The 130,294-nt window shown below is 43.3% G+C and overlaps 1 protein-coding gene and 1 long non-coding RNA gene across 5 annotated transcripts; both read left to right on the plus strand.

Moving 5' to 3' along the window:
- Positions 1-16,961: 16,961 nt before the first annotated feature.
- On the plus strand, positions 16,962-79,604 carry LOC113270905 (uncharacterized). The gene is made up of 4 exons (XR_003322011.4): positions 16,962-17,518; positions 66,384-66,442; positions 67,506-67,584; positions 74,119-79,604. It is a non-coding gene; the product is annotated as an uncharacterized LOC113270905 (long non-coding RNA).
- Positions 79,605-121,758: 42,154 nt separating this feature from the next.
- On the plus strand, positions 121,759-129,639 carry ZBTB33 (zinc finger and BTB domain containing 33). Of its 4 annotated transcripts, none has more exons than XM_026520502.4 (3): positions 121,759-121,987; positions 123,657-123,720; positions 124,634-129,639. In XM_026520502.4, the coding sequence occupies exon 3, from the start codon at positions 124,636-124,638 to the stop codon at positions 126,652-126,654; it is 2,019 nt and encodes a 672-aa protein (XP_026376287.1). In that variant the 5' UTR covers positions 121,759-121,987; positions 123,657-123,720; positions 124,634-124,635; the 3' UTR covers positions 126,655-129,639. The 4 variants fall into 4 exon arrangements, with proteins under 4 accessions (XP_026376287.1, XP_026376286.1, XP_026376289.1 ...); XM_026520503.4 differs by lacking the exon at positions 121,759-121,987 and adding an exon at positions 122,024-122,221; XM_026520501.4 differs by lacking the exon at positions 123,657-123,720 and having other exon boundaries at positions 121,760-121,987.
- Positions 129,640-130,294: the final 655 nt, after the last annotated feature.

Here is a 130,294-nt window from a genome sequence, read left to right on the forward strand (position 1 = left end):
TAGCAGGGGAGGAGCAGAGGAGGAGGGAGAGGAAGAGGGAAAAAATCTCAAGCCCTAACCCTAACTGCACTGAGCCAGTGGGGAGCCTGATGCAGGGGCTCAATCTCAGGACCCTGAGATCCTAACCTGAGCCAAAACCAAGAGTCCCAAGCTTAAGGGGCTGAGCCACCCAGGCGCCCAGAGCCATTCCTATATTATATGTACACACATATATACACGACACAGTGCACACCCTATATTATATAACATGAGATACACACAGACACACAGACACACACACACACACACACACCTTAACGCAAGCTGAATTGAGTGTATTGCCCAACGGGGCTCTCTGAAACGTCTTGTGACCCACCGCTCTTCCCTTCAGTCATTTCAGGCACCTGGCTGAGAAAAGACACGGTCTCCTGTTCAGCTTAGACTCCAAGAAGGTCATGAGGAACCAGAAGGATGCAGGGAACTGGTTGCTTCCGTGGCTCAATTCCGTGGATGCACACGGCCGGTCCCGTCGCTGGCAGGAGCCCACTCAAGGCGCGGGAAGGGCTTTGTCGACTTCCCAGTCACTAGATCCAAGTCTCCGCTTTGGGCAGTTGCGTGGCATGGAGTTCTGGAAGCCGAGGCAACACTGGCAGCAACAGAGGCTCCAGCGGCGGGTTCGCACCGCCAGGAGCGGGGGGCCTCGGACTCCGGAGGGAAGCATCGCACTTGGTCTAAGGGTCCCGAGCCCAGCAAATCCGCCCGCTCCTCGCGGGGCCGCCGCTCTCGCTCGCACCCTTCTTGCTCGCCGTCTGGGAACTGGAATGGCCTGACCCATCAGCGGGGTGGCCTCGATCAAGGATCCCCAAGCCAGTCCTACCGATCCCGCTCCTGATCACGCACCCGACTGCGGCCCTCTGTGCCAGGGGGCACCCCCTTCCCTTCTGTCGCGGCCGCTCCCGGCGCCCCTACGGGAGTGGGGGCGACCAGTCGTGGCTGGCCTGCTGGGCTCGGAGAGGGAGGAGGTGAGTGAGACGGACGCAGCTTTGCCCTGAGGAGCCCGCCTGCCTTCAGGGTCCCCTTCCCAGTTCATCCAGTTCCGGAATGATCCCATTTAAGTGTTTTCTGCCCACCTTGCACCCATTTTCATTCTTGTCTTCCATTCATCCACTTCAAGCCCTTATAAATCCTACTCCCTACATCCTCGCTCTTACTCAGGTCCCTTCATACGGTGACCTGGCCTCCCACTCACCCTTCCACCTCCGACTTGGAGAGGACACGGCCAAGCACCTCCTACTTACTGGAATTTACTTCTCTTAATTTAATTTAATTTAAATTTAATTTTCCCGGCCAGATCAGGTTAATCAACCCTGGCTATCAATGGGGTGACAGATGTCGCAGCCAGATCGCCCTCCATCAGGAATTTACTTGTTTTATGCTATCTTTCCAGAGCACATTTTTTTCGCCACTAGATTAAGCTCGTGTAAGGAAGGAACCCTATTTTTTCTTAAGTTTTTTATTTTAATTCCAGTATAGTTAACATGCAGCGTTCTATTAGTTTCGGATGTACGATATAGGGATTCAACAGTTCTATACATTACTCGGTGCTCGTCATGGTAAGTGTACTCTAGGAGCCCTGCTTTATTCATCACAGAATTCCAAGTGTCTGGTACTTAGTAGGCACTCAACGGCTGCGGCTGCTTCGGGATGATGGACAAACATTCCGGTGTGAGACAGTAACATGATTTGTAAATGCAAATTCTTTGTTGGGAGTTGGGGAGGGTGGAGAATAAGGGTTAAAGTAGGAGAGGAGAACAAAAAGACCTTCCTAAGTGCTCTATAAACCTAGCTATTGTGCCCATATAATGGTTAGTTATCGGTCCTATTATTATTGTTGTAGATGTTCTTTTAAATGTCCTCACCTGGTGTTATTTATCAGCTTCTTCCCTCTCCTCTATTTCTGTGTCTATTTTATCTTAATTTTTTCAGCTTTATTGAGGTATAACAGACAAATAAAAATTACAAATATTTACGTTGTACAACTTGATATTTTGACATATGTATACATTGTGAAATGATTGCCAAAATCAAGGTAATTAACATATCACCTCACTAGTTGCCTTTTATTTCTGCTAAGAACACTTAAGATCCACTCTCGGCAAATTTCAAGGATCAAGACGGTATTGTTAACGTAATAACCACGGTGTACATTGAATCTCCAGAACGTATTAATCTTGCATATTTGAAATTTTGTACTCTTAGTCCAACATCTCCCCATTTCCCCTAAACCCCAACTCCTGGAAACCACCCTTCTGCTCGCAGCTTCTATGAGTTGAATTCTTTTAGATTCCACATGGAAGTGAGATCATGCACTATTTGTCTTTTCTGTGGCTGGCTTACTTCATTCAACACAGTGTCTTCCAGGGTCATCCAAGTTTTTGTAAATGGCATTTCCTAACTTTTTAAGACCAACTGATATTCCATTACAGTTAAATATATATTTATTTAAATATATAGTAATTCAATTTAAATATATTTAGTATTTAAATATATATTTAATATTCAAATAAATATATATATTTCACCACATGGAGCCATGAACAGTGGTGATTTTACAAGTCTCCTGGTCCTAATGGTCTAATATTATCAGACAAAATTTAAAGAAAAATCATGGAATTTTACCCTTCACACCAGATTATAGGAGACGAAACTGCTATACCAGGCCCCAGACTGGGATTCAGTATGCAAATGATACAGCTTCCTGGGACAAACCGGAAGAGTCCACGGCGTCCTGAGATAGGGCAGAGAACACAAAATCTGTCCCGCTTTATTGCCACTTGCAACCATCAGCAGTAATCTGTAACTTGGGGCTATGTTTGATTTCCTCCTCCCCCTTCTAAGGCTAGAACTCTATGTGCAAATGGCTCAAATGAGTTCTGCCGAATTTTGTCAGTACAGAAACAATAAAGCTTAAGTTCTAACATTTTTCTTAAGATTTTATTTATTTATGTGACAGAGAGAGCAAGCTAGCACAAGCAGAGGGAGCTGCAGAGGGAGAAGGAGAAGCAGGCTCCCTGCTAAGCAGGGTCCCAACTCAGGGTGGTGAGATCCAGCCCAGCACTGGGCTCCAGGCTTGGCTTAGAGACAGCCTGGGATTCTCTGCCTCTTCCACTCCACCTGCCCCTCCCCCAACTCGTGCTCCCTCATGTACACAATCTCTCTCTAAAATAAATTAAAATGTAAAAAATAAAAAATGTCAAAGTGTTAAATTGGTTCTTCTGCTATCTTTTGTTAAAAGATGACTTTTTCTTTTTTTTTTTTTAAAGATTTTATTTATTTATTCAACAGAGATAGAGACAGCCAGCGAGAGAGGGAACACAAGCAGGGGGAGTGGGAGAGGAAGAAGCAGGCTCATAGCAGAGGAGCCTGATGTGGGGCTCGATCCCGGAACGCCGGGATCACGCCCTGAGCCGAAGGCAGACGCTTAACCGCTATGCCACCCAGGCGCCCCAAAAGATGACTTTATTTTCTGAATGTCTTTTTAAAAAAGATTTTGTTTATTTGAGAGAGAGCAGGAGAGCACAAGCAGGGGGAGCTGCAGAGGGAGAGGGAGAAGCAGGCTCCCCCTGAGCAGGGAGCCCGATGTGGGGCTCGATCCTAGGACCCTGGGACCATGACCTGAGCCAAAGGCAGTTGCTTAACCAACTGAACCACCCAGGCGCCCCTATTTAACACAGAGACTTAGACTTCAGGAGTCTCCACAGCCAAACCTGTCCTTCTGTTAGATGAATGCACTCTATAGATTCAAAGCTCTGAGTAACCCTTAGCTTAAAAGAGTGTTCAGTCCATTCATTCGAAACAAGAAACAAGAAAGCTGACCACCACCCTGGTTGAGATGGGGGTGTGAAAAGGTGAGGATAGAGAGCTCACGGTCATGAGGTAGCTGTCCAAGAGTATCAACCAAATTCAAGGCCAGAGATCGAAGTCCATTAGCCTCACCCTGCTCCTTGTCACCATTCCTTCCCCTGAGAACCAGGAGAAGACCGTAACCTCTGGGCAATAGACAAATTACATATACATATATATATGTAATATATATATATGTATATATATGTATATACATATATATGATGTATTTATTTATTTTAGAGAGGGAGAGAGAAAGAGAGCCTGCAAGCAGGGGGAGGGACAGAGAGAGAGAGAGAATTCCAAGCAGACTCCACACTGAGTGCAGAGCCTGATGTGCAACTTGATCCCAAGACCCTGAGAACATCACCTGAGCTGGAACCAAGCGTTGGTCACTCAGCTCAACCGACTGAGCCACCCAGCTGCCCCGATAAATGATATTTTGAATAAGTCTTAATACTCCTTTGGCATTTCAGGGTCCTTTGCACAAGATTGAGTCTTTACATTTTTTGTTTCCCCCAACACAGCTACGTGGTGGTTCACGTGTAACAAAAATGAATAGACAATAATAATAGCCACAATTTTCTGAGGGCTTTCTGTGAAGCAGTCTGTGCTAAGCAACACGCATGAACGACCCTGAACCTTTTCTGCAGATGAAGACACTCGCACAGACAGAGGTTAAATAACATGCCCGAGATCACACAACTGATGAGTGGCAATGATAAGTGAATTAAGCTAGAACTAAATTCAGTGAATTAAATATTCAATTCATGTTAATAAATTCTTTGAATTTGAAAGAAAAATGTACTAGTGCATGTTTTCACGTTTCTCTTCAATGGAAAGAAATAAAAAACATAAGTTGTGCATTCATTCTCAGTTCATCATAACATTTTTTAAAGATTTTACTAATTTATTTGTCAGACACAGAAAGAGAGAGCACAAGCAGGGGGAGCGGCAGGCAGAGGGAGAAGCAGGCTCCCCTCCGAGCAAGGTGCCAGATGTGGGACTTGATCCCAGAACCCTGGGATCATGACCTGAGCTGAAGGCAGATGCTTAACTGACTGAGCCACCTGGGCACCCCCATCATAACATTTCATTAACCAAAATAACCCCATACCTTGGACATTCTGCATAATTAAGGATTCACATTAGTATATCTTTATGCAATATTTCTGGATTAAAATCAAGCAGATTAAAGCATTAGGTACAAACCAGGTATTTCTCATTTCTTCTTGCACCTGCACCACCTAAAAGGATTCCGTTTTCTATGCTTTAAACTACCTTTTTGTTATTCATTCATTCATCCATTATTTTTTATCTTATCATTTAAGGGAACATATATAAGATGCATACAATACAATAAGAAAAAAGGAGAAGTTTTTTTTTTAAAGATTTTATTTATTTATTTGACGGAGAGAGAGACAGCCAGCGAGAGAGGGAACACAAGCAGGGGGAGTGGGAGAGGAAGAAGCAGGCTCATAGCGGAGGAGCCTGATGTGGGGCTCGATCCCATAACGCCGGGATCACGCCCTGAGCCGAAGGCAGACGCTTAAGGACTGTGCCACCCAGGCGCCCCAGGAAAAGTTGTTTTTAAAAAAGTGGATTAAGCTGTTATTTTTCAAAGAAAACACAATGTCCCTTTCCCTATATGAATGGTAAGCAGTGTGTGAACACACAGTATAATGGAAACACAGAACTCTCACTATTTATTTATTTATTTAATTTATTTATTTTTAAGATTTCACTTATTAACTTGAGAGAGCACAAGCAGGGGGAGGGACACCGGGAGAGGGAGAAACAGACTCCCCACTGAGCACGTGGCCAGATGGGGCTCAGTCCCAGGACCCCAAGATCATGACCTGAGCTGAAGGGAGATGCTTAACTGACTGGGATCAAGCCCCACATCATCCAGTTCTCTGCTCAGCAGGGAGCCTGCTTCTCCCTCTCCAGCTCCCCCTGCTTGTGCTCGCCTACTCTCTAACAAGTAAATAAATAAAATCTTTAAAAAAATAAAAGAAATTATCAGAGCCAGAAGAGAAGAATGGATGGAGGAGAGGAGGATAAAAGGAAAGAATAGAGGAAGGGAGGGAGGGAGGAAGAAGAGAGGAGAAGATGGGGGAGGAAAGAGAGAAGAGGAAGGGGCGCCTGTGTGGCTCAGTCCTTAAGCGTCTGCCTTCTGCTCAGGACGTGATTCCAGAGTTTCTGGATTCGAGCCCCACATCGGGCTCCTCCCCTGGGAGCCTGCTTCTCCCTCTCCCACTCCCCCTGCTTGTGTTCCCTCTCTCGCTGGCTGTCTCTCTCTCTGTCATATAAATAAATAAAATCTTTAAAAAAAAAAAGAAAGAGAAGAGGAGAGGTAGGGAGATAAGGAAGAAAGGAGGGAGGGAGGAGTGGAGGAGAGAGAGTGAAAAGGAGGGAGAAAGGAGAGAGGGAAGGAGGGAAGGAAGGAGAAAGAAAAGGAAACCATCTTTCCATACTTCCTTCTGACTTCATAAGAATTCTGTGAGTTGATTATCATTATTTCAGTGAACAGTGGTAGTAACCCTAATAGTTGCCCTATTAACCAGTGTTGGAGCACCTATAAAACAGTTCTGGAAGGGAAAACCACAGAGCCCTCAACCCGGCCTGCTCTCTTTTATTTGACAAGTAAGAAGCATGCATACCATGAAGGTGAGCTCAGTATTTGCTTAGGGTTTTCTTCTCTGGATGTAAAATTTACATACAAAAGAATGCACAACACGTTACATTTATTGAATTGAGACAAACTATAGAGTCACTCTTTATCATCGATTCCTTGCTATACCCCAAATCTCTGGTCCCTTGTCCCTTTATTGTACTCACCTGCAGAAACCAAAAACCTGCTTAAACTCAACTGTGCCACCAATAAGAATGTATCCCCGCTATCAGAAACAAAGGTAAGAAAGGAAAAGAAAAATAAAGCAACAAACAAGAAATAAAATTTATTCCTCGGCAGGGGCTCGGGAATATATTTCTAGAAAAACTGAGGCCGGGGGGGGGGGCAGCGGCAGGAAAGTGGGTAATGACCCAGACCCAAAGGGTCCCACCATAACGGACATGTGTGCTTGTATAGAGAATCTAGAAGCAGAGGCATAGACGCTGTGCCCCAAAGTGTTTCAGGATCCATGGTTGTAATGAGACCCCCTAACTCTGAAAAACAAAAGCTGAAAAAACCCAAACAAGCAGGAGCTCTGGCCAGTTGAAGCAGACCTGGAACGCTCTAAGCACTGTGCAGGCTCGTAGCCCTGTACTGAGATGTGGCTTCATTACTAAACTCCCAGAGGCACAGGACACTGTCAAAGGGCAAGAGTGGTTTTATTTGCACAGTGCACCTGAGCACCAGGCGTGCCCAGAAGACCCCAGCCCAAGCTCCTGTTCCAGGGGACCCGGGAGTCTGGCGGGCTCTGACTTGAGCCGCCTCCTCGAAAGACCTCAGACAGTGCCACCCCGGAGCCCATCACATTCCTTGGATTTCTATTCCCTGCCTAGTAGCGGCTGCCGGATTCGTAGGGCTGGCCCAAGACATTCTCCCAACACGTCTGCACAGTCTCCAGAGCGAGGGTGAGGTCTGGGTCTTACCCTACCCACAGGGGCTTGCACGATCCAGCACAGCGCCTTCCTCTGGGGGACACGTGTGAGCCCAGCTCCGACTTGAAGACTCAACCTCTCTAGCTAGGCACTGCGGGTTCCGATGCCCTCGGGAAAAGTGCTCCTTACCGGAGCTCCCCTTGCAAGTGCACCTGCCTGGTTGATGCCCGAGCCCGGGCCGCATGCGCACCTCCGCGAGCCCAACCCCCAGCGGCGGGTGGTATATATAGAGAGGGCGTCTAGTCAGACGCTCGGGAACCCTACAACGCCAGGACCGCTTTGCGGGAGCCCGTTGGCAGGCTACTGCTCTCTGCGTCACCCATGGATCCAGGAGGATCCGACGGGGAATCTGCAGAAGACAGCAGCGGGGATATGGAGCTTTCTGGCCAAGACCAGGACGATGACCCCGGCTTCCTCAGCCTGGGAGTCATCGAGGACCGGGAAGAGCCGCAGGGTCGGTGCCGATTGGGATAGGCGCCTGTGTCAAGCCCCTTTAGAAACCAACGTTCCCTGGGCGAGGGGAGCGGTCTGGACACCCCACAGATGCTGCCCCTTGCCCCCTCCTTCCCATAGCCCGGGCTCTCATGCCCTCATCTTTCTGTCTGGATTTCCTCCTTTGCAGAAACCCAGCCTGTGGTGATGTCGCTTACCGGAGATCCCGGAAACACCGGGTATCCCAGAGACCCTGGAGACGCCCTAGACCACGGGACGCAGGGGCGGCAGCGGAAGCGGGGGCGGAGTTCGCACCTGAGCAGGGCCCAACAGCCGCTGAAGTCCAGGAAGAAGCAGACAGCGACGGTGACGGTGATGGTGTTGGCGATGGCGATGGCATCAGCGTTGGCGATGGCGGTAGCGATGGCGATGGTGACGGCGACGGGGTCGGCGGTAGCGATAGCGGTGGCGGTAGCGGTGGCGGTAGCGGTGGCGATGGCGGTGGCAATAGTGATGGAGATGGCGTCGGCGATGGCGATAGCGATGGCGATAGCGATAGCGATGGCGATGGCGTCGGCGAGGAGGCGGACAGCGATGGAGCCGGAGAATTTCCACCGCCTGCGCAGAGGCAGGAGGGGCAGGAGGGGCCGCCGTCGCCGGAGGGGCCACCGCCCCAGGCCACCGGCGCTTGTCCCTTGCCGGCAGAGCGGCAGCAGGCGGCCCAGCGCATCGCGTTTAGCCGGCTGCAGCTGTGCGAGCTGGAGGGCTTGTTCCAGTGCACCGAATATACCAACGCGTTCACGCGGTAAGCGGGCTGCAGCGCTGGGCTCGGGCTCCGGGTTCATGGACGGCGGGCGTCGGGTGGGCCTGGGCGGCCTGGGCGGCCTGGACGGGTTTTCAGCGTCTCTTTCCTCGCGGCTCCTGGAAAATCCAGCGGCCTCGAGGCTGCCGGGCCCGCTGGCACTCAGGCTTTGGCGGGAGCTGAGCGCTCTGCGGGTGGAGCCGCGAAGGCTGGGTGTTCGGACAGATTTGAACGCATCTAGCCCGGAAAGTGCCCGCTGCCCTTAATATAAAAAGTCCTACTGGAAGCATGGTGGGCGGGGACGAGGGCGAGAAGTCTGAGACGATGGAGCGAATGGATTAGGATCCTACCTTTGTTTAATATCGTGATGAATCTACTCGTCGTGAATTATTTCTGCACTCATTTTTAAAAATTTATTTAAGTACTCTCTACACCCACCGTGGGACCCCTGCACCCAGTTTTACATTTTTAAGTACTGCAGTTGAAAACTGTCTGGATTAGTGAATATTCTGCTTTCCCTTAGATTTTGCTAGAGGTCTTTAAAAAATTTAAAAGTTAAAAAAAAAAAAAGAAAGAAAAGGGCGCCTTGCTGGCTCAGTCAGTAGAGCCTGTGACTCTTGATTTCGGGGTCTTAAGTTCGAGCCCCACGCCCGTTCTAGAGATTATTTAAAAATAAAATCTTAAAAAAAAAAAAAAGGAAAATTAAACCTTGCTTGAGGGAAAGCTGCCCTGCAGAAGGAAACCTCAAGCTAGAGGTCACAGAACAAAGAGTGTTGGGGGTGTGGCGTCAGCGGGTGTGGGCGGGGGTAGCGGAGGGGGAAGTCAGTGATACCAAAACTTGAAAATAAGCACAACCAAAGAATGAACAGCAGTTTGTGCCATCCCTTAGCACCTAGTGGGAATGTACTCTAACTTCATCATCACTGAGTGAGAGAGAGAGAGAGAGAGATGGGGGGAGAGTCAGAGAGAGAGAGAGAGAGAGAGAGAGAGAGAGACGGCCAGCACCTTATTGGAGGGCTCTAATTTAATCCATAAAATGGGTAAGAGCAATGACTGAAAGTCTGTAGAGAGAGATCCTCAGGGATTTTTCTCCATTTGGAAGTTGGTAACACGAAAAGAAACTGAATTAGAACGTCGTGTGTTCTTGGGGACTGTGCCTCCTTTACCCAGGAGACTTGGCTTTCCTTCTAATTCTTTGCCAACCGCGTCTCACTGTAAATCCTGAAATGGTGTGACTTTTCCTAGTGTAGAGATTGGTTCCTAAAATGTCACTGATATCTCCCTGACAAGAAGTTTAAAAAGAGGAAGGAAAAATCCTCTATTTTAATTCACCCCGACTCCAAATACTGAGTACTTGGGATTTTCTCCCCCCAGGCAAGAGCTTGCAAGATTCATGGATGTGCCTGAAGCCAGAGTGCAGGTCAGTAAACCCGAAAAAAACCCCACCATTTAGCTGAGAGCTGTTCTAAAACCGGCTTCAGGACTTGGACACCTTTGTTAGACCTTCTCACCTTCCTGGGGTTTGGTTGCTTTTTCTAGCTTTGGGAAATAAGTGTTGAACTTTGGGGTCTTGGTGGAGCAAAACGGGATAAACAAAGCCCAGGTTTGGGAAATTGCCCGTTTCCAGAGGGAACATGATTTCTTAAAGGAATGAGAAAAATTAGTATAGTAGAGTATCCCTTGTATACAAATATGTATATACGTTTGTATAAACTGTACCTGTATATACTTTTAGATGTCACTGAATTAGACATAGAATACACATATTTATACAGATTTTAAAATATAATATAGATAAAAATATAATCATAATTATAGATCACGTATAGTATAGGTACTATTTTTATATGTAATATATCCCTATATACTAACATATGTATGTGTTTAGATATACATATGTAATATAGAAATACATGGAATGTAGTAAATATAAATATAAGTTATATAAGATATAAAATACATTTAATTCATAGAATATATGCTTATATATTTATCTAATACAGAATATATATTGGATATGTTAGATGTATATATAATAAGTATGCAGTATATCGAAAGTATTTTCTTTTTTTAAGTATATTCTATAACAGATAAATACCGTATATATCGATATGACATGTTATGGCTAATATAAAAGATATTAATATAATTCACATATAATTATTATCTACGATATTATTAATATAGTCTTATGTAATATATAATTACCATATACTATAGCCAATAGATTGTTCTTTACCGTATCATTATGGATTAATATTTATTTATTATTAATTGGTAGTAGTTATTTATTAGCATGTTAATATATTGGTATAGCAGTACCATTACACAGTATTAATGCTTCTCAACAATATTATCATCATGTATTATTTGATTATTATACTATAAGGGTATATTTATGGAATTCATATATATATATATATATACTCATGTGACTTGTATATACACAAGTGTATATTATATAGAATATGTTTCTGTATAACCCATTTGATAATAATATATGCAGAAACATCAATATTTTATATAAATGCAAAGAAAGGAATACCCACAAGCACGCACACTCACATACAGCTCAAGTCCTGAAAGGATTATCGCGGACGCAGCACTTCATCCTCGGGTCACATTGGGATGGAGCCTGAAGTGGCAATCATTCCAATTAATGCACCAAGGAGTTGAATGACACTAATTTACTGAAAACAAGCCTAAGCTCTTTGCATAAGGGGTGAATTTGGAAATATTTTGGCACAGGCTTGAGGGGAGATTTCGCACATACGACACAGCAGATAAGCAACTACCTTATGTCCAGTGCCGCTGACACGTACCGGGAGGGTAGAGCGTCAAGCACAAGCGCCCGGGCTCCTGCTGTTGGTTTGTCCTCTCGATATGTGATTTTCTTCGCTCTAGGATTCAGATGAAAACAATCTTGTCATTATAAAATGACTTTATTTTTAATTTATTTTAAAAGTTTAAAAATTAATTTTTACTGTGATTGCTTTTAGTGCAAATGCCGGGGCCTCTTCCTTTATTTTTTTATTTAAAAAAATTTTTAAATATATATGATTTCTGGGGCACCTGGGTGGCTCAGTCTGTTAAGGGTCTGCCTTTGGCTGGGTCATGATCCCAAGGTCCCGGGATGGAGCCCCTTGTTGGGCTCCCTGCCCGTAGCAGGGCCTGCTTCTCCCTCTCCCTCTCCCCCCGCCACTCCCCCTGCTTGTGCTCTCTCCCTCTATCTCTCAAATAAATTTTAAAAATCTTAAGAAAATAATATATGATTTTTTTAAAAGATTTTATTTATTTGAGAGAGAGTGAGTGAGAGAGAGAGTGAACACAAGCTGGGAGGGGCAGAGGGAGAAGCAGACTCCCCACTGAGCAGGGAGCCCGACATGGGGCTGGATCCTGGGACTCTAGGATCTTGACCCCAGTCAAAGGCAGACGCTCACCTGACTGAGCTTCTCAGGCGCCCTAGTGTATATGGTTTCCTGCTCTAGGATTCAGACAAAGGCAATTGTACTTTGTAAGTAAGAAAATATTTTATTTTACTTAAAAGATTTTAAATTTCATCCTTTTTAGAACTGTTGCTTTTAAGTATTTGGTAAACAGGTGTGGACAGTGATGGGCCTACTTCTTCATTTTCTGGAAGTCCTTGGTACGTCAGCCTGAAAACCTTGTTATATGGTAGATCGTGCATTATGGTGGAGATGGGGGGGGAGGTGCCACCTTTGAAATCTGTCTAAAAGAGAAAATAAACGAAAGCAACAATTTTGAGCAGGCTTCCACCAAGCTCACAAAGCTGGAGGCCGATCCCACCAGGCGCCTGCCATCGGAGCACAGGTGGAAGCAGAAGGCGAGAATGATGCCTTGCGGAATACGACTGCCCATTCCAATTTCTGAAACTACCAGAGGCGTTAGTGAATATTCCTTTGAGGAATGTCTGACCCCTGACAGTTTGATCTTCCTTTTGGGGTCCTTTTATGAAGAGATTGTGTGGAATTTGTCACTAGTGGGGACTGGCTCTTAGTTCAGGCTGGATTCTGACATGTGCTAATTGGAAAGACTTTTTCATTGGCTCAGTCAGTGAGGGCTAATTTGTGGGTCAATGGATCAAGGGGTGATTGAGACCATAGAGCGTAAGTGGAATCAAAGGATAATTTGGAAAAAAAAAAAGAGAAATAAGAGGGAAAGAATGAAGAAGATTCAGGGCGGGTTTATTAGCTTTGCTGTATGCACACAGTGTAATTTGTGGGATGGAAAAGGGCTGCAGAAGAGAAGTAGGGAGGCCAGACCGGCAGCCAAGAAAGCAGGCCCCCAGACCGGGGGCTGGGCTCACAGTCAGGTGTGGCCAGGGCTGGGCAGGCCCACGCCTCTCTGCTTTGTGGAGCAGGCAAAGCAAGCTCGGAGGAACAGGTAGCCTGAAGTTTGGGTGAGTTGATGTTGGCCTCCTCGGGCTTGCACTGTGCTCTCTCAGTCGGGGTCTGAAGGGAAAAGGAGCCACAAGACACAAATGAGGAAAAACACAAAATGTTCTCATCCATTTCCAAACTCTACAGCACTTTGAATTTTCTTTTTTTCTTTTTTTTTTTTTTAAAGATTTTATTTATTTGACAGAGAGAGCGAGCACAAGCAGGGGGAGCGGCAGGCAAGGGGAGAAGGAGAAGCAGGCCTCCCGCTGAGCAGAGAGCTGGATGGATGAGGGGCTCAATCCCAGGACCCTGGGATCCCGACCTGAGCTGGCAGAAGCTTAACCGACTGAGCCACCCAGGCGCCCCAGCACTTTTAATTTTCAAAGAAATGTTTCCCAGTGTTATTAAGACATAAGCTACGTAGGTTCTGTATCCATTTAAGGTGTATGGCATAATGATCTGACATACCTAGTGTGAACTAATTAGCACGGTAAGTTTAGTTACATCCATCATGTCCTAAAGAGGCAGGTGAGAAAGGAGAAAGAAAATTGAGAAAGACACAATTTGTTCTTTGTGATGAGAAGTCTAAAATTGACTCTCGTAACTGTCACAGACACCACAGGGCAGTGTTAAGTATAGTCTGTATGCGACGTTATAGTCCTAGCACTTATTTTTCCTAAAATGGCAAGTTTTTACCTTTTGACCACCTTCAGGCAGTTCGTCCACCCACCCCCTCTAAAAGTGGTCACAAATCTGATCTCTTTTTCCATGAGTTTGCTGGGTTTTTTATTTTTAGATTGCACCTATCACTGAGATCATCAAGTGCTTGTGTGAAGATTTTAATGGATGTCCCCCCAAGTGCAGTAAGAGTTGTTTGAATCCAGTATTAGAAATACGGAACTAGTCTCAGTGTATACCTCGGTTAGGCTACTAGGCATTTCTGTAGGTTTGGCCTCCGGTAAGCTTGGATCCCCCCAAAATGAGGTCCACAGTGCTGGTGTTTTTAGACCGCCTATTTATGCCGCAGGAAGACCAAAGAGTAAGATGGCAGAGAGCACATGAGGCAAGAGAGAGAGGAGGCCCTTTGTCTCAAAGGACATTTGCAAACTGGGAATGTCCAAAAATAGTAAATGCAAAGAAATTCCATTACGTAGAATGCGGAGAGGACAGTGGAGTCCAAAGCACAAGTTTTATCCGTAGGGTTCATAGCTGGCAGATATCAGGGAGGAGCCATTTTGTGACTCCTCACCCACGTGGTGGTTGACTGTCTCCCTACAATGTCAGTTTCACCTTCTTGCCTTCAGAATGCTGGAGGATTGCACTTACATGTGGAATCGTAAAAACCAAAGTGAAGAAACAAAGCTGCTACAGACTCACTTACAGAGGACAAAATGGAGGTTGCTAGAGGGGAGGGGGTGGGGGCATGGGAAAAAGACTCGAAGGGGATTAGGAGGTACCAACTTCCGTTAAAAAATAAATCAGGCACGTGGATGCAAAGTACAGCATAAGGAATATAGTCAATAACACTCTAATCATTTTGTGTGGTGACAGCCGGTGACTACACTTCTCGGGAACATTTTGTAAGGTAGAGAATTGTTGAATCACTATGTTGTACACCTGAGACGAATACTGTCTTGTAGGTAACTCTACTTCAGTGAGAAACAGAAAAAAGGATAAGGCATGGGCCGGGGCTCTCCTGGTTGAGTAGAGGGGCCTAGGAGGTCCTGCCCCACGGGGCGCCAGGGGTCCTGTCCAGGGTGCTGGGACGTAGGCAGAGCAGAGCAGCTGACCCGGCGATGAGCCCGGGAAAGCCTGCGGAGGGTGGTGCGGGCTGCAGGCTGGGGAGCTGACAACAGTGACGGCGGTGTGCCTCTTTGCCCTCAGTCTGTTGGCCGGGCAAAGATTTTATGAATTGAGGAAATCTGGTCCTAGTTCGTCTAAACATCCATTGTCCCCAGTGTCTAGACTCTTCAGGTAGTGTCCAGTGCTTCGGCTTCCTCCCGTCCCAGCAAGACAAGCCACAGGCTCCTGGGCCCTCCATGCCCAGGCCTCGCTCACAATGCCACCTTTCTCACTATGACGAGGTTTCAGAAGAGGAAGGACCCTTGAGTCATTCTTAAAGGAAAGCTCTTGTTGAAAGATCCAGCACGGCCCTGTGCATTAGTTACTTACTCTCTGTTGAAGATGGGCTGTTCAGAATGGGGGCTGTATCCCATCAGCAGGACTTTTGAACGATGCTGAGCTTCCCCCATCAGCAGGGTGACACCTGCCTAGCGACTAAGGGTTAGTGGCAGCCCGACGGCTGCTGGTCAGCTGTGAAGACACACACAACCCAGGCGTCAGAGTCACAGCAGGGCCAGAGAGCAGTGCCTCAGCTGCACATGCTGCTGAGGACGGGAAGAGTAATATGGCAGTTGGGAGCACAGAGTCCAAGCATGGAGCCGGGACAGAGCCTGGCACATCGTGGGTGCTGTCTCGGGGTGAGCTGCAGGGAGGCCCGTGGCGGTAACTTCCCTAAGCTGTTTTAGCAAGAAGGCACTAGCTTCCCTGATGCAGTTTCCAACCTGAAGGGCATAGAGAGTAGCCTGCTGTGTTTTGTCCTGTATGACATTCAATGCTCAATGTACTAAAATGTCCTTTTTTGCTCTCTGATTGAAGGTTTAAGAAGAGGAGGGCCAAGTGGAGGAGACGCCAGAGGGCACTGAGGTTCAGAAACACGCCCCCGGTGGCCCTGGTCCCTCCCGTCGTCATTAACTTGGGTGGACCCTGCCATGCCGTCCTCATTCCGGAGCCGGAGTGCGTATAGGTTCTTCAGGAGCCACCGCCGCTGGGGCTACGTCAGCAGCCCATGCCTCTCTTTCCTGTTGTCTTCTTGCCTCCCCTGCCCTGGCTTCCTCCACTTTCCCTCCGTGCGGCTGCCCTCCTGTGCTCGCTCCCGGTCTCCTACCGTCGGTGGCTCTCTTGTGAGCCCTTTGCCCACACAATGGCCTCGGCGGCGGTTTTTTCCCACGGTGCTTTTGAGCGCATTCCCGTTCTGTGTCGCTCAGGGTTAAGAGCAGTTCCCGAAATGCCCGCGAAATGTACTCGAGAGAAGGGCAAATTCACGGACCCTCTCTTTGGGGGCACTTGTTGTCTTTTCAATAACGTTTTGAATTCATTCTCTGTGTATTTGTTTTGCTTGTGGTACGGGGTGAGTGCACGTGATGGACGGTGCCGCTCCTCCTGGAAGGCAAGGAAGCCTGCTTTCGTGCAGCCGCGTCCCTGAGCCCCCATCAGGAGGCCACGGCCATCTCCGAAGTTCCCCAAGTGCCCACGCAGCCGGCTTACGAGGAGCCACCCTGTCCTGCAGCACCCCATCTTTCCCCGCCCCGCCCCGTGCCCCAGCGGGACCGCGCCGCCGTGCTAGACGGGGTGGCGTCAGCCTCTAGGGAGAGAACAGTGTGCTTCCAGGCGGGGCTGAGTCCCAGTCGCGGCGAGGAGCTGAGGCCCACCCGGGCACTGGAAGGGACACTTGCAAGGGGCTACTCACGGGGCTCCCGGAGAAGCGGCAGCCGCGCGTGCTGCTGGTGCTCGCCCAGGTGTGTCCGATGCCGGCCCTTTGGGTGGAGGAGACGCGCAGACCGCATTCCGGCGGGAGGGTCCTCGTCCGCAAAGGTACCTCGAGAGGGGGCCCCCCCTTCGAGGCCAGCGCTGGGCTCTGTGTCCTCCCTTTCGTCCCTCCCCAGAGGCCGAGGGCCCAGCATCGCTCGGTCGTCAGCTCCAGCCGCCCGGCACCTTTCGGCGAGATCGTGCCCGGGGCCGGTGGTCCGTGCGTGCAGTCGTTCCAAGTCCGCGGCGGAGAAAGGACGTGGGTTTTTGTCCTCTGGGACTCGGGGAGGGAGAGGGGCTCCTGCGGAACCGAGGCCGTGTACCTGTTGCCCGATCGGGTTATTTACACTGGCACACAGCACCCTTCTTGTTGCCAGGACGACCCCAGCCCTGGGGACGAGTTTTGCCGGTGCACCCAAAATGTCTCCCCCGGTCCCCCAGGTTTAGGTTGTGGCGGCGCAGTGGCTTCTGTGAGCGAGGCGTCCTAGATCTCCCGGATCCACGGTCGGGTGGCCCCCTCCTGCGGCAGCCGTGGTTCCGGGGTGTTGCCTCGGGGTGGGGGAAGCGTAGCGTTTCTTCGAAGCTCCCCCCTAGCCCTGCGAAGCTGCGGGCTTTCTGCGTAGCCACAGCTGTGACTCGCCCCCTTCCTCCCTGCAGAGACCTGGGTGGCCTCAGCCCTTAGCCGTGGGCTCTGGGCCCCGTCCTACATCTCCCTCTCAAGGTGTGTTCTCTGGAGCTGTCTGGGCACCATCTTCGCGTCGGATTCCAGGATCCTTGGTGTAAATAGCAATTTTTGAAACTACTTGTGGTATGTATGTTGTTTGACAACGTCCTATTTCTTTTATTTGTGTAATTTAATAGTGGCAGACGCTAGAGGGAAACTGGGTGTTTTTTAAAATGTTATTTCATTTTATATTTTATTTTACTGTTTATTTTGGTTTTTATTTTCTTTATATATTGTATTTTTCCTTTATTCTTTTTTATTATAGTATATTTTATTTTACAGTGTATTTTTATTGTTTTATTCTTTTTTTATTAAAGTTATTATTTTATTTTGATTTTCGTGGGTATATTTTTTGTTTTTTACTTAAAAAATTTTAATAGAAATGTAGTTTACCTAAAATATTATCGTAATTTCAAATGTGCGGCGTAGTGATTCGACAATTATGTATATTTGGAATTGCTCACCTTGGAAGTGTAGTTAACCCTCTGTCACCATAGAAAGTTAATATTACATCATTGTTTATATTCTGTATGCCATAGTTTTCATTGTGGAGACATATTTATTTTCTGACTGCAATTTCGCACCTCTTAATTCCCTTCAGCTATTTTGCCCATCCCCCACCCCTCCCTTCGGGAACCTCGTTTTTTCTCTCCATTTTTGATTGTGTTTATTTTGTTGATTTGTTTTTTAGATTCCACTTTTTAGCGAATTCGTGTGGTGTTTGTGTTTCTCTGTCTGAGATTTCGGGTAGATTTCGGGTAGCATTAATACCGTCTGGTTCCATCCAGGTTACCACTAATGGTAATCATTCTTTAGTATGGCTGAGTAAATATTCTGTTGTGCATATCTACCACATCTTTTATATCCAGTCATCCATGGATGGATGCCTCAATTGATTCCATATCTTTCCTATTGTAGATAATGCTGGAATCAACATTAGGGTGAATATATTTTTTAATGTTCATGTTTTTGTTTTTGTTTGGGTAAATACCCAGAAGTAGAATTATTGTATTGTATGATACGTGTATGTTTAGTTTTTTGAGGAAAGTCCATAGTGTTTCTCATAGCAGCTGTATCAATTTACGTTCCCACCAACATTGCAGAAGGGTTCCCTTTTCTACATATCATGTGCAACGTTTGTTTTTTTTCTCTTTTCCACCCTGGGCATCCTGACTGGTGTCAGATAATATCGTGGTTTTGATTTGCATTTCCCTGATATTTAGTGATGTTGAGCATCTTTTTATGTGTCCATTGGCCATATGTAATTTTTTTTTTCAAAGAAAAATGTCTGTTTAGGTACTCTGCCCTGTTTTGATTCAATTTTTGTTTTGGTGTTGAGTTGTATGGGTTGATTATAAATTTTGAATATTATCCCCTTATCAGATATATGACTTGCAAATATTTTTCTCTATTCTTGAGGTTGCCTTTTTGGTTTTTTGGTGATTTCTATTGCTGTGCAAAAGCTTTTCAGTTTGGTGTAGTCCCATTTAATTATTTTTGCTTTTTTTCCCCTGTGCCTGAGGAGACCTAACCAGAAAAATACTGTTATGGCTGATGTCTGTAAATTCTCTGTGTTTTCTTTTAGGAGTTTTATGGTTTCAGATCTTACATTTTGGTCTATTTTATTTTATTTTATTTTATTTTATTTATTAAGTAGGCTCCATGTCCAGGCTAGAGCCGAACATGGGGCTTGAACTCCTGACACTGAGATGAAGACCTGAGCTGACATCAAGAGTCAGATGCTTAACCATCTGAAGCACACAGGCGCCCCTTACATTTTGGTCTTTTATTTATTTTCAGTTTATTTCCATGTATTGTGCAAGAAAATGATCCAGTTTCATTCTTTTGCATGTGGCTGTTAATTTTTCCAGCACCATTTATTGAAGAGACTGGTTTTTTTCTCTACTGTACATTCTTGTCTCCTTTGTCATAGATTAATTGACCATGTAAGCTTGGTTATATTTCTGAGCTGTTATGTTCTATTTTTTAAAGATTTTATTTATTTACTTGAGAGAGCGAGAGCACCCAAGTGCACGTGTGAGAGAGCTTGAACAGAGGAGAGGGGCAGAGGGAGAGGGAGAAGCAGACTCCCCGCTGAGCATGGAGCCTGAAGTATGACTAGATCCCAGGACTCTGAGATCACAACCTGAGCCAAAGGCAGCCACTTAACCAACTGAGGCACCTAGGCGCCCCTGGGCTGTTATGTTCTATTGATCTATGTATCTGTGTTTGTGCCTGTAGTACCATTCTGCTTTGATTACTATTGCTTTGTAGTATAGTTTGAAATTTGGTATTGTGATACCTCCAGATTTGTTCTTAAGGTTGCTTTGGCTATTCTGGTTCTTTTGTGGTTCCAAGGAAATTTTAGGTTTATTTGTTCTAATTCTGTGAATCCATTTGCAATGACATGGATGGAGCTAGGGCGTATAATGCTACATACTCATATGTGAAATTAAAGAAGCAAAACAAACGAGCAAAGGAAAAAAAAGAGAGAGAGACAAACCAAGAAATAGACTCTTAAATATAAAGAACAAACTGATGGTTACCAGAGGGTAGGTGGGTGGAGGGATGGGTGAAATAGGTGATGGGGATTAAGGAGTGCACTTGTCTTGATGAGCGCTGGGTGATGTATGGAGTTGTTTAGTTACTATATTGTGTACATGAAATTAATATAACACTGTTTGTTAACTATAGTGGAATTAAAATAAAGCTTAACAGAAAAACAAAAAAAACACCCCACCGTAAGTATTTTCTTAGGGTTGGTATTAAACCTGTGGGTTGCTTTGTGTATTATAGACATTTTAACAATATTCATTCTTCCAATCTATAATCATAGTATATATATCTTTTTTTTTTAAAGATTTTATTTATTTATTCGACAGAGAGAGACAGCCAGCGAGAGAGGGAACACAAGCAGGGGGAGTGGGAGAGGAAGAAGCAGGCTCATAGCAGAAGAGCCTGATGTGGGGCTCGATCCCATAACGCTGGGATCACGCCCTGAGCCGAAGGCAGACGCTTAACGACTACACCACCCAGGCGCCCCCATAGTATATATATCTTTCTATTTATTTGTTTCACCTTCAATTTCTTTTTTCATTAACAATTATTTTTTTACGTTTTGCTTAATTTGAAATAGTTGACATACAATATTACTAGTTTTAGGTATACAACTTAGTGATTGGAGAATTCTCTATATAATGCATTTTGCGATTTTCATCATACATGTAGTTACCTTCTGTCACCATACAACATTATAATATTATTGACTATATTTTCTGTTATACCTTTCATCTCTGTTACATTTATTTTATTTTATTTTTTGAAGATTTATGTATTGGAAAGTGAGAGTGAGTGGGAGGAAGGGCAGAGGGAGAGAATCTTTAAGCAGACTCCCTGCGGAGGGCAGAGCCTATTGTGGGGTTCAGTGCTCGATCTCACAACCCATGAGATCATGACTTGAACTGAAACCCAAGAGTCTGGCACTTAACCCACTGAGCCACCCAGGCACCCCTGTGACATTTATTTGATAAGTGGTAGTTTATTACTCTTAATTCCCTTCACCTATTTTGCCTATTCCATCCCTTACCCCCTTTCCTCTGGCAGCCACCAGTTTGTTCTCTGTTTATGAGTTTGTTTCGGTTTTTTGTTTGTTTATGAATTTGTTTTGTTTTTTTTAGAATCCACATACAGGTGAAATCATTTGTTATTTGTCCTCTCCATTTGATTTATCTTATGCGGCATAATACTCTCTAGGTCCATCTGTGGTTTTGTGAATGGGAAGATTTCATTCTTTTTTATGGCTGAGTAATATTCCATTGCATGTGTATTTCACATCTTTTTTGTTTTATCAATGGACTCAGGTTTCTTCAATGTCTGGGCTTTGTATATAATCCTGCAATAAACATAGGGGCACATATATCTTCTTGAATTAGTGTTTTTGCATTCTTTGGGTATATACCCAGTAATGGAATTACTGGATCATATGGTATTTTCTATTTTTAATTTTTTGAGGAACTTTTATAGTGTTTTCCACAGTGGTTACACCAATTTACATTTCCACAAACAGTGCACACAGGTTTCCTTTTCTCTACATCCTCACCAACAGTTGTTATTTCTTGACTTATATTTTAGTCATTCTCACTCATGTGAGGTGATATCTCATGTTGTTTTGATTTCCATTTCCCTGGTAACTAGTGATGTTAAGCATCTTTTAATGTATATTGACCATCTATATGTGTTTTTTGGACAAATGTGACGATTTGTATAACATTGTAATATAATTTGAAATCTGGAATTGTGGTATTTCCACCTTTGTTCTTCTTTCTCAGGATTGCTTTGTCTATTCGGGGTCTTTCATAGTTCCATACAAATTTTAGGATCATTTGTTCTAAATCTGTGAAAAATATTATTGGTATTTTGATAAGCATTGCATTGAATTTGTAGATTGGTTTGGTTAGTATGGACATTTTAACAATATTAATTCTTCTAATCAATGTGGAGGGTATATCTTACCATTTATTTATATTGTGTTCAGGTTTTTTTTAAAGATTTTATTTATTTATTTGACAGAGAGAGAGAGACAGCCAGCGAGAGAGGGAACACAAGCAGGGGTAGTGGGAGAGGAAGAAGCATGCTCCCAGTGGAGGAGCCTGATGTGGGGCTCAATCCCAGGACCCTGGGATCACGCCCTGAGCCAAAGGCAGATGCTTAACGACTGAGCCACCCAGGCGCCCCTGTGTTCAGTTTTTTTATCAGTGTTTTATTGTTTTCAGATTACAGTCTTTCAACTTGGTTAAATTTATTCCTAAGCAATTTTTTCCGGTGCAATTGTAAATGGGATTGTTTTCCTAATTTTTTTCCTGATATTTTGTCGTTATTGTGTCGAAACACAACAGATTTCTGTATATTGATTTTATATCTTACATGTTTACTGAATTTATTAATTCTAGTATTTTTTGGTGGTCTTTAGGGTTTTTTATATATAGTATACTACATAGTGTATAGTATTATGTCATCTGCAAATAGTGATAGTTTTACTTCTTCCTTACCAATTTGGATGCCATTTATGTATTCTTCTTGTCTGCTTTCTGTGGTTAGTCCTTCCAGTATTGTATTGAAATAAAAGAACCCTTGCCTTCCTAATCTTAGAAGAAAACCTCTCAGCTTTTTAACATTGAGTATGATGTTTGTTGTTTGTCATGTATGGTCTTTATTTTTTTAAGGTATGTTCCTTCTATATCTACTTTGTTGAGAGTGCTTCTCATGAATAGATGCTCAATTTTGTGAAATTTTTTTTCTGCATCTGTTGAGATGATTATACGATTTTTATATTTCATTTCTTAATGTGGTGTATCTCAAGGATTGATCTGGAGATACTGAATCATCCTTGCATCCCTGGAATAAATATCACTGGATCATGGTGAATGGTCCTCTTAATGTACTATTGAACTAATTTTGCAAATATTTTATTGAGGATTTTTGCATGTATGTTCATCAGGGTTATTGACTTGTAATTTTCTTTTATTGTAGTGTCTTTGTCTGCTTTGATATCAGGGTAATGCTAGCCTTGTAAAATCAATTCAGAAGCATTTTTTCCTCTTCTGTATTCAAGAAGGATAGGTATTAATTCTTCTTTGAATGTTTGGTAGAATTTAAAGTGTTGCCTTCAGGGTGCCTGATTAGCTCAGTTGGAGGAGTGTGCAACTCTTGATATCAGATCGTTAGTTCAAGCCCCACATTGGGTGTAGAGATTACTTAAATAAATAAATCAATAAATCCTGAAAAAAATAAAGTGTTGCCTTCATAAATAAAAATTTAAAACAAATCACTACGCAGATATTTGCAACCTATATAATAAAAAAGATTTACATTCCTAATATATAAAGAATCCTACATATTGATAGGAAAAAGACAACCTAATAGAAGAGGGGCAAAATATATGAATAGATACTACACCAAAGAAGCAAAAATAGCCAATAAACATTTGAAACTATGTGTAGCTTCATTATTCATCAGGCAAATGCAAAGAAACACAGATCACCTGTCAGATTGGCAAAATTTTTGAAAATTAATAATATTCCATGTCAGCGTATTGGAGAAAGAACATTTTCCTATACTGTTGGTACAACATTTTTGGAGGATAGTTTGTATATTTTTTAATGGGTGATTGTAGGTTTCTAATTATTGTGGTATTTATATTCCATTGAGTACCTTTTTTTAAAGATATAATATTAACCAATTATTTATTTACTTATTATTTGAATTAGGCTCCACACCCAACATGGGGCTTGAACTCACTACCCCCAGAGTCATGTGCTGTACTGACTGAACCAGCCGGGTGCCCCTGGTTCTGGATTTATGTTTGTTGGGAGGTTTTTTTTTTTTTTTTTTAAGATTCTATTTATTTGAGAGAGAGAGAGAACAAGCTGGGGGGAGGAGCAGAGGGAGAGGGAGAAGCAGACTCCGTGCTGAGCAGGGAGCTTGACATGGGGCCGGATCCCAGGACCCTGAGTGATATTAACTGACTGAGCCACCCAGATGCCCCTTGTTGTGAGTTTTTTGACTACTGATTCAATTCCATTATACTAATTGGTATGTTGAGATTTTCTGTTTCTTTCTGGTTGATTCTCAGAATATTGTCTATCTTTAGGAATTTTCGTATTTTCCCCTAATTTGTCTAATTTATTGACAAATAATTTTTCATAGTAGTCTCATAATCTTTTGTATTTCTGTGGTATTAGTTGTAACTTCTTTTTCATTTCTTTTTTTTTTAAGATTTTATTTATTTATTTGACAGAGAGACAGCCAGCAGGAGAGGGAACACAAGCAGGGGGAGTGGGAGAGGAAGAAGCAGGCTCCCAGTGGAGTAGGGAGCCCGATGCAGGGCTCAATCCCAGGACCCTGGGATCACGCCCTGAGCCAAAGGCAGACGCTTAACGACTGAGCCACCCAGGCGCCCCTTTTTCATTTCTGATTTTATGTATTTGAGCCCTCCTTTTTTTCTTGATGAGACTGGCTAAAAGTTTATCAATTTTGTTAATCTTTTCAAAGCATCAGTTCCTAATTTCCTTGATCTATTTAATATCGTGTTTTTGGTCTCTATTTCATTTATTTCCACTCTTTATTATTTCATTCATTCTGCTAAATTTGGGCTTCATTTTCTCTTCTTTTACAAGCTCCTTTAGGTGTAAGGTTAGACTGAGATTTTTTTGTTTCTTGAGGTAGGCCTGTATTGCCATAATCTTCCTCTTAGAACCACTTTGCTCCAGCCCATAGATTTTCAAATGTCATGTTTTCAGTTTCATTTGTCTCCAATTATTTTTTAGATTTCCTCTTTGATTTCTTCTTTGACCTATTTGTAGTTTAGTAGCATGTTGTTTAGCTTCCACGTGTTTTTTTGTTTTTCTGGTAATTTTTTTTGGTACTGATTTGTAGTTTCATAATGTTGTGGGCAGAAAAGATGCTTGCTTTGATTTCAGTCTCCTAAAATTTATTGAAATTGTGGCCTAACACGAGATCTGTCCTGGAGAATATTCCATGTACACTTGAAAAGTATGTGAATTCTGCTGTTTTTGAATGGATTATTCTGTATATCTCTGTTAAGTCAAGTCCATCTTGCCTTATGTGTCATTGAAAGTCACTGTTTCATTGTCAATTTTCTGTCTCCATGATCTATCCATTGATGTAAGTGGGGTGTTAAAGAGTTCTATTATTGTTGGCTGTCTATTTCTCCCTTTATGTCTCTTAATGTTTGCTTTATATAATTAGGTGCTCCTATATTAGGTGTATAGATATTTACAAATGTTACATCTTTCTGTTGGATTTATGCCTTTATATTATGTAATGCCTTTCTCGCTTAGTACAGTCTTTGTTTTATTTATTTATTTATTTATTTATTTATTTATTTATTTAAATTCCAGTATAGTTTAAGGTGTATAATATAGCGATCCAACAATTCTATACATTACTCAGTGCTCTTCATGGTAAGTGTACTCTTAATCCCCTTCCCCTGTTTCACCCATCCCCCCCACCCACCTCCCCCTCTGGTAACCATCAGTTTGTCTCTATAGGTAAGAGTCTTTTTTTTTGGATTATCTCTGTTTTTCATTGTTCATTTGTTTTGTTTCTTAAATTCCACATATGAATAAAATCATATGGTATTTGTCTTCCTCTTAATGATTTAGTTCATTTAGCATTAGATCCATCCATATTGTCGCAAAATGGCAAGATTTCATTCTTTTTCATGGCTAAGTAATATTATATACATACACCACTTCTTTTATGTATATATATATTTTATATGTATTTATATATATGTTTTTAAGCCATCTCTACACCCAGTGTGGGGCTTGAACTCATGTGCTGGAGATCACGAGTCACATGCTCTACCCACTGAGCCAGCCAGGCACCTAGATACCACTTTCTTCTTTTGTTTTTTGTTTTTTTTTTTTAAAGATTTTATTTATTTATTCAACAGAGATAGAGACAGCCAGCGAGAGAGGGAATGCAAGCAGGGGGAGTGGGAGAGGAAGAAGCAGGCTCATAGCAGAGGAGCCTGATGTGGGGCTCGATCCCATGACGCTGGGATCACGCCCTGAGCCGAAGGCAGATGCTTAACCGCTGTGCCACCCAGGCGCCCCTAGACACCACTTCTTCTTAATCCATTCATCCATTAATGGACACTTGGGCTGCTTCCGTAATTTGACTATTGTGAATATTGCTGTAATAAACAAAGGAGTGTGCATATCCTTTCAAATTAGTATTTTTATATTCTTTGGGTAAATACCCAGTAGTGGAATTACTGGAGCATATGGTAATTCTATTTTTAATTTTTGACGAACCTTCCTACTGTTTCCTACAGTGGCTGTAGCAGTTTGCATTCCCATCAACAGTGCACAGGGGTTCCTTTATCTCCACAACCTCACCAAAACTTGTCGTTTCTTTTGTTTTTGTTGTCAGCCATTCTAACAGGTGTGAGGTGATAACTCCTCCTGGTTTTGATTTGCATTTCCTTGATATTTAGTAATGTTGAGCTACAGACTTTATTTTAACATCTGATTTGTCTGATATAATCATTGCTACCCAGGGTTTTTTTTTGTTGTTGTTTGTTTTTTGCTTCTATTTGCATAGAATATCTTTTTCTATCCCTTCACTTTCAGCCTGTGTGTGTCTTGAGGTCTACAGTGAGTCTCTTGTAGGCCGCATATAGATGGGTCATTTTTTTTTTAATCAATTCAGTCACCCTGTCTTTTTTTTTACCATATGTCTTTTGATTGGAGCATTTACTTCATTCACATTTAGAGTGATTGATTGATATGTATGCTGTCTTGCTCATTGTTTTTATAGTTATCTTTTCTTTCTGTTCTTGCTCTGTTCCCTTGATGCTTAATGACTTTCTTTGTATTATGCTCAGGTTCCTTTACTTACTGTGTATCTATTACAGGTTTTTGGTTTGTGATTACCATGATGTTCATTTATAACTTTCCATGTATGTAGCAATGTATATTAAGATGGTAGTCACTTAAGTTTGAACACAGTCCAAAAGCACTGCAGTTGTACTCCCCCTTGCATGTTTTATGTAAATGATGTCATATTTTACGTTTTTATTTTGTGTATTCCTTGACTAAGTTTTTAGATATAATTGATTTTACTACTTTTGTTTTTTTAGCCTTCATACTACCTAAATAAATGATGGAACTCGTATCTTTATTGTGTGTTTGCTTTTACCAGTGAAATTTTTCCTTTCAAAATTTTCTTACTTCTAGTTATGGCCTTGTGTTTTCTCCTTAAATATGTCCATTTAACATTTCTTGTATAGTTGTCTGTGAGACTCTTTCTTTCTCCTTTAATCCTGAATAACTTTGCTAGTAGAGTATTTTTGGTTGTAGATTTTTTCCTTTCAGCACTTTAAATATATCATGCCATTCTCTTTTGGCCTGCAGTTTTTGCTGAAGAATTAGCTGGTAGCCTTACTGTTTTTCCCTTGCATAACTGCTTTTCTCTTGCTGCTTTGAGATTCTCTCATTATCTTTAATTTTTGACATTTTAATAATTGTGTTTCTTGGTGTGGACCACCTTGAGTTCATCTTGTTTGGGGCTGTCTGTGCTTCTTGAACCTTGATGTCTCTTTTCTTCCCCAGATTAAGGAAGCTTTCAGGTATTATTTCTTCAAATTAGTTTTCTGCCTTTCCTTCTTTTCCCCTTCTGGGACCCCCATTATGCAAATGTTATTATCCTTGATGTTGTCACAAAGGTACCTTAACCTATTCTCATTTTTAAAAAATATTTTATTTATTTTTTTGACAGAGAGAGAGAGAGCAGGAGAGCACAAGCAGGGGGAGCAGCAGAGGGAGAGGAAGAAGCAGGCTCCTGGCTGAGCAGGGAGCCTGATGTGGGGCACGATCCCAGGACCCTGGGATCACAACCTGAGCCAAAGGCAGACGCCTAACTGACTGAGCCACCCAGGTGCCCCAACCTGTTCTCAAAAATTGCTTCCTTTCTGCTGCTCCACATGGTTGCTTTCTGTTACCCAGTCTTCCAGCTTGCTGATCCATTCTTCTGCATCCTCTCATTTGCTGCTTATGCCCTCTATAGTATATTTTTCACTTCAGTTATTGCTTTCTTCAGCCCTGATTGGTTCTTTTATATATTTTTTATCTCTTTGTTATATTTCTCTCTGAGTTCATCCATTGTTCTCTCAAGCCCAGTGAGTGTCTTTATGACCATCACTTTGAACTCTTCGTCAGGTGGATTGCTTATCTTTGTTTCACTTAGGTCTTTTTCTGTGATTTTTTTCATATTCTTTCTTTCAGAACATATTCTTCTGTCCACTCATTTTGTCTTACTCTTTGTGTCTCTTTCTGTGTATTAAATAAGTCAGCTCTGTGTGTCTCCGGCTCTTGAAAGTAGTGGCCTTAAGTGGAGGGCATCTGGTGATGCCCTTTAGTGCAATCTCTCCTGGTCACCAAAATCACTGTACTCCAGAGCTGTCCCTGGTGTGGGCTTCGTGCACCTTCTTGTTGTGGCTGAGCCACATTGCTGCGTTTGCATTTGGGCTGGGGGGTCGGGCTGGCCCTCAGCTTGGCTGGCTGCAATTTTTGTAGTCTTTTTATAAAATATTCAGTTCTTTCCTGCACTGCAAGTCTTTTTAAAGGTAAGCTTTTTTGTTGAGGGGGAGAATAATCCACCTCAGACTGTGTCACTTTTGCATGTGGATCATTTGGAGCTGAAGACTTGGGGCCCAGCAGACAAAGGAAGAGCTTTCTTATTTGTTTTTCTTCTGTTCATCTGTGTTATGTAATTTAATTATTAGAGCAGCTGAAAAACCTAGAAGGGAAGAAGGGAAAAGCTTTCTGCCCTTACTATACTTATCCAAAAATATGTTTCTTTTTAATCTGTAATTCAGATTTAACTCAGGTCATGTATTTAATTTTTTTTCTTTTTAAAAATTTGTTATGGAAGTATAGTTGACATACAATGTTATATTAGTTTCAGGAGTACCACATAGTGATTTGACAATTCTCTACATTATTCAGTGCTCACTTTGATAAGTGTCATCACCATTTGTCACCATACGTTATTACAGTATGATTGACTGTGTTCCCTATGCTGTACTTTTCATCTCTGTGACTGATTTATTTTATAACTGGAAGTTGGTAATTTTTAATCCCCTTCATGTATTTTGACTATCCCCCACCTTTCCCTCTGGCAACCACCAGTTTGTTCTCTGTATTTAATAGTTTATTCCTTTCATTTGTTCATTTGTTTTTTTATATTCCACATATAATGAAATCACATGGTATTCATCTTTCTATGTGACTTATTTCACCTAACGTAATGATACCCTCTAGGTCCATCCATGTCATTGCAAATGTCAAGACTTCATTCTTTCTCATGGCTGAGTACTGTTCCATATATATACCACATCTTCTTTATCCATTTATATATGGATGGGCAGTTGAGTTGTTTCCATATCTTGGCTATTATAAATAATGCTGCAATACACATAGGGGTACATATATCTTTTCTAGTTAGTATTTTTGTTTTCTTTGGGTGAATACCCACTAGTGGAATTATTGGATCATATGGTATTTGTATTTTTAATTTTTCAAGGGATCTCCATACTGCTTTTCACAGTGGTTGCATCAGTTTACATTTCCATGAACAAAACATGAGAGTTTCCTTTTCTCCACATCCTTACACTTGTTGTTTCTTGCCTTTTTGATATTAGTTGGGCTATATATTTCTATTTGTTTGATCTTATAAATGAAAGGATTAAAAATTTGCCACCCCAAAAATGTGTCTTTAGCATGTGAATTATTATAGTATGATTATTTTTTTAAAGATTTTATTTATTTGACAGAGAGAGAGCATTCACTGCACAAGCAGAGGGAGCGGCAGAGGCAGAGGGAGATGCAGGCTCCCCACTGAACAGGGAGCCCAATGCGGGGCTTGATCCCAGGACTCTGGGATCATGACCTGAGGTGAAGGCAGATGCTTAACTGATTAAGCCACTCAGGCGCCCCTAGTCTGATTATTTCTATGAAATATAAAGCACAGGAAGAATCTTTGACCTTTCTTTTAACTGCCTAAAAGAATTTAGGTAGAGGACCTGCTCTAAGACAGGAATGTCACCATAGGTAATTACAGTATAATGTGAACTAATTATGATAGCTAGGGAGGAATCTAGTAAGGCCTGTTTGTTTAAAGTCCTGTCATGTCCCATTGTTTCTGTATGGCCCAGCAAGCATTTCTTTCATAAGCATTTAGTCTTTTTCATCCTCCTGTGAATTGCTCTCTTTTCCTTTGAAATTCCTAACCCATGCCTGTGTTCCTTAGTCCAGAATGACATATTTACTTCATTTTGCCTGACTGTGTTTGGATACTCAGTTTATGTGGATTCCTTGTAGGTACACAGTTTTGATTTTCTTCTGTTAATCTGTCTCATGTTAGTTTAGTCCTTAGACCATCCAGAAGAATCTTGAAGGGTGGACGAAATTTTTACTCCCGAACAGTTGTTGTGGATGGCAGGACAAATTTTAACTGGATGAACATTGCTCTCCCCAGAGCTGCTGCAGCTGTGAGGTTCTGGGACTTCTGACAAGTTGGCATAAGTTATCAGTTCTTACAACATTAATCTGCTGGGTCTCCGCCTGAAGGTATAACGGAATCAAGAGTGGTAAGCGTCCTTTTCTTTATCTAAATTTAGGTTAGCAGGAAAAAATATTTGTGGAACTAGTTCCTTGGGTATAGGGACTTTGGTAATACTTTGTTTTGGAAAGCAACTTAATATTCAAAGACTGAGTTTGTCTTTGCTAATAATTTATTTAGAAGATGTTCACTGTGAGAATTTTACAGGCCAGTAGCACACAGGACAATGTCTCTTCATAAGCCAGTAAAAAAATAACGTACTCTAAATTTATGATAGCTTAATCACACTATTGTTCCAGGGAAGGAGAAGTGAAAGGAATAAAGTTCAAACTTAATTGAGGTGTACCTTTAAAGGAGTTGGTACTCAGGAGAGACTGCTTAGCCATCTGAAAGGTGAGGCCCACCCACGAGTACAAAAGTAAAGGTCCCCTGTTGCTAGAGTGCTTTGCTAGGGATTGATGGCACCATTGTGATGGGCAAGAGGATTTTTATCTCAAGCTACTGCACAGCTTTCACCACTGCTTGTAGAAGATTCACTTTTACCAGGAACCAGGAGCTAATTGCCACAAGGTCTTCAGAGAGCTATTTTAGATCAGCAAAATGTTGCCTATCTAAGACCAAATACTTAAATTGTCCTCAGCAATGCAGTATTGACTGTCAAAATGTCCCCTTGCCATACTTACTTCCTTATATTCTGTTTTTACTGATATGCCCCCAGTGGGGCCCCCCCGGCAGCTGAGCTGTTGAGTTCTTAACAGTGAGAACAGATGACGGGACAATATCCTAACACAAATTACTTCATTCTTATATCAAAATAACTTTATTTCTAAAAACCTTCTTTATCATAAACAAATGGATTTGAAAATACATCATAACAATACACAACAATCCAATTTGTAATTTCAAATCACTCACACACTAATTAATCCTAAGGGCCTAATGCCCTGTACAAAGCTAAGTTCACAAAAATATCAATCCGCCCTCTGATTCTACATCACTTACAACCTTAATCACACGCAGTCATTTTGGGGGAGCATTTTTCCTTTGCTGCACATTCTTTTACACCATTGTTTAATGACCAGTTTAAGCAACCATATTCCTAATATTCGTAGCAAAAGCATAATAAAGACCTCCTTAATGTGCTACTATATCCAGTTGCCAAATGACAACAAATTAAGCTTTTTAACCCATTCAAGTTAAACTTTGTTGAGAATTGTATTTCCATCTATAAGCCATTTTTTAAAAAAGATTTTATTTATTTCTTTGAGAGAGAGAGAGAGTGCGTGCGAGAGAGCACAAGCAGGAGGAGTGGCAGAGGCAGATGTAGAAGCAGGCTCCTGAAATCGGGGAAGGAACCGAGATGCCCTTCAACAGATGACTGGATTAAGAAGCTGTGGTCCATATATACAATGGAATATTACTCAGCTATCAGAAAGAACGAGTTCTCAACATTTGCTGCAACATGGACGGCACTGGAGGAGATAATGCTAAGTGAAATAAGCAGAGAAAGTCAATTATCATATGATTTCTCTCATCTATGGAACATAAGAACTGGGAAGATCGGTAGGGGAAGAAAGGGATAAAGAAAGGGGGTGATCAGAAGGGGGAATGAAGCATGAGAGACTATGGACTATGAGAAACAAACTGGGGGCCTCAGAGGGGAGGGGGGTGGGGGAATGGGATAGACTGGTGATGGGTAGTAAGGAGGGCACGTATTGCATGATGCACTGGGTGTTATACGCAACTAATGAATCCTCGAACTTTACATCGGAAATCGGGGATGTACTGTATGGTGACTAACATAATATAATAAAAAAAATTAAAAAAAAAAGAAAAAGGAGCAGGCTCCTGGCCGAGCAGGGAGCCCGATGCAGGGCTGGATCTCGGGACCCTGGGGTCATGACCCGAGCTGAAGGCAGACACTTAACCAACTGAGCCACCCAGGCACCCCCATAAGCCATTTTTATAAGGTTTCAGGGGGTATAAGCACATATGGTACATTGTATAATATCAAGCACAGATATGATTGCCATAATATCAGAATTCAAGGCTGTCATAACTTTGGGAATAGAATTTTTTTGTCCTCTTTTCAATTCCAGCTGAGTTATTCTAACTTTATTAGTCTTATCTACCATGTTTGTTTATTTAAGTTTCTGTTATATGATTTAAATTGACTAAACTTATTGTGAGAGTTTCAATGTGAAATATTTCTCTGGTTATTTTACTTTTTTATTTCATTAAAGTTTTTATTTTAATTCCAGTTAGTTAACATACAGTGTTATATTAATTTCAGATGTACAATGTAGTGATTCAACAATTACATACATCACCCAGTGCTCATCATGACAAGTGTATTCCTTAACTCCATCACCTGTTTAACCCATTCTCCCTCCCCCCACCTCCCCTCTGGTAGCCATCGGTTTGTTCTCTATATTTACATACGAGTCTGTTTCTTGGTTTGTATTTGTCTTTTTTCCCCTTTGCTCACTTGTTTTGTTTCTTAAATTTCACATGACTGAAATCACATGGTAGTTGTCTTTCTCTGACTGTCGTATTTTGCTTAGTGTCATACTCCCTAGCTTTATCCAAGATTTAATTCTTTTTATGGCTGAATAATATTGCATTGTGTATATATACCACATCTTCTTTATCTATTCTTCAAACGATGGACAGTTGGGTTGCTTCCATAATTTGGCTATTGTAAATAATGCTGCTATAAACATAGGGGTGCATGTATCCGTTTGAATTAGTGTTTTTGTATTTTTGGGGTAAATACCCAGTAGTGCGATTGCCGGGTTGTAGGGCAGTTCTATTTTTAATTTTTGAGGAACCTTCATACTGTTTTCCACAGTGGCTACACAAGTTTGCTTTCCCACCTATAGTCCACAAAGGTTCCTTTTTCTCCACATCCTTGCCAACACCTGTTGTTTCTTGTGTAGTTGATTTTAGCCATTCTGACAGGTGTGAGGTAATATCTCACTGTACTTTTGATTTGCATTTCCCTAATGGTGAGTGATTTTGAGCATCTTTTCATGTGCCTGATGACTGTATGTCTTCTTTGGAAGAAAATGTCTGTTCATGTCTTCTGCCCATTTTTTAATTGGATTATTTGTTTTTTGGGTGTTGAGTTGTATCAGTTCTTTATATATTTTGGGTACTAGCCCTTTATCAGGTACATCATTTGTGAATATCCTCTCCCATTCCGTAGGTTCTCTTTTAGTTTTGTTGATTGTCTCCTTTGCTGTGGAGAACCTTTTTATTTTGATGCAGTCCCAGTAATTTTCCTTTTGTTTCCCTTGCCTCAAGAGACATACCTAGAAAAAAGGTGCTATGGCCAATATCAGAGTAGTTACTGTCTGTGTTCTCTTCCAGGATTTTTACGGTTTCAGGTCTCACATTTATGTATTTAATACATTTGAATTTATTTTTGTGCATGGTATAAGACAGTGGTCCAGTTTTGTTCTTTTGCATGTTGCTGTCCAGTTTTCCTAACACCATTTTGTGAAGAGATTGTCTTTTTCCCATTGTATATTCTTGCCTACTTTGTCATAGATTAATTGACCATAAAAGTATGGGTTTATTTCTGGCTTTTCTATTCTGTTCCATTGATTTTATGTCTGTTTTTATGCTAGTACCATAGATTTTCTTTCTTTTTTTTAAAAGATTTTATTTATTTTTTATTTGTGTGAGAGAGAGAGTGAGAGAGCAACAGGCAGAGGGAGAAGCAGGCTCCCCGCTGAGCAAGGAGCCCGATGTGGGACTCGATCCCAGCATCCTGGGATCAGGACCTGAGCTGAAAGCAGACACTTAACTGACTGAGCCACCCGGGTGTCCTGATGACTACAGCTTTGTAATATAATTTGAAATCTGGAATTGTGATGCCTCTAGCTTTTCTTTTTCTTTTTCTTTTATTTCTTTTTTTTTTTAGAGGGGAGGGGAGGGAGAGTGAGGCTCCTAAGCAGGTTCCGTGCCCAGCGTGGAGCCTGATGCAGGGCTCAATCTCACAACCCTGAAATCATGACCTGAGCCAAAATCAAGAGTCAGGCACTTAACTGACTGAGCCACCCAGGTGCCCCAAGATTTTATTTTTTTCAGTATTCTCTATACTCACCATGAGGCTTGAACTCACAACCCTGAGATCAAGAGTCACATGCTCTATTGACTAAGGCAACCAGATGCCCCTTTGGTTTTCTTTTTTAAGAGTGCTTTGGCTATCAGGGTCTTTTGTGGTTCCATACAAATTCTAGGATTGTTTGTTCTAGTTACGTGAAAAATGCTGTTGGTATTTTGATAAGGATTGCATTAAATGTGTGGATTGCTTTGGGTAGTACAGACATTTTTTTACTCTAATTTTTTAATTTAAATTCAATTAATTAACAAATAATGTGTTATTAGTTTCAAAGTTAGAGTTCAGTGATTCATCAGTCTTATATAATAACCCAGTGCTTATTATATCACATGCCCTCCTTAACAGACATTCTTTAAAAAAGGATTTTATTTATTTATTTGAGAGAGAGAGAGCATGCACGAGAGGGCACGAGTTGAGGGGGGCAGAAGGAGAGGGAGAAGCAGACTCTTTGCTGAGCAGGGAGACGGATGTGGGGCTTGATCCCAGGACCCTGCGATCATGACTTGAGCTGAAGGCAGACGCTTAACCAAGCCAGGTGCCCTAGACAGTTTCTTTTTTAAGTAGGCTCTATGCCCAACTTGGGGCTTTAACTCGTGGTCCTGAGATCAAGGGTCGCATGTTCTAACTGAGCCAGCCGGGCACTCCCTAATGTAGACATTTTAACAATATTTGTTCTTCCAATCCATGAGCATGGAATGTCTTTCCATTTCTTTGTTGTCTTGAATTTCCTTCATCAGTGTTGTGTAGTTTTTAGAGTACAGGTCTTTCACCTCTTTGGTTAGGTTATTACTAGGTGTCTTTTTATTTTTGTTGCAATTGTAAGTGGGATTGTTTTCTTTATTTCTCTTTCTGCTGCTTCATTATTGATGTATAGAAAGGCAACAGATTTCTGTACATTGATTTTGTATCCTGTGACTTTTCTCAATTCGTTTATCATTTCTAGCTGTTTCTTGGTAGAGTCTTTTGGGTTTTCTCTATATAGTATCATCATCTGCAAACAGTGAAAGTTTTACTTCTTCCTTACTGATTTGGATGCCTTTTACTTATTATTCTTGTCTGATTGCTGTCACTAGGACTATATTGAATAAAAGTGGTGAGAGTAGACATGCATGTTTTGCTCCTGACCTTAGATAAAAAAACTCTCAGTTTTTCTTATTAGGGATGATGTTAGTGGTGGGTTTTTCATATATGGTCTTTATTATGTTAAGGTATGTTCCCAGTAAACCTACTTTGTTGAGGGTTTTTATCATGAATGGATGTGATACTTTGTCCAGTGCTTTTTCTATGTCTCTTTAAATGGGCATATGGTTCATACCCTTTTTCTTATTGATATGATGTATCATCTTGACTGAATTGCATATATTGAACCGCCCTTGCAACCCAGGAATAAATCCCACTTTATCATAGTGAATGATTTTTTTAAGGTATTGTTAGATTCGGTTTGGTAGTACTTTGTTGAGAATTTTTGTATCTATATTTATCAGAGGAATTGGCTTGTAGTTCTCTTTTTAGTGGTGTCTTTATCTTGTTTTGGTATCAGGGTAATGCTGGGCTCATAGAAGGAATTTGGAAGTTTTCCTTCATCATGTGTTTTTTGGAATAATTTGAGAAGAATAGGTATCAACTCTTTTTTTTTTTTAAGGTATCAACTCTTTAAATGGTAGAATTTGCATATGAAGACGTCTGGTCCTGGAATTTTGTTTTTTGGGAGTTTTTGGATTAGTGATTGAATTTCTTTGCTGGTTATTGGTCTGTTCTTATTTTCTGTTTCTTCCTGTTTCAGTTTTGGTGGTTTATTTGTTTCCAGGTATTTATCCATTTCTTCTACGTTGTCCAATATGTTGGCATATAGTTTTTCATGATATTCTCTTACGGTCCTTTGTGTTTTTGTGGGGTTGGTTGTTATTTCTCCTTTCTCTTTTGTGATTTTATTTACTTGGGCCCCTTTTTTTCTTGATAAGTCCGGCTAGAGGTTTATCAGTTTTATTGACTTTTTTCCCCAAGAACTAACTCCTGGGGGTGCCTGCTTTGCTTGGTCAATCAAGCGTCTGACTCTTGGTTTTGGCTCAGGTCATGATTTCATGGGTCTTGAGATCAAGCCCTGCATCAGACTCCACACTCAGTGGGGAGTCTGCCTAAAGATTCTCTCCTTCTGCCCCTCCCCCTAGTCATTCTCTCTCTCTCAAATAAATGAATACATCTTTAAAAAAAGGGAAAAGACAAAAAAGAACCAGCTCCTGGTTTCATTGATCTGCTTTATTTTTTATTTTTTTTTAACTTCTGTATCATTTATTTTTGCTGGTTTCAGGTTTTGTATATTGTTTTCTAGCTCCTTTAGGTGTAAGTTTAGGGTGTTAATTTGAGATTTTTCTTGCTTCTTAAAAAAATACGTATTTTTAAAGATTTATGTATTTATTTGAGACGGGGGGGAGCGCACATGAACAGGCAGAGGGGTAGAGGGAAAGAATCTCAAACAGATTCCCCGCTGAGTGCACAGAGCCCAATGTGGGGCTTGATCCCACAACCCTGAGATCATGACTTGAGCCGAAATCAAGAGTCGGATGCTTAACCAACTGTGCCACACAGGTGCCCTTTTTCTTGCTTCTTGATGTAGGTTTGTATTGGTAAAAATGTCCCTCTTAAAACTGCTTTTGCTGTATCCTCAAGGTTTTGGACTATTGTGTTTTCATTTTCATTTGTTTTCATGTACTTTTTAATTTTCTTCCTTTATTTCCTGTTTATTGTTTAGTAGCATGTTATTTATTTATTTTACGTTTTATTTATTTATTTATTTATTTATTTAATTTATTTATTTTTAGTAATCTCCACACCCAGTGTGGAGTCAGGCTCACAACGCTGAGATCAAAAGTCACATGCTCTTCCGACTGAGCCAGCCAAGCTCCCCAGAAGCATGTTATCTAACCTCCATGTATTTGTGGGCTTTCCAGATTTTTTTCTTGTGGTTGACTTCTAGTTTCATAGTATGGTGGTCAGAAAGGTGCATGATATAATTTTGATCTTGAATTTGTTGAAGTTGTTTTGTGGCCTATATGTGATCTATTCTGGAGAATGTTAATTGTGTGCACTTGAAAAGGATGTATATTCTGCGTTTTAGGATGGAATATTTTGAATATATCTATTAAATTCATCTGGTCCAGTGTGTCACTCAAAGCCATTGTTTCCTTGTTCTGTTTAAGATGTTCTGTTTAGATGATCTGTCCATTGATGTAAGTGGGGTGTTAAAGTCTCCTATTATTGTTTTATTATTACCAATTTGTTCCTTTATATTTGTTATTAACAGTTTTATATATTTGTATGCTTCCATGTTGGGTGCATAAATATTTATAATTGTTATATCTTTTTGGATTGTCTCCTTTATGATTATGTAGTGTCCTTCTTTGTCTTTTGTTACAGTCTTTGTTTTAAAGTCTATTTTGTCTTATATAAGTATCGCTACTCTTGCTTTCTTTTGACATCCGTTTGCATGATAGATGTTTCTCCATCTCCTTACTTTCAATCTTCAGGTGTCTTTAGGTCTACAGTGACTCTTTTATAAGCAACATATAGGTGGGTCTGGTTTTTGTTTTTGTTTTTACATGTGGCCTCTTCTCTCTTTAGTTTTGGAGTTTGTTCTGTCACTCTTCAGGTCGATTCCTAGGGTATTTAGGATGATTTGATAGTTATCTCATTGTGTTCGTGGGATGAGGTGAGCTTAAGGTCCTCCTACTCTGCTGCCATCTTCCTCTCTTCCTGATGTTGCTTATTAAGACTCTTTCCTAGATGGGTCGTGTTTTTTGTTTGTTTGTTTTTAAAGATTTTATTTATTTATTTATTGCGAGAGAAAGCAAGAGGATGAGTGGGGTAGGGGCAGAGGGGAGGGAGAGTGAGTATATCAAGCAGACTCTGTGTTGAGCGTGGATCCTGACATGAGGCTCAGTTTCACAATCTTGAGATCATGACCTGAGCCAAAACCAAGAGTCAGATACTTAACTGACTGAGCCACCCAGGCACACCTGGGTCATGTATTCATTCTGTCACCCTATGTCTTTTGAATAGAGCATTTAGTCCCTTTACATTCAAAGTAAGTGTTGATAGGGGCGCCTGGGTGGCACAGCGGTTAAGCGTCTGCCTTCGGCTCAGGGCGTGATCCCGGCGTTCTGGGATCGAGCCCCACATCAGGCTCCTCCGCTAGGAGCCTGCTTCTTCCTCTCCCACTCCCCCTGCTTGTGTTCCCTCTCTCGCTGGCTGTCTCTCTCTCTGTCGAATAAATAAATAAAAAATCTTTAAAAAAAAAAAAAAAAAACAAAGTAAGTGTTGATAGTTAAGTACTTATTGCCATTTTATTACTTGTTTTATGGTTACTTCTGAAGATTTTCTCTGATCCTTTCTTGTCTTTTTTCTTTTTCATGGTTTGCTGGTTTTCTTTAGTGATATATTTGAATTTCTTTCTCTTTATTCTTAGCATATTTATTAGTGGTTTTTGATTTGTGGTTGCCATTATGTTTATATATACTATTTTCTGCATATAGCAGCGTGTATTAAGTTGATGGTTATTTCAGTTTCAACCAGTTCTTTACTCCTCTCCTCCCCATGTTTTAGGTATATGGTGTCATATTTTAAATCCTTTTATTTTGTGAGTTCCTTGACTGATATTTTTACAGAAATACTAATTTTTACTGCTTTTTTGTTTCTTACCTTCATAGTTTCATTTTTTTGGTCTTTCCTTTCCACTTGGAGAGTTCCCTTTAATATTTCTTGCACTAATGGTTTAGTGGTCATGAACTCCTTTAGTTTTTGTTTGTCTGGGAAAGTATCTCTATTTCTATTCTGAATGATTGTCTTGCTGGATAGAGTATTCTTGGTTGCAGATTTTTCCCATTCAGCATTTTGAATATATATCGTCCTACTGCCTTTTGGCCTGGAAAGTGTCTGCTAAAAAATCCCCTGATGGCCTTATGGGGTTTTCCTTGTATGTTACTGTTTTCTTTTGTCTTGCTCCTTTTAACATGTTTTCTTTATCAGTCTATTTTGCCAATTCAATTACAATGTCTTGTTTGTATCTGCTTTTGTTGATTTTGTTGGGAGTTCTCTGTGCTTCTTGGATTTGAATATCTGTTTCCTTTCTCAGATTAGGGAAATTTTCAGCTATTATTTCTTTAAAAAGTTTTCTGCCCCTTTGTCTCTCTATTTTTATTTTATTTATTTATTAACATATTTATTTGAGAGAGTGAGAGAGAGAGCATGGGAGGGGGGAGGGTTAGAGGGAGAAGCAGACTCCCTGATGAGTGGGGAGTCCAGTGTGGGGCTTGATCCCAGGACTCTGGGATCATGACCTGAGCCACAGACATATGCTTAACCAACTGAGCTACCCAGACACCCCCCCCTTTAAAGATTTTGTTTTATTTTTTAAGTAATCTCAATACCCATTTTGGGGCTCAAATCTACAACCGCAAGATCAAGAGTCTCACGCTTCACCCAGTGAGCCAGCCAGGTGTCCATGCTCCCTTTTCTCTTTGTCTGTGACTCCTGTAATATGAATGTTAGTACATTTGATGGAATCACTGAGTTCCCTAAGTGTGTTCTTGTTTTGCATAATTCTTTTCTCTCTCCTGTATTTAGCTTGCTTACTGTCCATTATTCTGTCTTCTAAGTCATTAATTTGTTCTTCTCCTTCCAGCCTGCTGTTCATTGCATCAAGAATGTTTTAATCTTGTTTATTGCACTCTTCATCTCTGGTTCTTTTTTATGTCTGTGTTAAGTGTCTCACTGATGTCTTCTACTCTTTCTCAGGTCTGGTGTGTATCATTATTATCATCACTTTCAGTACTCCCTCGGCCATGTTACCTACATCTGTTTCACTTAGATGTCCAGCTGTGGCCTTGTCCTGTTCTTTCATTTGGGACAGATTTCTTTGTCTTCTCATTTTGTTTAGGTCTCTGTGCCTGTTTCTGTCTTAGGAAGGTCAGCTCCATCTCCTGTGTTTGAGGATAATGACCTTATGAAGAACAGGTCCTGTAGTGCCCTGCTATGTAGTGTCCCCCGTTCCCCAGGGCCTGGTGCTTCCAGAAGTGTCTCCAGCGTGTGCTGCATGTGCTCTGCTGTTTTGTCCTGGCTGCCTTATCCTTCAGGCCACTCATCTGCAGAGGCTCTTTGTTGTGGGCAGTGTTTGGTCCCTGGCCTGAATGTGGTGCATTTTAAGTAGGTGTGCGCTGGTCCGCTTGTGAAATGAGACCAGTCACTACTGCTACTGGAATTGAAGCTCCGCAGTACTCCCAGGTCAGGAGACATGGTGGTGGCAGGGGTTTGGGTCAGTCTTTTGGGGGTGGGGTCCCACCACGTTGGCACTGAGGAAACGTATCTGGAGAGGGTGGTTCCACCATGGTGTGGGGCGGGGAACTTGGTGTAAGCAAGTCAGCAAGTGTCAGCACTGCACTGGTTCCCGCATGTGGCTCTTCGTTTATGCTGAGGGGCAGGGGAGGGAAATGGCATGCACCAGCTCCTTTGTTCCCAGAGGGATCTCTCCACGAGCGTTGCCTCTCTGCTGCCTCTCTGGGACTTGCCTCAAGAGGAGCAGATAACTTCCCCACTGTGTGCCCCAGGCACTCCTCAGATTGCTGTTTCTACACTGTGTGTGTGTGGGCTGTTTGCCCTGCCTTCTCTCCAAGAGCAGGGCAGTGTCCTCTGTGCTCTATCAGAGCCAAGTCTGCTGACCTTTAAAAGTCCAGGCTTTAACCGCCGCCTGTTCCAAGAACTCAAGAAATTCAGCCCCTTTTGCTTTCCAGGCCAATTGCTATGGGGATTCGTTTTCCCTGTGCATGCTCCGCTGTGCTAGTCTGTCTCTCACCCTTCTCTGCAACCCTGGCTCTTTCCCCACTGCAGTGGCCACGATCTGTTTCTTTCCCCAAACCACATTTCTACGCTTCCTACCATCTTTGATGTGTCCTCTTCTCTACTTTTAGTTGTGGAGTTGTTTCTGCCAGTCTTCAGGTCGATTTTGGGGGAATTTAGGATGATTTGATAGTTATCTAGTTGTACTTGGAACAGGAGGTGTCCCTAGGGTCCATCTATTCGTGGCCATTTTCTGTCTGGTTATTTTAATTTAATTTAATTTTTAAAGATTTTATTTATTTATTTGACAGAGAGAGAGAGAAAGAGAGAGATCACAAGCAGGGAGAGTGGCAGGCAGAGGGAGAGTGAGAAGCAGGCTCCCTGTGGAGCAGGGAGCCCGATGTGGGGCTCAATCCCAGGACCCTGGGATCATGACCTGAGCCGAAGGCAGACACTTAAGCGACGGAGCCACCCAGGTGACCCTATTTTATTTTTTTAAAGGTTTATTTTTTTATTTTAGAGAGAGAGAGTGGAGGGGGAGGGGCAGAGAGAGAGAGAATCACAAGCAGACTCCCTGCTGAGTGCAGAGCCGGATGCGGGGCTTGAGTCTACTACCCTGAGGTCATGTCCTGATACCAAGAGGATGCTTAACAAACTGAGTTACCCAGGGGCCCCTCTTTGGTTATTTTAATAGTTCATCTATCTTCCATTGACCTTGAATAGTAATTTTTTTCCTTTTATTTTGACACTTCCATCATGTTGTGTTCTTTACTTTTTTCTTGACTGCAATAGGTTAGGGTGCAGTTTGGCTTAGACCATACTGCTCTCATGGTCCAGTTTCCCATATTATATGTAACTGGTTGAGGAAGCATCGAGGCTATAGTTGTGGCTACTCGTACCACAGGTTCGTGCAAACATCTAGCAGTAATAGAGGTAATTTGGGTCCATTATACTAGCATATCCTTAAGAACGTGTTTTTCTTTTATCATAAGGGGGTTCTCTGTAGCCTATGGGATCCACTCTCCCTTTTACTATTGGGGAACTGCAAAAGTGTGGTAACCCAACATCATATTCATTTTTAAGTGCCAATGTATTAAAAGTTCTGACAGCATTTTTCAAGTAATTCAAGGCTACCTCTTGAGTCTCTGTCCATCTGACTTCCCTCTTCTTCCTAGTTATTTCATAGATAGGTTTTCATATCATCCCTATATGGGGTATATGGTGTTTCCAATATCCAAACAGTCTTATCAGTTTATGAGCTTCTTTTGTGATAGGAGATGTGATGTAATCTATCTTGTTCATGACTGGGTTTGGTATTTTTCTACCTTTGGTGAACCAAATTATGTCTAGAAATTTTACTGTAGTGTGGGGTCTGTGAACCTTATATGGGTTAATTGTCCATTCTCTGAGTGTAAGGAATTCAGTTCACCCTATTTTGACCTTAATCTGTTCTTCCACATTATTACCGTAAATAAGGATGTCATTAATAGAGGAAATAATGGTTTGTTTATGTGTTGTGTTTTCCTGAAAGGCCTGGATGTCTTGTGTTAGAAGGTGGTGGGTTTTTGCTGGGTTGTTAAGGTGCCCTTGTGGTAACATAGTAAACTGATATTGTCTGCCTTCCCATGTAAATGCAGTCACGGGTTGGTTTTCCTCATTGATTGGAATAGCAAAGAAAGTGTCAGGTAAGTCTATCACTGTATAGTAAGTTCTGGATCCAGTGGTGCTGTTGTTTGTGATAGCACCTATGTTTGGGAGTGTTCCCTCAATTTTGGGAGAGTGTTTATTTAAATTCCTATAATTTACTGGAAAGCCGTATGATCCATCTAGCTTTTTAATGGGCAAGATTGGGTGAAAATAGTAGGAACAATAATTTGTTCCTATAATAGTTCCTGAATTTTGTTCTTAACTTGAATATGTCCTCCCTTAAGATTATATTGGGGTGTATTTGTTATTTTAAATGGGGTGGGCAGTTTAATTGCAGTTGATTTTGGTATAGCTAAGGTATTCTGTGGGATGGTTATATCTTTGTTGTTTACATCTTGTACTAGTGTATCTATTCCAAGAATGTTTTCTAAATTGGGACCTACAAGGCATTTGTCCTTATGGGTGGTATATCATCAGTTAAGAGTGTATGTACCCATGTCCATAGGGTTAATTTTCCTCCTAATCCTTCAATTAGTCTCTTTTATTGGTAAAGTTTTCTAAATTAGTAGGATATCCTTTTATTATTGTTACTTGGCACCCTGTATCTAACAGCATAGTAGTATATGTAATATTTTTATTTACAGAGGGAGTTTCTATAGATATGGGTGCGGTAACATGAGTAATTGTCTCTGACGTGGGAAAAGATGGAGTCCCTGTATGGGGCCCATTCTGCCTTTCACCTATCAGTGGCATGTCTGTTTATGGGACTAGTTTTTTTTTTTTAAAGATTTTATTTATTTATTTGACAGAGATAGAGACAGCCAGCGAGAGAGGGAACACAAGCAGGGGGAGTGGGAGAGGAAGAAGCAGGCTCATAGCAGAGGAGCCTGATGTGGGGCTCGATCCCATAATGCCAGGATCACACCCTGAGCCGAAGGCAGACGCTTAACCGCTGTGCCACCCAGGTGCCCCGGGACTAGGTTTTATAATGGGGTGGTATTTACAATAAATGGGTTAGTGGGTCTACATGTTGGTTTATTCTCTTTTGGTCAGTTTCCTCTAAAAAATTGGGTGTTTCCATCTCTCTGCCACTGTAAATAGTTTCTGGGGCTCTTCTTTGGATTAAAGGTCTCCTGTATTTCTTGCACCTTCCAATACTGTAAACAGTGCTGTCTTATCCTGTGGAGGTGCAGCTGTCAGAATGACCTTTTAAATTAATTCTCTTGCTACTGTGTGTAGCAGTGAGGGTGTCTATCCCCTATCATAAATTGTAGTTAATAGTCCTAATCTCATTACATTAGTAGCTTCCCCTGCTGTTTTTCATTGAGATGTTTTACGGGGTAATGTATTGGGTATCGGCCATGTTAATCTCCAGGTTGCTGCTGTCCAGTCAGAGATCTTTGTATATTAATATGCTTTTTTCTAAGTGCTCTAAGGTGTTCATTAAATTTAGCATCAGTGGTAATGTGTTTGAGTTTCACAGTTTCTGCTCCTGTGAGGATCAGGTTGTGTCCTTTTTTGGACTATAAATGTAATAGCTGCTGGGTTTCTGTGTCAAAATCAGTTTGTTGGAATTCCATTCTAATTTTTGTCATTTCTTTTCTAGTATAAGCTCTCTCGTCAGTGATTCTGATTGGTCCCATATTATAGTTTTTTCTGTTTTCATGGGTCTAGTTTCTAGTAAGTTAGAATTTACCAGGGTCAGAAGGGTTAAAGTAATCATCATTTTTGGGGTGTGGATTGGTACTATTAGGAGCAAAAAGTTCTAGGTTTCTTCCTACTCTGGAGATTACATACTAGTACTTTTCGTCATAGTCTGTCAGGATCTGTGTTACTTAGTATTCCTAATAAGAGTGATGGAATTTCTTCCTTACGTGCTTTTTAAAAAAGAACGCAATTATTTTATAAATCATAATAAATGTATGTTATTCATGCTTGTTAAAAGACAGATTGACAAGTTATAATTTAAAATGTCCGTAATATGCTGGGTTTTGTTGATGTTTTGGCTTCTTCATAGTCTTTTTTTTTGATACATAATATGATATTAGTTTCAGGCCTATAACCTAGTGATTCGACAATTCTATACGTTACTTGATTCGACAATTCTTTTTTTTTTTTTGAAAATTTTTAAAATTTATTTGACAGAGAGAGAGACAGCCAGCGAGAGAGGGAACACAGCAGGGGGAGTGGGAGAGGAAGAAGCAGGCTCCCAGCAAAGGAGCCTGATGTGGGGCTTGATCCCAGGACTCTGGGATCACGCCCTGAGCTGAAGGCAGATGCTTAATGACTGAGCCACCCAGGCGCCCCGATTCGACAATTCTATACATTACTAAGTGCTCACCATAGTAGTGTAGTTACCATCTATCACCGTACAAAATTATTATAATATTATTGACTATATTCCCCATGCTGTACCTTTAATCCCTGTGACTTATCCATTTTACAAGTAGAAACTTACATCTCTTAATCTTCCTCAAACATTTTGCCCAACCCCCAAACCCCCTTTTAAAAATACTGTTTATGTATGAAAATAATAGCTGTACTACCATGTTTACATACTCACTTCTAAATCTTTTAAAGAGCATACAAACGTTAAAACACTGATTGATTATAGAAAGTAGAGTGGAGAGGGATGCCTGGGTGGCTTAGTTGGTTAAGCATCTGCCTTCGGCTCAGGTCATGATCCCAGGGTCCTGGGATCGAGTCCTGCATCAGGCTCCTTGCTCAGTGGGGAGCCTGCTTCTCCTTCTGCTTGTGCTCTCCCTCTCTCTGACAAATGAATAAAATATTCAAAAAAAGAGAGTAGAGTGAAGAAAAAAAACCATTAGCTATCATTTTCATTAAAGAGCAGCACTGTCTGAGAAGAATCAAATCAATTAGTAATAGTCATCTATATTGCAAAATAATACATACATAGACAAGTTAGTGATTGTACTGATTTTATTACTTTTCCTAAGCCATTTTATCTTTCTCACAGTCAACACAAAGAAATAAAACAATATAAAAAATATGTCCTCGTTATTATTTACAATAAAAAAGGTCTGCTTCGTTCTACAGGCTTGGGCTTACTGTATAATATGGAACACTTAATGGCTCAAGTGGATCAAAGTACCATTTTGATTTTGACTCGCTGAATAGAATTTCATGCGTTTTTGGTGACTGGACCAGCTACATGGGAGCTGTAATTGAAAGCATTTCTTTGGTATCCTCCGATCTCACACTAAGAAAAGACCCTACTCAAGAAAAGATAACAATCAGTCTGTCCATAAATTATATCCATAGGCTTTTTCTACTTATTTATTTATTTATTTAGAGTTTATGAGAGGGGGAGAGGGGCAGAGGGAGAGGGAGAGAATCTTCGAGCAGCCTCCGTGCTGAGCTATGCAGGGTTTGATCCCAGGACCCTGAGATCATGACCTGAGCCAAAATCAAGAGTAGTCACTTAACCAACTGAGGCACCCAGACAACCAGGCTCTTTCTTTAGTGTAAGGTGGGAGAAGGGGCCCTTTCTGGAGTACATGGACACAAGTATTGCTGTGATCTAAAGGTTGCTAGATTGATATAGTGTCTGCTATACGGAAAATAAAGTGTACATCAAAACAACTGCCAGATTAAGAAACTTCCACATCGTGTCTCAATTCTTCAAATAATTGAGCAAGTTCCTTTTCTAGGCTGATAGTCTGGTATTGACATTACTGCTGGCTATGAAACTTACCACCAGAGGTAAACGGTACAGTTGAGCCACCTGGTAGGTGTCATGGTAACAGACGATACTTTAAAAATTTTTTTTTAATTTTTAATTTTTTTTTGAGAGAGAGCACACACGAGTGGGGGAGGGGCAGAGGGAGAGAGAACGTCTCAAGCAGGCTCACACTCAGCATAGAGCCTGATGCGGGGCTCGATGTCAGGACCCTGAGATCATGACCTGAGTCGAAATCAAATCAGTAGCTTAACCGACTAAGCCACCCAGGTGCCCCGTTAACAGATGATACTTTGAGTTTTTGAAAGTCCAAGTTTGTTGTCTTGGTCTATTGCAAGGGCAAAGTAGGTAAGAAACCGGGTATCAAAGAATGCTTTGGAGCATTATCACTGGCTACTTGAACGACAGGTACTCCATCTGTAACTGACACAACAATGGCATGGAGCCCTTCAACATGTAGTGATTTCTTTATTTTATTTTAATTTTTTAAATTTATTTATTTTAAAGATTTTATTTATTTGTGAGAGAGAGAGCACAAGCAGGGGGAGCAGCAGGCAGAGGGAGAAGCAGGCTCACTGCTGAGCTAGGAGCCCAGTGCAGGACTCATCCCAGGACCCCAGGATCATGACCTGATCTGAAGACAGATGCTTAACTGACTGAGCCACCCGGTACTAGTATCTTTGGAGAGGACATTATAGGCCCAATTTCCAAGTATCTTTCTCTATTTCTGCTGAAAAACTTCTCCTTAAGTTTGCATTTGAAAGAATGGCTCTTAGGTACCCAGAGAAGATGGAGGGAGGGTAGAAAATTTACATCACAAAGGCACGGAGAAAGTACCTGTGTTTTCTCTACAGTGGTGTTTTTTGGGGGCATATTTGCCTGTTATCAGAGGTGCTAGAATGTGGGCACAGGAGCCTTTTTTTTTTTTAGCAGTTTTAATTTTTAGAAAGCCTCTCCCTCCCCTCTGTTCTTCAGTCTCAGGTGATTCTGGGCTGTGTTTACATTTCCAAATCATGATAAGATTTATAATTTCAAGGGAAAGAGAAAGAACGCAGATTCTTTTCTGAGAGTTTCAAGGTGATTGGTATTTAATATTTTCTTTCTGTTTTCTGTAGTACCAAACAGTTTGGTCTAATATTCTAATATAATATCTTTATAATATCTACAAGTATTTTGAGAGGAATAGGTGAGGTTTGGGGGTTGGTAAAAATAGGTGTGTTTTGACTTGTTTCTAGAGTAGCATTTTTGGTTTTGTATAGATTTGCAAGATAAAGACAGTTATTTCTAATTCCCCCAAAGAACTGGATTACAGCCTGACTATCTAGAGATTGATAGAGATTTAAAGTTGCTTCCGTCAGGGGGATTTTTAACTAAAATGGAAATTAAAAGACTTATGTTTTTGTAATGTCTGTGTAAAGCATTTTAATAAAAACCTCCTTTCTGAGTACGCAGTTCAACTTCGGCTTCTATCAGCCCCTGAATGTTGGCCTTTAGCTGATCACCGTAGGGTGACCTAAGAGAAATTTTGTTCCTCTATGATGGGGTGGAGTGGGTGGTTGTGAATGGTCACTAATCTAATTCGTCTCTAAATTTTCTTAAAATTTTATTTAAATTCAATTTAATTAACCTCTCTAAACTTGGTAAAATCTTCTCAAAGGAGAGATTAAAGGGCTTTATAATTTAAAGGATCTGCTGCTATCCAGGGGACATGAAATTTTTTTTGGTGGAGGTCTAGGATGCGTCTGCAAAGAATGTCTCATAGGAGTGCCTGAAGTTGGCAGAGCCTGATTACAGGGCCCTGGAAGATAGAAGCAAAATGGGCCCTACTGCCAGTCTGAGGGGCTTTTGTTCAATTAGTTTCCTGGCTTTTAGCATTTATGTGAGCAACCTATATACTTTGGGTCTCAACATTAGGCTGGTGGCCATCTAAATTTTTCAGGGGACGGGAAGTTAAAATAGGAAGATGGGGATGGATTTCAAGAAGGGGATTTACATTGGATATAGACATTAATTTTTATTTTAAGTCTAAGTTCTGTTCTTTCATCTTGTCAAAGGGGTCCCTAAGGCCAGCTGTTATACTAATAAGATAGTTGAGAGCCTTTAATTTTTTTCTTTCAAATATATCCAAATTAAATGTCTGGTTTGGCCATTGTCTGGCCATTAACAAGTAGGATCTATTAATCTTAATAGTGACTTAAACCAATAAGCCTTTTTAAGGCTTAACTGTGGACACAAGAGGCATACCCAAAGACAGTGCAAAAAAAAAAAAAAAAAGGGGCAGCCCAAACAAGGTACAGAAAGTTCACTTCCTGGGGCGCCTGGGCGGCACAGTCGTTAAGCGTCTGCCTTTGGCTCAGGGCGTGATCCCGGCATTCTGGGATCGAGCCCCACGTCAGGCTCCTCTGCTAGGAGCCTGCTTCTTTCTCTCTCACTCCCCCTGCTTGTGTTCCCTCTCTCGCTGGCTGTCTCTGTCAAATAAATAAATAAAATCTTTAAAAAAAAAAAAAAAAGGAAAGTTCACTTCCCAAAGTTGGTCTAAGAAAGCAAAGGCCTTTGTTGTACAGGTGGTAAGGATCATGTCGTGAAACAGTGTCTCTGGTCTCCCACAGAAATATGAGATGCTTGCAGTCACAGACCAGCTAATCTGTGACTTGGGCAGGTGCTAATGGAATGGGACTTTTCCAGCACTAACAAGCCACAAAGGTTGAAATGACAAAGGTTTCTTATGGGCTGGGACCTCTAATGACAAACTCCCCTGAGATCTGGCACAGTTGGGCAAGAACTAGAAGGCACCCTGGTTTTTTTGGAATTTTTTTGTTTTTTTAAAGATTTTTTTATTTATTTGACACAGAGAGAGGTAGCGAGAGAAAGAGAGAGAGAGAGGGAGAGAGAGCACAAGCAGGGAGGGGAGCAGCAGGCAGAGGCAGAGGGAGAAGCAGGCTCCCTGCTGAGCAAGGAGCCCAATGGGGGTTCAATCCCAGGACTCTGGGATCATGACCTGAGCCGAAGGCAGACACTTAACCAACTGAGCCACCCAGACACCCCAGCACCCTGTTTTTTAAATTAAATTTAAATTTTTTAATTAAAAAGTTTATTTATTTTTATTTTTATTCTAGTATAGTTCACAGTGTTATATTTGTTTCAAAGTGTACAACATGGTGATTCAACAATTCTGTATATTACTCCATGCTCATCAAGATGAGTGTGCTTTTTAAAAAATATTTTATTTATTTATTTGAGAGAGAGCACAAGTGGGGGGGGTGGCAGAGGGAGAGGGAGAAGCAGGCTCCCCGCTGAGCAAGGAGCCTGATGTGGGACTCGATCCCAGGGCTCCAGGATTATGACCTGAGCTGAAGACAGATGCTTAACTGACTGAGGCACCCAGGTGCCCCAAGATGAGTGTACTCTTGATCCTCTTTACCTATTTCACCCATCCCTCCACCCACCTCCCCTCTGGCAACCATCAGTTTGTTCTCTAAAGTTAAGAGTCTGTTTTTTGATTTGTCTCCTTTTTTTCCTTTGTTCATTTGTTTTGTTTCTTAAATTGCACATATGAGTGAAATCCTATGGTATCTGTCTTTCTCTGACTACCTTATTTTGCTTAGCATTATACTCTCTAGCTCTATCCATGTTGTTGCAAATGGCAAGATTTCATTCTTATTTATGGCCGAATAATATTCCATTGTGTATATATACCACATTTCCTTTATCCATTCATTTATTGATGGACACTGGGGCTGCTTCCATAATTTGGCTGTTGTAAATCATGCTGCAATAAACATAGGGATGGATATATACTTTCAAATTAATGTTTTCATATTCTTTGGGTAAATACCTAGTAGAACAATTACTGGATCATGGAGTATTTCTATTTTTAATTCTTTTAAAGATTTTGTTTACTTATTTGAGCAAGAGAGAGCAGAGAGAGAGAGCGAGAGAGCAGGGGTGAGGGGCAGAGGGAGAGGGACAAGCAGACTCTCCACTGAGTAGGAAGCCTGACATGGGGCTCGATCCCAGGACCCTGAGATTACAACCTGAGCCAAAGGCAGATGCTCAACCGACTGAGCCATGCAGGTGCCCCTCTATTTTTAATTTTTTGAAGAACCTCCATACTGTTTTCCATAGTGGCTGCATAAGGTACCATGGTTTTAGTTTTTTTATTTTTTTAAAGATTTTATTATTTATTTGACAGAGACACAGCGAGAGAAGGAACAGAAGCAGGGGAAGTGGGAGAGGGAGAAGCAGACTTCCCACTGAGCAGGGAGCCCAGTGCGAGGCCTGATCCCAAGACCCTGGGATCATGACCTGAGCTGAAGGCAGATGCTTAATGACTGAGCCATCCAGGAGCGCCGAGGTACCATGGTTTTAAACAGCTAATTCCAAAACACAGGGAAACACATGTTTTACCCCCTTTTGAGTAGAAAAGGCAGAAAGATGCACAGCCTATTCAGCCGTCTGCCAGATGCATAGTTGGTAGAGACCAAAGAGACTATTCTCACTGGTCATAAAGCCAACGTCTCAAGACATAAAACAAGATGAAAGGAAACCTCATCTGTTTTTTTCCTATATGTACATAACAGTTTTAGCTAAGCGTTGAGTCTTTCAGAGCCAACCTAATACCTAGAAGTATTTGCTACAGGGTTGGGGATTGTGTGTTTTATAGTGTACCTCTTTGCATGGAAGTTTCCTTGAGGTTGGTGGGTGACCTGATGTCAATCTAACCCATTCCATGGTTAATTGATCCCAATATAGGAATCTTTCATGGTGTCAGAGAGGCCGAATGTTCTGAGGTGCCAGACTCAAGCTCCTCCTTCCCAATATAGCGTTTTTGAGTTAGGTAGGAGGTGCTCTAACAGCTATTAAGTACTTTACCCATGCCCACTAATTTTGTGGCTTTGGCTTTCAGGGTGTCCATTAGCAAAGCCTTTACGTCATGTGCACGTTAGCCCACAGCAAAGCTTGTCTAAAGTGACACTGGTCTGATGAGAAAGGTGCACTCACCAGTCCGTGAGCCTGCCTTGAACAGCAGGCTTATTAGGGTCTATGCCTGCATTTTTACCCTATCCTTTTTCCTCCTTATGACAAATGACACAGCAAAGACAAAGTAAAACAAAGACCATTTCTGGAAAGAAATGGATCACTACTCTACCAAATTTACTGAGTCCGTAAGCCCAAGGAACTAGTTCTACAAATATTCTTTCCTGCTAATCTAAATATATATATAAAAGACTTTTATCACTCTTGTTTCACTGGACTCCACAGACAGATTCCAGGAGGCTGACATGTTAAGACATTTTACCTTCTCCTGGCTGTATGTCAGATGCTCAGGGATCTGCAGAATTTTTAGAGCAAATATCCAGTGGAAGTTTATCCTGCCAAGTATGGCAGCTGTTGGGGAAGAAAAAATTTACTCTTCAAGCGTCTTCTAGCTGGTCTAACAATTAAATTGACATGAGACATATTAATAGGACAAAATCAAATTTAATTACAAATGTACAGGGAATCCACACAGACATGAGATTCCAGATAGTTGGGCAAAATGAGGTGAATATGTCGTCCAGAACCAAGGAGAAGGTTATGGGGTCTGGGACTTAAAAGTGAAGGAAAGCAATTCACAGGAAGATGAAAAAGAGTAAATGTTTGGTAAATAAGTGTTTGCTGGGCCATCTAGAAATAATGGGTCACAGAGAGGACTTTAATCAAACAGGTCATGCTAGGTTCCTCCCTACCATGTCATATTATAATGTAGTTCTCTGTAATGATTACTCTCTTTCTGGAAGAAGTCCTCTAACTGTATTCTTTGAGACAGTTAGGGGGAAGGTCAAATTTTCTTCCTGAGTTCTTTGGGCATTGATTATTTTCAGCTCAAAATAATCTTCCTGCCAAAGAGGCACATCTTGGGGTGGCCTGCCCTTGGCTCCTACATGTGGAAAATAAAAAACACAGACTTAAACAAACAATGGGTCAAATTAAAAAAAAACACAAAGGAAATTGGAAAATATCTTGATACAAATGAAAAAGTAAACACAACATACCGAAAATATGAGCTGCAGTGAAAGCAGTGTGGAGATAAATTTACATTTGTAAACAGTTTGTTTATTTTTATTTTTAAAATGTTATTATTATTTTTTCTTAGAAAGAGAGCAGAGGGAGAGGGAGAGGGAGAATTCCAAGCAGACTCCATGCTGAGTGCAGATGTGGGGCTTGATCTCAAGACCCTGAGATCATAACCTGAGATGAAATCAAGAGTTGGATACTTAACCACCTGAGCCAGCCAGGCTCCCCATCATGCTCTTTCTTTCTTTTTTTTTTTTTTTAAGGTTTTATTTATTTGTCAGGGAGAGAGGGAGACAGAGAGCATACAAGTAGGGAGAGTGGCAGGCAAAGGGAGAAGCAGACTCCCCACTGAACAGGGAGCCCAATGTGGGACTTCATCCCAGGACTCAGAGATCATGACCTGAGCCTAAGGCAGATGCTTAACCCACTGAACCACTCAGTCGTCCCGCACTCTCTTTATTTCTTATGGGTCTTTCAGATACTCTATTTCTTCTTGAGTCAGTTTCACTAGTGTCATTCTAGGAATTTGTTCATTTCATCTCTGTTATCTAATTTGTTGGCATATAGTTGTTCATACTTTTTCCTTATAATTCTCTTTTTTTATAAGATTATTAGTAATCTCCCGCTGTTTACTTCCGATTTTAGTAACTTCTGTTCTCTTTTCTTTTTTGGTCAGTCTAGCTAAATGTCAATTTTGTTGATATTTTCAAAGAACCAACTTTGGGTTTCATTGGTTTTCTCTATTTTTAATTTTTCTATTTCATTAATTTCTGCTCTAACCCTTATTTCCTTTTCTACTTTGTTTGGGTTGAGTTTGCTCTTGTTATTCTAGTTCCTTAAGGAGACTGTTGATTTGATATCTTTCTTTTTTAATGTAGGCATTTACAGCTACAAGTTACCCTGTAAGTACTGCATTTAATGTTTTCGTATGTTGTCATTTTCATTCGTCTCAAAGTGTTTTCTAATTTCCATTGTGACTTTTTTCTTTGATCCATTGATTATTTATACCGTTCTTTAATTTTCACATATTTTTACATTGACCAAATTTCTTTCTGTTTTTCGTTTCCATTTCCATGCCATTGTGATCTGAGACCTACTTCGTATGATTTTAATTCTTTAAAATATACTAAGTCCACACCAAGACACATAATTAAAATGTCAAAAGTTAAAGATAAAGAGAGAATCTTAAAAGCAGCCAAAGGAAAACCATTAGTTACATACAAGAGAACACCCATTAGACTCTTAGCTGATTTTTTAGCAGAAACTTTGCAGGCCAGAAGGGAGTGAGGGGTATGATATTTTCAAAGTGCTGAAATAAAAAACCTACAACCAGGAATACTCTACCCAGCAAAGTTTTCATTCAGAATTGAAGGACAATCCCAGACAAACAAAAGTTAAAAGAATTTATCACCACTAAACCAGCCTTACAAGAAATGTTAAAGAACTTGTTTAAGTAGAAAAGAAAAGGCCATAACTAGAAGTAAGAAAATTATGAAAGGAAAAGATTGCAGTGGTAAAAACAAACATATAGTAAGATTGTAAAGGTAGTAGATCAATCATTTGTGAAGCTAGTATGAAAGTGAAAACAAGAGTAATGAAGTCAATTATATCTACAAAAATAAGTCATGAAATAGGATTCATGGCTTTGGAAGTTATTCCCATGATCTCCTTATTGACTACCAATAAATTTAGGGGAAAAAATTAGTAAAGGGATACACAAAATAAAATGATGTAAACTATGACATCATTTACATAAAATGTGGAGGGGATAAAAATGTAGTGCTTTTAGAATGTGTTTAAACTTAGGCAACAATCAACTTACTATAGCTATACACATAGGATGTTATATACCAACCTCATGGTAACCAGAAACCAAAAACCTATAACAGATGCACAAAAAATAAAGAGAAAGGAATCCAGGTATAGCATTAAAGAAAGTCTTCACACCACAAGACAAGAGAGCAAGAAAGGAACATAGAAGAACTACAAAATAACCAGAAAACAATTAACAAAATCAAAGTAAGTACATAGTTATCAATAATTATTTAAATTTAAATAAACTACATGTTCTAATCAAAAGACGTAGGGTGACTGAATAGGTAGAAAAAACAAGCCCCATCTGTATGCTGCCTACAAGTGACTCACTTCAGACCTAAAGACACCTACAGAATGAAAGCGAAGGGATGTAAAAAGATATTTCATGAAAACGGAAACAAACAAAATAGCTGGGGGAGCAATACTTGTATCAGACAAAACAGGCTTAAAGGAAGAAGTGTATTAAGAGACAAGGGTATTACATAACGATAAAGGGATCAGTTCAACAGGAGGATGTAACAACTGTAAACATCTATGCACCCGACATAGGAGTACCTAAATATATAAAGGAAATATTAACAGACGTAAAGGGAGAATTGACAGGAATAATAGGGGACTTCAATGCCCCACTTACATCAATGGATAGATCATCCAGACAGAAGTAAGGAAAGTCACTTCAAATGACACATTAGGCCTGGCAGACTTAATAGATACATTCAGAACATTCCATCCAAAAGCAGCGGAATACACATTCATTTCAAGTACACCTGGAACATTTCCCAGGATAGATTACATTTTAGGCCACAAAACAAGTTTCATTAAATTTAAGAAGATAGAAATGATATTAAGCAGATTTTTTAAAAAACAGAAACAGGCTCATAAATACTGAGAACAAACTGGTGTTTGCCAGAGAGGAGGTTGGGGGTGGGGGGGTGGAATGGGTAGAGGGGATTAGGAGGGACAAAATTCCCATTATAAAATAAATGTCGGGACACCTGGGTGGTTTAGTCGGTTAAGCGTCTGCCTTCGCCTCAGGTCATGATCTCTCAGGGTCCTGGGATCGAGTCCTGCATCGGGCTCCTTGCTCAGCTGGGAGCCTGCTTTTCCCTCTGCCTGCTGCCCCCCCCTGCTTGTGTGTGCTCTCTCTCTCCCTCTCTCTGACAAATAAATACATAAAAATCTTTAAAAAAATAATAAATGTCGTGGGGATGAAAAGTACAGCATTGGGAATATAGTTAATCATATCAGTAACTTTGTATGGTGACAGATGGTAAATTCACTTATCGTGGTGAACATTTTGTAATGTTTAGAAATGTCAAATCACTATGTTATACTGAAGCTAATAGAATATTATTTGTCAACTAGACTTCAATTAAAAAAAAAGTTTCAGTAAGGTGCTTCCGGCTGCACAGCGTGAAGTCGTGAAGTTAGTTTTGTGCCCGGAGTCCATGTGCCTCGTACTCACATGGCTTGCCTTTCCGGGACCAGTTTGCTGAGAGCCCTATGGCTGGAAACAGATCTGCCTTATAAAGCTCTTACTGGGTGCTTGCAGCCTGGTGCTGAGTTGGCCCTCCATAAGGATGGCTGCTGGGGAGGAAACTAAACTTCTGAGTCTTCTGTGACTGGGTGCTTCCTGGGTCTGGATTCCTTTCCATACCACACAGTGCCCCCTGGTTGGTCCTAGTCTCATATCCCAGCAGCCAAGGACCTGGGCATCCTTCTACTTCTCCATCTGTAGAGGCCGTGGAGCCAGGCTGCAGACTGAACACGTGGTGACTCTTCCTCTTCACTGTTGTTCCTCCTCCGCCTCTGCCCCCACTCAGGGCTCTCCCCCTCTAAGCCAGCATCCTACCTAACAGGCAGAGGTGGTCATTCCCTGAGTAAGGGGAAAATGGAAGCCAGTGGGTTGGGCTGGGAGGTGACTGCTGGGGACCTTTGGGGCCCGATGAATCTGATGGGGCAGGACAGGGTCTAAGGGTGGCCAATCACTGCAGGAGTCAGGAGCCTCGGTTGGGACTCGTGTGCTTCCCTTCCAGGGGCTGCTACCTGCCCAGCACACTGGTATCCTATACCTTGAGCTGCCAGAGTCGGGGGCTGTGGTTGGAGCGTAATGCTCATCTGAGCAAGTAGGTTTTCATAGGAGTGAAAGTAGAAGGAAAAGAAAAGGGGGTAAATGGGAAGAGGTGAGTATATGGAGCACTTCCTGACAGCCCCTGCTTAGTGACCAAAGTTTCTGGGATACCGGGTAGCTGCTGACTATGTGCCCCTCTCTTAAGTATGCATGTGTTTCTACTATGCCAGGAGGAACTGATCTGGATGCTTTCCTGGCAGTCCATGGGGAAGAGGAATGAGCCAGTTTCAAAGAGGGCCTTTTCCAGACCAGCCACCCATTAAAGGGAGGGTTCTGATTTCAGAGAATTACTACTCAACAGGCATTGCAAGGCATCATAGAGGTAGTGAAGTCCAGTTAGGGAAATACACTTGGCCAAAGTCAAACAGTGAGTTAAAGACACAGCCAGATACATTCATTCACTCATTCGTCCATTTATTTATTCATCAGGCATTGTTTACATATCTGTTGTGTGCCAGGTACTGTGCTAGACACTGGGGGTGTAGCAACGCTGAGACCAGCCAGGCCCTACCCTCCTGGATTCCCTAGTCCCCAGTACAGGGAAGTAAATGAACTGATTACCACTTAGATTTCTGGGATTGGGGGTCAAGAATCAAACAAGTCTCTATACATCAGTTCTGCTCGTACTTCCAGCCTCTTTTCCTCCTCTCCCCACTCAGTGCCTGGGTTCTGGTCACATGGGCCTTCCAAACACACCAGCCTCATTGCCCCCGTGGGTCCTTTGCACTGGCTGTTCTCCCTGCCGGGAATGCTCTTCCGACAGGTCTTTGTATGGCTGCCTCCTCCACAGCATTCATGCCTCCGCTTGATGCCACCTCCTCAAAAGCCTCTGAGCCCCTGACCTAAAAGCTCCCACCCCCACAGTGTTTGGTTTGGCTCTCTTGTTTCATCTATGTCTCCCACCCAGAGGACAGCGCTCAGTACTTAAACGGTGCCTGGCACCTAGTAAGTACTCGGTTAATATCTTCCAGTGGTCTTAGGAAAGGCTCAAGGACTCTTCTTCTTCCCATAAGGCCTCTGAGCACTTTGGGTTTGAAATCTTTACAGAGGACAAACGCTCTCATTTTACAAATAGTAAACTGAGTTGCAGAGAGAGGTGATAACGGCCGGAATTGCACAATCTCTTGCCTCACCCTCGGGCTCCCACCGTCTTGGGGACATCAGAGCCAGGCCTTCAGGCATTTCTTCTCATTCCGCTGAGACCCGAAGAGGCTGTTCGGCCCCAAGGACACTCAGTCTGAAAGCAACAGATTCTCTCTGTTTTTGTTTAACTGGGAGGATCTTTGCCTAAACTTTCTAAACTATAGCTTTGCTGGATGTAGGATTCTTGGTTGATGGTTTTTGTGGTTTTTTTGAGCACTTTGAATGCTGTCCACGTGCGTCAGATGGCACGTTTACACTCCAGCTCCCCACGGTCATTAGTTGGGGGCTGTTCCTGGGAGTGTTTATCCCCAGCATTTCCAGCCTTCCCTGCACAGACAGAGGGGCTTCAGTCCACAGAGGCAATGGGGGGCAGGTGGATGTTGGGCTAAGTGCGTATGGCTGAGGAGGCGCGGTAGGACACCCACATCACCTGCTACATGGTGACACGGCAGCAGGGCCACGATCTGAGCTCAAGTTCCTGTGACGGCAGGTTCCACGTTCTTAGCCGCTGCTTGATTTGGTGGAGAGGTTGGCAAAGAACAGCAGAAGTTTGCTAGAGGGTTTGTCAAGATTACCTACCTGGACCGTTTCTCATTCACATGTTCCACAGATTATTAGAGACACCTGCTCTGTGCCCATTGTTTGGCTGGGCTTTCAGGTCACAAAGATGAACCAGGCATGTTTCCTACCCTCGAGGTAAATATGTCTGCTGGGAGATGGCCGTCTCAGGGGATAAACCCACACTTTGTTCCCCATCCTATCTGTGTTGACTAGGGAGTCCTTCCTGGAGGAAGTGTTGCCCCAGCACTGGAGAGGACTTTTGGGGACGTCAAGCCCATTCCTTTCACTTTACAGATGAGGGAACGTAGGACTATAGCAGAGAAATGGCCTGCAAAAGAGGGCACGCAGGGGGCGTTCTGGAGGCCAGCCTCTGAGTGGCCATGTCCTCCCATGGGCTCTAGTCCCAGATACAGACAGTGCACACTGCCCCGGATGCAGCGGCTCGTGTCTGCCCCCTGCATCCTACCCAGAGCTCTTTCCTTCAAAGGGCTGCAGACTCAAGACTCTGCTCTAAGCCTCAGCACTGGGCCATTTTACCTTAAGCAATGTAAGCAACGTCTCGTGAGAGCAGTTCCTATCCTGGTGTGGGAGGTGTGTGTGTACCTCACGCTGGAAGCGTGAGAGGGCATCTTAAGTTGCCTTTTCTCCTTTGGATTTGCATAGTCCTCAGTTGAATCCTGGGGGGGGAAATGAGCCGTAAGGGAAAAAAGATTAAAAAAAAAAAAAGAAATTCTCTTCTATTTCAAACTCTACAGCATGAATTTAACAGATGCTTTCCATCCCCACACAGCTTTTGCAACTGCAATAGGTCTGTCTTATGGGGGTATGGACCTAATAATGACCTATAACACAACCCATTGTGGATGTTTGGCCAGTGGTATATTGGAACTCGCCTGAGATGAGTTGTTACGGTAACCCAGTCTGCTGGATACGGCGCTGCAGGGGGCCTTCACAGTCAGCCCGTCCACTTCCTTCCGCTGCCAGATAAGGAAGGCAGGCCCAGAGCCCCGGAGGGGCCTACTCAGGAGAGCCCTGAGAGCTCAATCTAGAGAAGGCCATCTTCTGGGCGGCCTTGTCCTCCTTTCTGTGTATGAGGTAATTTGATTTGGGGCAGCATATCTAAGTTCACCGCCAGGTTCCTATCCCGAGCACTTTCCACGCAGTCCTACCCAGAACTCTTTGACTTAAAGGGCCGAAGACTCAAGGCCCCTCCCCAAGCGGTGGCACTGAACGGTTTTGCCTCTCAGAACTGTAAATACCCTCCCCTGAAGGCATGCAGTGTCCACTTCGGAGTTGGTTTTTGCAGGCCTTGAGAGAGCCTTGCAATTTGTACTCTCCTGCGATTCCCCTACAACTCTCCTTGCTCCCGGTCTTCCTACAAGTATGTGTCTGCCGACTGCCACGTGAGCGGCAACCAGCTATGCACTGAGGTTGGATTAACTTTCTTCGAAAAGTAGGCCAATAGCTTGGAAACTGTTCTACCAATATTTTAGAACCCAGGAAAACAAAGGACTCCTTCTGAAAGCATGTTCTGTCTTGTTACATAAAGAGACACAAGAGATTTTAGACTCAGGCAGAGACGGCGTAATTGGTACCCTTGTCCCCCTCTAAAGCACAGCCCCCCCCCCCCGACAAAACTAGGGCTCTTAGGAGAACTGCAGAGTTGGATCGTAATTTTCTGTTTCAAGGCCAGGAATCTTGGTTGAGGAAAAATAATGGCGATAAGGCAGAGAATAAGCAGGAGTCTCTGTCTGGTACCCCTTGAATTAGGGAGACCAAAAAAAGAAAAAAATGGATGTTTTGAACTCAGAAGTAGAAAAGAAGGTTCTGGAGACCTAGAGGAGAAAGAAATCCACGGCAATGACTGAGCCCAGACCTGTTGGGGTGTGGGGGCATAGGTGTTAAGTGAGGGCTGACAGATGGGTACTCCCCCGCCCCCAAGGAAGCCAATAGGGCACAAGGAGGTAGCTCTAACCAGCTGGGCTTTACAAAAATACACCTAAAGGGGGGAAGATTCAGTTGTAAATCCGTCAATTTGTATGTAAATTAAGATTGATATGTAAATTAGCCCCTAACCCATCACAAGGGCAAACGGTAGGGTTACCTTCCTTTAACTCCACTGACATCCTAAGAGGTGTCATGGGGATTAAAATATTCTTGTAGAATGAGGGAAAATCAGGACTGAGAGGAAGTTTTACAATGTGATTTTCCCTGGCCTAGGTCCCCAACCCTAACACCCCAAGAAACACCAACGATGCTTCTATTTCTAAACCTTAATCAGAAGGAATTTCCAAGGATGTCTCGTGAATTCCATGGACCCACATCAAAATCTCAACTCCAATAAGGAGTCAGAAATATTACAAGGTGCTAAATCGGTTCTTCTGGTATTATTTAATATAAAAACTTAGATTTTGGAATCTCACCATGGCCAAATTTGTTAGGTGAATCTATAGTCTCAAAACATTGCTTAACTCTCCACTCAGGTGAGTGTTCAGTGTTTATTCATTCTGACCTGGAAGCAAGGAGATTAGCTACCAGGTGAATCCTGGCCAACACGTGGGATGTGAAGGGATGAGGAGGTCATCTTCATAGTCATTGAGTTGCTGTCCAAAAGTAGCAACCACAGCCAAGGCCATAAATCATGGTCCATTCACCTCACCGTGCTCTTCCTCACCCTGCGAAACATGGGAAAGATTCAGTCCATAGGCAGAATAAAAATGATGTTTGAATAACTCTGGTAACACCCTCCTGATACTTCAGGCACCACGCACAAATTGGCGTGTTCTCTCTCATAACTGGTAGCCTTGTAATATCGTACATCGATATCTCAGTTAAATAGAATCACATGGGTGCCGGGGTGGCTTTTTCAGTTAAGCGTCTGACTCTTGATTTCAGCTCAGGTCATGATTTCAGGGTCATGGGATTGAGCCCCTTGACTGGCTCTGCGCTGCGGGTGGAGCCTTCTTGGGATTTTCTCCCCTTCCCTCTGCATCCCCCGCCATCTCTCTCAAAAAAAAAATAGAATCACACTAGAAGAGAACTTCGGTTCATCAGGATCATACACTTACTGCAGGAAAAGGCAAATATCCAAGAAAATAATTTTTACTTTGCTAAGTCTTTTTGTATTTTAAGCTATTGTTTGGATTGTGTTTTGTTTTGTATACTGTTCAGAGGAAATCGCAGGAGGTGAGCACACATTCAGTCTAATAGCTTTCATGTTTTCCAGTTACAGTCATGACAATGAAGTCTGATCTCTGGAATGATGTCCTCAGACACTGCAACCTCACAGGGATTCCTCAGAACATGCCATACTCATTTGTGACCCTCCATCTTGTGCTGTTCCCATTCCAAACCCTTCCTTGTCTAGCTCAGTCATTTGGGTCTTGCCTATGTTCCTCCCACATTTTCTGCCTCCTTTCACTCACCTCCTTCCTTCCTCTTCCTTCCCTTTCTCAAACTTACCTGCCCAGTTGTTGTCTCCCCTCCCTGATCGCTATAGGCCTGAAGTGTGGATCACTCCTTAAGAGACAGCAGCTGTAACATGGCCTCCCACTGAAAACTGTTTTGTGGGTGTTGTTCTTATGTTCCCTACCTGCACAGTGAACACTTGAATTTTCAGACGGGGTGACCTACTTTTTTGTTTCCTCACCTGGAGCTAGGGTGGTACTTTTACATGTAGTAAAAAAAATGAGCAACGATTATAGTAACAGCTGAAACTTTTGGCAGGCTTACTGTGTGCCAAGTCCTGTGCTGAGCAATATGCATGAATGAAGACTATTGCTATTTTGCAGACGAGAAAATAAAGACAGGGAGAGGGTAATAATTTTCCCAGATCACAGAGCTGACAAGTGGTATGATGGAATTTATTTATCACATTCAGTTCACTAGACTCTCTCTTTGAGAAGAAAATGGCTTTATGGGTATTTTCACATATCTTTTGTTTTTTAAAATTTATTTATTTTAGAGAGAGAGCATGCAACTGTGCATTGTGGGGAGGGGCAGTGGGAGAGGGAGAGAATCTCCAGCAGACTCCCCACTGAGCATGGAGTCCAATGCTGGACTTGATCCCATGACCCTGAGATCAGGACCTGAGTTGAAATCAAGAATTGGACGCTTAACTGACTGAACCACCCAGGCGCCCCCAAAACTGGTTGCTTTTTAAAAAGAGAAAGCCATCTGCCTTTCCTGAGTGGTAGTCAGTCTGTGGACACATAGTATGATTGCATTTCGGAAGTCTCACCACATTAAAAAGCAAGACAAGATCAAAGCTCAAATATGGCCAACATCTCTGCTCATTTGAATTTAACATTTCCAAGGTACACCTATTTGGGGGAATCTTCCAGTTTATTGGTATGGTTTAACTAACAAAATGTAAAACTAGTTCATGAAGTATTTCCTGTAATTTCGTATACCTGTATTAGGAGTCCAGTTCTTTCTTTTTTGAAGCAAAAGAAACAAAAAACATTTTCCCCATTGAATGCAAACTGGTGCAACCACTATGGAAAACAGTATGGAGATTCCTCAAAAAGTTCAAAATAGAACTACCATATATATGATCCAGTAATTGCACTACCAGGATAGTAACCCAAAGAATACAAAAACACTTATTTGAAAGGATACATGCACCCCCGTGTTTATTGCAACATTATTTACAATAGCCAAATTATGGAAGCAGCCCCAGTGTCCACTGGTAATGAATAAAGAAGATGTGATATATGTGTGTATATACATACATACATACATACACACACACACACACACACACACACACATTGGAGTATTATTCAGCCATAAAATATAATGAAATCTTGCCATCTGTGATAACATGGATGGAACCAGAGGGTATTATGCTAAGTGAAATAAGTCATTCAGAGAAAGACAAATACTATAGGATTTCACTCGTATGTGGAATTTAAGAAACAAAATGAACAAAGGGAAAAAGAAGAGACAAACCAAAAAACAAACTCTTAACTATAGAGAACAAACAGATGGTCACCGGAGGGGAGGTGAGTGGTGGGGGATGGGTGAAACAGGTGATGGGGATTAAGAGTACACGTACCATGATGAGCACTGAGTCATGTATAGATTGTTGAATCACTATATTGTACACCTGAAACTATTATAACACTGTTAATTATACTGGAATTAAAAAAATTAAAAATAAATAATTTTAAAATTGAAAGCAAAAAACTCCATTTTTTCCCCGCATTATCTTTTTTTTTTTAATGATTTTTTATTATATTATGTTAGTCACCATACAGTACATCCCCGGTTTCCGATGTAAGGCTCGATGATTCATTAGTTGTGTATAACACCCAGTGCACCATGCAATACGTGCCCTCCTTACTACCCATCACCGGTCTATCCCATTCCCCCACCCCCCTCCCCTCTGAGGCCCTCAGTTTGTTTCTCATAGTCCATAGTCTCTCATGCTTCATTCCCCCTTCTGATTACCCCCCCTTTCTTTATCCCTTTCTTCCCCTACCGATCATCCTAGTTCTTATGTTCCATAGATGAGAGAAATCATATGATAGTTGTCTTTCTCTGCTTGACTTATTGCACTTAGCATTATCTCCTCCAGTGCCGTCCATGTTGCAGCAAATGTTGAGAACTCGTTCTTTCTGATAGCTGAGTAATATTCCATTGTATATATGGACCACAACTTCTTAATCCAGTCATCTGTTGAAGGGCATCTCGGTTCCTTCCACGATTTAGCTATTGTGGACATTGCTGCTATGAACATTGGGGTGCATATGGCCCTTCTCTTTACTACGTCTGTATCTTTGGGGTAAACACCCAGTAGTGCAATGGCTGGGTCATAGGGTAGCTCAATTTTTGACTTTTTAAGGGACCTCCACACTGTTTTCCAGAGTGGCTGTACCAACTTGCATTCCCACCAACAATGTAGGAGGGATCCCCTTTCTCCACATCCTCTCCAACAATTGTTGTTTCTTGCCTTGTCAATTTTTGCCATTCTAACTGGCGTAAGGTGGTATCTCAGTGTGGTTTTGATTTGAATTTCCCTGATGGCTACTGATGTTGAACATGTTTTCATGTGTCTGTCAGCCGTTTACATTTTGACATTTGTTAATGTCATGTATGCCAGTAGCTACTCCAGTATATCCCCTCTCTTCCACTGATAAGTATTGCCCTTTTGAGCCAGTATTAGTCTTAACAATTAGTGTTTTGTGGTTTGTTCTAATAAATATGTGGTCAGTTGAATCTCTTACTTACACTTATTAGATTATTCTTTTGTTTTCTTGCTTATTTTTCTATTTTAATTGAAATTGTGCTAAAATCAGAAAATTTGGAGCAGATGGTCTTATGTACATATATGCTGTCTTCCCATCCAAGAGCATATCTATAGCGATTTGTTTTGCAAATAACACCTTAATCTTAATACATATTCTGTCCCCTAATATCTCTTTAGCAACAGGGTCCAATTCTCTTTGTAACCCTCAGTAGCTAAGTGAATGTTGTGCAGAAGCTTCTCTTCACACTGACCTAGCTTTGCTCGGACCTTAACCTTCTTTCTCTGAGGCCAGTAAAGTCTAGGAGGCCTGGTTTTGGTCCCTTTCTTTCTGACATCCAGAACATAGAAGACAGCTTTCTGGAAATCAGCTGCTTCCCTTTGGTAGAGTCCGTATCACTCCATCCACCCCTGCCCACCCATTTTTGTCCTTCTACCAGCATCTGTAAAACACTTGGGGATCAGGAGATGTTCAGAAAAGGTCAAAAAGGGGGCACTTGGGTGACTCAGTCGGTTAAGCATCTGACTTCGGTTCAGGTCATGATCTCGGGGTCCTGGGATTGAGCTCAGTGGGGAGCCTGCTTCTTCCTCTCCCTTTGCACCCCCCCACTCATGCTCTCTCTGTCTCTCTCAATTAAATAAATATTAAATCTTCAAAAAAACATTGTAGTGATGTTATCACAGGTATATGCATTTGTCCAAACTCATTGAAATGAATACGTTAAATATGTGCATTTTTATGATTAAGTATACCTTAATGAAGCTGAAAGAAAGAAAACAAAGTTTTTGGTAAATTGGTAAATTTGGTAAGCTTTGGTGAATTAAGTCATATGGTAACTGGATCCTTTAAAGAATGGCCCACTTGTTCACTTAGTCCTTCTGTGACTTGGCTTTTGGTGACATGGCTCTTGATGAACTGACTTGAAGCCAAATCCGAGACTTCTAATACCAAGCAAATGAGGCAGGATTTTTATCCACGGGTAGATCCTCTTTAGAACTTCCCCATGGAAACCAGTGCTTTATCATGAGAAGGAAAATTCTGGGATTTTATCCTCACAGAACCGTGCGAACAAATCACTCTTAACTTTCCCTTTCCCTGGCCTTTCCAGTTCCTTTCGCCCTTTACCTTCCTGATAACAGGCTAGATGGGCAGAAGGGGTGGGAAGTGTCAGGGGTCTAGTACGGTTTGGGGTCTGGGTGGTAAAGCGGAGAAGCACTACAGGGCCCTTGTGTGTAACGCCCTGCATCTCACAATCCCTGATACTTGCCGTGAGCAGCAGCTGCTGGAGAAGCCCCAGACGTCTGCCGGCTTGTGTGGCTTGTGTTCCTGAGCTCCCAGAAGGAATCTGTGTGAGTGCTGCTATGGCAACCCTCTTCAACCAGTGGGAAGTAGAGCTGAGACATTTCCGCCGGCTTCAGCTCTGTCAAGGAGGGGGAAATAGGAGACAGTGGAGGGAGGGAGAGTATCGTCAGTGCCAGTAGCTATCTGACCGCAGTCAGAGGAGCAGTCTGTAGGATTCATACTCCATTTCTTTCCAGCAGGCGATGAGCTTGCAGGGCTGCGCCGGGACAAAGAGGAATGATAAGCCTCGCCCCTGGTAGGTACTGGGGGGGTCGTCATTTGCCAGTCACTGGGGTAAGGGCTCGGTATCTGTTAGGCCATTTCCTTCTCACGACAGATAGTAATATTTTCATATTAGATTTCAGAAAACAGACAAAGATCATTAATTTGCCCAAGACTCAGACCCAGAGCTTCTGTGCTTTTTGCTTGGCTATTCCCAGATTCTGAGATCAGGGCCTCTGTTGTATGCTTGCTGGTTTCCTTTAAATATCTCCTTTACAGGGGCTGCTGGCTGGCTCCGTTGATGGAGCAACTCTTGACCTCAGGGTGATGAGTTCAAGCCCCACATTCGGTGAGGAGCCCACTTAAAAAAAGTCTATTAAAAAAAAACTTCAGAAAAATAAGGATATCTTTTATGAAACACGGATGACAGAGAGTATACTACAATGGTTAGCAGCACAGAATCAGGAGCAATTTATATCGCGTTTTTTTTTTAAAGATTTTATTTATTTATTTGACAGGGATAGAGACAGCCAGCAAGAGAGGGAACACAAGCAGGGGGAGTGGGAGAGGAAGAAGCAGGCTCATAGCGGAAGAGCCTGATGTGAGGCTCGATCCCATAACGCCAGGATCACACCCTGAGCCGAAGGCAGACGCTTAACCGCTGTGCCACCCAGGCGCCCCTACATCGCATTTTTTTTTCAAATTTCCTTGCCTATTAAATGGGGATAACAATGATGCCTATTGAATAGGATTTTTATGAGGATGAAATCAGATAGTTCATTGAAAGATTAAGAAGACCTGGTACATTATATAGCCTTTCTCCTTGAGGTTTACATATTACTCCTGTCATTAATATTGTAGTAGGAGGAGTATAAATGATATTCTCTTAAATGGTCTTAATTGGTGAAATGAAAAGATCAGGATCTGTGTCGGAACCCAGTTTTGTTATTTTAGTCCATGAAATCTCCAAGGCTGGGAGCCCCTGCCCTTAACCAGTGTGCTTTGTATATGGAGTGGTTGATTTCTTGTGTGGAAACAACTGGTCTCCATCCCAACAAACAAAGGAAAGTACTTTGCTAAGTGTTCTCTCTCTTCAGGAAGAACTGCTGAGCTCGCTGCCTGGAAGACACCACGCGCCTCCAGGCCTGCCGCACACCGCTGAGCTGGCGGACAGAGGTAAGCGCGTGGGAGTGGGGAGAAGGAGTGTGGAAGGCGGGGTGGCTTCACGGGAAGGAGGCCAACTGTGGACTCACAGGGTTGCAAACCACAGATCTGCCACATACTGGCTTTGTGACTTCAGGCGGGTTGTTTCAGCTGTCTGAGTCTCATCTGAGCAATGGGATCATAATAGGGGTTGACAAGGCTGAAAAGAAGATGAAATGAAGGAGTTCATGTAGAGCACCCGGATCAAGGCCAGGCTCGCTGTAGGTGTTCAGTAAACATTAGCTAACCCCGATGATGCTGATTAGGAGACTGACCACAGCAGACAGAATAAAAAAGTAGGGGCCATTGGAAAGAGCCCACATCTTCCCTGAAGCCGGGAAAATTTTCTCAGTACTCCAGGCACAGGTGTGGCTTGAGCTGTCACTGTTAGAGTCCGTGCCCAACCACCAAGGCCCGAGCGGGATTCGTGGGGACACTCGTTGCTGAGCACACAGGCTCAGCAACTCTCTGGGGCTGAGAATCTGTTGGTGATGGCAACCAGCCTCAGTTCTGCTCACTTGTCCAAACCCCATAAAGCCCATCAGACCAGCTGCTGTGAACCTTGCAGCGCCACAGCAGGTGCCAGATCGTAGCCCTGCCTCCCCCTGTATTCCCTGTACACGTGTGTGGTGGAGGGGGCACCTGGTACCTCTGGAATGGGAGCCCGAAACACCCGGCCCCACAGCAAGGGCCCCTAAGGGGCAGAGCTCTGGGTTCCTTTGTGTCATGCTTTTGGGGCAAGGACAGCAAGGCCTCTCCTAGGAAGTGCTGGGACCCCTGGAGAGAGTAAGTAGTCTGGCTCCTGGCCAAAAACCTTGGTGTGCCCTTTCAGGCAGATAAAAAGGATTTGTTGGGCAAGCGTCATGGAAAGAGGCTGGTTTCTCCACCTGGTGCACAGCCCGTGCCCTCCATTCTCTGATGAAGGGAGTTGTAGTCACGGACTCAGGACCCCTCGTCCACCACACTCTTGGACGTAGCTGCCTTCCTAGCCCGGGTGCCTGTGGCAGAGGCCTTCGTAGGAGCCTCTGCTAAGGCCTCCTCATCTGGGACAGCGGAGCACTTAAAGACACATGTTCTCCACTCAGTACTCAGTGCTGTTCCACTCCTAGCCCTTCTTCCTCCCCTCCTCCTGCCTCTGCGTGCGTAACATGGCAGGAGCCTTCTGTTCAGGCCTCCCTCCACGTGAGTCCGTTCCTCGAGGTGCGCTAATCCGTTTGACCCTTGCTGGAGCCATTCCGTGCGGGGAAATGGAACAGTGGGGTCGTCTGCGCCTTCTCTGGTTCACCCCCTGGTTATACTATCAAAGGAAGTGCTTAAAGGCTTGACTCTTAGTTTTATTTTGACTTCTTGTTTTAATCGACGATTCTGAAACCTGGCGACCCCGCTCTCTCTAGCTCAGCTCAGCTCTTGAAAAAGAGGTGCAGTAAGCAGGGTAGTTGATGTTGAAGAGACCGAAGCCTGAAAATCTCATGGAGCGCTTCACCAGTGGGGTACCGCAGAGCGTGCTAGCAAGTTAGTGTGGCAAGACGCAGAGGGTCTCACGGGATGCTTCGCCAGTGGGTGTCAGGAAGTGGCAGCAGAAGCCACGGGGCCTTCCTGGAGGATGGCAGCAAATTGTTTTTTCTTTTCCTTTCTTTCTTTCTTTTCTTTTCTTTTCTTTTCTTTCTTTCTTTCTTTCTTTCTTTCTTTCTTTCTTTCTTTCTTTTTTAGGATTGATTTATTTATTTGAGAGAGAGAGAGCATGAGCGGGAGGAGCAGAGGGTCAGGGAGAGAGAATCTCCAACAGACTTTGTGCTGAGCACGGAGCCTGACGCGGGGCTTGATCTCAAACCCTGAGATCATGACCTGAGCCGAAATTAAGGGTCAGACACCCAGACACCCTGCAAATTATTTATATAAGCTTTTTGGTTCCAAGGTGGACCATTGGTCCTTCTCTTTAGCTCCCTACACCCTGGCCGAAATCATTGGGTGGGTCAGATTAGAAATCCAGCAGCGAGGGACTGTCAGAAAGCCAGGGAAGCAAGTCCCTCACTACTGTTTCCTGTCCTCTGATGATGGGACCGGGAGTTGTCAGAGACCATAGAAACGGAGCTGTACCCGATGACTGTTTTCAGATCCAAGCCGATCCCTGGTGCCAGAAGACAGCCTGCTGGGCGTTGTGTTACCGAGACTCATGCTTCTAATAAATAAAAAATGTAGAGCTCGTTGCGATTGCTATGTCCAGTGCTCTGAGGAGACCTTAGTAACTTGACTAGTTTGCCTCCGTGACGAAGAGGGCGTCTCGCTCCACTGCGTGAGGGAAAGTGGCTCCGAGTGAAGTGTGTCGCTGTAGGCCCTCCTCCAGTAGCCGCTTTGCCCGAGAAGGAGGAAGAAGGGGGAGATGAGAGGGCAGGATTACCAGGGACCCTCGTCTTCCTCAGCTGGGTACTCTTTGGGCTCTGGCAGATTTGGCCCACACATGGTGAGCCGGCAAAACACTCGTGGGAGCGCCCTTACAGAAGCTGCGGAGGCCCCACGCCCAGCCTGGGAGTCTTTGGGGTCTACGGTGAGGGAGTGGGAGCAGTGTCGGATGAGATTGGTCGCCTGGCAAAGATTCCTAGCTTTGTTCATGCCGCTCCTGCTGGTTGTCGAACCCAATTAAACCTCCACCCAATGAAGCTTCAGAATGAGGTTAGGTCAGTTGGTCAACCACACAATCTGGATCTTCACTGAGAAATTTCTGGGCACTGAAAAAGTGGCTACTGCAAAAATAGCAAACTTGACTGACCAAAGAAACAATGTCAAAATGGCGATTAGGAGGGGCGCCTGGGTGGCACAGCGGTTAAGCACCTGCCTTCGGCTCAGGGCGTGATCCCGGCGTTATGGGATCGAGCCCCACATCAGGCTCCTCCGCTATGAGCCTGCTTCTTCCTCTCCCGCTCCCCCTGCTTGTGTTCCCTCTCTCGCTGGCTGTCTCTCTCTCTGTCAAATAAATAAATAAAATCTTTAAAAAAAAAAAATGGCGATTAGGAGCCCTCTTGTGGACTTTCTGGGCAAGAGCTTTTTCCAAAGACAGCTCTGGGCCTTGTTGCTCAATAACGGGGTCCTCAAAGGAGGAGATTGATGTGCTCCCCACTAAGGAACTCTGGGCCAGTACCAGGTCATGGGGGACGTGATAGATGGTCCTACTGGGGTGTGCCTGGTGACGACTCTCTGCCTCTCCTGGTGAGTCAGGAGATGAATCCGGGAGCCCCGATGTCTTAGTGTCTTTAGTCAGCTCAGGACAGAATTAGTGGCCCGCTATTGGGCTTTCGTGGATACTGAGCGCATGAACGATGGCTGTGAGGCAATCTTAAGACCAGAAATCCCAGTCATGTCATGGATGCAAGCAGATGTCTCAAATCACCTGGTGGAGGTGGTTTGAGAGTCTTCCGTACTAAGATATAAATGGTACATACAGGAATGAACAAAACTCGGCCCAGATGAGGTCTCCTAACTCCAAGAAAAGATCTCAGGAGTGTCTCTCTGGTCCCTGGCGTATTTCCCAAGGAGACACTGCCTCCACCAGCCCAGTGAGGTCCCAGATATGAAGGCTTCCTGGACGACCAACGAGCCTGTTCACGGTCGGCTCCTCCTGGTTGACTACTGACAACAGAACAGGGTGCTGCTGCCCCCCCAAGCTGAGAGAGACCTTTCCCTTACCGAGTGTGGTAAGGGGTGCTCCGTATGATGGGCAGAGCTCCGTGCCGGAGCGGACAAGGGGGGAACATCACAAACAGGCAGATAGTGATTGCCAACCACACACGGAGACTGAAGTATCCTTTACCCCAGAGCAAGCAGATATGCCTCTCAGATCCACAAGAAGATGGCCATTGGGAAGTCAGTGTAGGGAAGGAAAAATTCTTTCCCTACCCTTCAAGGCCTTCTAGCTGGACTAAATTAAACTTACATGAGACAGGTTGATAGGAAAAAAAAAAAAAACACCAAACAACCAGTGTCCTTATGTGGGCACAGAGGCCCAGTAATGAAACTGAGACCTAAAGAAATGACCGAAGCAGACACGATAAACTTGTGAGGAGTTGACAGGATAAAGAAAACAGGTGTTTGGAGCTTTAATTAGTGGGGAATTCTAAGTGGAATTTAGGCTGAGGTAGTAGATTAGGAAAAAAAAAACACCACAAGGTTTTTTTTCTACAGTTTTCCGGCTTTAAAGTCTCTATCTCTGGTTTCAAGGGTTTTTTTTTTCACCTCTTAGTACAAGGAGGGTATTTTTCTCAGGGGAGATCTGATTCTTGCTTTCTTGGGGACAAGACGGTCTGAGTATCCTTATATGAGCTGTAACTTCTCTTTAAAATTATCAGTATGCCAAAGTGGCACGTTTTGGGGTGGCTGCCCTTGGCCCCACATCGGAAACCATCCTAGATTGGGCCCACGTGCATGGGCTGCCACTGCTGTCGGAAGAAAACATGGGGAAAAAAAGCTTCTTGGTGTTGGTTCTGACGCTGGTTTCTTGGCTGTGACACCAAAGCACATGCAACAAAGTGGCAGTAAACTAGTGGGACTACCTCACCCTAAAAAGCCGCTCACAACCACGGAAACCAGCAGAATGAAAAGGAGAAAATATTTGCAGGCCATATGTCTGCTAAGAGGTTAACATCTAAAATGTATAAGGAGGGGCGCCTGGGTGGCACAGCGGTTAAGCGTCTGCCTTCGGCTCAGGGCGTGATCCCGGCGTTATGGGATCGAGCCCCACATCAGGCTCCTCCGCTATGAGCCTGCTTCTTCCTCTCCCACTCCCCCTGCTTGTGTTCCCTCTCTCGCTGGCTGTCTCTCTCTCTGTCAAATAAATAAATAAAATCTTTAAAAAAAAAATAAATAAAATAAAAAAATAAAATAAAATGTATAAGGAACTCCTAAAATTCAACAGGGAAATAACAAGTAACGTTAACAAATGGGCAAAGGACCTGGGCGGACAGTTTTCCAGAGAAGTCATGCACATAGCACCACGCCTCATCAGGAAAATGCAAATCAAAAGCACAATAAGATCTCACCTTCTGGGGGAGCAACATTTGCCACCCCAGAATGTGTCTCTTTGGCATGAGGATTAACTTAGGCTGATTATTTTTAAGAAACAGAAGACTCAGGAAGTTTTTCTTTTTACCTTTACCACTGCCTGAAAGAATTGAGGTAGAGGGCCTCTTCCTGGAAACGAGCTACCATCCTAGATGATGACAGTGTAATGTGACTACCGTGTGGCAGACAAGGAGGAACCGAGCAAAGTCTGCGTGTTAAAATTCCTCGTGCATCTTATTGCTTTATGGCCCAGCAAATACCTGTTTACCAAACATTTATTCTTTTTCATCTTCCTGTGAATGGCTTTCCTTCCCTTTGAAATCTCAGTTCCCTACCTGCTTCTCCTTAGTTCAGGATGGCATACATAACTTCACTTTGCCTGTCTTTGGAATGTCTTATGTTTATGGGGATTTCCCGCAGGTATATAGTTAAATTTGTTTTTCTCCTATTATTCTGTCTTGTGTCATTTTTTTTTAAGATTTTATTGATTTATTTGACAGAGACAGCCAGCGAGAGAGGGAACACAAGCAGGGGGAGTGGGAGAGGAAGAAGCGGGCTCCCAGCGTTGGAGCCTGATGTGGGGCTCGATCCCATAACGCCGGGGTCACGCCCTGAGCCGAAGGCAGACGCTTAACGACTGCGCCACCCAGGCGCCCTACTGTCTTGTGTCATTTTAATTATTCAGCCAACCCACCAAAAGAACTAAGAGGGGAAGGGGGAAATGTTCCTTTCTCTGACAACCTTACACCTGTTGGGATGGCTGCTGTCAAAAAGACAGGAGATAACAGGCGTTGGCCAGGAGGTGGGGGAAAGGGAAGCCTCGTGCACTGTTCGTGGGAACGTAAATTGGTGCAGCCACTATGGAAGAACAGTATGGAGGTTCCTCAAAACATTAAAAATTGAATTCCAAATGATCTAAAAATCCCACTTCTGGGTATATATCTGAAGGAAATGAAATCAGTATCTTGAAGAGATATCTGCACTCCCATGTTTTTGGGAGTTCACATTATTCAAATTATTCACATTATTCAAATTATTCACAGTAGCCAAAACATGGAAACACCCTAAGTGTCTGTAGATGGATGAACAGATAAAGAAATATGTATAAAACGTGGGAGATATATGTAATGTGAGATATATACATACCTATATATATCTGCTGTCATTTGTGACAACCTGGATAAAACCAGAGGGCATTTTGCTAAGTGAAATAAGCCAGACAGAGAAAGCTAAATACTGTATGATCTCATTCATACGTGGAATCTAAAAAAATTAAGTCAAACTCATAGAAACAGAGAGTTGGTGGTTGCTAGGGGCTGGGGCTGGGGGAAATCAGATGTTGGTCAAAAGTAAGTTCTGGGGAGCTGATGTTTGGCGTGCTGACCACAGTTAGTAATACTGTATTGTATACTTGACATTTGCTAAGAGAGCCTATCTTTTTCTCTTTTTTTCAAGTTTCAGATATTTATTAATGATTTCGTGCATTTAGAGGGGAACTATTTCCTGGATAAGTGGAAAATTGTGCAGGTGGCTTCTGGAAGACCTTCGTTTTAAGCAGCTTCATAGTGAAACATTTCGTTGAGAAGTCTGGACCTTCTTCAGGTTGCTGTAATCTACCTTCACTGAGTAGAACGTGTATTGCTTATTGAGACCCAGTTTGGTCCAGGGTTCTGGACTGAACGAATAGCAGGTGCAAGACATACAGCGCTGCTCCGGTACCTCTGGCTCCACGACATACAAGGAGGGGCATCAGGCTGCTTCCTGGAACCTCTTGGAAGATCTGGCAGAACGTGGTGGTGGCAGAAGCCTAGAGTCTAGAAGGAGAGAACAGATTTGCAAGGAAGAGATTCTGCTAAGAGAAGAGATCTTCAGCCTTCTTTCTGCCCACAGAAAAGGTAACCGTGAGGTGAGGGATGCGTTGAAGTTACCGTAATTGTGACCATCGTTTCACAGTGTGTACGTGTATCAAATCGTATTGCACGCTCTAAGTATATACAATTTTGTCAATTAAAAATAAAGCTGGGAAAAAATTACAAATAAAATGTCAAGTAGATCCATTGATGGATGGTTCTGTTGAGTTCAGCTATGTCCTTACTGATTTTCTGCCTACTGGATCTGTCAGTTACTAATTGAGGGAGTGTTGAAATCCCTCCCGTTAATAGTGGGTTATCTAGTTCTCTCTGCATTTTTATCGGTTTCTGCCTCCTGTATTGTGACACTTTGTTGTAAAGTGCATATATGTCAAAGATTATTGTGTCTTCTTGGAGAATTGACCCCCCCTTATTATGTAATACCCTCTTTATTCCTGGGAAGTTTCCTTGTTCAGTTCCCTTTTTTGTCTGAAAGGAGTATCACTACTCCAGCTTTCGTTTGATTAGTGCCAGCGCGGTACCCCACTCCCTGCTCTTTTACTCTTAATGTATGTGTGTTTTTAGATTCAAATTGGGTTTCTTATAGACAGCATATACTCTGGTCTTGTTTTTCCTCTACCCTTCAGTCTCTTCTTTTAATTGGCGTGTTTAGACCACTCCCATTGAAAGTGACTGTTGATACAGCTGGATTTATATCTACCATGTTTGTCAAAATTTTGTATTTGTTGCACTTGTTCTTTGTTTTTTTCTTAATCTTCCTGTTTCTGCCTTCTCTTTTAATTGAGCATTTTTTATTATTCCATTTTCTCTTCTCTCTCAGTGTATCAGTTATATTTCTTTTTAACTTTCTAGTGGTTTCCCTAGACCTAGACTGCGCCACATAAATTCACAACTAATCGAGGCCCACCTTCCCATAGCACTGCACCACTGTACGGGCAGTGTGAGTGTAACAGAATCCCCAGCTCCCCACTCCCATCTCCTCATAACACTGCTGCCGTTTCTTGCACGGACCCACGCGCTATGATCACCCGTATGTTGTGGCTGTTATTCCTTTGAACAGTCGTCCTTTAGACTGAATAAGAAAAATAAAATACTGTATTTTATTCTTCATTTATTCCTTCTCTGACACCTTTCCTTTATTTATGTAGATCCAAATTCTGACCAACACCATGTTCCTTCTCTCTGAAGAGCATCTTTTCACACTGGTGACAAAAATTCTCTCAGTTCTGTAAGTCTGAGTGTTATGGATTGAATCGTGTCCCCCTCCAAAAGTCATAGGTCAAAGCCCTAACTCCCAACATGACTGTGTTTGGAGACAGGGCCTGTAGAAAGGTCATTAATGTCACATGTGGTTATAAGGGTGGGGCCTTACTGCAGTTTGACTGGTGTCCTTGGAGGAAGAGGAAGAGGCACCAGGGATGCGCGCACGCGCAGAAAGGTCAGGCCGTGCGAGGAGACGGCTGTCTCCAAGCCGCACAGAGAGGCCTCCCGAAAGAGAACACTAAAGCATCTTGATGTTTGACTTTCAGGCTCCAGAACTGTGAGAAGATCATTTGTTTGTTGTCTAAGTCACCCAGTCTGTGGTACTTTGTTGTGGCAGCCCTAGCGAACCACTACACCAAGAAAGGCGTTATTTTCCCGTGCTTCTGAAGGATGATTTTTGTGGATACAGACTCCCTTGGTTGGTGGGTTTTTTCTTTCAACACTTTAAATATTTCATTCTACTCTCTTCTTGCTTGCATGATTTTTGAAGCAAGTCTGACGTAATCCTTACCTTTGTTCCTCTCTAGATAAGGTGTTTTTCTTCTCTGACTTTTTAAAAGATTTTTTCTTTGTCTTTGGCTTTATGCAATTTGAATATGATATGCCTCTGTGTGTGTGTGTGTGTGTGTGTGTGTGTGTGTGTGTATTGGCATTTATCCTGCTTGGTGTTCTCTGAGATTCCTAGATTTGTGGTGTGGTTCCTGTCATTAATTTTAGAAAAATCCCTGCCATTATTCAGATAGTTCCTGTTTCTTTCTCTCTTTCTTCTGCTTTTGATAGTCTCACGATACATATGTTATACCTTTTGTAATTGTCCCACAGTTATTAGATATTCTGTTCCAATTTTTATTATTTTTTTCCCTTTTTACAGTTCAGTTTGGGAAGTTTCTGTTGACGCATCTTCAAGTGCTCTGATTCTATCTCCAGTCCTTTCCGATCATCTGAGGGGTCCATCAGATGATGTATACTTGATTTCTGTTACAGTGGTTTCTGTTTCTAGTCTTTCCTTTATATTCTTTCTTAGGGTTTCTATCTCTGTTTACATTACCTGTCTGTTCTTACATGCTGCCTGCTTTTCCCACTAAAGCCCTCAGCACATTAATCATACTTATTTTTAATTTCCCTGATGATTTCAAAATCTCTGCCATATCTGAATCTGGTTCTGACACCTGCTTTGTGTCTTCAGATTGTTTCTTCTTTCCTTTTATCATGCCATGGAGTTTTGCTGTTGTTGTTATTGTTGTTGTTGTTGTTGTTGTTGTTGTTGTTGTTGTTGAAAGCCAGTCGTGAATTATCAGGTATGAGGAAGTAAATAGGCCTTCAGTCTGACGTTTATTTTCATCTGGCTAAGGGATAGGCTGTATTTACTGTTTGTAGTATCAGAGGATTCCGTCTCCAACAGTATTTTTGTTTTTGTCCCCCAGCATCTTTCGTTTCCCTAGAAAACACTTCTTCCGTAGAATTTGAGCCTTGCGGTTCTTCTCGGCTGTAATCCACTGTTATTAGCCAGGAGCCCAGTTGATGTTTGGTCAGGTCTGGACTGAGGACATGCATTGGGTAACCCTGGGACTAGGTCTCAGTCTTTTAGTGTGCCTGTCCCCCTGGGCTGGGACCCTGCCAGGTGTTTCTCTGCTTTTCCCCCACCTTATGTGAAGAGGGAAGGCTCAGGGGGCCTGGGGTTTGCTAATTTCCCTTACCCCAAGTCCAGTAGGGCTTCTCCCTTGCTGGGTCAGTCTTTGTTGTGGAGAATGCTCTTGGCTTCTTTCAAAATATTCTTTCTTGCCTCTCCCTGGCCCGACAGGAAGCAGTTTTGCTCTGCTCATTATCAAGAAAAGCTGTCGAGGATTCTAGGGGTAAACGCCATGATTATGGAGGGGGGTGACTACTTTAGATGGGGCCCCCAGGAGTTTTCGTCTCTCGAGCTAGTCCATCCTCGGCCACCCGCAGTGCACTGAAGCTGCCGTTCAAGTCCTGGTTCAAGTCCTGGTTGCGGACGCCAGCACTTCCTGCCTCAGGGGTGTGGAGTTGTAGTCTCTGCAGTCTGTCATCTCTGTCATCGCTGGTTCCTCTAGGTTTGGGATGCAGTTGGTCCCATGACCTCAGTTCTCTGATGTCTCCAAAAAGAGTCATTGCTTTTTAATCTGTTCATATGTTTTCTTGTTGTGAAGATGGGCGTGAAGACTCGCACGCCCTTTACGTGCTGGAGTAGAATCTTGCCTTTAGATTTTAGACGTTGTTTCCGTTAGCTCTTGGGACATATTAAAATAGCTGATGAAAGTTTTATCTGGTCATTCCTTGGGACAGTTCTATTGATTGCCCTCCCCTCCACCATACATGGGCCATCCTTTCTTGATTCTTTGTGTGCCTCGTAAAATTTTACTAAAAACTGGACATTTTGAAGATCGTAATGTGGCCACGCTGGAAATGAGATTCCCCTCCTGCCGGGCCTTGTTGGTGCTGCCTGTTGTAGTTCGTGTTTATTTAGGACTTCTCTGAATTAATTCCACAGAGACTCTCTTTGTTTTTGTATGTAGCCACTGAAGTCTTGGCTCAGTTAGCTCAGTGGTCGGCTAATGGTGGACAGAGATTTCCTTGAATGCCTGGAACAAATGAATCTGCCCGTCATTTCTGAGAGGCTCAGTGTGTGTGTTGCTTTCGTCATTCAATCAGGCAGTTTACAACTCCGTGTTAACCTTCACTAGCCTCAAGGTCAGCCAGAGTTGAGAAGTTACAGGGCCTTCTCACACTTTCTTGAGCATGCAGAGTGCCCTAAGCCCTGGACTTCTAGCTTCCCAGGAATATGTCCGAACTGGTCAAAGCTCCAGTGGACACGTAGTTGCCCAGCCGATTCCTTGCAGTTTTTTGGTTAGTCTGTTATTTCCCTCGAGTGTTATCTATTGCCTTGGGCATCCCCCCCCAAAAAAAACCACTTTCTGGTGAATGTTTTTGGCCAGTGCCCTCAGAAGAGATTTTTTTTAGCACTAGACGAGCTCTTAGTTCAAATAAAGACGAGTCTTTGGAGGGTCTTCCAGTGATGCATTAGGTTAAATAATGAATATGGGGGGGTGAGGCTTTAAAAGAGGACCACTCAGCCCCCTCCTGTACTGCAAACTGGGCTGTTGTTTTTCAAGGCCACCACAGAGCTGCGGAGCGCTGGATGGGACTAGGGTAATTTAAAATACCATGAAGTCTGCTGTTGTTGAGATTCGGCTGCTTTTAGTGAATAAACACCCCTAGGTTGGGAACGTAAAGTAGGGCGGACGGTTCAGAAACTCTTTTTCCAGTAACTCAAACAGTTAAACATAGAGTTACCATATGACCCAGCGATTCAACGCCTGGGTATATACCCCAAGAGCATCGAAACCATATGTTTCCACAAAAATTTTGTGAATATGCTAAAAACCACTGAATTATGCACTTTAAAATATGTGAACTATCTCAGTACAAGAATTGAAGTTCTGATACGTGGATGGACCTTGGAAACATGATGCTAAGTGAGAGAAGCCACACAGAGAAGGCCACGTATTACACGATTTCATTTGTTAGGAATGTCCAGAATACTGAAGCCCATTCACGGAAAGTAGATTAGTGGTTGCTGGCGGCTGGGAAACGGGGAATGGTGAGTGACTGCTGATGGGTATGAAGTTTCTTTCGGGGTTGAGGAAAATATTCTGGAATTAGATAGTGAGGATTGAGGCACAAATTTGCCAATATACTAAAAACCACTGAATTATACATTTTAACAGGGTGAACATCATGTTATGTGAATTCTATCAATAAAAATGTTATTTTACAAAGGAAAAAAAATAATGCTATAAGGAGCACAGATGCAGTCATGTATTCAGAAAATAGCTCTGGAGTATCCTGCTTACCTGACCTGTCTAGGGACTAGGGACCACGAATAGAGCAGAAGTCCTTCCCCTCATGTGCCTGGCTGGCTCAGTCTGAAGAGCATGTGACTCTTGACCTCGGGGTCATGAGTTCAAGCCCCACGTTGGGTGTAGAGGTTAGTTAAATAAACTTTAAAAAATCCTTCCCCTCATGGACCATATATTCTGGTATTAGAAGAAAAAAATAAAAGACACAGTTAAAAACTGGGAAGAGTGGTGTAACTAGATTTAAGGGAGTCACAAACCATGTCAAGGAGCAGGTGGCATTTTAGCCAAGTTCTGAAGGAAGGTAAAAAGGCAAAGCCGTGAGACTGTCTCAGGGAAGAGTGTTTCAGAGGGAACAGCAGGTGCCAAGGCCCTGACGTGGTGACAGGCGTGACGGTTGAGGAGCAGCAAGGAGATGACTGTGGCTGGAGTGAAGAGGGTGGAAAGGGAGAAGGTAGGGGAAGGAGCTCAGCTTACATTGGGTCTTGCGGGCCATTGTCAGGACTTACTTCCCAGGTAGGATCCGTTGCCCAACCCCAGATGGAGACACGCTGTGGAGCAGGAAAGCCCATGAGTAGCAGATAATCCGCACCATCCATCCTCCCTCCGCTCTGGATGCTGTCCGAGTGGGCACAGCGAGCTGTGCGCCGGCTCACAGAGGGCGAGTGTGCAGCTAGCAACGCTGACCTTTCCTCACTGCCACCTGACTGCCCTTCCTAGGGAGGGCCTAGGGAGCTGCCTCAGGCTGTAGGCTTTGCTGGGCTGATCCGAGGAAGCTTCTCCCAGGGGGGAGGAAGTTTGCTTCCCCCAATTTCAAGTGATTACGGATTGCAAACCATTCTTCTTCATTCACCCCGCCAGTTACGCAGAGCAACCAAGGGCCTTTTCACCAAAGCTGCCAAGATAAGACAGAAGAAGGAAGGGGTCAGAGGCAGGCACAAGAGGAGAAATAAGAGGAATTCGGGAGCGTGTAAGTGAACACATCCCAAAACGACATCAGAATGACTTTTGGTCGGCTCGCATCCTCTCTGTTACTATGAGCATTCTAAAGTTGATGATAGAAGATCCCTTTTTTGGAAGAGTCTCTCCCTCCTTAGGCCACTGGCCCCACATTTAATGCCAACGTGAGCATTGTGTTTCACTGAGAATATGTTTCTAGGGACATGTACGGTTATAATACAGACACTGGAAAATATGATTGGGCTCCTCACCTTCAAGGCCATCACGGTTTGATTCTGGAAGTCAGATGGGGGCATTGTTTACTTATTCTAGCATCTCTTAGGGTTTCTGTACTTCGGGCTCTTGATGAAGCTGGAGACATTTTGTTGCTCCTCACCCTAGTTGACCAAGCTGGAAAGGTAAGCTTCCTGCCCCAGTTCCTTGGTTTGCCTGCAGCCCAGTTCCATGGTGCACCTACCACATGCAATCCACTCGATCTTTCCACTGGGTGTGAATTTCCTTTTGGGGGCGAAGAGAATGTTCTGGAAATAGGAGGATTGAGGCAAGAATTTGCAAACTTACCGGAGACCACTGAATCGTACTATTTATTTATTTATTTATTTATTTATTTATTTATTGAGTTGTACATTTTAACAGGGTGAACATCATGGTGTGTGCATTGTCTCTTAATAATAGTGTTATTTTACAAAAGAAAAAATAATGCTGTGGAGAGCGTAAATCCCTCCATGTATTCAAAAAATACCAATGGAGCGTCCACCGTTTGACAGTTCTAGGGACTAGGGTGCGACAATTGAACACAAATTCTTTGCCCTGTAGGCCATATATTCTGGTATTAGACAAAAAGCAGTAAGATAGCTTTTCGTAATAATATCTCTGGATAATATCTTAAAAAGATAAGCACACTGGAGAGTATCAAATAATTTGTTTTCCGGTTTCCTAATTGCCCTTCATGTAGGATCTGGTCTGTTGTTTCTGCTCATTAGGGTCCCAAAAGGCCATAAGTAAACTTTTCTCAAAACAAACGCAGTGATGAAGCTGTACTCAGAATTGCCAAAACTTCGAAGGAACCAAGCTGTCCTTCAGCAGGCGATGGGTGAAGCTGTGGCACGTGCAGACAGCGAAATATCATTTAGCGTTTACGAGAAGTGAGCGTCAACCCACGAACAGACGTGGAGGAACCTTAAATGCGTTCTTAGTGAAAGAAGCCAGTCTGAAAAGGCTCCATCCTGTAGGGATCCGACCATAGGACATTCTGGCAAAGGCGAAACCGTGGAGGTAGCAGGTGCCGGGGGTTGGGCGTCATCAGGGGAGGGTGAGTGGGCGCAGCACGGGGGTTTCGGGGCGAGCCGCTAGTCTGTATGATACCGTGGTGGTGGACGCGTGGGGTGCACGTTTGTCCACATCCACAGCATGCGTGACATCAAGAGTCCCCTGGTTGCTTCTGCAAACTCCTGTGGAGTCCCTCCTCCTCACTCCTGACATCCAGCCACATGGCCTCTTCTAGAAAATACGAAACCCTCCTAACTCAGGATCTTTGCCCAGAATCTTTCATCTGGCTTATTCGTATTTATCCTTCAGGTTCACCTTTCATGTCCGTCTCTTGGAGGAGCCTTTTTTGACCTCCCAGCCTAAATCTGAATCCATTGTAGTCTCTCCTTGTACCATGTCCCTTACGTGGACGCACTTACCTCCATCCGTGTATCTATTCGTTTATTGTCTGGGCCCCCAGTTGGGGGGCCGATTTCATGAGCGTCAGGAAGGCGTCTGCCTCGTGCCCTGATGTATTCCCAGCACACAGCCCAGGGCCCAGCTGGAGTAGGTGCTCAGTTGACCTGTTGACTGGGTGAATGAATGCATGGACTCTGTGAGGTTGATGTTGCTAGCCCAGAGTACTTTAGCCATTTACCTGCTGCCACACAGCTAGCAAGGGGGCAGAAACGGAGGAGACCGCAGAAGTATCGCTCCTAGGTGACTGTACCATCTGGGAAAGTATTTGCTAAGAAAGGAGGGGTGGGGGAGGGGTGGGGTGTGGAGCGGGCAGGGGAGAAGATTCCAGACCAGTGACTCTCAGGGAGATGGCCCCAGGTGCAGGGGGGATGCGGTGAGACTGTGGAAGCTGCATATTCAGTATTTTACTTTTGTTGAAAAATACCTTCTGTTTTCATAAAACAGACTGCTGAGACTATCCCTTCCCTGGCTGGGAAGGAAAATAGGAAGTACGGCGCTTTTCCTCTAAAGGGGCAGATTTTTCGGTTTTCTGGAAGGAAGCAGGTTTCAAAGGCGATCGGGAAACCGCCGTGCCAGGGTTTTTTCTAGCATTTCCTGAAGCAGAGCGGAGGGCTGCAGGTCGCAGAGTGGGAGGCAGATCTTGGTGACCCGGCGCCCCCCAGGCTGCTCGCTCCCATGCCCACCTCCCAGACTGCCTGCTCTCCACACCCTCCGGTCTGCCCGTTACTTAGACCCCACCCGCCCCTCCGGCCACAGCCCTCCACTTCAGCCCGCGTCACCCCCATGGGCTTCGCATCCTCCAGCCGCCTGGACTAGGCTGCTTGTCACGCTCTCTGCTGGGCTGTGCTGCTCGGCGAGAGCAGTTTCGGTGCCCTGTGGCTGAGAAAGGAAGGCTAGTTATTCCCCTGAATCAGATCCACGGGGGGGGCGGGGGGGGCAGGTGGTCTGAAGGGAGAAGCCGAGGGGTGTGGAGTAAGGACGGCAGTGGGGATTGTCTTCGGATAGATTGCTTTGGTTTCTTTTCTGGCTTGGATCGTGGGGTGTGTTGTTTCCACGTGTTGTGTTGTCTGTCTGCTTGTTAATACATAGGTTAAAAACAGTCTTTCTGGGAAAAGGCCCTTATTTTTCTAGAGCGATCTGACACGTTTCTGGTGAGGTGCATTAACATTCCCTTTTTCGAAGGACTGATGGGAAGGGAAGAATGGGAACAACTTCCTATGCCAAAGAAACCAGATAAGGTGTGAAGAGGCTGTTTATCAGCATTTAAATCCCCACATGCCGTTCTTGTTTTTAAGAACTTTGCTAGGAATGAAACTAAGTCAAAGAATGTTAGAGCTGGGAGGAACTTTCGAAAAGAAACCAGCTTCTCATTATTATATATATGGAGCAAGAGGCCCAGAGTGGGTAAGTGACTTGTCCAAAGTCACAGAGCACTTGAGTGCGGTTGGGGCTGATTTCTAGTCTGGAGCTCAACTGGGAAGGACACTTTCACTGTCCTCAGTGAAAGGACACTAGTGTGATTTTTAAAGATTTTATTCTATTTTTTGTTACATGTTTATTGTAAGAGAAGTTGGGAGAACTTAATGTTTTAATTTACCTGGAGTCCTACCACACTTCAAAATGATCGTTGTTAGTATTTTTGCTGTGTAATTTTCCAGACCTTTTAATGTACATGTACCCTGGCTAAAATGCTGTATTTATTAGAATTGGATCACACTGTGCATACTTCTCTGCAATGTAATTCGTACCAGATGCTTAACTATTGTATCGAGTGGATGTACCTTCATTGATTTAATCGGTCCCTTATGATAGACGTATAAGCTTTTTCAGATGTTAAGCTCTTATAAAAGATGCTGCATTAAAGATTCCTGTTTGTACATCTTTTGCTGAAGTCGTGTCTCCTTATTGGCCGGTGTGAATCTTTGTCGGAATGTAGCGCCCTGGTGTAGGCTGGCTGTGAACTCTGGCTCTGCGACTTACCGTGTGTGTCTGTGCACATCGCAGCTTTCTAGGCTCCAGTTCCTTCCTCTCTAGGGGAGCAGTCATAGCGCCGCTCGGCGGGGGGTGCTGGAGGGTTCAGTGAGGTGACGCGGGTGAAAGCTAAGCCCGGCACTAGCAGGGCCGAGTCTGTTTCGAGTCTGTTTCGGCGGCTGTTACTGCCGCCGCTCGGGTTCCCCTTCGCTTTCTCTTACTCTGTAGGAGACTCATCGGAGTTCCTTTTCATAAGGAGGGTTTTAGGTATAAAACTTCAGTAGCTAAATTAATATTTCCGATTTCTAACTCAATTTCTCCAGAGAATAAATAATAAATTTAAGTGAATCGCGGGCAGTCGAGCGACTCACCGTGTTCTGCTTACATAGCTTAACGCCAGTCAGAACGGAAAAGCACAGCTTTTCATCGAAGGTTCTTGAGGGAAGCTCAGCTGTTTCGTGATAACGGAAGGCGCCTCGGACTCTGTCCTTTGGGAAGTGCTCAAAGCACGGCTATCCCATAAAGCCAGCGGGATTTCTAGGCTGTCAGCTGGAGACTTGCCCGGCGCCTCAGAAAATCGGGGCAGGTTTGGGGAGGCGGAAGCGAAGCGGCAGCAGCCATTCGGTTCTGCAGGCTCGTGTCACCCGCGCAGCGGCGCTGAGCCTCTGGCGCACCCTGTTCGTTCGGGGCCGGCAGTGGCCCCAGGCGGCCCGAGCTGCCACGACATCTCTGCCGACACAGCTCCTTCTCCAGGCTGGAGGCGGGAAGGGGCGGCTAGACGTCCCGCAGTGTCTTCCCAGGTTTTAGTCTGTCCTCATGGGTTCAAGGGGATCCTTGCGGGTTCCAGTTTGGCCTTGGTACAGACTGAGCCCCCTCCCCCCACTCCTTAACTCCAGGACCCGCTGGTGTTGGCTGGGTGCTCAGCATGGGCCTTTAGGGCATGAACCTTCACTGCGTGTGGCCGGGGGCAGGTACCATTCTACAGATGCGGCAGTCGAGGCACACGGGGTCAGCCAGCTTGCCCGGGGTCACGCGGGGAGTGAAGAGTGGGGCTGGGCGGTCTGCCTCCATAACTTGTGGCTTCTTTCTCTGGGGTGGGCTGATCCGTGTCTCCAGACCACGGGCACCCACAGCATGGTGGCTGGCTCAGGCATCGTGACGGTCCCCACACGGCCCTTTTCACCCAGGAGCCAGCACAGGCTTATCGATTGAAGGTCCCAGGTACGAAAAGGTGCAGGAGGGACTTCATTTTCACAAGAAAACATCCTGCCCCTGTGGCAGACCACCAGCGGATAACAGTCTCTCGCTTTCTCTGCTCCCATGGACCCCGATAAATCAGTAATTAGAAAGCGGCTGAAACAGTAAATGTAAAGCCATCTGCTATGGTCACCTGCCAAGTTTTGTTGGAAACATTCAATCCGAGAGTGTTACTGCCCACGATGTAAGTAACGACTGCTCGAAGAAAAACCTCCAAAGAGCACATTAAGGGCGCGCGCAGACCTCACATTGCCCCCCCTCCGCCACACCAGCACTAAAGTGTCATGAGGACTGAGACATTGAAGGGGCCCCTGGGTGGCCCAGTTCGTTGAGCATCTGACTCTTGGTTTCCGCTCAGGTCATGGTCTCGGAGTCATGGTCTCGGGGTCTTGAGATCAAGCCCCCCCCCCCCCCCCCCGCAACCATGGGCTCCAAGCTCAGTGGAGAATCTCCGTGCTCCTTCCTCCTCCCCCTGCTCTCTCTCTCTTAAAAAGAATGAGAAATTTAAAGGAATGTATAAGTGGAATTAATTAATGACCAAAAATGATTAATTGGATACATCCACGATAAAGGTACCCAAGTAGCCGTGTAATCAAATTCCCTTGTCCCCTCCAAGACAGGTTTGCTGACACAGCGGGCTCAGCCTCCCTCTGCCTGCCCTTATTTTTCTCTTCCGACTGGCTTGTGGAAGAACGGCCACACCTGCAAGTCCTATGAGCAGAACCACTGCATTCATCAAGGCAGGGCAGGGCGTCGGTGAGTGAGGTGCTGTCGCGGCGCACGGGAAAGAAAGTCCGCAGCCTCGGCACTGAGGGCACGAGCCGGACTGCCTCCCGAGGAGACCAGCAACTGCCCAGGTTTAACATAGTTTTTATTGAAAATTCATCAAAGAGCTTTAAAGCAGGGAAGGCTTAGAACATAGGAGAGCTATTACTTTTAAGCATTAACTACTAACTCACGCATAGGATAGGCGCAGTTATTCAGAAAAAAAGAACTTTTCTACCTGTAGAAAAAAGACTGGCTGTAATTATCCCTGCCGCCTGGAGCCTCCTAAGGGTCCTGAGAGCTTTGGCTCAAATACCATCGCTTGCGAGGCGTTGAGGCAAAGCTGATGCTGACGTTTCAGCAAATGCCTTAGACTCATGCCCCGAGGTTCAAAGTATACTTTCTAAAATTAACTCCACAAGGTTGAGCCATCCCACCCTGGCTAAATTTCTTTTAAAAAGGGGACGATGATGGGGCGCCTGGGTGGCTCAGATGGTTAAGCTTCTGCCTTCAGCTCTGGTCATGATACCGGGGTCTGGCTCCTTAGTGGGGAGCCTGCTCGCCCCCCCCCCCCCCGCTTGTGTTCTGTTTCTTTCTCTCTCTCTCTCAAATGAATAAATAAAAAATAAAAAGGGGACGATGATAACGGTGGTTGTGCAGGTAATGATAGGGTCAGTCACGTAACAGTTGTCAAGCACGGGGGCCCAGGGTCAGAAGCCGTTCTCAATATTCAGGATATTAACACATCCCAGGGCACCTGTAAACACCTCTCCAAGAACCGTAAAGCCATCAGTCTGGCCTGGCTCTTATTTGACACTTTTCAGTGGGAAAAAGAATTCAGGAAGAATTGGGGTGGAGGGGAATACGGAAACTCCCTCTGGTCCACAACACGGGGCCAGCAAAGGGCAAACTCGCGCTGTTGCCAGGCGCCAGGGGAGCCCAGCACACGCTCCCAGCACACGCTGCATTCCACTACTGTGTCCAAAGTCAAAGGAAGGGCCCCTTGTACTGTGAGCGTTCTTGAATACGCTAAGTACTGGGCAGGGGGTTACACCGGCACCCTAACGTGGCTTTATTAATAAAAATGTGGAGTACTTGGGACTTTCTCAAGGCGCATGTGTGGTTTCTTGTAGGGTGCATCTGAGCAACCTGGGGGCTCCGCTTTCAGCGCGTATGGCAAAAACCCAGAGCAAGCAGCCCTCTAGCTAATCGTTTCGTCCGGTCACTAGCCCGGTTCGTGGACTCTGGGTGCGAACGGAACCCAACCAGAGTCCCATCCATTGGTCACTGACTTGCCGGAGGGGAGAGTCGTGCTCAGAGCCCACACGGCGACGGGGATACCGTCGCTTCAGTGCTGGGGCTGCCACGAAGCCCCCCCGCAACTTCTCCAGCCCTACCTCTGCGTCCCTCGCCCTGGAGGAGCTTAGGGCGAGAACCCTGCACCGACCCGCGTGCAGCGAGGGCAGGCGGCGAGACGTTCTCCCAACGCGTCTCCCAGGGCTCGGGAGAGCTGTGGGAAGTTTCCTTCCCCACCCCTTCCCCGCCCCCGGCTGGCTGGCACCACCCACCAAAGACCCCTCCCCAAGGCAGTGCCCCGCGGGAGTCGGGAAGAGTCGGCTAAGCGGCGAGTTAGACGCCCCCGCGCGCGCCCCCCGGCGGCAGCACCCTTCCGGCAAACGCTCCGCCTACTTCGTGGCCACGCCCCGGCCGCGTGCTCGCCCCAACAAGTCCCGCCCACCACAGCTGTGAAACTGACTCTCACCGGCTGGACTCGGGCGAGGCCCGGGCGACCCGCGGGGTCGGATCCCGGGCTGAGACAGGTGCTCTGGCTAACGTCAGGGGACGTCCTTCCCCTGGGAGAAGCGGGGTACGGGGCGCCGCCGCTGCTCTCAGGTCGCGGCCTTTCCCCCTCCCAGGATCTCAGTGAAGGTAGCGGAAGAGGAGGAACTACGGTCCGAAGAGGGCCGGGTGGAGGCGGGGTGGGCAGGGCGAGGAGGCGGCGGCCCGGAGCTGGAGCGGTCCTCCTTAGGTTCCTGAGGGGCGGCATCCCGGGGACAGGCGCAGCGCCTCTGCCGCAACCCGTTCACCCTCTGGCAGCTACAGACGGGAAGCACTTTACACCGCACTGAATACTCCCACGTGTCCCCGGCCTGCGGCTGCTTCTGCAGGTGCTAGTTCTCCAGCGGTTCGGTTGTCTCTGGATCTCTTCCGGAGTCCCCCTCTCCCCCCCCTCTTCCCCCACCTCTTCTTCAGAGCCAAAAGCCACCTAGCGGGCCCAAGGCCACTAGGGGCCCCCGCCCCAAGAGTTCGGGGTGGGGGCAGATCCCCTAGGCATCAAGGTAAATATTTTCGTGCAGTGTTTATTGGCCAGAAGCCTGTTTTGTAAATAACCTCGTACTGGAGTCGTGCGTGAGGCACGGCGGAGCAAGCACGGGATCAGGTCCTACCTCTATTTGAATTTTGATCATTTTAAAATCGTGAGTTATTTTTGCAATAACGTTGATGTTTAAGTACCCCATTAAAGCATGTATCTTGATTACTGATTTGTTTGGCCACATTACATTTTGCGTGGGAGGCAAAAACCATCCCCTAAAGCAAGCCTCAAACTGGGTATTCCCGAAAAGTGTTTTGGGAGGAGGGGCATGAAGGGGATAGAAATTTTAAAACAAGTATGAGGTAACCTCCGTACATTTAATGTCATCCACGTCTCCAAACGGGACATTGGTGGCTTTCTCCTCTCAGAAGGGCGCTTGCAATCAGCACGGGTGTGAGCGAGGCCAGAGCGCAATGAGTCAACCTGGAAACAATCGGGCCGGCGGGCAGTTGTAAAGCGCGCTTCAGGACCTTGCGCCTGCACAGTCTCCGGTTGGGGGTTACTGCTTTTTCCATGCCTGGAAAGTAATTTTTAAATTTGGGGGCTTTAAGGGATAGAAAATGGGATAAATTCCAGATTATGGAACTTGCCCATTACCAGTGGAAACATGAGTTCGGTTTCGTACACCTGTACTGTATATATATAAATTTTTTTGCAATAAAGCTCAACTCCTAACATAGAAATCCTTTGGGGTGGATGGTAGCCCTCCATAGAGGAGTATTTCGGTCTCCCGTGTAGTCATGTTGGGACTCAATCTGACCTGAAGTATTTACATTCATGCACAGAGGAGCTGGGCTATGAGAGTTCAACTGTACTCAATTATTTAAAATATTTAAAACCAAGCAGAACCTCTGAGCGCAAATGAGTGATTTTCTAAGTATGCTGGCACTGGTGCAAGGGACATCTGTCCACAGAACACAGGAGTGCCTAATGCCTGCTCAGTCATGTTGAGACTGATGGAGGAAGAGAGCTTCAAGTCCAAGTCCCCCTACTGTTGTTTTTAAGCATTTGATAAAGCAGTGTAGGGAGTGGCATCCCTAAATTTGTCTAAAAAACAAAGCAAAAAAACCCCAAAACAATGGATAAAGTTCCACTGACCTAAAATGGGTGAAAACAGGAGTTCTGATATAGAGATTGCAGATACGACACAAATTATGAAACTACCAAAGGTGACAGTGAATATTCTCTTGAGGATTTTCTAACCCCAAGGATTTTTTTCCCTTTTGGCAGTATAATTACGAACAGGTGAGTTTTGCGGAATTTGTTTGGTGGCCGGGGGTGGCTGTCAATTCAAGGTAGATTAGTACCTGTGTTAATGTGAAGCAGTTTTCATTTTCTCAAGCAGTGTTGACTTATTTGTAGGTCATGGGACCAAAAGGTGATTAGTTGAGATGATAAAGTTATGTCAAAGTACTGGCAGGGGAAAAATCGGGATGAGCTTACTGGCTTTGTGGCAGGGCGTGCGTGGATGCACGTGGAACCAGGCCGCGGCGCTGGTGGCGTGGTATCGGAGCTGAGCGGTTCAACAAAGCAGCCCACCGGGGGCCGGCAGCGTAAGGCCACAGCTGGGCTCACCAGTCAGGTGGGGCCGGGACTTGGGAGGCCCAGGCCTCTCTGCTTTCTCAAACAGGCAAAGCAAACTCGGAGGAAAAAGAAAAAGTTCGGTGACTTGCCTTCACTGGGTCTACACAGTGGTCCCTTAATGGGCTTCTGAAAGGAGAAAGAGCCACAAGAAACAAAAAAGAAAATGTTCTCATCTACTTTCAAACTCTGCAGCATGAATTCCAAGAGACTCAATATAATATGCTTCTCTCTCTCTCTCTCTCTCTCGCAATTATAATAGACCCATTTTATGAACCAGTACTGGGACTAGGGACCTAATACTGGCCCAGGTGACAGCCCACCGTGGGCTCTGGCTGTTGACGGAGGCCAGACCACAGATGAGCTCTGTTCCACCGGCTTCTTTAACACCATGTACTTACGCAGAGGAAGGATCCTAGATCCTGAATCTGAGAGAAAAAGCGAGAAGTCAGGGAGAGGAGGCCCACGGTGTCACAATTTATAGTGTGAAAACTTCCAGAAGGATTAACACAATGTAATTCCATTAATAAGGATGCTGGATGCTGAGTGGACAGTGAGGTCAACTGACATGGTTGTTTTGTTTTTAAATTAATTTTATTGAGGCGTAACCAACATACAACATTAGTCTCAGGTGTACAACGTGATTTGTACACATTGCAAAATGATCGTAGTGTAGTTAACATCTGTCATCAGTTACAACTTTTTTTTCTTGTGCTGAGAGCTTTAAGATCTACTCTTAGCACCTCTCAAATATGCAATACAGTATTATTAACTAGTCATCACGCTGTACATTGTATCGCCATGACTTCTTTTATAACCAAAAGTTTGTACCTTTTGACCCTCTTCACCCAGATCTCCCACCTCCCCCCACCTGTAGCAAATGCCAATCTGTTCTTTTTAAGTTTGGTTTCTTGTTTTGTGTTTTTTAAAGATTTATTTATTTTAGAGCACAAGCATGAAGGGGGGAGGGGCAGAAGGTGAGGGAGACAAAAGCCTCAAGCGGACTCCCCACTGAGTGCAGAGCCCGATGCAGGGCTCGATCCCCGGAACATGAGCCGAAATCAAGAGTCGGCCATAAGTGACTGAGCCACCCAGGCACCTCTCGGTTTTTTTAGATTCCACATGTAAGATCATACCAGATTTGTCTTTCTCTGACTTACTTAATTTAGCACAATGCCCTGGTGGTCGATCCATGACAGGCAAGGCTGGGTCGGGAGAGACAGGGGGGCCACAGAAATCCCAGATGTGGAGAAATGCTGAGGCGTATAAAACCAGAGACAAGGGTTAGTGTTGGGGGTGAGTTAAGAGGGCAGAGGAGTAGGGCACCCTGAGTTCATGTGGGCCCTGGAATTCAGCTAGACATTAACTCATTCTGAACAGCTGCAAAAATCAATCGGAGATCTGAGAAAAGAAATGCTGCAGTTCTACAAATAGAAAAGCCACCATTGTTTGGAAGGTAGGAGGTGCCGAGCTCTGAATCTGGGGCACGTGTCGGAGGACAGGCAGAGGCGAGGGAGCCTACTTAAGGACACTACTGCACAACAGCATCAGAGCGTTTAGGAGTCGGCTACGGTGGGGGACGTCCCTGGCTTGCAGGGGCTCAGGTAGTGAAGCATGCTGGCATCCCGGGGGGGCAGTGTGCTCTCAGGATCCCGGGGTCACAAGAACAGAGGTGCGTGAGTGCAGCAGAGCTCCCAGGCATCAGGGCGGGCAAGCTGCCTGCAAACAGCGGGTCTCGGCGCCGGCTTTCTGCTCTTGTCGCCATAAACCGAGAACTGCTGCACAGTCGTGTGACCGCTCTCTGGGCAGGGGCCCAGCGAAAGGCAGAAGCGCGGAGAGACCCCCCTCCCTCCCCTGGGAGGAACGGTGCGGGTCTGCGCTGCGTGAGTCTGTAAGTTTGGAGACTCGAAACTGGGTCACGTGCCTGAGATAAAAATGCTCGGGCACAGGCTGGGTGAACGGAGTGCAGTCGGACACTGGGGAGACAAGAGTGATCGGCTAATTTTCTGTGAGGGTGCACTGAGGAATAGGGGGTGCAGACTCCCAGCTCCAGGGCTAGAGAGCGGGATGCCGCCATATTCATCCCACTGGCCCTGAAAGCCTGCAGGAAGCCAAGCAGCACCACATACTGCAATCCCGTGCCGCTTACACTGAGCCCTGCCCCCTGGCAAGGGGGGTGCAGTTCCACCTGGGCAAGGACACCTGAGAATCAGTGCAACAGGCCCCTCCCCCAGAAGACCAGCAGGAACTTCTGGCTAATACCAAGTTTACCCAGCATACAGAACTGCAAAACTTCAGCTCCTGGGGAAAACAGTATATAGCATTCATGGTGTTTTTCTTATTAGTCTTTCAATTTTCTTTTTTTTTCCTTTTCGGTTATTATTTTTCAACTCTTTATTATTTTTTAATTTTAATATATATGTATTTTATATATATATGTAATATATATAATATATATATTTATTTATTTTTTGTTCCCTTTCCTTTTATTTTTAAGTTTAATTTATTTATAAGTTTATTTTAAGTTTATTTTATTTGTAAGTTATTCTTTTTTCCTATTTTGGGATCTAGTTTATTGTTTTGTTCTGTTTTACTTCTTGTTTGATTTTTTTTAATTTTGTTTTTTCTTCTGGTTTGTTTTTTCTGGTGTTGTTATTTTTGTCTTTTCTCTTTCTTCTATTCTTTTCTGGACATAATGACAAGACAGAGAAACTCACCCTAAAAGAAAGAACAGGAGGAAATACTGCCAGGGATTTAATCAATATGGATGTAAGTAAGATGTTGGAACTAGAATTCAAAACAACGATTATAAAGGTATAGCTGGGCTTGAAAACAGCACTGAATACAACAGAGAATCCCTTACAGTAGAAATAATAGAACTAAAAATCTAATCAGGCTGAAATTAAAAATGCTATTACTGAGATGCAGTCAAAAAAGGAGGCTCTATCAACAAGGACAAACGAGGCAGAAGAGAGAGTCAGTGATACAGAAGACAAAATGATGGAAAATAAAGTTGCTGAGAAAAAGAGAGAAAAAGAACTACTGGATCATGAAGGGAGACTTCAAGAAATAAGTGACAGCATAAAGCAAAATAATATCTGGAAAATAGGGGTCCAAGAAAATGAAGAGGGGCAAAAGGTTTATTTGAACAAATTATAGTTGAGAATTCCCTAATGTGGGGAACTAAACAGTCATTCAAGTCCATGAAGCACACACAAACCCCCCTCAAAATCAATAAAAATAGGTCAACACCCTGACATATAATAGTGAAACTTGCAAATTTCAGAGATAGCGAGAAAATCGTGAAAGCAGCTGGGGACAAGAGGTCCATAACCTACAAGGTTAGAAACATAAGGCCGGCAGGACACCCGTCCACAGAGACCTGGCAGCCCGGAAAGGACTGGCATGATACAGTCAATGTGCTAAATGGAAAAACTATGCAGCCAAGAATACTTTATCCAGCAAGGCTGTCATTCAAAATAGGAGAGTTTCCAGGACAAACAATAACTAAAGGAATCTGTGAACATTAAACCAGCCCTGAAGAAATATTAAAGGGGATCCTTTGAGTAAAGAGGGAGCCCAAAAGTAACAAAGACCAGAAAGGAACAGAGACAATCTACAGAAACAGCGACCTTACAGTAATACAATGGCATTAAATTCATATCTTTCAATAATTACTCTGAATGTAAATGGGCTAAATGCTACAATCAAAAGACAAAGAGTACCAGATTGGATAAAAAAAAAAAACAAGACCCAAGGGCACCTAGGTGGCTCAGTTGTTTAAACATCTACCTTCGGCTCAGGTCATGATCTCTGGGTCCTGGGATCAAGCCTTGCATGGGGGGGGGTCCACTGCTTTGTGGGGAGTCTGTTTCTCCTTCTGGTCCTTCCCCCTCACCCCACTCTCTCTGTCAAATAATGAAATAAGACCCATCAATATGCGGTTTATGAGAGACTCATTTTCAACCCAAAGACACCTCCAGATTAAAAGTGAGGGGTGAAGAACCATTTATCATGCTAATGGATATCAAAAGAAAACTGGGGTAGAAATCCTTATATTGGACAAAATAGATTTTAAACCAGACTGTAATAAGAGATGCAGGAGGACACTATATCATAATAAAAGGATCTCTCAACAAGAAGATCTAACAACTGTAAATATTTCTGCCCCTAACTTGGGAGCAGCCAAATATATAAACTAATTAATAACAAAATTAAAGAAACACATGGATAACAATACAATAATAGTAGGGGACTTTAACACTCCACTCACAGCAATGGACAGATCATCTAAGCAGAAGATCGACAAGGAAACAAGGGTTAGAATGACACTCTGGACCAGATGGACTTCACAGATATATACAGAACATTCCATCCTAAAACAACAGAATACTCATTCTTCTTGAGTGCACACAGAACATTCTCCAGAATAGATCACATACTGGGTCACAAATCAGGCCTCAAGCAGTACAAAAAGACTGAGATTATACCATGCGTATTTTCAGACCACAATGCTTTAAAACTTGAACTCAATCACAAGAGGAAATTTGGAAGGAACACAAATACAGGGAGGTTAAAGAGCATCATCCTACTGAAGAATGAATGGGTCAACCAGCAAATTAAAGAAGAATTTAAAAAATACATGAAAACAAATGAAGATGAAAACACGATAGTGCAGAACCTTTGGAATGCAGCAAAGGCGGACCTAAGAGGAAAGTACACAGCAATACAGGCCTTTCTCAAGAAGCAAGAAAAGGCTCAAATACACAAGCTAAACTTACACCTAAAGGAGCTGGAAAAAGAACAGCATATAAAGCCTAAATCCAGCAGGAGAAGAGAAATAATAAAGATTAGAGCAGAAATCAATGATACAGAAATTTTTTTTTTAAAAGATTTTATTTATTTATTTGACAGAGATAGAGACAGCCAGCGAGAGAGGGAACACAAGCAGGGGGAGTGGGAGAGGAAGAAGCAGGCTCACAGCAGAGGAGCCTGATGTGGGGCTCGATCCCATAACGCCGGGATCACGCCCTGAGCTGAAGGCAGACGCTTAACCACTGTGCCACCCAGGCGCCCCAATACAGAAATTTTAAAAACCAAAAGAACAGATCAACGAAACTAGTTCTTTGAAACAATTAACAAGATTGATAAACCCCTAGCCAGACTCACCAAAAAGAGAAAGGACCCAAATAAATAAAATCATGAATGAAAGAGGAGAGATCACAATCAACACCTAAAAAAACCAAATAAATATAAGACAATATTATGAGCAATTGTATGCCAACAAATTAGGACATCTGGAAGAAATGGATGCACTCCTAGAAACATATCAACTACCAAAACTGAAACAGGAATAGAAAACCCGAACACACCCATAACCAGCAAAGACACTGAATCAGCAATCAAAAATCTCCTAACAAACAAGAGTCCAGGACCGGGTGGCCTCCCAGTGGAATTCTACCAAACATTTAAAGAAGAATTGGGGTACCTGGGTGGCTCAGTCGGTTGAGCAACTGCCTTTGGCTCAGGTCATGATCCTGGAGTCCTAGGATCAAGTCCCGCATCAGGCTCCCTGCTCACTGGGGAGTCTGCTCCTCCCTTTGACCCTCCCTCCTCTTGTGCTCGCTCTCTCACACTCTCTCAAATAAAATCCTAAAAAAAAAAAATCTTGCAATAAAATTTTCAAAAAAATAAAAAGAAGAATTAATACTGGGGCGCCTGGGTGGCTCAGTCAGTTAAGTGTCTGCCTTCAGCTCAGGTCCTGATCCCAGAGGCCCTGCATTGGGCCCCTTGCTCAGCGGGGAGTCTGCTTCTCCCTCTCCCTCTACCCCTCCCCCCACTCAAGCACTCACTCTCTCTTTCTCATTCTCTCTCTCTCTCAAATAAAATTCTAAAAAAAAAGAATAATAATCAATATCTATTCTTCTGAAACTATTTCAAAAAACAGAAATGGGGGCAGCTGGGTGGCTCAGTCGGTTAAGTGTCTGACTTCAGCTCAGGTCATGATCTCAGGGTCCTAGGATCAACATTGGACTCTCTGCTCTGTGGGGAATCTGTTTCTCCCTCTCCCTGCCACTGCCCCAGCTCGTGCTCTCTCTTTCGCTCTCAAATAAATAAAATCTTTAAAAAAAAAATAATGGAAGAAAAACTTCCAAACTCATTCTATGAGGCCAGCATTACCTTGATCCCAAAACCAGACAAAGACCCCACCAAAAAGGAGAATTACAGACAAATATCCCTGATGAACATGGATGCAAAAATTCTCGCCAAGATACTAGGACCCAATAGTTAAAAGGATTATTCACCGTGATCAAGTGGGATTTATTCCTGGGCTGCAAGGGTGGTTCAACACCCACAATCCATGTGATGCACCACATGAATAAAAGAAAGGACAAGAACCATATGATCCTCTCAATAGGAGCAAAACAAGCATTTGACAAAATACAGCATCCTTTCTTGATAAAAACTCTCTGCAGTGTAGGGATAGAGGGAACATACCTCAATACATAAAAGCTATATATGAAAAACCCACAGTGAATATCATCCTAAACGGGGAAAAACTGAGAGCTTTTCCCCTAAGGTCAGGAACACGACAGGGATGTCCACTCTCACCTGTTGTTCCACATAGTACTGAACATCCTAGCCTCAGCAATCAGACAACAAAAGAAAGACTTCTTGGCAAAGAAGTCAAACGTTCACTCTTTGTAGATGACACGACGCTGTATGTAGAAAACCGAAAAGACTCCACCCAAAAATTGCTAGAACTGATACAGGAATTCAGCAAAGTCACAGGATATAAAATCAACGCACAGAAGTCAGCTGCATTTCTACATACTAACAATGAGGCAGAAGAAAGAGAAATCAAGGATCGATCACATTCACAACTGTACCAAAAGCTGTAAGATACCTAGGAATAAACCTAACCAAAGAGGGAAAAGATCTGTGCTCTGGAACTATAGAACACTTATGAAAGAAATCGAAGAAGACACAAAGAAATGGAAAAACATTCCATACGCACGGACTGGAAGAACAAATATTGTTAAAATGTCCATGCTATCCAGAGCAAACGACACATTCAATGCAATCCTTATCAAAATACTATTGACATTTTTCACAGAGCTGGGACAAATAATCCAGAAATCTGTACGGAACCAGAAAGACCCTGAATAGCCAAAGGAATACTGACAAAGAAAACTAGAGCTGGAGGCATCACAATTCCGGACTTCAAGCTCTATTACAAAGCTGTAGTGATCAAGACAGTATGGTACTGGCACAGAAACAGACACACAGATCAATGGAACAGAACGGAGAACCCAGAAGTGGACCCTCAACTCTATGGTCAACTGATTTTCGACAAAGCAGGAAAGAATATCCAATGGAAAAAAGAGTGTCTCTTCAACAGATGGAGTTGGGAAAACTGGACAGCCACATGCAGAAGAATGAAACTGGACCATTTCCTTACACCATATACACAAAAACAGACTCAAAATAGATGAAAAACCGGAATGTGAGACAGGAATCCATCAAAATCCTTGAGGAGAACACAGGCAGCAACCTCGTGACTTTGGCCGCAGCAACTCTTCCTAGACACATGGCCAAAGGCAAGGGAAACAAAGGCAAAAAAGAACTACTGGGACTTCATCAAGATAAAAAGCTTTTGCACAGCAAAGGATACAGTCGACAAAACTAAAAGGCAACCTACACAATGGGAGAAGATATTTACAAATGTCTCATCAGATAAAGGGCTAGTATCCAAAACCTATAAAGAACTTATCACACTCAACACCCAAAAAACAACAAATCCAGTCAAGAAATGGGCAGAAGACATGAACAGACATTTCTCCAAAAAAGACATACGAATGGCCAATAGACACATGAAAAAATGCTCAACATCACTCGGCATCAGGAAAATACAAATCAAAACCACAATGAGATACCACCTCACACCAGTCAGAATGGCTAAAATTAACAAGTCAGGAAACGACAGATGTTGCCAAGGATGTGGAGAAAGGGGAACCCTCCTACACTGTTGGGAATGCAAACTGGCACAGCCCCTCTGGAAAACACTATGGAGGTTCCTCAAAAAGTTAAAAATAGAGCTACCCTATGACCTCGCAATTGCACTACTAGGTATTTACCCCCAAGATACAAATGTAGTGATCCGAAGGGGCACCTGCACCCCACTGTTTATAGCAGCAATGTCCTCAATAGCCACAGTAGCTCAGATGTCCACTGACACATGAAGGGAGAAAGAAGATGTGGTACATATACAACGGAATATGACTCAACCATCAAGAAGAATGAAATCTTGCCATTTGCAATGACATGGTTGGAACTAGAGGGTATTATGCTAAGTGAAATAAGTCAATCAGAGAAAGACAAATACTATATGATTTCACTTGTATGTGTAATTTAAGAAACAAAACAGACGAACATAGGGGAAGGGAAGGAAATATAAAATAAGACAAAAACAGAGGGGGACAAACCACAAGAGACTCTTAACTATAGAGAACAAACTGAGGGTTGCTGGAGGGGATATGGGGGGGAATGTGGTAACTGGGTGACAGGCATTAAGGAGGGCATTTTATGTAATGAACACTGGGTGTTATATGTAAATGATAAATCACTCAGTCTACCTCTGAAACTAATAATATACTATATGTTATTTAAATTGAATTTAAGGGGTGCCTGGGTGGCTCAGTCGTTAAGCATCTGCCTTCGGCTCAGGTCATGATCCGAAAGTTCTGGGATCGTGCCCCCCATCGGGCTCCTTGCTCAGTGGGAAGCCTGCTTCTCCTTCTCCCACTCCCCCTGCTTGTGTTCCCTCTCTCGCTGCCTCTGTCAAATAAATAAATAAAATCTTTAAAAAAATAAATTGACTTTAAATTAAAAAAAAAACAGAGATAAGGGAACATAAGGAGACCACCTGGTTTGTCTTAAATGTTATAGATGACATATTTTCATGATAGTTACAAACTGACCACTGAAAGTTACCAAACATCAACGGAGAAATCAACATGGTGCTGCCAGTGGTGACTTCAAGATTTAAGTTCCCTGGTCAGTTTTCTACAGAAGACTGACCATAAAAGCCCTCAGTTGGCAACCCATTCGGGACTCCTCTCACTCTAGAGAGTTTTTTCTTTCCTTTGTGTTCTCACTTCACTTAATAAACTTTCACTTCACTTCCCCCTTTTGTGTCCACAAGATTCATTCTTCAACTCTGTGAGACAAGAACCCTGCAATCCTACAACATTGCAAATGGCAAGATTTCACTTTTTTTTTTTTTACGGCTGAATACTACTCCAGTCTCTATGTGTGTGCACGTGTACACAAACAACATCTTCATCCGTTCACCCACTGATGGACACTTAGGTTGTTTCCATATCTTGGCTATGGTAAATATATCCTGCAATGAACATGGGGATGCCACTTGCCAACCTTATTCTAAAATGCCTAGTGCCACTCTCCTGCCATACGAATTGGTGATGGGAACTGAGATCTCCTAGTTAAGGAGTAGAGCTGGCAGGCAACATCACCTTACACCGAGTCCTGAAGCTGTAGCTAGAACCAGGTTAGCTCACAGAGTCCTGAACCCGGGAAGGTTGGAGGGTGGGGGCAGGTTGGCACATGCAGAACTGACAATCACATGCCTCTTTCCCTCCGAACTCTTGCTAGGACAGAAACGGAGTCTTAGTGAATTTGAACCTAGTTCAGCTGAACTCTCCTTAGCACTAAAAGCTAAAGTACCAAGGCAGTACCCAGAGCTTCAGCAACTCTCATGTCCCAGCGAGACAAGCCATGCACCACAAGCCGCAAGCCTCCTTAGCTGCCCTACCAAACCACCCTTCAAACTCTTAAGAGGCTTCAAAGGATGTATGACCCTTTAGTCATCCTTGAAGGAAACCTTCTGTCTAAAAATCCAATATGCTCTTTTTGATTAGCATGGTGAAGACTGAAGATGGGCTTTTCAAAGAGGGGGCTGTTTCCCTCGGAATGACTTTAAAAAGCACCTGCTTTTCACCATGCTCAGCTCCCCCCATCACCAGGGTGACACTATCTCTAATGGTCTGCTGTCAGGACAATTATATGTCTTTCTGCTGGTACCAGGCAAAGCATAACAGCAAGGACACAGTGCAACTCACTAGCTAGTCTTACATCCAAGACCTGGAAAATAATTGAAGAACAATCAAAGTGAGGGACGCCTGGGTGGCTCAGATGGTTAAATGTCCAACTCTTGGTTTCAGCTCAGGTTGTGATCTCAGGGTTGTGAGATCAAGCCCCATGTCACGCTCCGTGCTCTGCACGGAGTCTTCTTGAGACTCTCTCCTCCTCTGCCCCTCCCTCCCCCCAGCACATGCACTCCCCCCACCTCTCTCAAATAAATAAATCAATCTTAAAAAAAAAACATTAAAAGTGGGAGAATACAAGCAAAGCAGTAAGCCTAGACCAGAGCTTGGAACATAGTTCACGTTCACTAAGGGTGAGCTGAATGGAGGGAATGCAGTATTAACTTTCCTAAGATATTTAGCAATAATGAAAAAACTTCTCCCATTGTGATTTAAAGTCTCAGTAGCATATAGACTGGTATGCCGTGTTTTTCTATTAAGACATTAACTTTTCAGGGGCGCCTGGGTGGCGCAGTTAAGTGTCTGCCTTCAGCTCAGGGCGTGATCCCCGTGCTCTGGGATCGAGCCCCACATCAGGCTCCTCCACTAGGAGCCTGCTTATTCCTCTCCCACTCCCCCTGCTTGTGTTCCCTCTCTCACTGGCTGTCTCTCTCTGTCAAATAAATAAATAAAATCTTTAAAAAAAAAAGACATTAACTTTTCAATATACTAAACAAATCCCTCTTTTCTAATTGAAAGTTTGGTTTAAGAATAGGAGGGCCAGGGGCGCCTGGGTGGCACAGCGGTTGAGCGTCTGCCTTCGGCTCAGGGCGTGATCCCGGCGTTCTGGGATCGAGCCCCACATCAGGCTCTTTCGCTATGAGCCTGCTTCTTCCTCTCCCAGTCCCCCTGCTTGTGTTCCCTCTCTCACTGGCTGTCTCTATCTCTGTTGAATAAATAAATAAAATCTTTAAAAAAAAAAAAAAGAATAGGAGGGCCAAGTGTTGGAGACATCAAAAAGTTTTCATTCTCAGAAATACGGCCCCCATTGCCATGGGTCCTGTCGCCATCACCATCTTAGACAGACCTTATACTTTTGTTCTCGAGCCCAAATGGAGATGGGCTATTCTGGTGCCCCCGTGGCCCAGAACACCCAGGGGTAATCTACTAGGTGAGATAATGGTATTGCGGTTAAGGAGGAAATGTCGGGGCACCTGGGTGGCTCAGTCATTAAGCATCTGCCTTCAGCCCAGGGCGTGATCCTGGCGTTATGGGATCGAGCCCCACATCAGGCTCCTCCGCTGGGAGCCTGCTTCTTCCTCTCCCACTCCCCCCTGCTTGTGTTCCCTCTCTCACTGGCTGTCAGTCAAAAAAATTAAAAAAAATCTTTTTAAAAAGAAAGGAGGAAAACGTCTTCTTTTAAAGAGCTGCATAAAGAGATATTTAGCATCGAAGTATGATATTTATAATTTACCTTAGATACCTCAGCAAAAAACTCGTATTTGAAACAACTATGTCAAAATGCTAACAAATGTTTAACCTGAGTAGTAAGTATATGGTATAAATTATACTATTCCCTTTGCTTTCCTGAATATTTTCATGATGAAAAGAGAAAAAATCCCTATGTGTTTGGGGTGGGGGCATGCTTTCCAGGAGCTCTGTCTAATGGAGGAGACAGAGGTAAAGAGATAAACAGAATCCAGAGCGATACAGGGAAGCATGGGGTGTTCTGGGCATACAGAGAAGTCTCGTAATCAGGCTAGCTTGGGGAGGGTGGTTAAGGAATGGTGACTCTTAAGCTAGTTCTTTTAAAAATCAGTTTTATTGGGGCACCTAGGTGGCTCAGTCAGTCAGTTAAGCATCTGCCTTCGGCTCAGGTCATGATCCCGGGGTGCTGGGATTGAGCCCTGCATCGGGCTCCCTGCTTAGCGGGGAGCCTGCTTCTCCCTCTGCTTCTGCCTGCCGTTCCCCTGCTTGTGCTCACTCACTCTGTCAAATAAACAAATAAAATCTTTAAAAAAATAAATAAAAATAAAATCAGTTCTTTTGGGGCACCTGGGTGGCTCAGTCAGTTAAGTGTCTGCCTTTGGCTCAGGTCATGATCCCAGGGTCCTGGGATTGAGCCCTGTGTCAGGCTCCCTGCTCAGTGGGGAGCCTGCTTCTCCCTCTGCCCGTTGCTCCCCCTGCTTGCATGCTCTCTTGGTCAAATAAATAAATAAAATCTTAAAAAAAAAACCAACCAGTTTTATTATACAAGTACTGCATGCCCACTGTTGAAGTGAGTAAGCCAGGACACGTGCAGGGAGAGACTGGCATCGTAGACAGATGGACTGTCTGCATCAAGTAACAGAAGCAAGAGAAAGAACAAGGAATACTAAGGAGACAGAAAGTAGTTCTCAGGCTACAGAGGATGCTGTAGAGTGACAGGGCATGTGTGATTAGAGAGGGATCAATCAGGGTCCTAACTTTACCCTGAAGGCTATAAGAGAGCTTCTGAAGGATTTTTAAGTAGGGGACAGATGTGCTCACATTTGTGCTCTAAAAAAGTTCACTCAGGGGCGCCTGGATGGCTGTCGGTTAAGTGTCTGTTTGTGTCAGCTCAGGTCATAATCTCATGGGCTGTGGGATCAGCCCGTGTCAGGCTCCATGCTCAGTGGGGAGTCAGGTTGAGATTCTCTCCGTCTGCCCCTCCCCCGACCTGCACACCTGCACACACTCTCTCTCTCTCAAATAAATCATAAATCTTAAAAAAAAAAAAAAAAGGTAGTTCACTCTTCCAGCAGTGAGGGGAAAAAAGTAACAACGGGAGCTAGGAGACCCAGGTGACATCTGAGGAAAAGACACCTTTATGTAATGTGTCCCCAGAGGTGGCACCCTCTGTCAATCATCAGCCAGGAGAGGGCACAAAAAGGCTTTCTGTGAGGCACCAGCCCACCGGGGGGGGGGGGTGTCTTCCATAAATCAGCTGCCAGCCTGAAGGGGGTCCTCTGCGGTGTGCCTTTTTGAAAATGGCACAGAGGTGCCCACTGAGTGTCAGAATGACACAAGAGAGCTGCTCCCCAGGGCTGACGCGGCCCTGTACAGCTAGCTTTGCTGCCACATGTCTCCCAGCCGGACCCCGCCTTGGTTCGCCGCCCCGTGCCTCCTTCGGCTACACGCCACCCATCTAGAGTCACACTGCTCGGTCCGAATCTCAGCTGCGCGAGCCCGAGTGCGGGATCGCAACCTGCTCTGCGCCTCATCTCCCCATCGCTCAGATGCGGTCTGGAGTTACGTGTGGACTGAACAGCACCGATGAACACCGAGCGCTTCGCGGGGAGCCTGGCACAACGTCAGCGAGTGCTCCACTACTCTCGGCTACCCTTCTCGTGCTTAACCTTCCTCTGAAATAAGTTTTACAAAGTAAAACGAGTTCTGAAGCCAGGCTTGCAGAGCGATGCTGGCCTTCTTACCACTGGAGTCTGAGTCAGAGTCAGAGTCACTGTCGCTGTCATCAGAATACTTCTTGTGTTTTCTTTTAGAGGACTTTTTCTTTCTCTTTTTCTTGGACCTTTCTTTCGAACGACTAGACTTCTTCTTCTTCTTCTTTTCTTCTACATAAAGTACAAACATAAAATTAACTTCTAAGTATTACGATGATCAATTTTATTGTATTTGAAATACTGAAAAAGAACGATGACAGGTAACTTGAGTAAAAGCAAAGGCTACTGCTCGACTATTTGTAAACATTTTTTTCCACTTCTCAATACAGCAGCCCTGGAGTATTTAAAAAAATACCTTCTGAAGTAGAAGCTGAACTGGTGCTCTTCTTTGGCTCATCATCCTCCACTGGTGTGTGTTCATCAGAGCTGAATTTAAAGAAGATGGTTGTAAGAATCAGAAAAGTGACAAAATATGAATCATGGAGTATAAAAATACGGAATCAAAAAATTTCAGTAATGACACCGATTGTCCAAGAGCCATTAAAAGCAAACACTGGAATAACTTTGTAAGGGTATAGTTCAAGGGTCTACTACCTTCAAAGTAATATAATAATCACTTATGCTTGCATCATGCTTTAGAGTTTACAAAACACTATTCAAACTGAAAGCAACATGTAAGATTTATATTTTAAGACTTATTTTTTTATTATTTGAGAGAGAGAGGGAGAGAGAAGGGGGGAGGGGCAGAGGGAGAGAATCCCAAGCGGACTCCCTGCCTAACGCAGAGCCCAGTGCAGGGCTTGATCCCACAACCCCGACATGATGACCTGAGTCGAAATCAAGAGTCGGACACTTAACCAACTGAGCTACCCAGGTGCCCTGTAAGATTTATTTTCAATGCTGCCTACAAGATACTTCAGACCTAATGGCATGCACACTGAAAGCGAAGGGATGGAGAAACCTTTATTGTGGAAATGGAATTCAAAGAAAGCTGGGGTAACAATACTTATATCAGACAAAATAGACTTTAATTTTTTTTTAATTTTTACTAATCTACATGCCCAACGTGGGGCTTGAACTCATCACCCCGAGATCAAGAGTCGCACACCCTACTGACTGAGCCAGCCACGGGCCCCAGACAAAATAGACTTTAAAACAACAACTAACAGGGGTGCCTGGCTGGCTCAGTCGGTAGGGTGTGTGACTCTTGATCCTGGGGTCATGAGTTCAAGCCCCACACTGAGCACATAGATTACTTAAAAAAAAAAAGACTAACAAGACACAAAGGACAGTACAATAATGATAAAGGTAATAATCCAATAAGAGGATATAGTAACTGTAAATATTTATGCGCTCAACACGGAAGCACCTAATACTAAATACTAGACTACCTAAAGCAACTACTAACAGACACAAAGGACAAAAATGGCAGTAATACAGTAATAGTAGGGGACTTTAACACCCCACTGACATCAATGGCTAGATCATCCAGACAGAAAATCAATAAGGAAACAGTGGAGGACAGGTGGACCAGGTGGACCCAACAGATATATTCAGAACATTCTATGCAAAAACAGTACAGAAGGACAGGTGGACCCAACAGATATATTCAGAACATTCTATGCAAAAACAGTACAGAACATTCTCCAGGATAAATCATATGCTAGGCCACAACACAAGCCTTAATAAATTCAAAAAGACTGAAATCACATCATGCACCTTTTCTAACCACAACAGTATAAAATTAAAAATCAAGAAAAAATCTGGGAAGAACACAAATACATGGAGGCTAAAAAACATGCTACTAAACAATGAGTGGGTCAACCAGGAAATCGAAGAGGAAATAAAAAATACACGGACACAAATGAACATGAACACACAATGGTCCAAAACCTTTGGGATGCAGCAAAGGCTGTTCTAAGAAGGAAGATTATTGCAGCAATACAGGCCTACCTCAAGAAGTAAGAAAAATCTCAAATAAACAACTTAACCTTACACCTAAAGGAGTTAGAAAAAGAATAATGAAGCCTAAAGCCAGCAGAAGGAAGAAAATAATAAAGATAAGAGCAGAAATAAATGATATAGATACTAAAAAAAAAATGGAACATATCAATGAAACCAGAAGCTGGTTCTTAGAAAAGTCAACAAAATTGATAACCCTTTAGCCAGGTTCATCAAAAAGAGAGAGAGAGAAAGAGGAAAGACTCAAAATTAGAAATGAAGGAGAAGAAAGAACAACCGATATCACAGAAATACAAAGGATTATTAAAATATTATGAAAAATTATATGCCAACAAATTGGACAACCTAGAAGAAACAGATAAATTCCTAGAAACATATAACCTTCCCAAACTGAATCAGGAATAGAAAATCTGAACTAGTATTGAAATTGAATCAGTAATCAAAAACTCCCAATAAACAAAAGTCCAGATGGCTTCAGAGGTAAATTCTACCAAATATTTAAAGAAGAGTCAATTCCAAAAAACAGAAAAGGAAAGAAAGCTTCCGAATTCATTCTATGAGGCCAGTATTACCCTGATACCAAAATCAGAGACAGTACAAAAGAGAACTACATGCCAGTATTTTTGATGAATGTAGATGCAAAAATCCTCAACAAAATATCAGCAAACCAAATCCAACAAAACATTAAAAAAGTCATTTACCGGCGGTTCAGTCAGTTAAGTTTTCAACTCCTAATTCCAGCTTAGGTCATGATCTTGGGATTGTGGGATCGAGTACCAGAGAGATTCTCTCTCCCTCGCCCCTTCCCCTGTGCAGGCTGTCTGTCTGTCTCTCCCCTCACCACCCTTAAATAAATAAATAAATAAATAAATAAATAAATAAATAAATAAATAATCTTTTTTTTTTTTTTTAAAGTCATTTACCACGATTAAGTGGGATTTATTTCAGGGATGCAAAGCTGGTTCAAAATTTGCAAATCAGAGGTGCCTGGGTGGCTCAGTCAGTTAGTATCTGACTCTTGATTTCATATCAGGTCATGATCTCAGGGTCTTAGGATCAGGTCCCAAGTTGGGCTCCCCACTCAGGAGGGAGTCTGATTGTCTCCCTCTTCCTCTGCCCCTCCCTCTGCTCATGCAACACTCTCTCTAAAATAAATAAATAAATATTTTTAAAAATTGCAAATCATGGGGTGCCTGGGTGGCTCAGTCGTTAAGCGTCTGCCTTCGGCTCAGGGCGTGATCCCGGCGTTCTGGGATCGAGCCCCACGTCAGGCCCCTCTGCTGGGAGCCTGCTTCTTCCTCTCCCACTTCCCCTGCTTGAGTTCCCTCTCTTGCTGGCTGTCTCTCTGTCAAATAAATAAAATCTTAAAAAAAAAGAAACATTAAAAAAATTGCAAATCAATGTGATGCATCACATTTAACAAGAGAGAGGAATAAAACCATATGATCATTTCCATAGATGCAAAAAAAAGTATTGGACAAAATACAACATCCATTCATGATAAAAACCCTCAACAAAGTAGGTTCAAAGGGAACATACCTCAACATAATAAAGGCCATATATGAAAAACCCACAGCTAACATCATCCTCAATGGGGAAAAACTGAGAACATTTCCTCTAAGATCAGGAACGAGACAAAGATGTCCACTCTCACCACTTTTATTCAACATACTACTGGAAGTCCTAGTGACAGCAATCAGACAAGAACAAGAAATAAAAGGCATCTAAATTGGTAAGGAAGAAGTAAAATTTTCACTATTTGCAGATGACGTAATACCATATATAGAAAACCCTAAAGACTCCACCTCAAAACCGCTAGAACCGATAAAAGAATTCAATAAGGTTGCAGGATACAAAATCAATATATAGGAATCCGGCGCATTTACACAGTAATAATGAAGTGGCAGAAAGAGAAATTAAGAAAACAATTCCATTTACAATTGCACTAAAAATAATAAAATACCTAGGAATAAACTTAACCAAGGAGGTGAAAGACCTATACTCTGAAAACTATAAAACATTAAGAAATTGAATATGACACAAACAAATGGAAAGAGAGTCCATTCTCATGGATTGGAAGAACAAATATTATTAAAATGAGCATATTACCCAAAGCAATCTACAGATTTAATGCAATCCCTATCAAAACATCAACAGCATTTTTCACAGAACTAGGACAGATAATCCTAAAATTTGTAGGGAACCACAAAAAAAATCCCAAACAGCCAAAGCAATCTTGGAAAAGAACAAAGCTGGAGGTATCACAATCCCAGATTTCAAGATACACTACAAAGCTATAGTAATCAAAAACACTATGGTACTGGCACAAAAACAGACACATGGATCAACAGAACGAGGAGTCCAGACATAAACCCACTTTTATTAATCTATTAATTAATTAATCTAGTCAATTAATCTATGACAAAGTAGGCAAGAATATATAATGGAGAAACGACAGTCACTTCAACAAATGGTGTTGGGAAAACTGGTCAGCCACGTGCAAAACAATGGAACTGGACCACTTTCTTACACCATACACAAAAATAAACTCAAAATAGATTAAGGACTTAAATGTGAGACCTGACGCCATAAAAATCCTAGATAACACAGGCAGTAACCTCTTTGACACTGGCAAATGATCTATCTGAAAAGGGGTTAATATCCAAAATATATAAAGAACTCACAGAACCTGGGGCGCCTGGTTGGCTCAGTCAGTGGAGCATGCGACTCTTCATCTAGGGGTTGTAAATTCGAGCTCCACATTGGGTGTAGAGATTACTTAAAAATAAAATCTTAAAAAAAAAAAGAAACATGCAACTCAACACCAAAAAAACACATAATCCAATCAAAAAATGGGCAGAGGACCCGAACAGACATTTTTCCAGACGACATCCAGATGGCTAACAGACACATGAAAAAATGTCAACATCACTAATCATCAGGGAAGCGTGAATTAAAACCACAATGAGGTATCACTTTACACCTGTCAGATAGCTAGAATAAAAACACAAGAAATAATAACTTTTGGTGAGGATGTGGAGAAAAAAGAACCCTCTTGCACTGTTGGTGGAAATGCAAATTGGTGCAGCCACTATGGAAAACAGTATGGAGGTTCATTAAAAAATTAAAAATAGAGGGGTGCCTGGGTGGCTCAGTAGGTTAACTGTCTGACTCTTGGTCTCAGCTCAAGTCTTGATCTCAGGGTCATGAGTTCAAGCCACTGGGCTCCAGTGGAGTCTACTTAAAAAAAAAATAAAAATAGAATTACAGCATGATTCAGTAATTCCACCACTTTTACCCAGAGAAAACAAAAACACTAACTAGAAAACGTATGTGCACCCCTATGTTTATTGCAGCGTTATTTCCAATAGCCAAGATACGGAAGCAGCCCCAGTGTCCACTGACAGATGGATGGATAAAGAAGATGTGGTACACGCAAACACACACGAATATTACTCAACCATAAAAGAGAATGAAAGCTTTCCATCTGCAACATGGATAGACCTAGAAGGTATAATGCTAAGTGAAATAAGTCATAGAAAGACAAAAACGGTACGATTTCACTCATATGTGGAAGTTAAGAAATTAAACAAAGTGAACAAAGAAAAAAAGAGACAGACAAAAAACCAGACCTTAAATACAGAGAATACAGCCAGCTCCTGGCTGGCTCAGTCAGTAGAGCATGCAACTCTTGATCTCGGGGCTGTAAGTTTGGGCCCCATGTTGGGTGTAGAAATTACTTAAAAATAAAATCTTAAAAAAAAAATACAGAGAACAAACTGGTAGTTGGGAGAGGGAAGGTGGGTAGGGGAGTAGATGAAATAGATAAAGGGGATTAAAAGTACACTCACTGAGATGAGCGGTGAGTAAAATTGCTGAGCCATTATATGGTACACCTGAAACTAACATAATACCTGTATTAATTATACTTGAATAAAAAAATACATAGAGGAATCTTTTTTTTTAAAGATTTTATTTATTTATTCGACAGAGATAGAGACAGCCAGCGAGAGAGGGAACACAAGCAGGGGGAGTGGGAGAGGAAGAAGCAGGCTCATAGCGGAGGAGCCTGATGCGGGGCTCGATCCCATAACGCCGGGATCACGCCCTGAGCCGAAGGCAGGTGCTTAACCGCTGTGCCACCCAGGCGCCCCTACATAGAGGAATCTTAAATGCATATTGCTAAGTAAAAGAAGCCAATCTGAAAAGGTTACATACTATATGGTTCCAACTATATGGCATTCTGCTGAAGGCAAAACTATGAAGACAGTAAAAAGACGAGTGGTTGGAGGGGAGGGAGAGACGACAGGCAGAGCAGAGGATTTGCTCTGTATGACAGTATGATGGTGAGCACATGGCATTACACATCTGTTCCAAACCTACAGAATGTGTAACACCAAGAGTGAACCCTAATGTAAACTACGGACTTTGGGTGATTACGATGTGTGGGTGTAGGTTCACCGACTGTAAGGGAAGTACCACTCTGGTGAAGGATGCTGATAGCTAAGGAGGCTGTCCGTGTTCGGGACAGGGAGTACATGGGATTTCTTTGTAGTTTGTGCTCAATTCTGCTGTGGACCTAAACTGCTCAAGAAAAAAAAAGTGATTTATCTTTTCAGAACGAAACCACGGGGTAAATGTAGTAAACTATAAGGAAAGATGAAAATTACTAGAGACAAGAAGGCTGAGGGAAGACTTCACGATTATATTCTATGTGTGTAAAGGACACAGGGTAGAGAAGCAACCATTCTGTCCCCAGAGGAAGAAGCTGACACACTACAGGAGGAAGAGATTTCATTTTGTTGTAGAGAATTCTGAAAACAAGTATTATTACAATTCTACAATAAAGAAGGGAATTTCCATATCATATAACCTTTTCCTCTGGAGATCACATCTGGAATAATTTAGGTATTGCCTAGAATATTATTTTTAGGGTTCCTTCCAATTCGACTTCTATGATTTCAGGTTCTTAAAAGAATTTAAGAACAAGGTTTTTGGCTTGTTTTTAAAAGATTTTATTTTTAAGTATACTCTATGCCCAGCGTGAGGCTTGAACTCACAACCCTGAGATCAAGAGTTGCACGCTCCACCAGCTGAGCTGGTCAGGCGCCCCTTAGGAACAACTTTATGATAATGCTTTATCACCCTGTCACAAATTAGAAATTTTACCCATCAAAGCACATTGTCTCAACTCAACCTAAAGCAGATACAGAAATAGATGAGAGGTGGGGTGCCTGGCTGGCTCAGTCGGTAGAGCACACAACCCTTGATCTCAGGGTTGTGAGTTGGAGCCCATGTTAGGCATAAAAATCACGGGGCGGGGTGGGGGGAGAAATAGAGGAGAGGAAGAAAATGCTTATGAACAGTATCAAAGAGGAAAGAAATAAGGAAAAAGCAGCAGCATTAAGACTTCAGAGACTACTGACTTTAGGAAAATTAACTAAACCAAACCATACTGGTATATTCATTTTTAAAATCCCTTCGTAATGCTAAAATCTGATAAGCAACCTGTTATCGGGTTAGCTGAGAAAAGAAAGTCAAAATAATAGAAATGTTATCATTAACACTGAATCCTTCAATGAAGAAGAAATTAGCACCCCATGAATTATAATTTAAAGAGAACACTTAGCATCCTAAAATCCACTGGAACATGTTTTAATTCTTAGATATGTTCCATGTTTTTATTTCTTAAACGATTTTTTTTCTGTTCTGTAAAGTAAAAGAATATCATAACAAAATAACACATACTGGGTGGCCTGAACAACAAAAATTTATTTTCTCACCATTCTGGAGGTTAGCAGACCAAACTCAAGGTGCCATCAGAACTGATTTCTGGTAGACCTCTCTTCCTGGCCTGTAGACTGGCCACTTCTCCCTGTGTCCTTACATGTCCTCTCCTCCGTGCACACATAAGAATGGGGGGGGGATACCTGGTATCACCTCCTGTTCTAAGGATAACAGTCCTACTGAATTCAGGCTCCAGACTTACGACCTTATTTAACCTGAATTACCTCTTTAAAACCTTTACTTTTTTAAAAGATGTTATTTATTTGAGAGAGAGCGAGAGAGAGCACCTGCTGAGCTAAAACCTTTACTTTTTTAAAAGATGTTATTTGAGAGAGAGCAAGAGAGAGCACCTGCTGAGCACGAGCGGGAGGGAGGGACAGACAGAGAAGCAGACTCCCCGCTGAGCAGGGAGCCTGATGCGAGACTCCATCCCAGGATCCCAGGATCATGACCTGAGCTGAAGGCACATGCTTAACCAACTGAGCCACCCAGGCACCCCTAAAGGCTTTACTGCTATAGTCACTTTGAAAATTAGGGCTTCAACATTTGAATTTGGGTGGGGGGGGACACAATTCAGTCTATAACAAGGATTCTCTGGAGACAGTCTTCATACTTCAGGAGCTCCCAAATCTTCAATCCTCTCTCATTTTAATCTCCTAGAAGATACAGGCATGCAAATTGTTAACTCAGTGGATAAACTGAGGTGTGTGTATGTCTCTAATCCAATAGGTCCAGTAAAGTCCTATTTTCCCTTTACATTTTAACTTTAAATTAATAAAAACTTGGCATAAATGTAAACTCAACACTTGGGATCTGATGTTCTGATAGTGCAAATGGTAAGGACTGCAGCCAGCCTGAGCAGCCAGGCTAGAAATGCAACCCGGAAGGCTGTGAAGTGCATCTCTCCTGTCTCACGCACGGACATAGCTCCTAATGGCTCATTTCTTCTGCAATATGTGACACAAACAGTTTTACATTTGGAAATAACTTCATTTGTTTATGCATATTTATGAAGGAGAGTCTATTTCGATTTGGTTAAAACTTTAGTTTTCAGAAACCTGAGAATTAGTAAAGACAATTTTTAAAAATGAAGCACTAGAAGTAGATGACAATAAAGAGAGCTCTGAAAAGTTCCAGGTCATAAAAGTTGTCTTCACTGAGATTCAGGGCTTGTTCCCGCTCTATGCTTTCCCTTTAGTTCATTTTTGGAAAAGGAGTACATTGTCTATAGTTCTTTGGAGGACACTAAAATAATTTTTTAAGTTTTACTATTATGTTTGTCATTTCTTCTGTTTCAGTTTTTTTTTTTTTTTTTGTTAGGCATAACCTGAAAAGAAAAAAAAAATGGGGGCACAAAATTCCCCAAAATTTAGTTGCTTATGTCCCTACTTTGGTTTTTCAAAAAATCTTTACAAAATAAATATATTTGGCTTCCCTGTTTGAATACATTTTTCTTTCTTTATTCAGGAGAAAAGGTATTAGAACTATGCAGGGTTGGACTCAGAGGGTCTCCCACTTCGAGGAGCAATCTAAAACATAAAATAACAGTTCTTGGAATATATAAGGAGTATAGGGGCCAATGATGCCTGCCAGGCTGTAAAGGCAAGCAGCTCTTGTGGTGTAAGGCCTAAAATTAAGGCCCATTATTATGTACTGCTTTGACATCTGGGAAAACCAGTAAGGCCTCCAGTGGCCTAACTGCAAATTCCTCTCCCCACTCTGCCTCTGTAGATAAGACCCCCTAGCCGAACAATTCTCTTCATCATAGGGAACAGGCCCAGTTCCAGATTATCCCTGAGTAGTGGGTCTCAGTACTCTGCCAGCGTATGGATCTCATCTGTCCAGTGTCAGGTGTCCTGTGTTCGCCCCCCCCCAGAACCCTAGGAGGGAAATCCCTCCTTCACCAACAAGGTGAATAGGAGACCATTAAAACAGTCCCTGTTGCTGCCTGGTTTCATCTATACTAGTAAGAGAAATTAGTTATCTTCCACACACACAAATGCAAATTTCATCCAAGTCGTTCTTGCATCTTTTAGTCAGAATTCTAAAATAAGAAGCTATTTGGTTTTGGGCTTCTGGGTGGCTCAGTTAACTGTCTGACTTCGGCTCAGGTCATGATCTTGGGGTTCTGGGATCGAGCCCTGTGTCGGGCTTCCCTGCTCAGCAGAGAGTCTGCTTCTCCCTCTCCTTCTGTGCCCCCCCCTTGTGCACGCGCTCTCTCTCTCAAATAAATAAACAACATCTTTAAAAAAAATCATAGCTTCATAGGTGCAACTTTATATAAAAAAAAAGAAGCTACTTGGTTTGATTGGCGCAGACTGGGGGCACCTTTCTGAAACATATAACTGCAAGAGGTGGGTCTCCAGTGTACTCAGGACTGTTTTTACTGTCTGTTCACAGGGATGAAACCCTAGTAGCTAACAGGAATGTATATTCTGTTCCAGGCACTAACTCATTACAACAACCCTAAAAATACCAGCACTATTTTTATCCCCCTTCTACAGGTGAATAAATGAAGCTAGAGAGGTTAAGTAACTTGACCTATGTTTTGACTTTGTTCAATTAACATTTGTTAAATAGAGCACAGGGTGCTGGATGGTGAGCCAAAGTTCAACAATAGACCCCAAGAGAAATTAAAATAAGGCAGTTAATTACTCACAAGACCTGGAAGAAATACACAGAATGCCTGCGGAGGCCACACAAGGAGGTCAAGGCAAAGTGCACACAGAGACAGGACCTGGGTCATATGCCTTTATTAGGGTCTGTGGGCATGGTGTTTTGGAGTTCCCAGGTTAGGGCCAGATGTCAATTTAAACCAAAACAGTGGGGTTTTGGTAAGCCCCACAGGGATCTTATCTAAGGGACCTATAAAGCATACAGGCACTGGCAGGCAGGGGAGATGGGCTACTGGGGAAATCCTATCAGGGACTTAATGTTTGCTTGTGACTCTGTGGACTGCTATGTAGGGCACGTGCTTGCATGGGGCGGTGGCGGCTAGTGTTAAGTTTAAGGTTCCTGCAGGCCACTTGGCCAAAAAAAATGGAGGCTCAGGCAGCAGCACCATGGAGTAGCTTAGCTAAACTCTGGACACTCAAGGCCACACAGGTATTAAGTGGCAAAGGAGGGCTTCAAATTCCGGCAGTCTGAATCCAGAGACTATCCTCCTCACTACGCCTTATTACCTCTCACTGCTGGAAGAAAAAGAATCATCAAGACAGGGCCCAACTATTGTAATTTCAAGCTACCTCCCAATGCCTGCAATGTTTTTTTAAATTTTTAATTTTTTAACACATTCAAGGCCATTAGTATGGTACCTGACACACTCAATAAACATTAGATATGAACACTTACACAGCAATAATTATAACTCTTTTCCTTCTCCTTCTTAAACTACTTTCCCCCTCCAATACTCCCTTTCATTAGAGGAAAACTGATCTCACCCTGCCCTCATTTCTCAAGGTCAAGATTGAGACCCCTTTTAACAAGACCATTCTAGGGGCGCCTGGGTGGCACAGCAGTTAGGCGTCTGCCTTTGGCTCAGGGCGTGATCCTGGCATTATGGGATCGAGCCCCACATCAGGCTCCTCTGCTAGGAGCCTGCTTCTTCCTCCCCCACTCCCCCTGCTTGTGTTCCCTCTCTCGCTGGCTGTCTCTATCTCTGTCAAATAAATAAAATCTTAAAAACAAAAAAACAAAAAAACAAAAAACAAGACCATTCTAGGTAGCCTCATCTCCAGTAGAGCACATCACCTTTTCTACATTCATGCAATCATGTCTCGAAGGACGGTTCTTCTAACTTTCCAATTTAAACCCGTTTCCAGGCGCCTGGCTGGCTCAGTCGGTAGAGCATGCAGCTCTTGATCTTGGGGTTGTCGGCTGGAGCCCCACCATGGGCATAGAGAGTACTTAAAAATAAACCAACCATAATCTCAACCCTTCCCAACTCCCTACAAAGAATTTCCATTTACATATCCCCTAATCATCTCAAACCGATCTGCTCATTTTTCAACACGCCATGGTTGAGCTCTTTACTAAGTGCCAGACACTGTGAATTCTGTGATGAATAAAATCCTCCTTTCCACGAACTCAGTCCAGTGGAGAATAAAAACATGCTCACGAATGAGAACATAACGCGAATTAATGCTATACATAAATCTGCGACCCTTGGCCACGTCCGCTACAAGACCGGGGGTAGGAGGTGATGGGAGACCAGGGGCACTGGAGGAGGGCGCGCAAGGACGAGCGAGCATCAAGGGAGAAAAGGGGCGAATAAGCGGCTGCCGTGCGCAGACAAGAAAAAGATGAAAATAGGCGCAAGGAAGGGAGAAGGGAAAGAGGTGCCAACGGTAAGAAGTGGGATGTACTCTGAAGGGAGGCGGGCTCCTCAGAGCGAAGGGGCGTCCGTCTCACTCACCTCCCTCTCCTTGTCCCCGAGGCCAGGCCACAGCCGGTGGCTCCGGGAGGGGCGCAGGGAGCGGACGAGGAGGCAGGAACCAAGTGGGGGGGCCCCGCGGCGCAGACGGCCGCTCTGGAGAGCGAGACCGCGACCGGAATCGGCAGGGCTGGGGTGCGGAGCCTCGGTCGGGGCCACTCCCTTGACGGCGCAGGCCATTCCGCTGCCCGCGCCGCCAGCAAGAGTGCGAGCGAGGGCCGCGGCCCCGCGGGGAGCGGGCGGATTTGCCTGGCTCCGCGCTCTTCCACGAAGAACCGCGATGCTTCCCCCCGGAGCCCGAGGCCTCTGTCTCCGGACTGCAGCGCGGGACACTGGAGCCATTGCTGCCGCGAAAGTATGGAACACTCGCAGGAGCCTGGGAAAATCTCAGTTGCCTTGGCTCCCAGAAGCCACCTGCGCAACCTCCCGAAGCTGAGAAAAACGTGGAAAGCGTTCCGGGTACGTCGGCAAAACCCTTCCCCGGGGCTACGTGGCGTCCAGCCCGTGTGAAAGGGGTGGTGTATCCGTGTAAATAAGCCGCCGCTGCCATCGGCTCGGAGCGCCCATCCTTCCAGTTCCGCAGGAGGCTCGGCAGGTCTCATTTGGATAGGAAACCGTGTCTTTCTCGGCCTTATACTTGAAATAACCGAAGGGAAGGATGACGGACCACAGGATACACTGCACAGAATGGCCATATCATCAACACAGTCAATTCTGCTTGTGTTTCAGGTGCTTTCTGTGCCTCTGTGTGTGTAGCATATTATCTAACATTGGGCGCTTAGTGTGCCTCATAGGTGTATGTGTACATATGTATGTATGCATAATATATGCATAGATATATGTGTGTACATATACATATATAATATGTAGGAATGGCTCAAGTCGAATCGCAAATTTTTTTCTGAGTCTATCCTGAATTAAAAATCTAAATGGGGAACAGGACGAAAAAGCACAAAGTATTCAAAGTATTTCTCCGCAGCTGACAGCATGTTTATTTTAATGTTGTCATACTTGGCAAAAGAAAAATGTTGTCATACTTGCAGTAGACCCACTTACATTTGAATTTCTGATAAACAACGAACAATGTTTTAGTATAACTATGTCCTGTACAATAATAATGCAGTATTAAATGACTATTTTTTGTTGAAGATGAGAAGGCCACTATTGTACCTCCTCCACGACCTCTAAATTTTATTCCTTATAGCTTTTCACTTGCTGTTTGAGAAGGGGGAAGGGGAGGCAGCCCCTGATATCTGGAACCTAGCAGAGAGTTCAGGCCATGTTCTTCTGTTGGACATAAACTCACACAACATTAACCTAAGACAAAGTCAGTAGGAGACTGATGAAGTGAGACAAAACATGACCAATTTATAATTTGGTCTAATCATAGATTTTTTTAAAAAAGGTCACTGTGTCACTCAGAAAACACCAGACACTCCCCTCTTGGCCAAAATGGGTGACTGCTACTTTATCAATTATATAGCTTCATTCCTGCTCTCCCCTGCCCTCCCTATAGATAAGATTTATTGAGATGCCCAATCATACAATTGCCCCTGCTTTCTGACAGCATCTGATCTAGAGAGAACTCTCCTTTCCTTAGATCATCCCCTAAATTGCCCAAATACTACAATAGGTTCTTTCTAACATAGTCTTACTGAAACACCCCACAGTTCCCTATGGTGTGCGTTCTCCCTCCCTGCAAAGATTAATAAACCCAACTTGTCAACTATGGTCATGTTCCTGGTGATCTTTGGCTGAAGGGCATTGACATGTTCCACTGCCTAGAATGTTCTTCCCCAGATATTTGCATAGCTCTTTCCCTTATTCTGTTCTTCGCTCATACATCATCTTTTCAGAGAGGTGTTCCCCGACCACACTATTTACAGTGGCACCTGATCGTTCTCTATCCCTTTACGCTGTTTATTTTTCTTCACAGCATTCATTACTATCTGATATTATACAGTTAAATAATATACGCACATATGTTTATTGTATGTCTCTCCCATTAGAATCTAAGTTTCATGAAGACTGGGACTTTGTCTTTTTGACTGTATCCACACTGCCTACAACATTGCCTGACACAGAGTCGGTATTAAATGATATGTATTTAATGACCATATGAATGAATGGGTGTTTATTGTGTCAGGTTTATAACAGTTTCATTCTGTCACATATTCATTGTTTGGCCTTAGTCTTCCATTTAAATAGATTGGCTCACTGCAAAATGTCCATTCTTAATTTTTTATTTTGACTCATTTCTTATTTGATTTGATTTCACATTGCCAAGTAATTTTTCACAAAGAACTCATAGGTGGCATATTCCCTCAATTTTTTTCATATTTGAAATAAGCTACCTGGTTGTTGTTGTTGTTTGGTAGATTCTATTATTGTTAGCAGTTGTCCACTCCCTCTTTCTCATTAGGAGGGTTATCTATTCCTATCTAATTGACTTTGGAAGGTTTTAAGAAGACAAAGAGAAGCAACAGTATCAAGTCAAGTAAGGAGAAAATTGTTAGAATTAAGTAGAAAAGGGGATAGAGATGAACAAGCAAATGTATATTCAGCACTTATGAGGTACCAGACACTCGTTCATCCAACCTTAAGTAGCCATATTTATCCACCATTTAGTGGATCAAGTCAGGCTTCACAAGTTAGTGCTTGAGTTGCATCTTTCTGGAAGACCAAGCACTTGCCAAACAACAGGAGAAGTAAACAGTGGATATGAAAGGAATGGTTATTCCAGGCTCAGGGTTCCAGGCACAGACATGGAAGCAGTCAAGCGTGTCATAGTTTGGAAACTGAAGGTCAAAACAACTGTATGGAAAGGTATTATTATCTCTATTATAAAGGGACTGAATAAACGTCATTTTAAAAATCTTTTATCATCGTCCATTGAATATATATTAAGCACCCCCAAGATTCTTGGCATATTAACACAGGAGAGGACAGTTGCTTCCCTCAAGAAATTCATAATCAAATTCAAACAAGGCAAGCAAACACTGACAATGTGGTCATAAAACCTAACTGATTCCATTATCAGCCAATCAAAAACCTTACTAGAATGTGAGACAATTGATACCTTTAAAATCTACTGGGTTATTTGAAGTAGGCTTCAGCCTGCTGATAAAAAGAAAATGAAAGGTGAAACAGAAAATTAATGAAACTTTCCAATGATCTTGTCCAAAAGGCAATCGTTAAGGCCACTCAAATTTCTTGGTCTGCTCTGCTTTCCTACGAGAAAATTCCTTTCCTAAGCATTGAATCCCCTTTGGTTATAGGTAGCTTTAAAATTTTAATTTAGATCTGCTGGGCTGGGTGATGAGGGACATGGCCAGAAGGGAAGAGGTTTCCTGTGCTTTGAACCAACAGGTTTTCATCATACCTTAGTTGGGGCTCCACATTTTTAAAGCCCTTTCAGGAAAGGGGAAAAGGCAATGCAATTCTCTTGGCAACCCTGGTGCTGGTAATGCTGGTGCAAAAGAAATGATACCATGCCTTCCAGTTTACTGGGAGGTAACCAACAAACATTTGCTATCAAGAGTGTAGCTACTGCCACTGTGATCCGTATTTCAAAGATATGTCTCATTTTAGTTTTAGTGAACTAACCTACTGAAAGGCAAATAGATCCTAAATTTTCAAGAAATACTTTGTCCTGGTTCCTAAACACTTTTTTTTTCTTCTAAATTTTGGGCGATGATGACTCAGGAAAGTGGTCATTAATGGTCATTAATCTGCTAACAAATTTTGTTAAATATGCTAACTCATTTTGTTAAGTGCTCAGTTCCAGGGAAATACTAACCATCTGCTTTAGTTTCTTTTACAACCGTGTACTCCTGTTTCCTGTGAAATGTCTTTATATTAAACAACGAAACTCATAATTTTAAGTCCTAATTAAAAAAAAAACCCCAATAGTGCAGTAATTCTCACATTGTTTTCTCACAATACAAAATCTAGAAGAGCATAAGGAATTTCATTTCTTTTTTCCACATGAAAATACAACTGTATTACGCCACTTTGGTATTTTTCTCTGTGGCTTTACCTCATTGAGGAGAATGTAGAATAGATTGGGGGTGGATCGATGGTGACATTCTTGTGTGATTTCGTGTTGAAGAAAATGAGATATAGTTAGATTTGTTTTCATTCTGGAATATCCTCATGGACATTTTCAGCAAGGCTTTTATAGGAAGGAAGTACAAAGATTCTGACTGAAAGGTAAACAGGTGCAAATTCAAGTTTTGGGGAATGGATGCAATATTATCCTATACATACTTTTATTTTTTTTCAAAGATTTTATTTATTTATTTGATGGAGAGAGAGACAGACAGCGAAAGAGGGAACACAAGCAGGGGGAGTGGGAGAGGAAGAAGCAGGCTCCCAGCGAAGGAGCCTGATGTGGGGCTCCATCCCAGGACTCCGGGATCACGCCCTGAGCCGAAGGCAGACGCTTAATGACTGAGCCACCCAGGCGCCCACCTATACATACTTAAAAAAAAAGAAAATGAAGGTAGTGAATGGCCTTAACTGTTGAAGAAAAAAGCTAATGTTTTGGCTCCTTAGTTGGATACAATCAATAACCAGCCTAAAGGGAGAGCGTTTGCTCTCCAAACACCCATTCTATTGCTTCGTTCATCACGGTACTCAGGAGAGTATTACCAGAGAGTTTTAAAAAAATTACGACTCATTTATTTATTCATTCATTAAACAATTATTGAACACCGACTATGTGTCAGACACTAAAACCCCCTGAGGAGGAAATGCTATGTGAATAAAAATAATAAATTAACAACGCAAGTATTAATTTAGGGGCGCCTGGGCGGCTCAGTGGTTGGGCGCGCGCCTTCGGCTGGGCTCAGGTCGAGATCCTCGGATCCTGGGATTCAGCTCCTCCGCGTGGTCCCTGCTCAGCGGGGGGTCTGCTTTTCCCGCTTTCTGCCCCTCCCCCCACTCGTGCGGGCGCGCGGGCTCTCTCAAATAAATGAGTAAAATCTTTTAAAAAAAAAACCAATGCAAGTGTTAATTTATTCCTCTTTCAACATACAGCTCAAATGGGAACATTTAGTTTGCTATTTCCTTCTCTGTGTTCTATACCTTGTACAAATACTTCTGTCCGCGTTTGTGTAACCATCTACTGAGCTCTTTGGAAAGGGAGAGACCTTGGCTTACTCATTTTTGTATTCCACGGCACCTAACGTAAGTTTTGGTATAGCTCAAACAGGTGGTCAGTAAACGGTAGACGAAGCGAAGGAATTAAGATAGTACTGCATCATTTAGTATTCAACTTAGAAGACTGTCTAGTGTCCAAACCCTAGATTTATTTCTTAAAAATAGTTACTGTAATGTCGTGGTTAACTTGTCATCCTAGAACTTGAGTCATCCTTAGTCGATCAATTCGACTTGATTATATTTATTCAGATTATATTTCAAGGTGGTTTATCGTCTAAGAAACGGGCTAATCGAGCAGGTTCAAACTTGCAAAAGAAATGAAACTCGTACGGTCTCGAAAAGTTTTCACGCCCTAGAAGCTTGCGCCTAATTTAGGATCCCAACCGCTCGTGATTGACTGCATTACCCCATCTTTCCCTTCCCTTTTTCCCACCCTTTCGCCCTCCGGAAAGGGCCGAACGCTCCCAGAGCTTCCCAGTCTCACTCCGCCCCCTGCGGAAGGAGCCGAAGGGAGAGCCGGGCGCCGAAGCGGGGCCGCCTAGAGCTCGGGCCCTTCCGGAAAGACCCGAACTGCGCTCGGAGAAGGAGGGCGCCTTCGACTTCGGCGCTGCGCCCCCGCGCTGTGCCCTCTGTCGGTGGCGTGGGGCAGCTGTAGCAGCGGTGGCGGCAGCCGCGTCGACGTCGACCAAGACTGGAGCGACGTTTAAAGAAGGAGCCGAATCGCCGCGGAGTCCGGCTTCTGGTTGTTGGAGGGCTCCCACCCGTCCGCGCGGCCCGACGAGGAGAAGCGGCGGCGCCGGGAAGCAGGTGAGGACCCGGCCCGGTGCCGGGAGGGGCGAGGGAGCGCGCCCGCTGCCTCCGTCGCTGGGCCGCGCCTGCGTTTGCATTCTCCTCACTTGAACCAGGAAGCGGCGGAGTCGGAGGCTCCGCTCCTCCGGCCCTTTCTTTGTGTGGGCCCGGGAGCGAAGGAGGGGACGAGCCCGGAGGGCCGCGGCGCGGTCCCCTCCGCCGTCAGGGACCGAGGGGCTGCCGGTGCCCTGGGTAGGCCCGGCGCGCGGGGAGCCCACCATGGGGACCCACTTGGCTTTTTCCTCGCCCTCCGCCTGCCTTTTTTGTGCCTCCTTTTCTCCTCCTAGCCCCTACTTTGATTTAGAGCTTTTCTGCCCGGCCCATCCTCCCCTTCCGTCCCCTTCCCTGGGCATAACAATGCCGCCTGCTTGGCCTCATCCCCTCCCAACACCCCACCCTCCGGTTCGCCACCTTCTACTTTCGCCGGCGGACCCCCGCCCTCGCGGTGCCGTTCGTACCTCCATCTGGATTTGTAGGAAGCTGCCTTTTCGCGTGAATTGGGGTGAAAAAAAACCTCGGTTGCAGCCGGCTGGGTGCAAATGGGGAAGAGGGGGTGGAGTAAGGAAGATGGGGTTCAGCTGCCGCAGGGAGCCGCGTGTCGGTTGGCTTTACTCGCTCGCGGATGGCGTTTCTCTGTTTTCCACCTTCACCTGCCCTCAGTCAAGGGTTTGTCTCACAGTGATGCGGAATGGCTTTTCCGTAGGCAGGTCGCAGATCTCGGGGTGGGTTCAGAGCGATTCTTGCCGTTCCTGGGCCCACCCTGACGGGGAAGAGCGGGACGAAATCTAAACAAAATGAAACCAATTCCCAGTGTCACCTGGACACGTAACGTTTGATGCATTACCCCCTTCCAAGAACCCATTTGCAAACGACAAAAATTGTATTCGGAAAACCTATCTACCTACTTAAAAGCGGCTTCTGTCGAAATCCCCGTATTTCGGAAGCCCTGGTTGCTGGCTCGCTGTCCAAAGGTCACCCTTTCTGATGAGTGCCTTAATGGTAACCTGGAATTCCTTGGTACTGTTAAACGAGCAACGCCTTGTAACACACGATCTTTCAAATCCTCATTTCTAGACTTTTTGCCTACTTTCTGTTTTTAAGCTGCAGTTTTGAAAATTTCGAAGATGCTTGAGACGCCCCGCCTTCCACGTGTATATAACTTAAGCACTGTGACGACAGTGCTACTATTTTGGTAACTTTAAAGGGAAAGAATATTAGCAATAAAAGTGTTTCTCTACATAAAGTACTTATCAGCCAATTGTTTAGATATATAAAATCTATAAAAGTTAAATGTATAAAAATTAAATATATATTTAATATACGTATATATTTTAAACTACGCAACACCCTTGTTACTGGGAATGTGTTCTGTGATGTGCAAAAAAAGAATGTTTTGGGAGTGGTACACAGCATTGCTCTTTACTGACCTCCCCCTCCCTTTTCTTAGAGTAACCGCTTGCTCTGTTCCAGTAAGTTTATGTTTTCATTTTCACTAACACATCTGGTATAAAAAAAGTTCTCATACCAGTGCGCATAATTCTTTACCAACAAATTGAAATGTTTCGTGTTTTCATGCAAATAAGCATTAAGAAATGGTGACCTTTCCTTTGTCTTATTTTTTTCACAGTACCATCTGTTGACTTCGCTTGGCACTCTAACATTTCACCTCTGGAGATTGTAAGAGTAGAGAGGTGAGGGGAAGGGGCAAGGAGATGATGAAAGGGGAGAGGGTACAAAAGGTGTTTCATAGTTTATCTAGGTGAGGCATCCCAGTTTAAATAAGAGCAAAAAACTGACGGGCAGTCGAGAAGTAATGATTGTCAGTGTTTATAAACACTAATTCGGTCATTGGCTATAGGGAGTAGCTTTTGAATGTGTTCTTAAAGATCATTTAAAATTTAGGAAGAGTATAGAATGGATATTGCACACAGCAAGCTTTTCTTTTTCTAAGATTTTATTTATTTATTCGACGGAGATAGAGACAGCCAGCGAGAGAGGGAACACAAGCAGGGGGAGTGGGAGAGGAAGAAGCAGGCTCATAGCGGAGGAGCCTGATGTGGGGCTCGATCCCAGAACGCCAGGATCATGCCCTGAGCCAAAGGCAGCCGCTTAACCGCTGTGCCACCCAGGCGCTCCATCAAGCTTTTCTGACACTTAAATCATTCATTTACAGGTGAAATAACATCTGTGTGTTCACGATGAAGACTTTTTCTTAAAGTTTTAAGACCATTAAAAATGAACTCTTAAGTCTTCTTGAGGACAGAACCCAAAAGTGGAACTAAGAAAATTAATTCTAATCTTAAAAAATTGCTTAGTGGTGATGCATGTATCTGAGATTCAGAGGAAGAGATTACCGTTCAGATCTGTAGATCAATTAAAAACTTGCTTGTCTCTTCTCAGGGGGAAATCATGAGATTTGATGCATGGTCCAAAAGCCAGCCTGTAGGAACAATTTATATACAAGCCAAAAAGTTACGCCAAACTTCAGTTAAAACTTGAATACACGATTTAATGATGCTGCAGCTTACATTCTGAATGATAAAGTACTTCTTGTTTTTCTTTTCTAATCTTCTCCCACCCTTTCCTCCTCCCTTTCTCTTACAGGCATGGAGAGTAGAAAACTGATTTCTGCTACAGACATTCAATACTCTGGCAGTCTGCTGAACTCCCTGAATGAGCAACGTGGCCATGGACTCTTCTGTGACGTTACCGTTATCGTGGAAGACCGAAAATTCCGGGCCCACAGGAATATTCTTTCAGCTTCTAGTACTTACTTCCATCAGCTCTTCTCAGTTGCCGGGCAAGTTGTTGAACTGAGCTTTATAAGAGCAGAGATCTTTGCCGAAATTCTCAATTATATCTATAGTTCTAAAATTGTTCGTGTTAGATCGGATTTACTTGATGAGTTGATTAAATCAGGGCAGCTGTTAGGGGTTAAGTTTATAGCAGAGCTTGGTGTCCCATTGTCACAGGTTAAAAGCATCTCAGGTACATCTCAGGACGGTAATGCAGAAACCTTACCTCCTGGTTCTAGTGACAAGAACCTTGAAATACAAAAATCAAAAGATGAAGCCCAAGATAACGGGGCCACTATAATGCCTATTATAACAGAGTCTTTTTCTTTATCTGCTGAAGATTACGAGACAAAAAAGATCATTGTTACCGATTCAGATGATGATGACGATGACGTCATTTTCTGCTCTGAGATTCTGCCTGCAAAGGAGACTTTGCCAAGTACCAATGCAGTGGCTCAGGTCCAGCCTAACCCAGGTTCCGTTGCCATTTCAGATGTTGCATCTTGTGCTAGTAATAACTCTCCCCCTTTACCAAATCTCACACCTACTCAGAAACTTCCTACTTCTGTGAATCAGGCAACTCTGAGCCAGACGCAAGGAAGTGAAAAATTGCTGGTATCTTCAGCCCCGACACATCTGACTCCCAACATTATTTTGCTAAATCAGACCCCACTTACTACACCACCAAATGTCACTTCTTCACTTCCAAATCATATGTCTCCTTCAATCAATTTGCTTGTGCAGAATCAGCAGACACCAAACAGTGCTGTTATAACAGGAAACAAGGCCAACGAAGAGGAGGAGGAGGAAATTATAGATGATGACGATGACACTATTAGCTCCAGTCCAGATTCGGCGGTCAGTAATACATCTCTGGTCCCCCAGGCTGATATCCCCCCAAATGCCACTTTTGATGGATCGTTGGTACAGAAGATGCAGATTCCTACACTTCTGCAAGAGCCACTTTCCAATTCTTTAAAAATTTCAGATATAATTACTAGAAACACTAATGATGCAGGTTTAGGATCAAAACATCTAATGGAGGGTCAGAAGATCATTACTTTAGATACAACTACTGAGATTGAAGGCTTGTCGACGGGTTGCAAGGTTTATGCAAATATCGGTGAAGATACTTATGACATAGTGATCCCCGTCAAAGATGACCCTGACGAAGGGGAGGCCAGACTTGAGAATGAGATACCAAAAACATCTAGTGGTGAGACGCCCAACAAACGTATGAAAGTAAAACATGATGATCACTATGAGTTAATAGTAGATGGGAGGGTCTATTATATCTGTATTGTGTGCAAAAGGTCATATGTCTGTCTGACAAGCTTGCGGAGACATTTTAACATTCATTCCTGGGAGAAGAAGTACCCTTGCCGTTACTGTGAGAAGGTATTTCCTCTTGCAGAATATCGCACAAAACACGAAATTCATCACACAGGGGAGCGAAGGTACCAGTGTTTGGCCTGTGGCAAATCTTTCATCAACTATCAGTTTATGTCTTCACACATAAAGTCAGTTCATAGTCAAGATCCTTCTGGAGACTCAAAGCTTTATCGTTTACATCCATGCAGGTCCTTACAGATCAGACAATATGCATATCTTTCTGATAGGTCAGGCGCTATGCCTGTAATGAAGGATGATGCTATTGGGTATAAGGTTGATGCTGGGAAAGACCCTGCAGTAGGGGCTGCATCTGCTCCTCAGAACAAGCCAATGACCTGGGAAGATATTTTTATTCAGCAGGAAAATGATTCAATTTTTAAACAGAATGTAACAGATGGCAGTACTGAGTTTGAATTTATAATACCAGAATCTTACTGAACTTTGAAATCTCAGCAAGTTTGGTTTGCATTCAGGGGCAGGGGTTTCAAAAAGACCTGTAAAACAAATTAAGGTGAAAACGAGTTCATTTGATCTGCCACGTCATCTGAAGGCAGTCTAGTTGGATTATTTGTTGATAATTTTTAGAAGCAAATTATTCTGAAAGTTTGAGTAGAGATTGAGAAGTCCCTCCCCCCCCCACCCCGAGTATCTGTTTGTATAGTTAGCTTTCAGCTCGTTTTAAAGAGGCAAGAAGAAAAAAAGCTTGGAGAGATAGTTTCCTGAATAGCATTTGAAGCAGTCTGAATGTTCTTGGAAAATAACTGGAGTTATTAGCATACCCTAGTTTATCTTACAACTTTCCCCTTCCATGTTAGCACTTTACTGCTGAATTCTCAATTATCTTAATATTGAGACTATAAATGTGTGTTGTGTTTTGGATGTGGCATAAAGAGTAAACAAGAACTTCTGAAGTTGTTCTGGAAAATTTCAGAATAAGTCTTTGCTTCGTTGTGTATTCCGCTAGTCCAAATGGATAGCAACCTCCTGCCTCCCTCCCGCCATGAAGATGGCTGTGCAGACAAGTGTCTCGTCTGAAGAAAGAGTTTTAGGCAATTAGAATTGAGTTTTGCTTTTATTGCCATCGTCTGGAAAAGACTTTGGTGGTTGGACTACTGTATATATACCTTTGCAGTTGTGGTCTCTTTGGGCAAAAATGTTAATGGAAAACAAATCTCTGTATTGCAGACAGGAGGAGAGGAAAAGTTCTGTTGTGTTTGTTCTGAAGTCTGTGTTCTTACATGATAGAGAGTGGAAGTGAATGGAGAGTTCCTTTTTGTTCATATGGTTAAAAATGTTCCCTTGAGAAATTTCAAAGTTCGAATACGAAAGCCACCAAATAAATCTTTCATTATGTATAAATCTTTATAAATGATAGATTCCATAAATGAGACTCCTACATATTTTAGGCGGGAGGCTACCGGTATATATTTTTAAATGTTCATATGACTTAGAATTTCTAATAGAAAGTTTTCATTTGAAATAGTTGAATCCATGATCTAGTATTTTCCTTTCACAAGACCTTTTAGGTTTTTACCCCTTCTAAAGTAAGTTCCATTCCATCTGCAAAGTGCTGCAATATTATAGCAATCAGAAACTATATATGGAATGTTATATAGGCTTGTTGATTCCCGTTTATCTTGAGAACAATACGTGTACCTTTCTTCCTTTTCAAGTGACACATATTTAAAACACTTAGAAAATAAAGTCAAAACTCATTGAAGTGCTAGTACTAAAAGGAAGCAGGTTGGAACAAATATATAGCCTAGCCTTTATAACAGGATTAACGTGTTGAACTTCTGTAAATTACTTTTTGCAAAGGAAAAAAATTAATAGATACTGAAAAAGATTGTCGTGCATAGTCGTTAGTCCTTTGTAACCTTGCTTAAATATTTCTTAATTCAACATAGATATTTTCTTTCTCTTTGACTACGTATTTTTAAAAATAGTCTATTTCTTGACTTTGAACTTAAAGCTTTAATCATAATTTTTCATGTATACATCATTCTTCTGACGGTAAGCTAGGTTTGAAGATAATGGTTTCAGTGTTTCAGTTGGTAGCGGAGGGTATCGGGCCTCAGTATTTGCAATAATACGAGAAGGAAGAAAAATACAATCTTTTGCTTACCGAGGGCTAGAATGATGTGCACCTGTCTGTTTTCTGTTCTGTGAGTCTAGGCGTTCAAACCATTTTGTGAACTAATCCTTGGAAAAGTTTAAGTTACCTTAGAACTTAAGACTCTGATCTCTGGAATCAGTATCTGTTTCCGTTCTGTGCAGTTATTGACAACATTACTCTTTGACTATACGGTGCACTCAGAAATATTTTCAGTGGAAATTTGTTTGAGTTTCATTAATGCTGTTTCACCAGTTAGACATAATTACTTCTGCAAGTGTGAATGACACTGATGGCCAGCAGAGCTTCCAGATCTTTCAAATTTAACTGCTAGGAAAATTAGTTGATCATAATAAAACTTGAGAGTTTCTAACAAGGCTATTGTGACAAACCAGGAATTGAGTCTGTAAGGGAAAACCATCCATTCTGAATAATAGGGACGTAATTATTTGCTGCTGCTGTGCTCTGTGTCAATTCTGAGTATAAAATTTAAACTCTGTGCCTAATGAAGGTGTCTTCTAGAGTTTTTTTGGGAGGAGAAAAACTGGAAAGTTAACTTGTATTTTTGCCAGAAGACTCTTCGTTGCATGTATGTCAAGGTCTTCAGTTTTTTCAGAAGTTTCTATATCCAAAGTTCAGAATTAGTGTGAACTACTCTGGGGCTGAAACCATCCACTCCCAGTGTTTATTGGGTTGGAAATCTGTAGCAGGATTCTGTTTAAAACTTACCATGGTGTTTTCCTATTTCATACTTAGGTTTCTGGCTACTAAATTCCTTCTTTTTTCTTTTCAAGTTGGCTGCAAATTTGCTCCTGTGCTAAATTACCTGTAAACCTTCTGGATAGGAACTGTTTGAAATAGCAATTTGTTGAAAGAGATGACAGAAAATGAAAATGCCCAAACTAAGCAAAGATTTTAAAATGCCATAGCAATCTTGCAAGATTTACTTTAAAATATATTTTAAATGATCATTATCATCTCAGTGGTACTGATCGCCCATGTGCAACTACTATGAGGAATTGATATTGTCTTTTTTCCATTGTACCAAAAAGATAAATGGTTAAAAATGGTCAAGGAATTTTGTATTGTCAAGGCATGCCTAATCTAAAGGATTCAATGTTAATGCAACAGCACTGGCTTCCTCACCTCTGTCAATCATACGAAACCTTGTTCATGTCCACCCAATACGTAATGTTCATACTTGTACAATCTTTCCTATCATATGACTTTAAGTTCTACTTTTCATTAACCATTACCTGGTATTAGTTCGTAGAGCTCCTTATGGCAAAAATAAAATGTTCTAATTCTGATTTTTGAGTGTATTTTTTGCAAGATTATCTTTCAGAAATGATACAGACTTGGAGTGCCTGGCTGGCTCAGTCGGTGAAGCATGCGGGGGGCGGGGTCGTGAGTTCAGGCCCCACATGGGCCGTGGAGCTCACTTAAAAAAACAGAAAAGAAATTACATAGGCTTTACTATTCTGTTGTTTTTCAGTTTTTGTAGTAAGAGACTGGGGGTATTTCTGATGACAGCATAACAAACTTTCCTACTAGGTTTGTAGGGGTGCTGACAATACTGCCTCCATCTTTGGCTCTCCGTCTTGTTCATATCTGTGCAGTGACCTCCCTTGGGGCTACATGTTCCAGGCCCCTTGGAGGTTAACGTATGCCCTGACCGGAATGTGGGAAGGCTTGTTTTGATCTTTCCTAAAGTTGTTTAAACAGCTAGGAGAGCTGACAATTTCTCCCCCTCCCCTCTGGCACACAGATGGCCGCACTTCAGATAACTACACTTTGACCTCACCACAGTGCTCTGTAAAATCTGTGGATTGAGGTCCGGACTTGGTGGAGAATAGCTGTGTAGTGCCTGGATTGTGGTCCGCTCCATCTCTCCCCCCTCCCCTGCAGCATCAGTAAGTTACCCGGAGTAAAACTCTGTCAGCCGGATGGAGTCACTTGCTTCCC

The sequence above is a fragment of the Ursus arctos genome, chromosome X (assembly GCF_023065955.2).
Source record: "Ursus arctos isolate Adak ecotype North America chromosome X, UrsArc2.0, whole genome shotgun sequence".
In the NCBI taxonomy this organism is placed as follows: Eukaryota; Metazoa; Chordata; class Mammalia; order Carnivora; family Ursidae; genus Ursus; species Ursus arctos.

Bases quoted from the DNA above. Each gene is read 5' to 3' on its own strand.
- ZBTB33 (XM_026520502.4), top strand. From the start codon at position 124,636: ATGGAGAGTAGAAAACTGATTTCTGCTACAGACATTCAATACTCTGGC.